The sequence below is a fragment of the Urocampus carinirostris genome, chromosome 1, assembly GCF_059441175.1.
Source record: "Urocampus carinirostris isolate Australia breed hairy pipefish chromosome 1, RoL_Ucar_1.0, whole genome shotgun sequence".
Taxonomy (NCBI): domain Eukaryota; kingdom Metazoa; phylum Chordata; class Actinopteri; order Syngnathiformes; family Syngnathidae; genus Urocampus; species Urocampus carinirostris.
Window position 1 is genome coordinate 48,119,973 of NC_142349.1, and position 113,977 is coordinate 48,233,949.

General features: G+C 38.8%; 4 protein-coding genes across 15 annotated transcripts; 2 read left to right on the forward strand and 2 right to left on the reverse strand.

The window, feature by feature from the left end:
• Positions 1–9,496: 9,496 nt before the first annotated feature.
• On the forward strand, positions 9,497–63,954 carry LOC148374966 (RNA binding protein fox-1 homolog 2-like). 6 transcript variants are annotated; one of them, XR_015851203.1, is made up of 13 exons: positions 9,497–10,370; positions 25,718–25,768; positions 35,523–35,672; positions 36,019–36,192; positions 36,465–36,518; positions 36,756–36,848; positions 43,067–43,154; positions 43,329–43,385; positions 44,787–44,940; positions 49,037–49,079; positions 49,481–49,523; positions 55,562–55,671; positions 59,435–59,469. XR_015851203.1 is itself a non-coding variant. In XM_088343037.1 (13 exons), the coding sequence occupies exons 1-13, from the start codon at positions 10,116–10,118 to the stop codon at positions 61,976–61,978; spliced, it is 1,350 nt and encodes a 449-aa protein (XP_088199163.1). In that variant the 5' UTR covers positions 9,497–10,115; the 3' UTR covers positions 61,979–63,954. The 6 variants fall into 6 exon arrangements, 5 of the variants coding, with proteins under 5 accessions (XP_088199163.1, XP_088199159.1, XP_088199168.1 ...); XM_088343037.1 differs by lacking the exon at positions 49,037–49,079 and adding an exon at positions 61,934–63,954 and having other exon boundaries at positions 59,435–59,510; XM_088343033.1 differs by lacking the exon at positions 49,481–49,523 and adding an exon at positions 61,934–63,954 and having other exon boundaries at positions 9,498–10,370; positions 59,435–59,510.
• Positions 63,955–65,638: 1,684 nt separating this feature from the next.
• Positions 65,639–84,966, reverse strand: LOC148374967 (G protein-coupled receptor family C group 5 member D). 6 transcript variants are annotated; one of them, XM_088343088.1, is made up of 7 exons: positions 84,916–84,966; positions 82,509–82,590; positions 79,959–80,129; positions 78,534–78,630; positions 71,450–72,615; positions 69,199–69,254; positions 68,030–69,061 (listed from the first exon to the last, which is right to left on the reverse strand). In XM_088343088.1, the coding sequence occupies exons 5-7, from the start codon at positions 72,567–72,569 to the stop codon at positions 68,972–68,974; spliced, it is 1,266 nt and encodes a 421-aa protein (XP_088199214.1). In that variant the 5' UTR covers positions 72,570–72,615; positions 78,534–78,630; positions 79,959–80,129; positions 82,509–82,590; positions 84,916–84,966; the 3' UTR covers positions 68,030–68,971. The 6 variants fall into 6 exon arrangements, with proteins under 6 accessions (XP_088199232.1, XP_088199214.1, XP_088199220.1 ...); XM_088343094.1 differs by lacking the exons at positions 82,509–82,590; positions 84,916–84,966 and having other exon boundaries at positions 79,959–80,041; positions 80,115–80,129; XM_088343106.1 differs by lacking the exons at positions 78,534–78,630; positions 79,959–80,129; positions 82,509–82,590; positions 84,916–84,966 and adding exons at positions 65,639–66,231; positions 74,848–74,918 and having other exon boundaries at positions 68,956–69,061.
• A 370-nt stretch (positions 84,967–85,336) lies between these two features.
• Positions 85,337–95,732, forward strand: LOC148374968 (uncharacterized). The gene is made up of 7 exons (XM_088355884.1): positions 85,337–85,579; positions 87,174–87,220; positions 87,313–87,387; positions 87,474–87,630; positions 87,725–87,832; positions 87,942–87,999; positions 94,987–95,732. The coding sequence occupies exons 1-7, from the start codon at positions 85,367–85,369 to the stop codon at positions 95,040–95,042; spliced, it is 714 nt and encodes a 237-aa protein (XP_088212010.1). The 5' UTR covers positions 85,337–85,366; the 3' UTR covers positions 95,043–95,732.
• A 3,751-nt stretch (positions 95,733–99,483) lies between these two features.
• pde6hb (phosphodiesterase 6H, cGMP-specific, cone, gamma, paralog b) lies at positions 99,484–103,310 on the reverse strand. 2 transcript variants are annotated; one of them, XM_088343126.1, is made up of 3 exons: positions 103,179–103,310; positions 101,235–101,383; positions 99,484–100,163 (listed from the first exon to the last, which is right to left on the reverse strand). In XM_088343126.1, the coding sequence occupies exons 2-3, from the start codon at positions 101,375–101,377 to the stop codon at positions 100,046–100,048; spliced, it is 261 nt and encodes an 86-aa protein (XP_088199252.1). In that variant the 5' UTR covers positions 101,378–101,383; positions 103,179–103,310; the 3' UTR covers positions 99,484–100,045. The 2 variants fall into 2 exon arrangements, with proteins under 2 accessions (XP_088199252.1, XP_088199244.1); XM_088343118.1 differs by having other exon boundaries at positions 103,183–103,243.
• Positions 103,311–113,977: the final 10,667 nt, after the last annotated feature.

The following is a 113,977-nucleotide window of genomic DNA, read 5'->3' on the forward strand; positions in this document are numbered from 1 at the left end:
TTTTTCTTAACTTCTTTATACAACATAATAATTCGTACTATAATGCGTCAAAGCAAGTGAGCCGTTTGAGAGCCGGCTCTCTTTAATGACTTGAGCCAAATAAGACGGTTCTCAAAAAAGAGACGGACTTCCTTTCACTACACAACTACCACGGAATGATACATGATGGGGAATCCCCAGGCGGCATTCGCATACGCACAGTAGCATCAAACGCTCGCTTCGTTTGCTACAAAATAAACAATACCAAGATAGAGGCTACTGCGGCTAACTCATTTGACTTGATTGATTTGCCGTTTCGTGATAGTCGGTGTATACCGGATGGTACCCATAATTGACAAATTTGCGTTTTTCCGTACAGATTTTCTAGTACGTCGTACACTTCTTAAAATGCATAATAAACGTACTTTGTGCGGCAAAAACGTACAGGTTGACAGGTATGTTAATTCTTAATGTAGGTAGTTGAAATTATCTGGATTTAAACGGGTTAAAAGGGCTGAGCCCTGTTTGCAGTTACTGTTTGTTTACCTCACTGTGCTTTTGATAACATGAATCCATCATGCACTGTAGTTAAAATTAGGTCAATATTTCGATGCATTTCATAATAATAAAAACCAAAATTGTCGCAAAAGTATAGTTTCTTTTTTAACATGTATTTAATGTTCACCATTTCATGTTTACAATGTTTTTACAATGTGCGGTATTTAATGTTTAATGGTTTTGTCTTGTTCGTTTTTAGGTTTTTCAACTTATTAATAAATGACCCTATCCATTAACTTTGTAAAATGACACAAAGAGGAAAGAAAATAAAAGGAAAAAATGGATTAACGCTCTGATCATTGAGTGTAAACCCAGTTTAAAGTCCCAGTTTAAAACCTTCAAGTGTTGGGGAAAGCCCCGGAAAATAAGACATTTGAAAGGTACAGTATGTTCTCTCTGCAAAATGTCCACCAGGGGGCAAAACAACATTACAAATGTGAGAGTTTCGTTACTCAGCAAAGTTAATTTGCTTGTAGTGTATTAACTGAATTAAATAGGTTGTTGCTTGAAGTAGTAATTAAGGTAATTTTCATCACAGCCTTTAAGACAATTTATGAAAAAAAAAGGTGATTTCATTCATTTTACCAACAGCCCTTGCCTGATTGTGGCTAAACTCATCTAAAAAGATTGTTTCACAAACGATATTAGCTCAGTTATGACATTAAATTGAAATTGTATTGGTGAGGTCAGGGGTGGGCAAACATTAGGAGTCACGGGCTGCATTGTGTTCCAACTTTAGCCAGAGGCCTGGGCCGGGAGATCTATTCAATTTTTGCCATCTGCATTATTTGAATAAATATACTGTACATGCATCCATCTATTGTTATACTTATTTTTAGATTTGTTTCAAAATTGATGATCATCAAATTGGTTTTGAAACACCGAGAAAAATAATATATTAGGCCCTTTTAAGCGATTAATCTGACATTTCGTGTTGTAGTATTTGTAGTATGACTACAGTGTTATTTCAGCAGTATTGTTGTAGAAATTATATAGCGGGATTTTCGTTTTATCCCTCTACCTTTTTTTGGTAGTATTGCTTTGGAAATATTTCTGTATTATTTTTGTACGTTTTTTGTGGGAGTATTACTGTATTCGTGTTTTTGCAGCATTCGTGTAGTATGTTTTTTATTTTAATAATTCAAAAAAAATAAGAAATTATGTGCCTGTGTTCAATCATTACATTTTATATTCCGTTTCTTCGTAGTTTTGTCGTATTTTGTTAGATTTCTGTAGTGTTTTTGTAGTACACAAAAAGGGACAATGAAAAAAATATATATTTTTGTATTAGTAGCTATTTTTTAATACATACCATTCAACTTGGAATTTTTCCCCATTTTTTGATCATTACAAATTGTGTACGCCTTTACAAATTGGTAATAGTGGTGCTGCTACTGCGGTTAAACTACATAACAACTCTCACAAGCTACCCCTGCTTAGCCTGTATCTCACCAATACCATAAAATAGGTATATATATATATATATATATATATATATATATATATATATCTCATCTCATCTCATCAGCCGTACCGCTTATCCTCATTAGGGTCGCGGGGGGGCTGGAGCCCATCCCAGCCATCTCCGGGCAGTGGGCAGGGGACACCCTGAACTGGTTGCCAGCCAATCGCAGGGCACACAGGGACAGACAACTCATTCGCTCATTCACACCTAGGGACAATTTGGACCGGCCAATTCACCTGAAATGCATGTTTTTGGAACGTGGGAAGAAACCGGAGTGCCCGGAGGAAACCCACACAAGCACGGGGAGAACATACAAACTCCGCACAGGAAGTCTGGAGCTGGATTTGAACCCACGACAGGTTCCCATGACATGAACTGTGCCGCACAAGCGCTAACCACTGCGCCGCCGTGCTGCCCTTATATATATATATATAAATATATATATATATATATATTTTTTATATCCTCTCATCTCATCTCATCAGCTGCACCGCCTATCCTCAGTCGGGTCTCGGGAGTGCTGGAGCTCATCCCAGCAATCATCGGGCAGTGGCCAGGACAGTAAGGCCGGGAGCTGGATTTGAACCCCCGCAGGAGGTTCCGTTATGGGCAGCACGCGGCGCAGTGGTTAGCGCGTGTGCGGCACAGTTCATGTCATGGGAACCTGTCGTGAGCATAAGCTGTAAATGTGTGTATGTATATATATATATATATATATATATATATATATATATATATATATATATATATATATATATATATATATATATATATATATATATATATATATATTGGGCAGCACGTCGGCGCAGTGGCACAGTTCTAAGGTCTTCGGAACCTCCTGTGTGGGTTCAAATCCAGCTACCAGCCTACCTGTGCGGAGTTTGTATGTTCTCCCCGTGCTTGCGTGGGTTTCCTCCAGGCACTCCGGTTTCCTCCCACATTCCAAAGACATGCATTTCAGGTGAATTGGCCGGTCCAAATTGTCCCTAGGTGTGAATGAGCGAATGAGTTGTCTGTCCCTGTGTGCCCTGCGATTGGCTGGCAACCAGTTCAGGGTGTCCCCTGCCCACTGCCCGGAGATGGCTGGGATGGGCTCCAGCCCCCCCGCGACCCTAATGAGGATAAGCGGTGTAGCTAATGAGATGAGATGAGATATATTTATATTATCTATAGTGCAGTGGTTAGCATATTTGCCTGACACGCAAAATTCCCCAGTTTGGGACCGGTTGAAAACGAATGTTGGCCTGGAGAGGGATGGGCGGTATGTGTAATAAGAAAGAAATTCTCTGCATGTGAAAAAAAAACTAAGATAAATGCTGATATCATTGTTTGTTTTGTTAATTTCTACAATAAAATAAACATGTTTTGTAAAAATGATATTTGTTTTTATTCTACAAAGTCTGTCTTGCTGTGACTAAATAGGTGGCGTGCTATGTTTTTAATGTTAACCATGGCTTAATAAAGGCAATTGCAATTATTAATAAGGGGAGAAAATGGCTTAGGTAGACAAGCATGTTACTACTGTATTAATATTGTCATGATATTGTTATTATTTAGGTTTGGCGGCCTGGATAAAAGGCCTATCATGGGGGCCGGGGGTCGTAGTTTGCCAACCCTGTTGTAGATAAAAGACTGCCTTTATTTGGGTTACATTGATATTGAAAAACACTGCGTTGTAAAGCAAGGACATCTCGTGATTTGTTGCTTCATTCAAATGTTATATGAAATTATTCTTTGTCTTTGCTCATAAACAAGGTCAACCCGACAATTTGCATAAAAACATCTAATTCTATATGAACACATCCAGATCTTTACATTTTTGTATTCAGTTAATTAATTTGAAGAGCATAAAACAGGGGTGGGCAAAATATGGCCCTAGGGGCACATGCACGCCGCCAGACTTCTGAATCTGCCCTGCCCGATGTTAGACATATAATTATAATATGTATAAAATGATAAAAAAGAAAAAGTACTACTAATAAAAGTGTATTGATTTAGAACCACTCTTCTGTCGTGTGTCCCCAACATTCAAAATGCTGGGAACGTGTTTCTATACATAACAGAAAAATAGCAAGAATTCATTTTAGTTATAAAGATATTTAATGCAACAAAACATTTCTTAGCCTACCGTATTACATTTTCGGTTTTTCAAAGCAAATAGAAAAATGTGCTTAACAAAACAGATATACTATACATTTGGATGCATTCTGAGTGTTTCAAAAATAAATTTATTGCTGCTATTATTAAAAAATGTCTTAAATTCCTGTCATTTTTTATTTTTGCCTAAAGGAATGTTTACAATGAAAAAAAAACCTTGAAAAGGGAGATGTCTTTTTGAAATACAGATGTTGCTATGAGAAATCAGGCAATCCATGCCTTTAACTATTTAGGGTAAAACAATGCGACTAAATAAGATCACTTATTTAAGTTTAAAATGGGAAAATCCTTCACATTTTGTTTACCATTGTTTTGGAGTTAATGTGACTAAATGAGATCACTAATGTAAGCCTCAAAATCCTTAAAATCCTTCTCATTTTTTTAACATTGTTTTGGGAAATGTGAGTAAATAAATTGATTTTTGTTAAGGCCATTTTCCTTTGTCATAACTTAATTAAATGTACAGTGTACTCCAGTGGCAGTGCGAATCATACCTAAGCCTTCAGTGACGGCTTTAGTGATGTGTCATACGCGACGAACCGGCTCTATGCGCCAAATCTTGGAAGTAACCAACAGGAGCCTTCTTCCTACCAATCAAAAGTTGGTTCCCTTCCAGATTCTTTTTTTCTCGTGTGACTGGTCCACATACATGTTTTTCAAGGGATTCTGTGTTGTTGACTTAAAATTTGAGTATTTATCCATCCATCCATCATCTGCACCGCTTATCCTCAGTAGGGTCGCGGGGGTGCTGTAGCCCATCCCCGCTATCTTTGGGCAGTGTGCAGGGGTCCGCCCTAACTGATTGCCGGCCAGTTGCAGGACACCCAGGGACAGACAACTAACTCGCTCATTCACACCTAGGGACACTTTGGACCGGACAATTAACCTAACATGCATGGTTTTGGAATGCGGAAGAAACCAGAATGCCTGGAGGAAACCCATGCAAGCACGGGGAGAACATGCAAAATCCGCACAGGAGGATTCGATCTCATGACCTCAGAACTGTGCCGCTGACGCGCTATTTGAGTATTTTTAAAAAGTTAGGATTGTTAAGGGTTCTATCTTTTTTGTACATCTGCAAATATTTCAATTAATGTTTCATGTGTTTTTCAAGGATGATGTGTTTTACATAACAAATGTTAAGTTTATTCTTGTATTTCCTAGTTTCTTTGTAGCTGCACTTAAAAAATCAAATATTTGTTAATCATATTTTGTTGTGTGTTTTTCAGTGATTCAGTTACTTTGCATTACAGTTGCTTAGTTAAAAAAGTTCAAAGTTTAAGTGAGTAAAAAGTTTACTGTAGAGTAAAAAAGAAACGCTATTATTGAAATGAGCAGAATTATAGATTTTAGACTTTGGTGTATTACAGCCTCCAAGCTGACGTTTCCTTACGCCTGCAAGAAAGCTTTGACATCGCCAACTTTAAATCTGATTGGATAAACCCGCAACTTTCTCAACACTGTTGTTATGCATCAAGGGCTGCAAATATTATTCTGACAGCCTCTGGTCAGATTTCTGAGTCTGACAATTAATGGCTAAAATGTTATTGGTTTAATGCTTAAATATGAGAGCAGAGGTAATTGCAAAATGAGGACCCATAAAGCAGTGAAATTCCTGCATGGAAATGTGTCTGACACACACATAGGGCCTTCAAGATTAATGGTTTCCTCGATTATGCCATCATGTTGACAGAATAATGTATAACTCGCTTGGTCCATGCAATAAAATAATGGTGTGTAGATAATTCTTTGAATACAAAAAAATACACATTTATTTAAAGAGTGAATTGTTCTGTGTCACGTTGTCTATGTGCTTACAGCAATAAGTGAAAATGTGAATTAAGCAGATAAAATAAAGTGCTCATTCCTTTTGATTTAACTCAACTAATGTCTGACGTTTTTTTCCCAAAGATTTTTGTCTTCGAATTAAGAGGGATCCACAGAGTTACTCAACCGCTTTTATTATGAACTGCACTCAAACCAAGTGAATCGTTTTCTGAATCAGTCAAATGGTACCCCTCTTTGCAGGGCTTCAAACGTCTTAAACACTCACCTCGACTCGTGGTTCATGAACCATTAATCTAAAATACTCGGCACACGCTTCAGGGATTTGAACCGAGAAGCACATAACTACTGTGCACCCGTGTAGCATTACACTCATTGAGACGCAAAACCGTTTTGGGGTAGCACAGTTTTTGTACCCATTTTGGTAGTCATTCACACAAGAAAATGGAAAACCCAAAGAGGAAGACACCCCAAGTATGTAATTGGCTCCAGATAAGATTATTTAGAAAATAATAACCTCATATGCAAATAATCCAAGGAGAAAACTAAAGTAAAAAAGAGACTGGAAGAAGAAAAAACGCTGTTCCGCAACTTCTTGCTCTTTTTGTGGGGAAAAAATGCCAATTTAACAAAACAAAAAGTGTTGAATGGGCTTTTGGGGGGAATTTTTCACATCTAGTGCAACCGAAAGACAGAGGGGGCTGGGGGAGAAAGAGAAAGCGAGAAAGAGAGATATACAAACACGTACTTAGATCCCAAACGAAAACATTATCACCACCCCTACTTTGCTCGCAGGGATAAAAACAAATAACCTCATTTGGATAGCAAAAGCTCCGAAAACTGGTCAGAATACAATTTTTGGGTACCAGGTGTGCCTGATATATGGGCCACATTCCCTCCATATTTTTTCTTGTTTATTGTCCAAACATTTACACCACTAATTTCCCATTGTTCGAAAACAAAACAAATCTGATCTGGTTTGTGGACCTGATTGTTTGTTGCAGAATGTGGTCTCAGTCACATTTAGTGTGCTAGGTTGTAAACCAATTTTCTTTGCCCCTTTTAACTGCTAATCGGGGAGTGCTGCCTCTTATTAAACATCAGACATAAAATAACAAAAAAAAACACAACGTTTGTAAGCGAGGAGATAACACATTTTAAAGGAATATACAGTACTAGCTCAGTAGATGGTAGTGTGCCCGCTTTGAGACCGGGAGGTCGCTGGTTCGCGCCTCGGCCGAGTCATACCTAATTGGTAAAATGGCGGCGCCCTCTGTTGGCTGCGGCTGCATCGGCTCGCTACAACGGGTCAGGTGTATCGACATTTCGTTCTGTGTACATTGTTACAAAGAATGACAATACAAAGGAAATTATTATTATTATTATTATTATTATTAATTTGTTAAAAATCAGATACAAATAGGAAGTGTCCGGTTCATGAACCACTTATCTAAGATCCTCGACACACGCTTCAGGGATTCGAACAGAGGAGCACGTCACTCGACACCACACATCAACGCAACCAGAGAGAAGCAATGAAAGGAACCTGACAGACAGTTTGGAATGATTGAATAAGTATTTATGGACATACTATAAGCCAGGGGTCCGCAACCTATGACACGCGTGTAAGCAGTGGCACGCGAGGGGTTAACCAGTGGCACGCGAGAGCAGGGCAAAATAATACAAATAATGATTTTTTTTAAAGCGCATTTTTACCTGAAACTATGACATTTTCAGTTGCACGCCATGTTTGCGGTAGCGCCCTTCCTCTGCTTCGTTAGAACGTGTCTGCACCGCGCCTTGCAGAGGAGGAAAGATCCGTGTTTTAACGCACCCACAGAAACACCAGCGCACAATAAATGAATGAATCATGATGGCTCCTCCAGCGAAAAAATCTCGTTCTTTTCAGCCAGAGTGGACGAATGAGTGGGGCTTTGTGCAAAAAAATGACCGTGCTTTTTGTGCATTATGCCTCGAGAGCATCGTACCTCGCACATCAAGTGTTTAACGTCATTACGAGACGAAACATGAACATGAGTTCAAGGATGAGGCCGACAAGGCGGATACATTAAAACATACTGTGTCCAGGTACGACCAACAAACACTGACTCTGAAAACCTTTGTAACTGTTATCACATTGCTTACTGCATAGAAAGCACGGAAAACCTTTTAATATCTGCGACCAAATCAGCTGTTATTTCTGTTGCACTTATTTTCAAGTAGCCTTCTGCCTTGCTGCTGTTATTTCAAGTTTTGATTTTTTTCTTAAATAAGATTTCATTGATGAATGGTATGGCAGCTGTCCATATCACTTTTTTCTGACTCTAGTTCATTATTGATGAAGAATGGTTGATTCTGGTTAATTCTTGGGGTAAAAAGTTGAAGTTATGGATGTCTACAGGCCTTTCCACATGTTGCTCACAGTCATTTTTTAATTTGTTGATGAACAAGAATAGTGGAAGATAAATTGGTCAGTTATACGATTTCAATGTATATCCATGTTGCATATTCGGACTGGTGTTAAATTACAGCTCTGTAATGTGCGAGTCATCGATCTTGGTGTGGTGCACTGATTTACAAGAAAATTTGAAAGTGCATACCTGTCAACCCGTATGTTTTTGCCGTACAAAGAACGTTTATTATGCATTTTAAGACGTGTACGAGGTACAATAATATCTGTATGAAAAAACGCAAATTTGTCAATTATGGGCACCAACCGGTATTAAGTCATTCTGATCCGAAAACAACAGGCGGGGTTGATAGAGTAAATTTGAAATACATGTGGTCTTAAAAAACATCGGATTTCATGTGGTAGTTGTGTAGTGAAAGGAAGTCCGTATCTTTTCAGAAAACTGTTTTTTTTCCGGCTCAACTCATTAAAGAGAGCTGGCTCTCAAACGGCTCACTTGCTTTGATGCATTATATTACGAATCATTATTGTTGTATAAAGAAGTTAAGAAAAAAAGGAAGTATAAAAGGAGAAAATGACATACATGACATGTTTGTGGGTATCCCTTTAATCAGTATATTACCAACAATAATTTAACATTATGCAGAAAATAAATTAATAATTTGAATAAGAAAATGTATTATTCTACTTAATGATATCTGCATGTATTTTTTTTCTTCTACAGTGAACGTCCGAGCTACTTAATTTTTGAACTTTTTTTTATAATAAACCTCATTCATGTCGAGCAACTCAGTATCTCACATCAAAATGTTGTCAATATATATGATATAATAAAACACATGTACAGTATAACATGTTAAACTACATAAATTGGGAAAAAATGGTGTCAGATTATTTTGTATTTTGTAAAGGAAAATACAACATTTTGTAAGGGCATGTAGCTGTGGAGGTTGACAGGTATGCAAGAAGAAAACGTTTTGAGAATTCAAATAAATGATGAAATCTAAGCGTTGAGCTGAAAAGTGCGCAGCCAGATGAAATACAGATCTCAAACCAGTTACTTTCCTATCACCTAACGTAATATCGGATGTCAATCTGACCGTGGACCAGCTCTGCCAGATCCCTCCTTCACTGAGGGGTTGACGACGCCAAGTGGGATTCAGATTCAGAGCAGGAAAAATTATGCTGGAGCCACATCCACACTCCACATCAGCCTGCGGCGTCAAAGGGGACGGACGAATTCAAGTGCAAGCTTCATACGAGCCACACAAAGGTCTGTCGCGGAGCCGCCACTAGACGCGCAAACATTAAGACTCGCCGCTGCGCTTTTGCCGTGGAATATTAGCCACCTTTTTCTCTTCCCAGCTGCGAGCGAGAGTGTTCTCTCTGAACCACGTTTATTCGGAGAGCTAGCGGAATGTATTGCTAGCGAACAGCTAAGGTTAGCTAGCTAATTAGCTCGTGAGACAGACTACAGTCGGACGTGTGGTCTTCCCTAAATTAGGTCACTTATTTGGCGGCGTTTGATGGCAAAAGCCGACCTCGCTCTGCTTTTTCCATTATCCTGAAAAGGCCATTATGTTCTGCCGTGAGTAGTCTGCGCCAGTAGGACAACATAATTGCCTGAATAGATGAGTTACTAGCCACTTTCTTAATATTCACCTGATCCCTTCGTTGAAGGCAACGCCAAGAGGAGAAGGAAAGGGAAAAACACAAGCTGATCATTCCGACCTCTGAGCGAAGACTTTCTGCCGTCCAATGTTAATGTCGACCGACGTTGCATCTATAATGCTACCCGTTAGTCGGGGAATAATGGACCGAGAAAGAGACATCGATACATCAGCGGTGCCGCATACAAGCGCTGGCGGAGGTCCGGCGGCTGTCCGCGGGATGAAGCGAGGAGACCCAGAACCCGACGCTCTTGCAGCCGCTGCAATGACAGATCTGACCGGGGCGGAGTGCAAAAGACCTCGGATAGACGGCACTGGAAATGTTATCGGCGACATCGGACAGGTAAATCAAATTATTTGTCCGCTCTGTATTTCTGATGTTGCCATTTTAAAAGTGTCTGTTTTGTAGCTTCACGATTTGATCGGCTCGCTTTCCTAGTCGTGTAAAACCGTTTAAATGATATCTTGCCTCTCATGCAAGAGCTCGCCAGACAAAGGTAACATGATCCAGGCACATTTGCTGTGACATAAGGCTGTGATCGGGAGCATTCCCTCTCGCATGTATTGGAGGCACGCTTGGAATATTTTATTCACATCGACCACAATTACAGAGACTGTTGCCAATTTATAGCGAGCCCTCACTAAGAGCTGATGCACACTCTGCATGTGCTATTAATTGCGCCATGCTCCCTCTCCCCTGCAACCTCATCCCCTTGGTTGTCGCTAGGTGTTAAAAGGGAGGCAGACAGGGGGATTGGGGGAGGGGTCAACACCGTGAAAGACAAAGAACAGCCTTTTGCTATTAGCTAAAGGAGAAAGGGGCACAGGGGGTTCCCCTCTATGCTGGTCTTCCCCTGTTTTTATTAACCCAAATGCTGAGATACACACATTATCAAGACTACTTCTAGAATGTAACACAACCGAAGCTGATGTATTGTATCTCACTCCCATATCCCGTATTCTTTTGTTGGGGCACTATTTCCTAGGACAGAATACCACTGGGTTGCGTCCAGCAATATTCAGGCAGTAAAATGGCATTAGTTGCTGCTAAATGGAAGGCAAATTAAATTTTAGGTCATCTCTCGGTAATTGAGTCATGCAGGTCTGGTGAAATGCTTGTATCGAAATCGTACCCTAGATCAATCGCAAAGACATAGGTCCTGTATGGATACGCGTTTGGAAAGGCCTCAAAGCAGAAGGTTACAAGTCGCCAGGAAATAGGATTTGGGAATGAGCAGCATGGCACGGTGTGGATTTTCCCTGGGCTTCACTTGCATTGATTTCAAACCACAGTGGTGGGAGGTTTCATTTTTGTAGGAGTGGGAGTGTTGTAGTCTGGGACAAAGAGAGAGTATATATAATTGGAAAAAGAGCCACACAGATGCTGTCAGGAGAGATTTATTGGAAAATAAAAAACTGCACAAAGACAGACCGACAGCTCCAGTATTTAATTCCCTCCACTGTGATCATGATAAATTACTAAAGGGGATTGCATAGAGGATTTGATGAGTTGGAATAGGCTATAATCAGCATCATGCCTGTTCAAGAATGTATTGTACAAAAACAACTGAACTTCTTTTTGCACTCTAGAATCTGATACAAATATTTGCAATTGTCAATCTTGTTACTAAAGCCAACAATATATATTTAGTAATAGAGACAAGTTTTTTGATCTTTTACCAGTTTTCCAAAGAGCTTACAATGTGAAGTGTTTTTAAAATACTGATTAAATGTTAAATGGCCTTGTTATATCCACACGGTTACTATGATTGCTGGCGATTTCCCAACAAAATAAAATCATTACATTTTTAAAATTTGTTATGATTTGACTCAGAAAATAAATTACTATCCATCCACCCCTCCATTATCCGCACCGTTTACCCTCACTAGGGTCATGGGCGTGCTGAAGCCCATCCCAGCTATCTTCGGGGCAGTGGGCAAAGGACACCCTGAACTGCTCGCCAGGCAGTTGCAGGGCACACAGAGATAGACTCACTCCCGCATTTACACCTAGGGCCAAATTGAACCAGCCAATTACCCTGACTTGCACGTTTTTGGAACTTGAGAGGAAACCCAGGTGGGCACAGGGAGAACATGCAAAGTTAACACGGGGAGGCTGCGGTTGCTTGAATTGAACCCTGGACATTCGCACTGTGGTAACCACCTAGCCGCTGTGCCACCCTTAAATTACTATCCACATACTTGAAATGTCAGTTTCCAAACAGTTAATATTTGCGTATTTTTGGGGGGATGGGGAGTGTTGGGCATTTTCTTTTTTCTTTTTTTTTTCACGGTTTAATGGAAAACTATTGCCTGTTTTGTTTTTCCTGTTACAAAGGTTTACTTTGCAAGTACTAAATGATGAGTATGGCCTGATTCCTGTGAAGTTAATAATTTTGAAAAATAAATAGAAGTTGCTTATTTCAGACATATAGGTCAAAACATGATCTAAATCATCATTTATTCATTTTACCACAAAAGTTGCTAATGTTCCCTTTTACAGTACACGCATTGAAATGAAAACATTTTTAGTGTATCCGAATCAACAATCAAGCTAGATCAGAATTAACATGTGAATTTAATCTTAAATCGTCAATTGTTGGAGCCATACTGCGTTTGCGACCCAACATCACAGCACAATGGAGAGGTCTCCACTGAAGCAAGAGTACTCACACAGAAAGGATGCTCATGGATGCAACCAGTCTTACTAACATGTTGCCACTGAGGGCGAGAAATTCATCAAGAAAGTAACAACAATTTAGACTGCTGCTGCTACTTCTTCTGCCTTTTATTAATTTGCTCCCATGCCCCACAACATACAAACATCTCCATAATGCCCTCTGGCATCTTTTACTCTCATATAGTTGTCCTGTGATGACCCCGCCTCTCTGTGTAGTTTCCCTGAGGCCTATTTCCAGATTGTAATTGACTTTTGGTTTACAGGCAGGCTATCCCCCCAACCCCATGCATGATGGCAGTTGTTTACAAATGGAGGGGGGAGGAAGGAGTTGGCGATTCTCCTTCCAGGGGCCAGCGTTTGACCTCTGGGATTTTTTTTATTTTTACTGTCCTAGAACAAAGCACAACTGCAGCTCCACAACGTTAGGGGGCAGTGGCGCTCTTATTAACAGAGTGTGTGCACTGTAATTAGTTTTTTTGTATTAAGCCCTTGAGCTTTGCACATATCACCGAGTATGAGATGTAGACAGATACAAAAGCAGGCCTTCAGGTTGAATCTGACAGAATTTTAAGAGGGATGAGAAGACAGTTGAAATGAGACGAAGATAACCAGACAAACAAAGCTCTCCTCCTTCAAGCCAACATGAGGAAATATGTTGAACTGTATGTTGTGCCTGGGACAAGGAAGCGAAGACACCAGTGTTCCTACTATGTCTAAAAATGTTGGCAATGAACAGCATGAAGCCAAATAAATTAGGCCATCGCTTTAGGTATTAAAGACTGATAAGCGGTTTTTTTTTTTCAGCAAAAACGTGCTAGTCAAGGGCATTGATTTCGTGTGGACAAACTTAACTCTTCCTCATCAATATTGCGTAATCACGTTTTCCCCCCACCAATATTATGCGATTACTTAAAAATAGGGTTCAGTCGAACTAGGGCTGCAACAACGAATCGATAAAATAGATTAAAATCAATCATTAAAAGCGTTGGCAATGAATTAGGTAATCGATTTGTTGTGTCGCGCGACTAATGCGTCACTGAGCACGTCTCTGAGCCATTGACCTCACACGAGTCGGCGAGCCTAACAGAGCGTGGTGGAGTGTGAACCAAGGCGCTATTTTCAACGGCTATGTTAAATTCAACTCATGACCATGATGGGCACGGAGAAAACAATTTGACTGAAGTCTGCAAAAGAGTGGGAGCAGCCAGAGCACTCCACACTTCAGAAAACATAAAAAGTGATATGGCACGGGAGCACCACAATAGTGAGGCAGCAATCAAAACCTAAACATTGAATCACCGTCGAGGATGAAGGGAGTTTACTGTAAGGGTAAGTCACTACATTTTTGTTTTATTTGTTTGTTAATTGCGTTTTTAAGAGTGGAAACATAACTTTCGTCTCTGGTAACTAGGTGATGTTAGCGTTTGCTCTTGAGCTGATCAACGACTGCGCGCGTGTCTGGGTGAGACACTTTTTATTTCAGTTAAATCATCTAAAATATTGTTATTTGGGCTTTATATAACACTCAACCTTTATACAATGTTGGTAAGATTAAGCATCAAGTTTTAATATTCTGGCAAAGTCTGAGTGATTAAGTGAGGAAACATAACGTTACTCTCCGGTTGTTCGCTTGATGTGCTATAGTTTGTTAGCTTAATAGTGACTGTGTGTGTGTAAGCAAGATACTTTTTATGTCGGTTAAATAAAAGAATTATTTTTATTTGGGAACCGCACAAAAAACAGTACAAGCCACTTATTAACAAAAGGAACAACAAATTATTTGCACAACAAACACAATAAAATCAGAAAACTTCAATTTTATCATAAACATATGCCCATAGGGAGTACGCTTAAGCAGTTTTTAATTGTGCTTTATAAAAAAGCTCAACTTGCACCTGATGGTCTTAATATGTTCAAGATTAAGCATTTTTACTTCTTTGTCAAAGTCTGATTTGATTATTGTGTCCCTGGAAATTGTTCCAAAATAATACTCATACTATATGTTCTTATCTCAATTAGTAACTGCAAACAATGACTAGCACGCCACAGCAAGAAGCTGTCATCAATGACAGCATCCTCAACTTAATCTTTATTGACATGCTTACATTTTTGCATTGCAATGGAATGTTCTCAAAGACGTAAGCGTGAGTGAGTTTGTGAGGAAGGGTTATAGTGGTTAATTTTTGCTTGTTAATGTTGCAAATCATGTCACTGGGTTTTCACATTTGCATTTATTTCTTGTTCCAAAAGCTCATGTCCCTTTAAATGTCAAAAATACCTAGTCTTTTAAAAAGTGCAAAGTAATATCTTAAACATTTGCCTCTGTATACCATTGATTTGTATGTATTTTTTGTTTATTGTTAAGTTATCAAACAAACACTTGGAATGTTAATGTTGATAAGAGTCTCTAGGTTTTCAGATTTGCGTTTTCTGTTGGTAGTGCAACACATACTCCAAATGACTACTTTCAGTTACTAAAGTTTAAAACGTTTTTTGCTGGTTTTTAGAATTGTTTCCCCGAGGTTGGGAATTTCGCCTGTCCCATCGAGTGCATTGATAACCTTTTACATCCATGACATCTATTTTAAGTATTATAACGTTAAGTAGTATTGCTTACCAGAGCTCACACTGATTAAGTTGGCAGGTTTTTGGTGGCTCAATTAAAACTGGCAGGGCAACAAGCACAGGCCTGCCGGCCGGTCATCACATGCCTCCGTGGGTTTTTGTTTTAGCGCCACCCACCTGGCACAGGTGGCTTTTGTTTCATTGTGTTTCCCAGTCGACATTGCAGAATCGGAACTGCTTCGACATATCTGCGTTTGACTGAAAATATTTTTGTTGACCCCCTTTTTTCGTGCAAGTGCGCCTTGCACACTTCAAATATCCTGGACTGAACCAGGATTGCGTTTCTTGGTTATTTTTATCTGTTTTTATGTTATTCTTGAATAAACTAAATTTAAATGTTCATGAACTGATTCAGAATTGTAATGCATGCAAGAGTCTGAAATCTTCCTCAAACCCTCCTAGCTGCAACTCTGTGTCTCAATTTCAGAGAACCCATTTGTTCTATCGTTGGCAGTTAAGAGGCTTTGTGTCATGCTAACGAGATCAAAGCTCATCCAGTGGAGGGAATTAAGTATTGCTTTGACGGGTGCAGCATAGGCAGTCATGCCTGATATGCTGCACTGATCTTCGTGTTACAGTATTCTATATATACAATATGTGTATCTATACACAGTGTTCTCTCTATTTCACTGGTGATACATTCTTAAGGCCATTAACTCCCCCCCACACCTTCTAAATTTGAGAGGGGTTGTTCAAAAACATTTTATATTTACCACCTTTTATATGCTGTGATGGATACTCCAACACTATTCACATACTTTTAAACACTTGTCACTATGGCTTCATGATATATTGTCGAAAAATATATTGCCATGTCAACCTTTGCAAAAAAATGCAATAAATGGCATGTATGCTTGTTCTGTATCTCAGTTGACCAGTCAATTTGCATTGCCATCCAATTTTGGAACACAATCTGAAGTAAACACAATGAAGAAATACGGATTTATTTAGCGTGCCATTTTTCCTTGATGAAAAGAGTACTGTGTTAGAAAATGGTCATTAGGCAATGTTGAATATTGCAGTACAATTTCTGGATTGGAAAACTTAGTGTCTGTTTGAAAAAAAAAATGTTCGCAAACTCTGTTCATATAGTACAGCATTATGAAATAGAGCAATACCCTAAGCATGAAATGAATGACACTATAATGTGATCGACATCTATATTTCTCTATTTCTGTCTGTCTTTTTCCAGCCCTATTTCTCTCTGACCGTTTTTCTCTCTGAATCTGTTTCTGTTCCCCTCTCCCTCTCTCGCTCAGTTTCTCTCTCTCTGTATCTCTCACGAAGCAATTAAATACGACAAATACATAAGTACTTCCATTATTTTTCAACTATGTCTGCCTTGTATCAAGTAACACACTAGTGTGCCGTGAGAGATTGTCAGGTGTGCCGTGAGAAATTATCCAATGTCACTTTTTAAAATTTAAAATTTTATAAAACATTTATGAATCATTTTCTGCAAATATTATGTCATTGTCAAGTTTCTGTGCTGTAAAAACTGGGGGTATTACAAATTATATTGTAATTAAACATACTGTTCAGTGTCATTTTATAACATTTTTGGTTAGTGGTGTGGCGCAAATTTTTCCAATGTAAAAAGCATGCCCTTGCTCAAATAGTTGAAAAACACTGCTATAAGTAACCTACCGATTCTTTTAAGACCGTAAACAACTCTTGCTTATCCATGTTTATCCTGTCGGCACTGGTGCCTAACTTGGAGAAACTTTTGATGATCTAACACTTACATTGTAATGTGTTCAAAGTGTCATGCTGGGAAAATTGCTCCCATTTGAAGTCTTTGCTATGACCCAGCAAGTAATTGAACCCATGGACTCCCAGGTTCATTGCAGACATTTAACCACTATTTCAATGAGCTGATAACTTATAGGTGATAATTTAAGAGAAGCTCAGGAGGTTGAGCGCTCGTCTTGTGATCAAGAGATCGCAGGTTCAATTCCCGGCTCCTCCGTGTTATATGTTGAAGTGTCCTTGGGCAAGACACTGAATCCCTAATGCCCCTAATAAAGCAGGTCGGTGCCTTGCATGGCTGCATGGCCGCAATTGTGTGTGAATGGGTAAGTGTGAAGCACGTTGTAAAGCGCTTTGGGATGTCTTCATTGACTTGAAAAGCACTGTACAGGTATAAATGCAGACCATTTACCATTTAATTAATGTGCTTCTGCACGGAGTTTTCTCCTTGTTGCTCGTGCAGCTTGTGTATTATGGGAGTGAAATGGAAAGATGTTTTTGGTTCCCTAAGTAAGCATTAAGTTGTTTAACAACACCCCGGTTGGAGTTTGCGTTAAAATAAACACAACAAAACATTTACACACATTGTATATTTATATAGCAGACAGTTGACAGTGCCGGTTCTGCAGTAATAATCTACAGTACTTTGTTTTGTTAATGTCACTTTTTAGTTGTGTTAATGATGTTGTACAGCCTGTTTTATAAATGAAAGTATAATGTCCTGCCTGAAGTCACTGTAAAATTTTCTTGACATTAAAAAATCGCAGGTTTCTTGAGTGACTGCTTGAAATAATAATCCTCCATCAATCTTGTACAATACTTGAAGCATGTTCAGTATTATCCCAAACAGTAATTGTAATAAATGTAGTATTATAAATAAAGCTCAATCACGTTTTTCTTCACACAGTCCTAAACGGCTGACGTGTACTGCAGAAACTGTTGATATTTTCTTTTCTTTTGGTTTATTCCTATTGTTTTACTTGGTTTTAGCCAAATTGTTCAAGTTTTTGGAATGATATCAACTCTGTCAATCTTGATTGGAACTGAGTCACTATTATTCAAATTTTTACAAGAGTAAAATAACTGATTTATTCTTCCAAAAATATAAAAAATGAAAGTGTACAATATATAGTATGAATAAATTAATTACCTTTATAAATACTGGCGTTACACTAGGTCCCTCCCGCTGTTTAAAGATAACTATTAAACTTTGAGCTGTAACCCTGGCAGTTTCGCACCTGACTTTTGAACCGGCAGTGATAAGGGGAACACAACCGTTTTCATGCTTTTGTGCATGCATGCATGTGTGTTCTACTGTATTAGTCTCATTAGTCTGCTAGTTGTCATCAACAGCCAAGGTAGATTTCCTAGTAAAACACAAAATGAAAATTGCCTCATTCTTATTGTTGTTGCTAACAGTCTAATTTTAACCCCTAGCATGATACTTACATATTCACTCTTTCCATTTATGGTAAGTGCACCACATATAAACACTACACACTCATCCGCCTCCTCCCCACGGCTGCCCCCAAACTGTCATAAGTGATCCCATCTCTATCCACACACAGCAAAATGTCAATGTAGTGCTTTCCTTACACGAGGTCATCATCAAGAATAGTTTTACACTGTGTTATAAATTGGACTTCAAATAATCATTCCATTTATTCCATTTGTTTTTGGTCAGGTCTATCAGTATAAAGAGGAAGAATAACTACATTTGTTAGGTGCAAACATCAGCACAGGTTTTTCAAAGCAGATGCTTTTAATGCCAGTTATAGTAACCACCAGTGACCCTGGAATCTAAAATGAAAAAAATTGTGGCGCTTTTCTTTCTTTGAGAATATAATTTTGTGTCTTAATAAATCAATCTCTGGGGTTTGTACAGATGCCTGAAATCCTTGAAAATGCTTAAATGTCAATTTTTTGTTTTCAAGGATAGAAAAGTGCTTGAATTTTTAGTGAATTTCTTTTAAATGCTTGAAATTGTTGCCATGTTTCACAACAAGTTTGCTAAAAACGATACCAACACTGTTCTCTCGTGGCTTTGCTTTACCATTGGATTTCTTCCCTCGTGATTAAGCACAGCTGGTATTAGTTTGTATGGCATTGTCCTATGAAGCGTCATCGCCCCCTAAGAGTCACGCCCAATAGGACAGGTGCATACCACACCTAAACAGGGCACTATGAAATTTTTATAATTGCAAGGATTATGTATCAGTTACGGACATTTATTAAGGGCCATGCAAAACATGGATGTAGCGTTTCGCAGTGGTAAATTGAAATGAGAGGACGTTCTTGCATCAGAAAATGCAGTTTCATATTAGGCATACCGTCATTTTGCCCAACGCCCATTTGGGGACAGATTTGTGTCAAAAATATTTACACATTGTTCAGATCCACAAATATATTCACGATTTACCCTAGGTCTAAAAATCATATGCCAAGTCAAGTCACATTTATTTGTATAGCCCTTAATCACTAAGCAGTCTCAAAGGACTGGACAGGATTACAATTACACAACTACACAATTACCTGATCTTAAACCAACATGCAGGCAAGGAACAACTCAAAACCTCAGCGTGAGGAAAAAGAAACCTTGAGAAGGGACCTCATAAGTGGTAATCCCCCTTTCAGGATGATCAGGGTGAATTACATTTAGCATATGTCTTAATAAATGCACACGCAAGAAAAGAAAATTGCATATATAAATATATAAATTGCAGATATGTTTGAGGATCTGCAAAATACATGATTCCCACCGGATATCTTCGTACTGGAAAAAAAGAAAGTCCTCAAAATGTGCTTGAATTTGGCCATAAAAACGGAGTACTAACTTCTTCTAGAGAACATTTTAAACTTAATTGCCAATTTATATTACATGTCCATTGTTCAGCCTACAAGCTTGCATTATAAAATTTATTTTAAATATTGGCAAGACCGTCTACTGATGTACTGTGTGTAACTGTATTCATCTTGTTAGTAGTAATCGAAGGGCACTCTTTTTATAGCATCAGCTGAGTCTACAGTTGAGCAAAATAATAGAAGAACGTTCATGGTTCAGATAGGTCCACGGAATAGCTAGGGTGGAGGTCCATTTTTGTTTTCCGCTATAGACGCACCTTTGAGGATGTCTTATGAAACGCGTATATTAAAAGTAAACACAAAGCAAGATATCTTCTTTTAAACATAATGAAAAACAACTGAAATTGCCTCGTACTTCGGAATTCCGAGTGTACTGAAACGGTTAGAGCTGGGAATAATTCAGCCACTCATACACGTTCATAAGAATTTTAACCGACAAATACAGTTACTGGTTTACTGTCGAAAATTTTGGAAATTCAGCAACCATTTAACTAATTCTATATAACACGCTACAGTGGGCATTTGCACGTCACACTGGGTATTTGTATATTGTATTCTTTTGGCTTTATTATTGTACTGTTCTCAGCTTAGGGATGCTGCTGGAAATGTGAATTTCCCTTCGGGGATGAATAAAGTATCTATCTATCTATCTATCTATCTATCTATCTATCTATCTATCTATCTATCTATCTAATGGACTTGAAAGGCTCAGTTACAGATGGTTTCTACAACCGTATATAAATAGTGACTCTAAAATATGTTGTCTATTTTCTTGGACTTTGTACCACTTTAGTAATAAATGATTAATTACAGATAACTGGTCTTTCATTGTATTTTGTAAAACAGCTTCAAAAGATGCCGGTTACTAAGCCCTCTAATCTACCCCTCCCACTACCTACTAGCTACCAGCCCCTTTACCATCTGTTGACCTCATGTCATTTTACCTTCCGCCACCATTGCAGATTTATTTTCTTTTTCTTTTTTTCCTTGTTGGAGTCACTCCTGAATTTATGATAGTTTTTTTTTTGTTTTTTTTTTTTCGAAAATAGACTCTTGTAAGATAAGAAATAAACAAGACAAGGGCTATGGATTCCCTTTAGTTTCGAGCCCAGAGTGTGTGTTGTTCTTCCATGTTAACTGTCTGCAGCTTTGAGTGTCAGTTTTCCAAAATCCCGCCTCCCGCTCTTACTACATTTTAAAAACCAACCGAGTGGAAAGTATAATTTCTAGTTACTGTTTTTAGCCATTTGTTATGATTTAAAAAAGCTTCACTTGCTGGGATAAGACTCACCATATTCTTAAGCAGTAACTCCAAAAAACTGCAGCTGTACTGTGCATGTTGAAGAACTAGGTATCAAATTCAGCAGCTACCATCCTAAAAATCCTCCCCCAACCCTTTAAGAAAATATAAATCACAGCACATTCTTCTTCCATGACTCATTGTATCCATTTTGCCAGTCTCATTTCGGGTTCTGCCTCATTTTTTTCTGACTATTCGTGGTGTCCTCCATCCCCTCTGTTTCTCTGTCCTTACTTTCATCTCCTTTTTTTTTTTGTCCGTCACTCGATCCACCCCATACCTCCCCCCTTTTCCAAGAGATTGATTCCAGATGTTGTTCTAACCTCCCCCTCTCACCCATTTCGTGTTCCCTCCCTTTTCTTCTTTCCTCTCTGCTCTGTTTAAGAACCAACCCTCTAATTTGATGGCCGGGTATAATTTGCGTTCAGATTTAATTTGTTTTGCGTTTTCTGTTGGTAGTGCAACACATAAATACATTTTTAGCAGCAGTATGAGAGTATTTTCGTTTCCAAATTAAGAGGTGTGAGTCTATAATGTTCAGACTTTTTGCTATAAATAGTTCTAAAAACCTTTTCAAATGAAGGGCAAAAAGTTGAACAATAAATAATTGTTATTTATTTTGGACAATACAAAATAAAATCTGGAGCAAGTGTTTGCTAATTTGACAAAAAAAAACATATTTGTAATGTTGTACTTACTAAAAAATTGTGAGTAGTTGTCAATGCAGTAATTGTTAATACAAAGCCACGTTTATATTATATGCAGGGACGTATGCTGTGATTGCTATAAGAGTGTGTAATGATGCTCGCATCGTTTTAGATCTATTTAAAATAGATCTCCCTTTATTATTGCAACATGAAAAATTCCTCTCCGTAACCACCAGCTGTTATTACAAAGTCACCGTGTTGTCAAATATGAGCCGGCTCATTCCCCTCCAAATGCGGCACACCAAGGAGAGTGTTCCCCCTGGGGACAAGACGTGAGGGAGGGAAATTGGTTCCAGATGAAACAGGAAGTCGAGAGTGAGAAACAAAGAAAAGGCTGTTTCAAATGAAGGAGGGAGAACTGGAGGGATTAAAAATCAGAAGTATTTTCAGAATTGTTTCTTCTACCTTCCATCACTTAGTTAACCAACTTCTAGGGACACACTTAATGTGATTGCCCTATGAGTCAATTTTTTCCCTCCCCACATTTTAATGTTCCACTCATTAAAGGTACAGCCCAAATGTAAAACAACATGCTGATTCACTTTTGTCGTTGTTTTGGATTTATAGTTGTTCTTGTAGACTAAAGAACATTTTAAATGAAAACGAATCACCAAGAAATCCTTAAAATCAATGTCCCAATGTGATATTGATATTGGATAACATTTGCACAAAAGTATAAACTGTATTGGATTTGTTTCATTTTATTCAGAATCTCTGATATTTGCTGTGATATTAATGCTCATGTACAAGAAATCCATTGTACTTTCTGCTCTTGCTCTCCTATCAAGCAGAGTCTGAATATGGTATGCATAAAAAAATGAGGTCAAAGCGACTGTTCATCTGAAGGAATTAACTTTTGAATGGGCCATGGATAACACATGTTTTAAAAGAGCAGCACTATCATTACTGTATGATTGATGAAGGGAGAATAAGCGATCACTAGGTTTTTGCAGTTAATGGGGGCCAGAAACTCTTGTGAAAAGTAAAAATCCGCTAAGTAGAGTCTCACCTTCGTAAAATCCATAGAGATGACGACATTATCGGCTGAGCGTATACGATTGTAACAAAATAACAATTTTATAGATCTACAAATAATAACACGGAACACATAAATTCAGTTTAATGAATGGTTCTATTGTCATTACACAAAAGTAAAACTAAATTGGAGGGCTTCTCCTTTCAGCGTGAGAAAACAATTTAGAGAGCGGCTGGGAACCCACGCGCTAGTAGCAGGTGTCCTCAAATTGAGTCCAATCCCCACGATGATTAAAATATGTAGCGATGATGTCGCGGTTTCCCACAAGTTGTAGCTCCAGGTCATCTGTTTCATGGCTACTGGACCTGGCGTTGGCAAGATATAGTGTCCGCAGCGGTGACTTAGGAAAGTTGTTTAGTCTAGCTGTAGCATTAGGCCAGCAGCACAGTTGTTGCCTTCTCCCCTACGCCACTCCAGTCGCTTTTGAAACCCAATAGCAAGCACCTGCTGGTGATCACCATTTTATTTGCACTCATCTAACTTTCCTCAGAGGCTGATTTAATTGATGAATTTATTTTCAATGTAACTATCCACTAACATCTATCTAGCGCTATGCTGCAGTTTGTTTTGGGAGGCAGCCACTCTAGCGCCCGCCTGCTGTTTGAGTGATAGCAAACATCAGCCTATCACAGTTGCTTACACAGACGGTCATGCCCACCCAACACAGAATGCACTCCCTGATCTGTCCCTGCTGTCCGCTGTCAATCAAAAGAGTGAAAACACAATGCACGATACAATTGTATCAATGACCTGACAAAATCAATTTAAAATCTGCGAAGGAGTGATCCAGCGATAACCGAAGCGCGATGTAGCGAGCAGTCTCCGTTTTAACATGTAAGGACTTTGGCAACAACAATTCCCCAATTTGAATTTAGTTTTTACAAGTACAATCTAACTGTACTGTATACATGTCAGCCATACTCAGGGTTTTAAATTAGTTAGTTCACATTCTGAAAATGGAGAAAGGGTACTCATGTTCACATCAATTGGTAAATCACTTTCAAAAGCACGATACATGCCAATTGTCATATTGGAAGTACACCTCAGTTTCAAATGTTTCTTTTGAAAGTCAATAAAATAACATTCATATTATTACCACACAAGGTGATGTATCAACATGTTTTCATGCGTTTGCAGTTATTCTTGGTTGAAAGTACGACAAATGAGTGACTTATTTTCCCCACCCTTGGTTGCATAAATTAGTGTCCTAAAATGTTAAACATGTTTTGACATGATATGACATATTTGTTTTCCCTTCAAAAATCAAACATTTGATATATAAAATGAATAGTTTGATTACTGACATGTTAAGCGACATGGCTAACCTTGTGCTTAATCGCTGGCTTATTCTCGGCTATCATTTTTCAAGTAGTTTTTGGCCTCACATATTCTTCTTACGAGAACCCCAAGAAGCACTATTTGTCATCTGCAATATAAAGCTATACCAGCACATGTCTTCTTCCTTCGTAGGACTGTCTTGGCATGAGTCCCAGTAGGGGGGCATGTTTTCTCTGCGGACATTTCTGCAGGCAATACAGGGCTCGTGTCTTCTCCCTGGCTGCTGTCAACCCAACGTTTGATCAAATTTAACCTATTGTTCAAGTTCGGGTCCAGTGCCCCCTTCTTTCATGCCCCTTTGCCTCCATCTCACCTCACTCCGCAGCATACAATAGTTTTTCTAACATGGACAAAATAACACCATGGTAATTATCAGAGAGAAAGGGGAGGGGGTAAAGGGACAAGAATAATCTAATTAGAATTAATTTATTTAGGAAAGAAAAAATCACTGCTTACAGGGGCAGAATCTGACTGCTAGTTTTTAGGGTAGATGGGGTTTTGCCACATCAAAATTCAAGTGTCCAATGTTTTTTGTAACTTTAACTTTGTTTTTTTTTGTTTTTTTTTTTAGAATTATACAGGGATGATTATCTTTGTCGGATTTATCCAAAATATCAATATTATCGACACTAATGTAGTACTCGGATTGATCAATATTTTTGGGGGGATTGCTACTGTGTTCCCATTACAATTTTCACTATGTTAATGTTGTTTCATACAGCTATGCATACATTATGACTTTCAGATTTGACCCAAGTGTGTTTACATTTTATTTGAACGACTGATTTTATTTCTAAAATATTGTGAAATCAAAGGTTTGCTAATTGTCTTGTTAACATTTTTATACAGTATTTGTATGACTGCTTTTTTGTTTGACTATCTTGACTTTTTTTTAAAACAGTTGTTTTAGTAGATGTATTATATTTTTATACTGTTAAAGAGTTTTACAGTATTTGAACTTTTGACTTCATATTCAAAATATTGGTCGATGGAATGATATCTGTATCGGATCGGTACCCATTATTTACTATGATCGAAGATGCCAAAAATCCCGGTATGCCCACTTCTAATGGATAACATAATTTTAGATCTACTGATGATTTTTAGAATTAAAGTATTTAGATATGTATATTGATGTTTCAATTTGTTGGTATAAATATACAGCTACTGTATTAACTCTTTAGTGAAAAGTGCTTTTCTTTCGATTCAAAAGGCCAAACTAACTTAAAAACACATTTTGCGCCAATAAGTCAAGTCAAATCATTTTTATTTGCACAGCCCTTAATCACAAAGAGTCTCAATAAGGGACAATCACGACTCTATCATGAAATATTTCTAACATAAATAGGCAGGCATTTGTATCTCACATGAACGCTCCTATTATCTGTTTCAGAACAACGAGCCATTAAATCCTGGTTTCCATGGATACACACCTCACAATCAGGTAAGATAAAATTCACTCAATGCTTTATGACAAATTAAATTTCATCAATAATTCAATTTATCTGGTAATTTAAATTTGAGATATATTTCACAATGAAATGAACGATTGTTAAAACTTGTATTCTACTGAAGGACAAACATCTGTGTGTTGGTAAATCTAGGGAATGGATAACGTTTTTAAGGTATTTAATCATAACAAACAAAAAATAAAAACACTAAAAATCAAATAAATCTTGTGTGGGATTTTATTTTTATTTTTTTCACATCTACAATAACAAAAAACAGCTCATGTAAATATGCCCTCAAAAAGAAGTGTTAGAGAGGCTAGAGCTTGAATGTATCTTTCAATCGTACCAATACTAAAATAACTTTGATGTCTAGAGTACAAAGATATTGTTAATAGCTCCTTAATATTGAAATATTGCAGAAGGTGCACATGTGTATGATTTTGGGTGTGTTCATTTTGTAAAAATGTGTCACTTCTAAACATACGAGTCATAGAATACTAAACGTCACACATACCTTGGCTAAAAACAATACACCACTTATGCATATCATTTGGCATTATCTTAGCTGTATATTAGAGCATCTGTTTTGAATAGAAATGCTGATGCAAAAATACCAGGTGGCCAATTACAGCCATGCTAGTCTATCACATCACAATGCAAATATTTACTGCAGTGATAACTTGATGAGTAAAAAACATTAAAATATGAACACTAAAGTCTGTGTAGGAAACACACAAAAGTTTTGCATTGTGTTGTGAAGAATGCACTCATTTGCAGACTTCTTCCGCAACAGTCAATCTTGATTAAATCTGAATTCATGCTCAAAAGCATGCATTCTATGAACAAAACTGTACAGACGCTCCCCTGCTTAGACCATTCAACCTACGAAAAACGGTAGATACGAACATTTTTTGTAGGTTAACCGACATTGCTGTAAGTTAGATTTTGTATTGTGTGCACCCTTTTCCGAGTAGAGGACATTACTGTAGTGCTTATTTCTGCTGTGTGGCGCTGTGAGAGGTCACCCAGCATCCACACCGAAGAAGAAATCCGGCTTCTGCTTCCTGGTTCGTGTGTTATCATAACAACGTGTACTGTATCGCTAGCGCACTAAGAACTTTGACGTTTTTATTGTTTAATATCTCGTGCATCCATTCACTATGGTTGGTGTAAAAAGAAGAGGCAAGCCGTTTCTTTTGAAATGAACGTGAAATAAGAAAGATTGATGTGGTTGAGAAAATGGTTGGATCACTTTTTTTCGCCCACTTTCTACCACGGGGGAGGCAGTAGCCTAACTCTTGAAGCCAATCTTCCACAAGGTAAACTTCACTTTATTTATCTTTATAGAGCATATTCTTTTATAAAATCTTCATATTTTAGTAGCAAACAATACAGGTTTTTTATACGAGCCCTAAATATACTTATACAAACCGTAAATCTACAAAATATAGCACTTAAGCAACTTATGAACAAATTCAACTTACGAACGATCGTCAGGAACCTATCTTGTTCTTAAGTAGGGCAGCGTCTGTACTCACTACAGTTTAGAAGCAATACAATCGCGACAGTGCTGCACAAATCCTTAGTCGGGGGCTGATCTTGGCCAAGTTCTCCAATGCCTCAAGCACATTGAAAAGGTAGAGGGTAGACATGTCCAGGTTGTGCAACTCCAAAATATTTTTTGGGCGTTGATTTTCCCCCTAAAAGGAAAGGTGTAGTAACAAATCTTCTTGAGTAGTCTGTGTGTTAAAGTGAGAAAGTTCATCCTTTTAACAGCAGTTTTTTTGCTGCCGGCCGCTTTTTAATTTCCTAATTGCGTTATTTGATGGTATTTCATAAATGAAGGACAGGATGAAAGAACCTGCTTGAGATTGAGCTCACCTTTCAATGGCCGGTGTCTCCCAGAGCAAATTGCAATGCAGTTATGATATTCTTTGGAAGAAGTTCAGCCCCAGCTACATGCAATATTTTTTCATATTTTTTCTTTTACACTGTTAAAGTCAATTGAAGCATTTCCTTCGTAAATATTGCTTGCGGGAATAAGTGCTTAATGTGCACAGTGCAGCGTTATGGATGCTTGGCTGATAATCTTTTTATCTGCTTCAGTGCAGCAATGCACTTGTAGCAGCTCAGCCCAGCTTATTTAAGAGCGAAGGATATTCCAGTCTGTGAGGATGAATTTGCAACTTTTGGTGCGCTAATTATAAAGAGATTGTGTGCCCCTTAACTCTATTTCCATCTTCACCAATATGTTGGGATGTACCTTTCTGGCAGTGCCACAGGAGGGAAGTGTTGGTCTCAGAATTGCGTCTGCAGACTCACCACAACATGACATAGTACTCCCTTATATGCTTATTTTTCTTCTCTTCCCCTCCTCATCCTTTTTCTGCTCCAGGCATATCCTTTCTTGGGAATATAGCTCTTAGCTTTCATGTCAGGAGCTCAAAAGGGGCATGCCCGGAAGATTTTTTCTGTCAAGTTCAATGTCAGCGTTATTTATTTTAGATTTCTTTCCTAATCTTTTATAAAATTTTCTTTCTTGTGTTGTTGCGCCCTATGAGGTCAACTAAAGTTATTTTTTTGTGATTATTGGCCAAACATGTTGCTCTTCTTTGATTTCCACACTCTTAAGAGTGGATCTGCTTTTGGAACCTAGGATATTTACTAAAAATTAAGAGCTTTTTTTATCTGAACACTCACTCCCTTGTTCTCCTTGCAAGTTCAAAATCCAAGGACGTTTTCCCTCCTTTTCTTGAGTGTCTACTAGACTTTAAACTTATCAATTGTAATAAAGATTACCCGTAACAACAAAATATATTAATACATGTATACATCAGTAAAAAAAACAAAACATGAATATAATTTCAAAAATACTTGTGATATTTGCATAATTAAAGTACACTTCAATCAGCACATAAAAACTCACTGCTCATGTATATGCTGTATTCATGATGCTCTTAATGTTGACAATAAATGTTGAAATTGTATTAAAATGGGGGAGCAGTAAACAATGTATGTTTGGGCTGAACTATCTGGAACAAACAACAGTGCTTTTATTTCAAACACATCCCTTGCTCCTTCCCTTAAAGCTCAAAGTAAGATTGAATTTAACAAGAGGAAGACTTGGCGCATGTTTTGTTTGGTCACACCCACTTATTTGACGTTTAAAAAATGATTATGTCGCGTCTAGTTGCTTGACTTGCCATGCTTTCTGGGAAAAGAACTCTGCAGTCGACCCCAGCTTATTCATAGGGTATAGGAACCATATGTTCATTTTTTTTCCAATTGATTGACGATCAATGTTATGTGCCAAGTATTGGCAGGCTCTATAGTTAAATGCTGGATGCCATCTACAGTATGGTCGAAACCTTCATTTCAAATGTTCAGGCTTAAGTCTGAGATCTATCGCGTATCGGGCGCAAGGAGTGTGATGATGTAAGCCTTTTTGAAGTCTGATGATGCATTTAGCTTGATTCTGTATGCCACACAACGTTCAGCAACATATGATCACAACAGCGGATTAGTGTGTGCATAACGTTCATTTGTTTGCTCTTGTTTATCTCAAAATTCAGTCTGTGTGCTTAATCTTTAGATCATCCTTCATTCATCCTCGCATCCTCGTCACTTACACCCTTAATCCTGTCATCCCTCGCTCATTCTTTTCACTCAGCCCTTTATCCATTTATCTCTTCATCCTGTTATCTGTTGCCCGCATCCAACGCCCTATTGTCCTTGCCCCCGCTCTGGACAGATCCCTTGCAATACCCCTTTTACCCACTGCCTTCTACTCCGATTCCGCCCTTCCTCCACTCCCTTGATTCAGTTCCAGCCCTACTCAGCAGATGTCTAAAAGCTCGGCTTCAGAGTTTCTTTCCGCAGTGCTCTATCCGTTGCATATAGAAGTGTGGTGCGGAAAACGTCTCTCATCTCTGGATCGATAGTGGTAGGACAGGTGGAGCTGCATTGCTGTTGACGATGCATTGCAGTGTGCTAAAGAATATTTTCAAGTTGGGATTTATAGGTTTGGTATTCCCTCATTTTTGCGAGTCTCTTATCTGTGTTGTGAACACAGCCACTGCAGAGGATTTCTGAACTCGGAGCCTACCCACACAGCTAGACCTTTTTTGACTGCCGTAGTAGCTGACTGCTGCTTCTTTTTGGAGCCGAGGAGCTGTCATGCAATAAATAAATCATCCAAAAAAGCTGCAATGCAGTGGGGGTTGCCTTCTGTACACTCACACTGACGCTGTGAATTGAAGAAAGCATTATTCTTATATTCCAGCTTTTCGTCACCAGGGGTTTAGAAGACTGCAATGAATCTTTTCTGAGCCCAACTCAGTAATGAATTAGCTGCCTACATGGATTCATGAGCGTTTGGAGAGACTGAGGATGAGAAGTAGGTTAAGTTTAAAAGAGAGGCGGGAACAAGAGGCAAAATGGGGGAAGAATGGGATGTGTAACATGAGCAAGTGAATGAAAGAAGGACACAGCAAACAGGGAAGAGCGCAATAGGAGGAGAGTATAGTCTCTGGCTGTCAGGCGGGTAAAGGAACCAAGGCCTGAGGGGATCAGAGCAGCAGAGCCTGCGAAAAGAAGAAAACGTGACAGCCAGTCAAGGCTCATGTCTGGAAGAAGCGACACTGTGAGAAGGAGGAGGCAGAGTTTGAATGTGTAGACTGACGTGGACCAAAGCCATTGTCACTCATGGCCCTAGAGCACAGGCTGAAGAGTGGAGGAGCAGGGGAGGAGGAAAGGGAGACGAGAAGGACTGTGAAGGTGGGGAGCTGGTCAAGAGTTTTTGCACCGGGTCAGACAATGATGGGGCTCTACTACCCGACCACACCGCTGGTAAGTTCGTCAACATTGCAGAGCAACTTGATACTTAGTCAAAAATGGAACTGAGGGATAAAAAGGTGTGTTCAACATGTATTAATCCGGCTGCATAGGATACCTTATACAATGTAAATCTGATGCAGTTGTCCTTTGTTGGTATTACACTTTTCTATTTTTATTAGCAACAGTGTATATAGCATTCTTTGTTTATGCAGTTAATTTGCAATGCATGCCTCATTGCTTTTAAACTCTATGTGTCTGCACTTAATACCTCTGTTTTAGAATGAGCATGCCATCTTCTCTGATTGATTTGGGGTTCTTTACAAGCTATGACATGTTTGGTTAAATGAGAGGGCTAAAGTTGCTTTCATGACTGACATTGAAAATCATGCATCGTTGGTTTGACTGCCAACTGTGATCATTTGCAGTTTGCTCGATGTGTGATTGTCGTGTTTTTTTTTTGTTAAGTAACTACCCAGACTACCATGCAGTTCAGTGTTATGTCTTTAAGTTTCCAGCATTTTACAGTTTTATTGTAAAGCCAACATCGTTTGGATAGTTTACAAAGCCTATTCTCTACAGCTGTAGGTTATGAAAAAACAACCTTTGTATTTGGTTTACTTTGCATTTGTTATTGTTTGATTTTGAAACACCATCTCATGTCACTTTTTTAGAAAATACATTTTGTGTAGTTTTCTAATCTTAGAGTATGTTTTTTGTTTCTGTTTGTGCAAACTCAACCTGTCTCTTCTCCTTTTGAAAATCTCAATAACGCCAAAATGTTTGTTTCACCTATTCATGCATTATGAGAATGGCAAACCTTTTTTTGCAAATATACAACTTATTCCAGTATTGACCCTTCTCACACACGTCACCACAACCATGTGACGGAAGGTGCCGACGCCATGATGCAAGGCAGCAAACTAGTAAACTGTACTTCTTGTGGATGAGACCTTTAATCCGTTGACAACAACGACAAAAAAGCTATACTATTTAACACCATTGGCACTGACTTGTCCGTGTTACATGCCGAAGTGTCCTTGGGTAAGACACTGAACCCCCAATACCCCCAATATGCAGGTTAGCACCTTACATGGCTGCACAGATCTCGGCCGCTATTGGGAAATGTGAAGCACAATGTAAAGCGCTTTGGGAAGTCATTGACTTGAAAAGCGCTATATAAATGCAGATCATTCATATAAATGCAGATCATTTCAGCTGTCGGATGAGGTGGCTCACCTTGTTGGAAAACACAAAGATCGGTATTTAGAGAAACTAGGGCTAAAAGAGCTTACTACGACATATATCTTCTTCCTCCTGACAGTCACAGATCTAACCAAATCATCCAGTATCCCTGACTTCAGTCCACACAATTTGTACCACTATATTGTAAATCAGGTATCCCCATACACCGGTGCTGATCTAAAAGCTTGGAAAAGTCAGAATACTAACCAGTAAGCGTTGCTGCGCTAACAGGGGGAGGTGTCTCACATATGCTTATGTTTTATCCAGGGAGCATTTATGTGTCGACTGTAACTGAAATCTGCTCAAATTGTTTAGCATATATGGTCGTTTTTAATAAGCCAATGCGTTTATCCACAGCAGATATCAGACACACGCAGCTACAGTGGCACTAGCTAACACATTGATAGCTTCAATGAGGGTCTTTGACGTGACTTGTCCCTACTTAACATAAAATTGCTCGTAAATACATAAAATCTACCTTGTAAATAATGCTCGCTGCAAATCCTGCCAATCTCTCTGAGTGATTACACATATCCATTGGCATCTTCTGTCTTCATCAAAAGGGCCACGATAAAATGCCAAATTGAGCTTATAACCTTACCGGTTCTCACAAAATTATAATGATGATAATTAATTAGATTTGTGTTGCACTTTTTAAGACACAGTAAAAGCCATCATTCCAGATCTGATTGAGTTTTGTGAAACTAAAGGATTGCACATCACGATTACTGAGTCCTGTCAATCTCCATTCCAGCCTATAACTAGTGTCCCTTCTTGTGCTATGTAGCCTATATTTTACTGCTATTTCTCTGAAAATTGTCCATCCTACTTTTTTAATACCCTTTCTAAGGTTAAGCATAAGTAAAATTACAGTCACATTAAAAGACAGAATGTCTTTTATATTTAATAATAAATGAAGTAAATCAATTGAGAATACGCTTTACTTTACAGATGCATCCAATCATAACACCAATTGGCAATGGTAGCTCATACATGGGAGGTGTCCCGGTTACTGTAGTATTTTTCCCCCCCTGTTTCATTTATAGCATTCACAAATAAAATTACAGGACAGATGATAAATCAAAAGCAGATCGTTTGACTATTTTTATTGGTGATAAAGCACAGTACTCTAGAGTTTGTTTATACTTTTGTCAGCTTTTGTTAATTGAGAATTTTCATTCTGAAGTAAATATAAATTTATTAATCTTCATTAAACCAAAATGTATCTTTAAAAATCTGCACTGTTTTTTGGGGGTTCTTTTTCCTCCTTGAATCCTTAGCTTTTGTGGCCATCCCTTTTTCATTGCATGATTATTTTTTTCCTTGACATTTGTGAGGAAAGCAAAGTAAATGCAATAACTCGCAACTTATTTATAAAACTACAGGTTAGTGTATCTTAGCTTGAAAATGGCAGGTAGGGCATCTAAAATCTGAAAGTTCATCACTCTTTTCGATCTATTACTCTAAATTTGGTGTCAGATCTATATCATATATTTGTGTGTCAAATATAAGAATGCAATTTCAGAATATGTAAGATGTTTAAACTGCCGATGTACTTGTATGGAAAAGGTTGCAATTGCCTCACAGTGAGGGAGGAGGGCTTCTTAATCGGCCATATGAGGAGACGGGTGGTAGCTCTTACTCAATGGGCACTTCAATGGAAAATTTTTGAATAGCACGGTCAGTATTTTGAAAAAAGAGGTGCGTTTTGAGGTTTTCTTTTCCAACCCCTGGAAAGTCATAATAGTAGGAGCGCTGGAGAAGTTATGTTTAAAAGTATTTCCAGCCTTTGCCGTGCAACTGTGCTCACAGTTAAATGGGGCATATGGGAAATGTTTGATTGATGGGTAGGTGCTACGTTCAGTGACTTCGGCTGGTATCTTCTTCAATGTGGTCCAGCAGACAGTCATTATACTCATGTTTTTAAGATTCCCAGTGAAAACCCTGGTTTTAAGTCCATCATCTGAAAAACTTGTACTGGAGTTCCATTGTGTTCACATAAGGAAAGGAACATCTAATAGCAAATACTGTTACTGCAGATATAATGTTTTTTTGTAATTGAGATTTGTAACCCTTTTTGCTATAGTGTACTACTTTAAGTCCCCCATCAAAACTAAGTGCTCATTGTATTAGTTGCTGTCATTTTTTGCCTGTCAGCTTTGCCGGACTGAACTGGTTATTTTGTGCGATATTATTCACACTTGTATAGTCAGCAGTCCGCTGTCTCGACTGAAATAATTCCAAAACACCGACATGAGGCAAATGGAGACAGCTTGGCAAACTGAGTAAGTACAAGCACTTGACCTCGGTTACATTGTTTTGACTCAATAAGCAGCAAGGGAGAATAGAATAGAATAAAGTTGTTTTTTATTTTCATTGATTACAACATAGTGTATTTTGTTTCAGATCAAATTAGACATGGAACTCCAAATGTTTTTTGGATTAAATCATTGAATATGATCAACATTCTCAATGTCCAAATGAAATATAATATGCTTAAAAGGCTGCCCCTAGAGTTGAGCTATACATGTCATCATTATGATTTTTTTTACGCCATATATTTTATTAATTTTTTTTTTCTGTATTTCTGCAGCACTTTTTGTTCCTTTGTTAACCTTGTAGTGTTTTAATGTGTAATTTTGTTTGTAACGATGCAATTTTCAATAAAAAATGATGAGAAAAAAAGCAAAATGCATGTCTGTTGTTTTCCAAGCATCTATAATTAGTGTATGCACCTTCCTACTTCTGAAAGGTTTTATTATTCATGTTTTATTGTACACTTTCTGTCTTGTTCTTGTTTGCTAATATGATATATTTAACTGAAATTGAGGATTCTAACAACCAATAAAGGAAAATTTTAAAAAGGATCAGGGGAGCTCAAACTTCATTTGACTGTACTATATTTGGAACAGTCCATCTCTTTGAATATCCTATTTCTACGTATGTTTTTTAACAAATATGTATCAGTTTTTGACCTGTCTGGCAATCAGTCCAGGGTGTCTCCTGCCCTATTTACTTTGTCATCCCAAATGGGCTCCAGCACCCCAGTGATCAGAGTGAGGATAAGTGGTTTGGAAAATAAATTAATGAATGTATCTGTATTTACTTATTCATTGGAAGTACAGCTTTACAGGTTTGACTGTTCATTTTAATCCTTCCAATTAAGAGGTTGTTCATTTCAAAATAATGATAGCAAGCTTCTCTTATTACTTACCAACAGAATAAAGAATGTAGTCGTAAACTGTACTGTTCGTAGTTCAATTGCAGTGCTAGAAATGAAGGGGATTTTATTTGAATAAACAAAAGCCCAAGATTAGTATTTCTTAACTACTTTGAAACACCCTATACATAACTGGCTTTAAATTTGTCATCAAATTTAGTTTATTCCCACATTTCAAAACGCATATAGAATTTTCCAAATATTTAATAATGCATGTGTGATGTAAATATTTTATAGGTGGGTTGACTGTAAACATGCCTGCTACAAATGCAGGTACAATAGGGACTGAGCTCATCATAAATGAACTAACTGGGAGTACAATAATGTATAAAAGGAAGTGAACGGATATTTTGTATCATTCTACCATTTCTCCAAGACCTACTATTACTGTAGTATGACATTAAGAATTTGTGTTAACCGAACCTTTTTCTGCACTTTTTCCCCTACAGGGGGCACAAGATTCAACTGGAGCACAGGAAGGTTTGGTGGCACCAACGTTTGCTTCATTCCCTCCACCACCCCCTCCGCAGAATGGAATAGCTGGGACAGAATTTGGCCCTGGGGCCATATTCGGTGCAGGGGGTCAAGGTACAGCTGAGGTAGGCATTGATGCTAATGAGGACACCACCAGTTCCCCCCTCTACAGCAATGTAAGCATAGTGTAATGTTAAAGGTTTTGCTGGTAGTCTTGGTCACTGCCAGGCCCAACTAAACATCAGTCAGCATGAGTAAACAGAATTTTGGGATCCTAATGAGATAACACAAACTTCTTAATTGCATGTTTTTCTAATGGCATTTAAAACGTGGAAATGTTGAAAAAAAGCATTTTAATGCACAATAATAAAATTAAGCTTTGTCAACGCTATTTATTACACTTAGCCAGCCTAACTCATTTTGCCTGCACTGTTTTCACTAACCCTTTTTCACCTTGGGTTTTCCCCCCAGATAAAGACTGATGAGAGCTCACTAGGGGAGCCGGCTGTACAGTGTGGTATTGGCGGGCCAGCCGCTGGGTCATCTGGAGCAGACTCACCAGAGGCCAAAGGAACCCCAAAGCGTCTCCATGTTTCTAACATCCCATTCCGCTTCCGTGACCCGGATCTCAGGCAGATGTTTGGGGTAAGAATCTCACAAGACAAATTACGAATTTCTTTATAAAGTTATTGGACTTTTACATTTGATTTTGATTTGGCAAAGTCAGTTTTTTTACCTGAGTAGAAGTGAAAGAAGAAAGGTAACACAAAGCAAATATGATCAATGTGTCCTGTGTACAACAAGGACCTCTAGTTTAAGAAGTTGTTGATGTGTCCAAAGCTGGATTTAAATTGACCGAAGTAAAATAGGTCTAGTTCGCCTTTTTAAATCATTTTTGTTGCGTCTTACTCTTGCAGCAATATGGGAAGATTCTCGATGTAGAAATCATTTTTAATGAGAGAGGCTCAAAGGTAAGCAAATCTATAATATTAATTTTGGTACCTGATGCAACTTTTACTTTTCACAATAACAGATGTTTGCATGGGTCTTTATGTTCCAAATATGTTATTGAATATGTTGTCATTTTGATAAGATTCACACTGTGATTCCAAAACTGTAGTAAAATATGTTTCAATGAAAATGGGGGGAAAGCCAGCATCTTAACAAATAACATTGCCCACTTTCTTAACTCTTGCTTTTAACCACAGGGCTTCGGCTTTGTAACATTTGAGACCGGCGCTGATGCGGAAAAAGCCCGCGAAAAGCTCCATGGCACATTGGTGGAAGGTCGTAAGATTGAGGTAATTTCCCATCTTGGTCCACTCTACTGCTCTGTCTTGTCTTATTTTAGGACCTCGGATTGCTAGCAAGCTAGCATTGATAATGCTCTGATTCCGCGCATTTATGTCCCACTGCTTGATCTGCTGTATTCAGTTTTTTTTAATTTATCTGTATTTTTTTTTTAATTAACTATTTTTGGAGTGAGAATGATTGGGGGTGCAAGAACACATGCAGTATTCAAGGCATGCTGGGGTACTTTTCCTCTGAAGCATATTTTCCCTTTCTTTAAGCTGTTGTCTCTTCAACTTTTGACGTGCAGCTTATAGCCATGATATCAGAACTTTTCACCAATAATTGGAATGATGTCACTCTGGTTAGTACAGTAGAGCACAAGAGGAACGCTGTAAAAACGATAATGCATGACAAAAAGCTATCTGATACAATGAATTTCTTTCACTATGTAAAATGAATCCCATTTCCCGATGTTGTGGCTTAGTGGTGATCGTGTGAAACAGCCGCATGCTGGGAAGCACAGCAGCACTGATGCATGTTCACTTTGTTCGTCTTAATGAGTACTAAAGGCCTATACAAAGCACTAAAATATGAGGTCATCATTTCACATTCTGATTGTTGTGTATAATTTGTTTTGGATCTCTTGACCTAGGTCACTGCAGGACAAGAGCGCTGCATGGGCTAACTGTGCTGAGGTCCATTTGTGAACGTGTGTCTGTGAGTGTGCGCGTGCTTGTGTAAGGGTGAATTTCATCAGGACCTGCATGACAGATAAAGGCTGGCTGGACCTCTTTTCCTTGTCAGTTCTGTATTCTGTTCCTCTGTTTGTAAATACAAGCTAGCACCCTGCATCCACTGGTATGACATCCACTCGTCAGCTCCACTTTCAGTCAATCAGCAAGCTGAATGGATTTGGATGGAGTTACTTGGAAGTGGCAGCCTGTCGTTTCGACTTGTCCTTTGAATTGCTTTAAGCTGATTGTGTCTCAACCCAACTCATGCATGAAAGCTGTATCGGTATACCTCTGAGAGTAGTTTTTTTGCATGCACCGTTGTATTTTTGTTATAGTTAGTGTAGTAGTTACACGTTGGGCTTTAGTGATTAAGCAGTAGTTGGTGCAGTTTTTCTTTACAGTGCATGGGCTTTAAGAAACAGAGGTCTGGCACAGGGCACATCTTGGGTTTGGTTTACATATTCTTCCTTTGGAGAAAAGGCCCGCCACTGACTTAACTAAGGCTGTTTGGCAGTTTGATAATGTAACTATTTCTTTTAATTTATCTTTTTCAGAATCGTTTTAAAAAATCAATAACACATCAACGTATAATTCACAAACTTACAATTTATTTTAACACTGATTTACTTAAATGTTAAGTTTGTGTCTGGGATGCCTACTATTTTTCCACAGCATGAGTTTGGTAGATGGATCTTATATGTGCATGACCATTTTTTTAATAAATAATTTACAGTATAGTCTAAAGATGATCTGATAAAGGTGTGCAGGTTCTTCCTTTGCATGTTAGTTTTTTTTAAAGATATTTGTTGAAGATAAACAGTATGTCTTCGAGTTGGGATTGGGTTTTTTAGCATGGAATCTTGCACCTGAGAAAATCAAAAGCATGGCCTTTTCGTTGGACAGAAAAACTACTATAATGATTATTTACAATATTATTCCTTAAAGAAAAGAATGATTTCCTTTATGCATCCACTTCTGATTTATTGTTGGTACATGCCATTGTGAGTCTTAATACCATGGAGCCGGCCTAATTTTGATGGGTGGAAAAATTGTTGCTGTTTTTGTTGTGTTGTACTTTCTAGAATAAAACTCTGCGCTGTTTAATGATTCGCAAAACCTGTAACAACAAATTTAGGTCAGTTAAAACACGTACCTTTGTTCTCTTAAGTGGACCTTGTCAATATTTTACAACGTTCTAATTTTTTCAATGACAGTATTTTAAAGCTCGTCTCCATTAGAATACATATGTTGAATTGCCAACGCTACATGTATCGTAAAGTATTCTCTTTAGAGCTGTCTTATATTTTTCATGTCCTACGTTCTGATGTATCTCCTTACATCATACTGTCTCATAATGTAGGTCACATGCACTGATGTTAAAATTTGAGTGAAGGCAAGTTGTCATTCCTAAATACAGTTGTGTACCAATTATATGAAGAGTATTTTGATTAAAAACACAAAAATGGATTAGAAAACGTCTTTTTACCACATTACCTTCCTCATCAAAAAGCGGGTGTGCAACCACTCCCCGCATGAATTCACCATCACTCAGTCTTCGCAAAATGTAATATTAAATTCAGTGGCAGCTTCACCACAGCGCAGAGATTTCATCAGGCATTTGAGCGCAAGCACTCGCGTGTGTCACAAATGGTGGACTTTTGCATGCGTAAATAATCACTTCCAAATGCGCGTTATCAGAGTTTGATCATCATTGCAAGGTTATTGTGCAGCGAACCTTCCCAGGCGCCATTGTCCATGGTGCATACATTGTTTAGGCAGACATTTTCTGTGCAACTTCTTGTGGGGAATCAGCTGAAAGTAATTGGCACATTTATCAATAACCCCTGCTCCACAGCTGCCGCTTCGACAGCCTCCGTTTGATATAAAAGAAATTGCACGAATGAGTAGGACAAAGTTTTCATGTTTAGTAATTGGTAGACATACCTGGGAAAAAAATGTCAAAACAAAGTTTGTGGTTTGGCCATCGTTTTCATCCTTGCCATGATAGGTAATCATCTTCTCTCTAAAATCTTTAGTCTTTCATTGCCAGTCCCTGTGTCTTTCTGTCACTTTCCTCATTCTACTATTTGTTTCAATCAGTTACCCTGTTTTGTCTTTTTTTTCATAGTGTTTTTATTTTATTATTCATTTTTGACTGGTAATAAAAACTGAAAATTATTTCGACTTTTCCCAAGTCCATTTTAGAAGTACTGCATTGTTTTTTTGGGACTAACTTAACCAAACTCATGTTTATTATAAATGAGAACCTTAACCGAAGTAGACTGCCTTAATCAATTATGTGAAGCAATACGTTCGTAATTTTTATCATCTTTTGGCTAAATTTGAGACCTTTGCTAGTGGTCTACTAATTCAAAACCATCACATTCATTACCAATTAGTTTTTTTTTTTTAGGACATGCCTTTTCCATATACAGGTCTGATTGTTGTTAACAATGCCTAGATCTCTGTTTAGAATTGAGGGTTACCATTCCCTTTCCTTCCTCTGTCTTTTTCCTCGCTCATTCTCTTCTAAGCTGTAACACTGCTGCTATCAGGTTTTGATTTGACATGGATGGTGAGGAGATGACGTCTAGCTTTCTTTTGTTGCCTGGATTATTTGTTCCTTTATTTATCATATTTTTTTCTGTTCCCCTGACGACTTCTGTGTGTTGTTGTCAGTCTCCATGGTAACCGCTCGCTGTTTCTGCTGCAATGGTAAGTTGTGTACGTTCATCACTGAAGTCAAGTCATATTTATTTGTATGGCCCTTTATCACAAAAACTCTCAAAGGGCTGTACAGTGCACAACAACAACAAAAACAAACTAGTAAAATAGTCTGATGTCTATTCCACCTCACCCCCAAAGTGTGCTTTAGAAAACAAACTTGGAATGTACATATTGAAGTTTTCAACCGGTATATACGAACTTGACGCTGGGGATCCTTGAATTCAGGCCTTGTTTTATTTACCTGACTAGGCAACTGTAGTACATACAATTTGACACTCACAACATGCCACACACAATTATACTGTATGCAGTGTCTGGTATTGTGTAACAATAATACTCTCTGCACCCATTTTCCTGCACCATGCCATTAACACCTCACTGGGAATGATTAAATGTACCGTAATCACCCTCCTCTATACAATGACATTGATTTCCAGTATTTCTGCCTGTCCATCAGTGTCTGAGAATGATTCACCATGATTAATTTGACAGTAAAATGCTGTTTTGTTTCAGTGAATGCATTGCAGACTGCTAATTTCTTTTGACCTACTAGACCTTTGAAATATTAGTAAGTTTGACTTATTTGAAATGTTTACTTTGGCTATGAAATAGATTTGGAAACTTAATATTTACATGATGAAATTCCTTATACAACAATAATTCTGGATCCCAAAATCTATGCCCTTCGGACCTACTGAACACCCAGATCAGTTTGAATCTCTTCCACAATTAAGGATGATTTGTCTACAACCAGCCAATCTCTATTTTGTTCTTTGATCAAATACTAATTGTGCCATTATATATGAATCTAAAACTTGATTTTACACTGCGTGGACGGGTATTCGTTGATTCTTCCTTAAACTGTAATTGTCTAACACCAAGACCCACCAGGACTAGAAAGAAATATCATTCTAAAAATGTTATTTATTAAAGGATTCCTGTTTTACAGCTCACTAATCAGTCAGTGTTGTAACCATATGCGTTTCTAAACCGATGCGGGGTTTACTTGGCTGTTTATTGGGGCGCTATTTTGCTGTTTTGTTTCATTTTTTGTTTTGGTATTCTTGTAGTGGATTGTTTGTGTAGTTGTAGTGATAGTTGTAGTGTTCTGGTCTTAGTTTGTGACACACTGTTCTCTGCCTGGCACAGTGTTTCATGTCCATTTTATTTCTCTCCTTTTCTGGGAATGGGAATTGCGCTCCTCTCTCTCTCTTCTGCTCTCTGAATCATTCTGGTCCTACTATCTATCATTCTTGATTTCATCCATCCTTTGGTTCTCTGTTTCTCAACCCACCACATGAGATCTTTAAGAGAATGGTCACCAGATCTAATTGAATGATGCACCCTCATAAACTTATATATATATGTATATATATTTATATATTTGGGTTTAGACATGTTTTCCGTTATCCATGTAATAATTATCCCTTTTTTCTTTTGACTTTTTTGTATATGGACTGGCTCTTTCTTTCCTTTCACATGCATCCCTCTCTCTTAACACACCTGTTTTTACCATTTTGTCTGACGTGTTTGACGTGCGAGTGCTGCGAGTGATTTGATTGGTCTCTGCTGCATCCGACGCTTGCTGATTGGCTGATTTTTAACTTTTTTCTTTTTTGTTTGTTTGTTTCTTACTCACTCTTGGTCATGTGATGCACCCATATCTGGCTGCCTGTAATTTCTGTGTTATATAATTATTGATTTTGTACAACAAATGTTTTTGCACCCCCTTTTACTCTCCCTTGTATTGTTTGTACTTGTTATTAGGTGTGTAAACCCCACATATTTGGTTTCATATGGAATCTGATTTTATTTTACCGGGTCTTTTGGTTACAATGGACTGGGTGGGCCTCAGAAACATGAAAGGCTGAGTGTTTTATTAACCTTTGACATTTTCAGATTGACCTTCCATTTGCGTCCCCGTTGATTTGCATGTCTTCCTGTCAGGTTATTCTATTGATCGCACATTACACGAATACATATTGGACAAGCATCGCGCTTCGGATCATTAAGCTCATTATACCAGAAGTAATTTACAAAGTTTGCTTTGAAGAAAAAGGTTTGACATTATTGGATTTGCATTGCTCTGACACCTACGGCTCTTGCATTAGGAAGCTAGGCAAGCTAAGCTAATTGAATCATTTGCCACTGGCGCTGTCTTTAGCAATGTGGGCAACAAAGTCAAACCTCATTTCCATGTGAATGAAGCCAAGCAGATGAAGAACATGAGTCAGTTAGCTAGGCGATATGGATGGGAGCCTCAGCACTTAATGGTCTATGAGCACACAATTTATCAGTCTCCCCCATATTGTTTGAAGGTCATAAGCCGACTTGGATTGAACAGCCTTGTTGTCCTATTCAATCTACCACTTTTTTGCATGTTGAACAATATTCTTCCTTCTACCTTAATTATGTTGCATCAATAATACCAGTTGTCTCACAATGAATCAACAGATTTTTGCAGAAAGTTTAATTGCATGCCGACATGAAATAAGCACAACCACCACCCACTTTTTGACACTGATGATCATGATCGAGAGTGACTGCATTGCAACTAACACTTCAATAGCATTCATTTCACAAAAGCATAAAGATTGATGAGGCATACATGTTTGCCGTACATAATTACAACAATAGTAACGTAACTATTGCCAAAAATACACAACAGAGCATTGGCCTTTTACTGAATACTCTTCACTGACGTCAACTTGAGTGTCCTACGTCCAGTCTTTTCTGCCTTTAAATGTGTGTCTTCCCATCGTCAGGTGAATAATGCCACTGCCAGGGTGATGACTAACAAGAAAATGGTCAGCCCTTACCCCAATGGAGAGGCTCTAAGCACGCTGCCTTACGGTAACAACTACTCTGACCCACTAACAACTCTGCTCACCTAATCATTCAAACAAATTAGTTGCTTCATGTTATCGGCTGAATGATAAATCTTCACAGCTTTTGTCTTTTTGTCTCTGCTCTTCATCAACTGCAACGCCTCATCTATTCCCCAACGCTGCTTCTCTCCACTTTCAGCAGGGTGGAAATTGAGCCCAATGGTCGGGGCTGTGTACGGTCCTGAAATATATGCAGGTAAGGCTAGCTCACATTCTGGCATAGTGGAAAGGTTCATCTCCATTCCTTATTCACTTTCTGGTCTTTACTTTGTGATAATACACTGCTTGCTTAGCATTTGTCCCTGTTGCTACATATTAAAATGAAAGCCTGCAGGCTTTAACAGAAAGCATCCCTTTTTTAGTTCCATTGCTTGAAGGTATTCCTAAATTCTTAAACGGACAACTTGTTAGGAAATAGTTCATGGTTTTTGCATAAAATCTATATGTATTTAAGAGGTATATTCCAATCATTTTCAGAAATAATGCATTTTGATGACAGCCTCTTTTTGACATCCTGAGCTGTGACATCATCAGAGTAACAACAGCACGGTTGCAACCCAGAAGCCATATTGTTTTATTTGTTAATTCGTCAAAGAAGTTACACGTGTGTTAAGCGAAGTTTTGGTATTTTTTTGTGAAGAATGCCTAAGTGTTGTGTTGTAGGTGGTCTCAGTAATGGTACGGCTCACTGTGCTTGTCTTTTAGCTGGCCGAAAGACTATTTTTATTTTATTTTTTGCGAGAAATTGGACACAATTCATAGAGAACATGTCGGTGTGGAAAGACCCTTCAAAGTAATAGTCAAAGTTGTGCTCGGCGCATTTCAAGGAGTATTGCTTTGAGGAATAACAGTTCATCTTCACTAGGTTTGTGTTATATTTGCAGTGCAACATCCACATTTTACAACAGAAAATATATTCACTCAGTTGGTCTTTAGTATGGACCGGCCAACAATGTGTTCCCAACTGACAAGCTAACTGTGTTTCCTAACAACGAATTGTGAAATTAGCTTTATGAAAAAGGAAAACAAACTTATAATTGGAATGAACACTATCTCAGAAGAAGGTTCTTAACCACATCCTACAATTTTGTAGAAAATGATTACTCCTTTTTTCCTCTTTGTTGCAAATGTTAAGTTTGTCCTTGTCACTTGTCTCAGCCACTGGTAGGAATTGATACGGCTGTCTATGTAATAATCTGGTACTATAACTGTTTTTTTATAATTCTGAAATATCTGGACATTCTTTTGTCATAATTAGCCATAAAACCGGGGTCAGAGAAACTTTGTTTACTGCAATCGCTGTCGGTTTCGGAGCTTACCTCACATGTTGTGTTAGTAGGGTTCTCCATTTTGAAAGTGTCGTGTTACTTCAATGACATCACAGCTCTACAGCAAACAAGCAAAATGGGTCAAATTTGAGACTAAATTCCCAGCGGGAATTTGCGGGGAGGAACTTTGTGTGCCTCATTGGAAAATATGAAATCTGTTTGGGAATACCTTTAAGGTCTCCTGGATCTCCCTCAAGTTTAATTTTATTTCTCTCCGTGAAGTATTTACTGTAAAAGACATTACTTGAAATTTCACTCTCCCTTTCCAGTTCCAGGGTTTCCCTACCCTTCAGCAGCTGCAGCAGCTACAACAGCAGCGGCAGCAGCCGCATTCCGTGGCGCTCACCTCCGTGGACGGGGGCGCCCTGTCTACAGTGCAGTGCGAGCAGCTGTGCCTCAGCCTGCTATTCCCGCATACCCGGGGTAAGATTTTTTTAACAGTTTCATTGAATTTATGAGTGGTATATAAATGATAAAATGTTCCACCAAAGTCAACTGGAGCAGGTCCAAAGCAAAACCTGGCAATTAATATTTAGGGTCTGCTTGCCAAGATGTAGATATAGGTCGGTATTAAGAGTTCACACAAAAGAATGGTAAAGGTGTGGTATGTCGTTTCATCTGTCCTAAAAAGGTTGAAATTAGAATTAGGAGATTGCGGGGGAGGGGATTTCGAGATTGACCTTATGTTCGTCACTGCAGTTTTTTGTTAGTGTAGCATGAACGTGGCGATGGTAAAAAAAAAAGGCCTGTTTCAAGTACAATCCAAACCAAAACCCCCAAAAGATGAAAAAAAGGATTTATTCGATCACATCTAAGTAATGCACACATACTTGCACGAGCAACATAAGTAGTTTGATAAAAGCTGCAATGATGACAATGGGCAGAAGACGCCATCAGTGAGTTAAAAAGTTCCAAATTAGCCCCAATCACCTTTGAATGTAATGATTTTTATTTAGTTAAGTTGTTGCGCCACACTAAAATCAACTTGATCAATGTACATTTTTTACATAAATGTACAGTTAATTTAAAACATATTTTTATTTTGTGCACCCACCTAAGAAAATGAAATAGTCACCCGACTTACTGCTCAAACTGCACCTGTCATAGTTTTACATTTAAAAAAAACAAGATTTAAGACAAGTGGAAAACATTTGTCCCTCACCATATTGCTGTTGAGTTTTGTGTCCGTGGTGCATCGCAAATATTTGTGTACATTGCGGAATTTCAGCCTTCATTCGAATTGCGCTAGTACATTTAAACCTATCGAAGTTCGTCTGTCTCCTGGGCGCTGATTGGAGCAAACTGAATTAATCATTTTATGACGAGCAACAGAAAACGCCTTATACCTGCCAACTGCGAGCAATCCAATCGGAGGGGGAAGACGCAAATAATTGTTGTTTTTGCATTTGAATTTTTACGTTAAGGGAAGATTTAATTGATGTCACTCACCAAAATTAACAAAAGTGGGCTCTAGTACTGCATTATATCTCTTTTTTTTGTAAAGGTTTGCGTGGCTTTCTAGTAGTATACAGTTGAATTACAATACATAAAAATGGATACAACTGTTGCATCCACTATATATGGTCTGTAGCATTTTTGACATTGGGAAATAAAAGGAAACAAATGTTGTGGAGAAATCAACCAGTAAAATAATGTTTTTAAGCAAGTAAGCCAGAGGTTTATAATGCTGTGCGGCATAAGACTATCCCAGAAAATCAATGACTAAATGTAATAAGATTACTTGTTTCACGCCACTGTAAATATATATAAACTATATGTATATATAACAGCAACTGAGGGTACGTATACAGATATCAAAGTGTAAACAACAGATTTAAATATTGCCCACATTTCTTCAATATTCCCACAATTATCAAATAAGAGGTACCAGTTGACACTAGACAGAAAGTATCTCATGCCATGTAGATCACAGTCTTTAAAATTTATGTAGTTCTGAGCAGCGGTATCTTTTTTAAGAGCCAGGTTAAGTTGGAAAGTAACAGAATCGTGATCACTGGTAGAGAAACTCGGCCCAACGTCAATGTTTTTAACCAGATATCTGTCAGTGGAAAACACAAGGTCTAATACGTTGGACCCCCTGGTTGGTTTATCGACATGCTGAAAGAAACCTGCATTTGAAACCAAGTTTTTGAACATTGAAGTTAGATTAGTATCAGAATTTTGAAGAAAACTGTGGTGAAGGTATATATATATATATACTTCGCATATGCAGAAATTCAATTAATACGGGTTGGAAAGGATTAACAATGAAAATTGTAGGAATGCTGTATATAGTGGCCCCTTTACATATGAGATTTAGGGTTTGTATGAGTGTTTGAAATCCTTGAAAATGTTTGAATTTCAAAGTGGTGTTTTCAAGGGTTGAAAAATGCTTGAATTTCGGGTGAATGTCTCTTAACTGTTAAAATTCATTTATTCATTCATAAAAAGAAATTGTTAGCATGTTTCTGAATGAAGCCAATACTGCTCTCAGGTGGCTTCACTTTGCATTTTTTTTCTTCCCTTGTGATTTACTCCAGCTGGAATTAGTTTGCATGACATTGTTCCTAAAGTGTCATTGCCAGCTACGCTTCACGCCTAAGAGGACTGGTGCATGTTTCACCTAAACATGGCACTATGAAATATGCATTGGTGCACAAGTTAGGTATAATTATGGACATTTATTATGAGCCATACAAAAAATTAAGGTAGCATCCCAGTGATAACTTTTAATAGGAAAAACTTTCTGCAACTGAAAATGTAAGTCATTTACCCAACATCATTATGGATATAGATTTCTCTCAAAAACAAATTAATTCACAATTTAAGTAAACTCTTTTAAAAGGAACATGGAAATTCGCACGCAAGATTAAAAATGGCATATGCAAATCACACATATATTTGTAGCTCTGCAAAATACACGATTGACATTTTTTTTCTAATATAAAATCTGAGAAATTCGAAAACAAGCTTTGAAGGTCCTCAAAGTGCTTAATTTTGGCCAAGGACAAGGTGCACAAATTCTGGAGATTAATAAATTCCCTGATCAGGCTCGTATCTAGAGTTTCTCGCATCTAGAACAAACTTTCCTCATAAAAAATAACTAAAAAAACAATCTGTTCCCGGCCTCCCAAATTCGTCAAAGTTAACCCCCATTAGTTATAAAACCCGTCTTGATTACCAAACACACATCGAAATAGTAATTGAACATGAAAATAGAGTAATAGGATAAAATAGATGACATTAACAAAATTAAATGCAAGCTTATTATGAGCACCTACCATGGAGTAAGTCTGTGGTTGCTAACCAGGTGTATTTGAGGTGGTGGAGGCATGAGGGAGCATGAAAGACTAAAATACACACATATATATATATATGTATATATATATATATATATATATATATATAACAAGATCAGGTCAGTAGGCGGAAAGGCACGTGCTAAATGGGGAAAGCTAATGCTTACGGCGAGCTGTCTCAAGTGGTCTCTAGTGATAGTGTCTGGAAGTTCTCAGAACTTGCATTTTCTCTCCCATGTCGGGCAAGATTTCTGCTCGAAAGACATATCATATCTTGAAGTTCTCGTAACTATAGTACAGGAGCTTGTATGTAAAGGGGCCCTACTTACTACCCTTTAATACAAAATAATTTTAAAAAGCTTAGGTGTTTTAAATAATTGAAAAGTGTAAAAAACAAAGAAAAATATAAGTATGCACTGTAGTTGCTTACTTAATTACACGTATTTTTAAAAAAACATTTACCCATACCTTGTTATTCATTGAACTCGGTGTAGTTTCAACTGTTCCCCAACAAACGGCAACGTCGTCTTTGCACGAAAGACGAATGCGTTTTATGTCCCCCCACACCAACCTAAAAGTCATTGAGTCTCCAAAGGTTGTCATACATTGTGGTGTGGACAATTTCTAAGCATCTGAACAAGTTAGGCAAACTTCACTTCAAGTCAACAAAACAAAACCGTTATTTTGTTTCTATTAACCTGCCATTAAGCTTTAGTATGAGTAGCCATGCTACGCACCAGGATTATTAATGTCTTGACTGGGCCTTGTTGCACCCTTTATAAAGCAAATGAAATTGTTACATTTTCTGCATTGTGAACTTAATGAAAATGAATACAATTTTAAGCAAATAAACAACAGTTTTTTAGACGGATGATGCCAATAAATGTATAATTAACAAATTAATGTGGTACATTTATTGTCAGTGTATTATAATGCTTGTTCAGGTTGCTTATTGTCTGTTTTTTTGCTGAAATGAAGTTGTATTCCGCATGTTGCATGGTTTGAAATAATTCTCTTTCTCTTTCTCTCACCCACCTTGGTTTGGGGAATTGTGCACTGTTCTGTTTATACATTCCTGGCTCTGCTCCACTTCCATCTTCCTGGTCTTTCTCCACATGCTTTTTCTATCCTTTTGTGTTCACCTTCTTTCTCTTTCTCTCTCTCTCTCACCCTCCCCCGCTTTCTCTTTCTCTCTCTCTCGCTCTCTATCTCTCTCTCAGAGTGGTGTATCAGGATGGGTTTTACGGCGCTGCAGACCTATACGTAAGTAAACTCAACGCCCACCAGCAGTTCTGTTTTCTCTCACAGCTTTCTATTGCTTTCCTCCCTTGGGTGTTATCCAGCGTGTTTGTCTAGTCATTCGCAACACAGAGCTGCCATGTATAAGACCATGCTGCACAAGCACTAAGCTTAGCTCACTTATGTTTTATTTTTAATTATCAGTTCGGATTTCTGTTTACCGGGACACATCATGACATTTGAGTCTGGCTCAGGTTATACTCTGCCGAACTCATTTAAAATTCTGGAAAATTTGAGTGTCTGAAGACCACTAAAAGCTGCTCTGTGGGTGGATGAAGCGGCAGGTGTAATGAAGAAAGCGTGTGAGTGTGTTCGAACATGCGTGTTTGATCCAGGTTGACGACGGCTGTTTCTGTTTTCTCTAGACTAGTGTTTCAGGACTCAGTACTTAGTGCCAGATTGCCTCAGGTAGGGTCAACTGAACATCCAATCCACTGTGTGCATTGCTTTTTTTGTACTCCCCACCTGACCTTAAAGTCCTTTTCTGATCTGGTCTTGAATTACAATGTCTGTTTTTTATTTTTTTGATCCACTGATTTCAATTTTGTTTATTACAGTGATCCCTCGGTTATCGCAGTTAATGGGGACCAGAACCCCATGCGAAAATCCGTCAAGTAGCGTCACACCTTCACAAAAGCCCCTAAGGGTTAAACTTTGCTCGAGATGACATCCTTACCAACTAAGTGTATATCAATATAACAAAATAACTAGGGATCTACAAATAAAAGCACAGACCACAGAATTGCAGTTGAATACATGGTCTTTATTGTCATTATATAAAAATACATAAAAATTGGAGGGCTTCTCCTTTTAGTGCAAGAAATAGAATTCGAGACCAACTGGCGGGCTGCACGCTTGCATCGTGTATCGAGTTGAGCCTGGTCTCCGCCATGATTAAAATATAAATGTAGCTGTTTCCCACGAGTTGTAGCTCCATGTAATCCGTTTCATGGGTAATGGTTCTGAGATACAGGCTTGGCAGGGGTGGCTTAAGAGAGTTGTTAGCCTAGTTTTAGCAGTAGCAGCCTCTCTATCCCGATGCTCCTTCAGTTGGTTCCCCATTACAATAATAATCCACAGAGGGCCCTCTGGTGAACACCATTTATTTACACTCTACTGACTTTCCTGAGTCCGATTTAATTCAAGAATGTAATTTCAATGTCAGGATCCGCTAAAAGCTAGCAGTCGCTGTATGTTTTGAATAGACCTATTGATTAGCTCGACCGCTCTGACTTTGACTTACAGCATACACCAGCCTATCATAGTCACGCACACATGTCATGCATAGTCATGCATACCCAACACGCAAAGCCATCTCTAACCTGCCCCTGTATTAGCATTTGCTGTGGGGTGTCCTCTAAGAACACAATGCACGATACGTAGATATCAATGACAATCAAGACAATTCAATTCATAATCTGCGAAGCATTGAGCCAGCGATAACTGAAGCATAAAGTAGCGAGGGGTCTCTGTAACTTTTTTTAACTAACCCACTGAAACATGTTCCTTAGTGATTATGGGTTCTTTACTAAAATACTACATTATTTCCAATTTCTGTTGAGAGTCTGAGCTCATTTAGATATAAACTATCTTCCTCTTCTCTCCAGAATAGTAAATGTCAAAAGTAAATTTGGATTAATTGGATTCTTTTCTTGGAAATTGGAGGTTTGATTCACTCGGTCTTTGTTATGGAGTGTCTCTTTCTGATGCTTCTTTGACCATGCGTGCTGCATGCAGGAAAAGTGTGTTTCTGCTAATAAAGAGCTTGCACTTCTTTCACTCACCATTCCAGGCCTTGCTTTTGTCACAATTTAACCCAACTCTTGACCACTTTGCATCCATACACTCGGTCTTAGTATTCTGTTTACTATGTCTCATAAGGGACCTTTATCTCTTTTGCTTTTCCTTTCCCTAACTAGTCCACTCAGGTGATTCATATGTGTCCTTAGAAGTAGGTTAGAAATGCAATTTTTAGGGATGCACGATAATCATCAAAAAATTATATATGTCCAATAGCTAAAAACTACACCTGATTATGACTACATTCAGCAAACATAATGTATGGCCAATAATGGCTGAAGAGGTCTCCCACAGTGGCGCATATGAAACAAATCTATGGCAGTGATGACATGTTAAATGAACGCCAAACATAAAAATATGTTTACTACACTTTTACAGATACTAAGCATTAAAAAGTAGCGCATTGTCTCGCGATTTAGGCACTCATTAGCCGACTGCCTGAGCTGTCAATATTAATCAACCAACACAGCAATAACTATCAAATGTTAATTGGTGTTCAAGCACAAACACGCATGGAGAAGTTCGACCAAAACAAACCAAATTCTATTAACAATACAATACTCAATTACTCACCAAAGTTGAGGAGCCCATACTATCACAACTAGTTCTAGTACACATCCTTAGCAATGTTACTGATCTTGGCTGAGCGAACATGACTGACATATAGAGGAGGCACAACTAAATTGTTGTCCTATCACTACATAGAAAATAACACGATTGAAATATGGAACAAATGCTTGGAAAGCTATAACAAGTAGTAAGTTGAACATTACAGCGTGACTCCAAGTCACCAATTATCGGGTGAATGTTTTCTCTTGGCATGAGAATAATCGTGCATCCCTAGTCATTTTGATCACAGATGCAGTCAGTGTTGGATACATTTTATTGTCAGGAAAAGCTTGTGTATGTGGTTCTGCTTGAGAGATTTTGTATGAGTTCTTTTTTGGGGGCGGCAGTAGCTCAGGAGGTAGAGCGATCGTTTTAGGATTAAGGGATCCCAGTTCGAATCCCGGCTTGTCCATGTTACATGTCGAAGTGTCCTTGGGTAAGACATTGAACCCTCAATTACCCCCAATAAGCAGGTTAGCGTCTTACATGGCTGCAATACAAGGCCGCTATTGGGAAATGTGAAGCACAATGTAAAGCGCTTTGGGAAGTCATTGACTTGAAAAGCGCTATATAAATGCAGATCATTTCCTTTCATTTTCTTTTTTCAATTCTCTCCCTTTATCTTTACCCTTTCCACGGAATCCACAAAAAATGATGCATCTTTGAAATGAGTGAAATATGTTTATGTGTTTATTGTCTCCAGACAACAAGTTCATTGTTTGCATCATGCCAATTATCCAAGAGACAGTCAGACTTTAATATAACGTCAAAGCTGTCTCAACTTTTCATATCACTTACTGGACAAATATTTCCTATACGTCCTTTTTTGCAATTTTATTTTCCACCCGACCGAAAATGTTTGTCCAGATATTTATACAGTAAAACCCTTTCCCCAAACTTGCAATAGGAGATTTATTGTTCGCGTGTTTTTAAATAGAAGCGAAGTGTGCTCTTTTTAAGATCTGTCATATTCCCAGTTCAAATGAAGTAATCTGTTGTTAAAATTCACGTTTTGCACATTTGGCAGGATATCATCAACACCATAAATTTAATTAACCAAGGGTGATCAACCCTAATCTCTGACCTTATTTTAAAACTTAGTAATAGTAATAGAAATAAGTATAGGTTTTTACAAGTCACTAATCCCTCATTTTTCTCAGGGTTCGCGTTCCAAAAACGTTCCGCGATAGTCAAATCTCGTGAAGTAGAAACCTTTAATGTTTTTTTGTTTTTTTTTACAAATAACTGCTTTACTGTCGAATTATTACTTGTAAAATAAGCGTGACGCTTAACCTCACATTTTTGATTAGGGACACAATCCATTTTATACAACACTTGGTGGCCATCATATGTGGATGTTATAGAAAACTGCAATTACTTTACGGTCGGCAACCCCAAAAAGCCTTATTGGACCTTATATGAATGAATACACATACTGTATCTGTATTTATTGGAAATCATTAAGAATGTGTCCTATTTTGCCTGTTTTGTATTAGCAAACAAGGAAGTCATGCTCTAAAATGATACTTGTTACGTTAATTGTCCAAACCCATGCCGAAGAAATGTGCTGCTAAATAGAAATGAGTACCGTTAATTCCGGACTATAGAGCGCACCTGATTATAAGTTGCACCCACCATATTTTACGAGGACAACCTCTCTTGTACTTACACAAGCCGCACCTGTATTTAAGCCGCATGCGCCCACATTGAAATATGTAATGCAATCACAATATTAAACCAAGACCTACTTTGAGCCCGCGATTTAACTGGTCATAAAGTACACAGTTCAAAAACTACAGCCGGCAAAATAACGGAAAATGATACCGGTAGTTAAGATTTGATGCAGACCGACAGAGTCCAGGTCCCATTAAAAGTAATCCAAGGAAAAAAAGTGTATATTTCCAAAGGTAAGGGTGGGAAAAATATGTATCCACTATTGTCTGCCGTGTCCACAAACACTCACCTAGACACACTTCCCATCATCCCCCGCGTTTGTTACGCCCCTTCTTTTTAATTGGTCAGTGCAAGACTTATCAGAATAAGTGTCCAAAATAAATACATTACAAAAATATACAGTTGCAAATACATATTATACATGGTTACACATATTTACAAAGAAAGACGGTACACCGAGAGAGTTGTCAAAGCTTTAATAATACTATTATAACTTTCATCCCAAACCGTGCCTGTGAAGGGTAGCAAAACGCTACTAACAACACGCTCGCAATACAGTCAATGGGTCTGTTAAAGAAAACATACCATGCATGTAGAAATCACGGTAAACCATTTTCATCTTCCTCCCTATAACAGACATCATCAAAGTTGTCCTCCTTTAGTATGGGAAAACGACTTTCACGCTCCTTTATTCAAAAACACGCTAGCAACACGCTCGCAAAGTAAAGTTTGCGTGCAGTAGCTCTGTTTCCTTTTTTATTGGATTGCTCAATTGCGTTTAGCTTGTAAGCCGCGCCGCTGGCGGCTGTTAGAAAAATTACATAAATTGGCCGCATCCCTGAATAAGCCGCAGGGTTGAACGTTTGGGAAAAAAGTAGCGGCTTATAGTACGGATTTTACGGTACTTAACATGTAGTCGTGCTAGTTCAATGTAGCATATTTTGGTCACTTGAGAGACAAAACAATTTAAATCATTTTACAAGGTGCTGTAGGCACAGCAGATCAAGGATTCAGGACTGTGATGAAATGTTGGAAGATGATTTACATAAAACAATTCTTTGTAATACACTTTCTTTTTAAAAAGTTATACAGTATGTCCATCATGCCAAGGTTGGCAAAGTTTTTTCCCCCGCTCATCTTCACTTGTCTCCCAAAAAGTTGCAAACTCAATTGAAACACATTATGGATGAAATATTTCAGGCCCTGGTTGTCAAACTAAATGCCAACTGGGCGGGTTTAGCAACTGAATGAATTCTCTCTGGCCCACGGAATTATGTTAAATGATGATCAAAACTAGCCTGCAGTTTAATGACCCCAAAGCATAGGCAGTCTTACTGTCAAACAAGTGTCACAAGGAATAGAAAGTGTTTGCTTCTCAATACATTATACCGGGTATTCCAAAAGTCTAGGGCATATTTGAAGTCCCCATATCTCCTTAACTATGAATGGTGATAAGATAAAGGTTGTGCCAATTTTAAGCTAATTACATTGAGTTTTTGTAAGGCTATTGATTTTTTTTATTCCTTGTCAGACACATTAATGGAATTTGCTCAAACATTAAAGGTACTTTGTATGCTTGAATTTGCAAAAAAACTAATCATAGACGGTTATTAGCAGAAAATTTGGAAAGAAATGGGGTGCCACCACACTAGAGCTTCAGGTTTAGACAGTTTCTGAACACAACACTGCCAGACAGATGGATTGAACGTTCTGGGCAGAATGGTCACGATCTCATGTCCTGCCCACCCACATCTCCACATCACATACAACATGATTGCTTTTTGTGGGGATTGGTGAAAGGATGTCTCTATGTGCCCCCTATTCCAAGAGACATGGATGAGCAGAAGGCATGACTAACAAAAGCTGTTGCAACCATTGACAATGCTATGCTGGGACGTGTTTGGCAAGAATTTAAATATCATGGAAATCGAGCTCAAAACAAAATGTTCCCAAGAAAATAACACAATTTTCACACAAAACATACGCTGTGTAGAAAATGTGAATACTGTGAGGGTGATCTTGCGGGTAGCACGGACCTCAGGCTCTGTGTGGATCGCTCACCATGGAACTCCATTGTATTCACTAGCTTTCTTTGGCATTAGTGACTTCTGCTGTTTGACCCATATAACAATTTCACCACGACATTTAATTAGTTCTGGTGACGTATGTGCTTTATTGCACCTTTCAAAGGTTGCTATAACTCCAGTAAGATCCATTGTCGACTTTCTATTATGGATTTTTGTCGACAACGTTGACTAAGTATTGCACGGTAGTGGACATCCAGTATGACCAAATCTTCTTTATATTTCTCATTCACGTTCAGCGGTACTCTTTAATCAGTATTGTTGTCCGTGTGTCTCCAGGGAGGTTATCCTGCCGCCGCCGCTGCTGCGGCGGCCGCCGCCGCTTATCGCTACACTCAGCCTGCGGCTGTAACCGGAGCAACTGCAGCAGCTGCTGCATACAGTGACAGGTAAGGACAAACACCCTAAAACACAAAGCCTTGCTCAACTGAACAGAAGCTCCAGGCATTGGTGTGCTTCCACTGTTGAGGGTAAAAATGATAAAATCATTCGGAAATACAGTGGTACCTCTTCGTTCTAGGATTGTGCTCGTAGCTCGAATTGCTCAAACTTCCCCAAGATGAAAAATTAAAAATAGGCCTGGGCAATAAAACGATAATTATAGTTATCGTCAAATAATTTTTGCCACGAGAAACAAAAAAAACCTACTACAATAGTCGATAATTTAAACTATAACTACCACCTGACCAATGCAATGAGAAATGCTAATTCTTGGCCAACCTTGACAAGTAAGTGAGTAGGACCAGCCAATAGAGTTGCAGAAATAGCAGTATAGCAGCTCACACAGAGACAAAATGAAAGGACTACAATACGCTCAAAACGAGCAATAGAGACAAAGGGGAACAGCCAGCATACTCACTCAAACCATTCGAAAAGAGTCGTTGACTAGACTGACCCCTAATCTTTACCTGTTTGGAGGTATTTTGGCTACTTGGAGTCAGATTTAAAAAAAAAAACCAGCGGCGATATGCACTGCAAGCTTTGGGGACAAAGGCGGGCAACATGACAAACCTCGTGATGTGCTCCTCGGCTCGAATCCCTGAGGCGTGTGGGGAGTATTTTAGATAAGTCGTTTATGAACTGCAAGTCAATGTGTGCGTTGATGACGTAAACGGTGACATTTAAAGACCCGCGAAGAGGGTGTACTACGTAACTGATTCAGGAAAAAGTTTCAGTTTGGTTGAAATAAAAGCGGCAATGAAACCCCCAGAGTTGTAAGTCCCCTAGGAATCACAGAAATATGCACTTTCAATTATTTACAAACTTGCTATCACACATCTATGGCCCTGCATCATCTCTACCGTGTGAAAGTTTTTTCAAAAGCAAGTGAAATTCTCTGCAAATATGGAAGCGCCTTGGTCCAAAAACCTTGGAATTCTTTTTTCCTTTAAATGAAAATGAAAAGCACTTTATTTTACCTCCTTTTTCACTTGTCCCATAAGCCCAAAGAAACAAAGAACAATACTTGACATTCTATTACTCTGTTACTATCTTAATACACTCTTCAAATATATTTTTTTTGTGTTAAGAGTATGGCTGCAACTAATGCTTATTTTCATAATCAATGAATCAGTCAGTTATTTTTTCGATGAATCGGATTTCTAAAATACATTTTTAATTTCCTTCTCTTTATTTAAATATTGAAGTTTTGAACAGATTGAAAAATAGTGCCTTAAACAACAAAATATTCTGTAGTAAAAAAAACAATTAACAAACTACTAAAGTTTTTGCCAATTTACAATAAACAAAAATACATCCTCCCACCCTATCCAAATATCCTATCATATTTGGACTTCTCAGACAAAACAAAATAAAGCGTGACATTTTATTTTTTGTGTAGCATTTTGTATCCACCATATATACATAATATATATATATCTATAAATATATATCTATATCAAAAATGTAAACCTACTTTTCAAAATGTTGTCAACAAATTTGCTTTTTTGGTTAAATCTTGGAATATGTTAAACATTCCCAATATGATGTATGCTCAAGAATCTGGCCCTTGTGTAGGGTTAAACATGTCATTATTGTTATTTTTCTTTTTACTTTATTCATTTTATTTAGCCTTCTGATTTTTTTTCCTCTGTATTTTTGCAGCACTGTCGGTTCCCTTGAAAATTGTTAACTTTGTTTCATGATGAAACAGTCAAATACTTAAGAGTTAAAACTTTCTTGCCAATTTGGTGTTTATTGATGCAATGTTCAATTAAAAAAAACTTTAAAAAAGAAAAAGTGAACTTTTTAATAAAAATGACTTGGCTCTCCCTGCCTGACCAAAGCAGTACTACAACTCCCAGCATCTCAACTGAATTGTGTGCACTCTTGCATTGATTAACATCCTTGGTGGCTCATAAATCATGTGAAACAACTTATCGATGATCCAATTAGTTGGCAATGCTTTTAATCATCGATTTTAATCGGTTTTATCGTTAAGTTGTTGCAGCCCTATTTCAGAGCATATTTTACACAAGCATGTTATGCAATTGTCTGTCCACATGATGGCGTCGTCGAGGCAATAAATAATCTTGAAGCCCCCACGTATCTGTGAAGCATTTCCCTTGAAGGCTTCACTGCTTTATGGGGCTTGATTTCCAATCTCACAATTTAAAAGGGTATTGCCCGCCTGAATACACTGAAGGAAAAACAATTAAGCCCCAAACAAGTGCTAGTGGACATTCAGCAAGCACCGGACCCCATGAGATAAACTTTCCACAAGTGAGCCAGCTAGCACGGTGCTACCTCTGTATCCCTGCAAAAACTCCTCTGAGGTGTTCACTTGATTAATGTTTGTCATATTTGTGAACTGCTGTGTAATAGTTTAGTTTGGTCAACTTGCGTCTTAGTTATGACATTAAAAATTGGTTAAGGCAGCATCAGATTTTGTCAGGCAAGTCTCATTAGAGCTGTTGTGCGGCCAATTTTTCTGGAGGTTTTTTTTTTTTTTTTTCAACAAAAGCAGATACTTTGCCCCACTTAGCCAGCACCTCTCTTATCTCCTTATTAGACGCCACCTTATCTGGGACGTCCTCATCTTTGCCGTTTTTACATCAAGAGGAATATAACTTTTTGATGAGAAGTGTAGGGTAAATTCTTCCGCGGCTTTGTGATTTGCACTCCCTGTTTCCTGATTGTACTCCTTGTCTTGGTCACCGTACTCGCAAAATACAGGTACTATTCATGTATAACAAGGGATGCAAATATTTAGGTGCCTGTTGGCGGGAGGCTCATGCGCAAACTGAACCGGGCTGATGCAGGCAGTAAGCGAACACAGGCAGTCCCTAGCCGTCTATAGTGGTAGTCTCGTGAACTGGATTTTCATTCGCAAGATGTTCCCAAAAAAACCTTGTACAGAGGCTGCTCGTAAGTTGAATTTGTTCATAAGTTGCTTCAGTACTATGTTATGTTTAAGGTTTATATAAGTATGTTTATGGCTTGTGTAAATAACCTGTATTGTTTTTTAATTAAAAAAATAATCATTTCATAAAATAATATGCTCTATAAAGATAAATAAGGTGAAGTTTTAGGCTACTTCCTCCTCCGCGGTAGAAAGTTGGCGAAAAAAAGCCATCCAACCATTTTCTCAACCGCATCAATCTTTCTTATTCCACTTTCATTTAAAAAAGAAATGGCTCGCCTCTTCTTAAGACTTTACACCAACCATATTGAATGGATGCAAGAGATATTAAACAATAAAAATGTCAAATTTCTTAGCGCGCTGGGGGTTTCTGTACAGTATGTTTACACAAGAACTAGGAAGAGGAAGCGGATCTCTTTTTCGGGGTGGAGGCTGGGTGACTTCTTACAGTGCCACACGCCGGTAGTGGCAGAAAGAAGCACTACAGTAACGTCCTCGGAAAAAGGTGCACACAATACAAAAACTATGCAATGTCCAAGTATTTTTCGATGCCCCGAAAAAAATGTTCTTATCTACCGTTTTTCGTAACTTGAATTGTCGTAAGTAAGGTAGCGTCTCTATATTGAAATTCCCATGTTCAAATGTGCTCTCATAAAGAGGTACCGCTGTAGATGTTGTACAACAAAATTAATTGTAATTTAGTTTTGGGTCAAGCAACCCACGAACATTTCGTAGTCAAAGCTTTTTATATGATATGAGCCAAGTTGTTTTTTTCTGCCTTTTGTGTCTAGTTATGGACGGGTTTACACGACAGATCCGTACCACGCTTTAACGCCTGCTGCTGCTGCCTACGGAGTTGGAGCCATGGTGAGGCAACGCACGCAAACACCAATGCTTATTAAGATGATCTCATTGTGTGCTCTGTACCTGATGTCTTACCAGTACAATCAAAACTGGAAAAAAAATCAAACTCACAGAAATGTATTTTTGCATTACACCTATTACAAAAATGTAAATATGGTTCTATTGCATATTACTGTATTCATATGGGTTCCCTTAACCACTAAGGTTGCAGGGGCTTCATTTCCTGGGCAAGTACAGCCTAGTGGCACCCTTCCTTTCAGGCCAACAATTTTTTTCCACTCGGTCATTCCTTTTTACACACCGAACAAATTTAAAGTCGAACAACACAAAATACCAAACAAAATGAAAATGTTTAAAATGCAAAAAGATATTACTACTTACAATTCTATTTTAACCAATTCAGACCCGTAGCCTCTGAAAAACAGGCATAAAATATACATTAAAATAAGTAAAACAAATATCCATACCTGTTGAAAGATTGAATGCACTTTGCTCCGGAGCAATCAACATCATTGAAATGGGTCCAAATTTGACTAATTTTTCTGTTTTTTATTAAAAAAAAATTATAAATACCTTTGCAAACAAGTGTGATGTAGCCAAGCTCCTTGTGCATTGTTGAAGCAGAACTGCAGAATTTAGTTTTTAGCAGGCAAAAAAGATCATAGATAGGGATAGCTCAAAATAGCGCAAAGTATGTACCGGCCGCAGCAAGGTAGCGACTTTATTTCTATCATCAAAGTCAACAATAAAAATGTTCTTTTGATCGGTGCTAGATTTTGTCCTTTGAAGGTACGGGGAAAATTGGCCTTGAAAGTGCTTGAAAAGTGCTTGAATTCGGCTGTGAAAAGGGTGTACAAACCCTGTATTATGATTGTATGCAAAGCAATTATCTGAATTACAAAAGTTTAATGTCTATTTGTAGTAGTTATACCTTTTACTGGAGATGTCCCAATTACATTTTCTGGGCACCTAGTTTGCATGTTATTTGGCGCCTTTTAGTGGTTAAAAAATCCTAATTCTTTAAAAAATAAAAAAATTACTTTATTAGTTAGTAAAAATACATCATATAATATAGTATAATGCCATTCTTTATACCGGTCCATCTCAATGCGCGTGTGTGTGACAGTGCCCTTCAAAATAAAAAAAATGCATAAATGTAACATTAAGCAATATAAAACAAAGATTACTGTTAAACATTAATATTTTTATATCTTTGTGGCCCATAAAATGTGTTTGGAGAGTCGAGTACGATCACATGATTTTCAGCTGATCGCTATTTGCTTAACCCTTGTGGCATGTGTTTTCTTATGTGAATGCATATTGGTGTACATCATTCGGGTGTGAACTTGAGATGTGATAACTCATTCATTTATAAATATTTTACTTGTTCCTTAGGAGAGAACAATTCCTTAAAGTGCCTTAAAAAAACTACCTAGGTGAATATGTTTTGGGCTAATTAGAGCTTTGAATTTGTCAAAAAGTGGTGACTTTTTTTTTTTTTTTTTCAATACACGCCAATTTTTGGGGAGGAAGCAGTTTGCCCAAAACATTGCACTATTTGTGTTTGTTCACGTTATTTGGACATGAACTTGAAGTGATATAACTCTTTTTTGACTTCCTACCACTCAAAATGTTCAGTCAGACCTTTCCATACACATTTAGTTCGTCATTTATTTATCCCCGCCCCTTAAGACAGTACAAGTCCTAAAAGGGACTATAAAGAAAACTAACTGTAAATACATATACATTATATTCCATATGTTTCTTATGGCCTAATTGACAAACATATTAACAGTCTTTTTCAATGCATGACAATTGTTTTGAAAATAGCAGTTTCCCTAAAAATCTCACCCTTCAATTATGCCTGCTAAACACTATCATTTGGGCTTTTGGGCCTCTACAGCTGGTGTCGTGATGTGAAAACTCATCAAAATGTTTGACTTTGCGTACAATTTACTCCACAGCACTGAAGAAAAAAACACCAAAATCCAGCAAAATGCATTGAAATACACCAGGTTTACAATATTGCAAAGATGATGGATGTGCATAGGAGGATTTGTGCATAGGACCTGGGTGGCTCCCTAATGCAATAACATAAACCAAAGAACAATGCCATTTTGAACATCTATATGTTTCCACAACCTGGGGTAAATTTGAGCTCCCGAGTGTTCAATGCTTTTTATTTGATTGTAAATACAAAGATGAATGAACTGTGCATAATATGTATATACATGCCACAAGGGTTAAGATGATCTGGCCCGATTTCACATCAAATGATCTGGACATCCCAATCTCCCTCTATGCAGTACAAAAATAACTCGTGCATGAATCTGCTGAGTTTGTTTGAGTCCACAACAACAATGTTCTTTAATATGCAGAACCCTACAAAGCCCTGCAGTGACCGGCATCTCTCTTGTGCGTTTCAGGCCAGTTTGTACAGGGCGGGCTACAGTCGCTTTGCGCCGTACTAAATCTGCAAGTTACACCCAAGGAATTCCTTATCCCTCCAGGAGCTTTTTCTTTTCTTTTTTTTTTTCGGGCCTCTTTGTTTGGCAGACGATCCCTCCCATATTTTTCTGGTGGATTCAAGTGACAGCCTTCTTTTTTTCCATCCATTTTGTTCCCCTATTGACGAGTGAGACCGTTGACAAGTCATCAATTCTCATCCGTCTAAAAAGGATCCAATGAAAAAACCTCTCGGCACAATTTCTGACTTTTGCAAAACACTATTGGACCAGTTTGAAAATGGCCGCTCCTGCTTGAACCCACATCATCACTTCCCCATTACACTCAACTATGTGCAGCCACTCCTGTTGTCTCTTGCAGGGACAGCTTTTTTTCTTTCTAAACACCAAAATGAAGAAAAGCGGGGAATCCGGACTGTTTACTAAAATGGAGAATCTTAACAACATGGCTTCAATCGGGTGATTTTCAATGAGATCTCTATTCACCAGGGTCACAAGGATTAGTAGTATCCCCGATGTTCCCTTGTGCGTTACCTAAATTTTATTGCATTTTACATCCTTTTCTTTCTGGATCTGCATTATCTAAAATCGAAAAAGGCGTATTAAATCATTTGCTGCAATGAACTACGAAAGCCTGCATCTACAAACCCTGCCCCCAAAAGAATCCCCTCACTTCCTCATTGTCAAACTTGGGAACTCCCAAAAAAATGAAGGAAAAATTACACAAGCGCAACCCCACCCCAGTTGCGATAATTCACATCCAAGGAGAAAACAATCATCTGCAGGAGCACTCTTGGGGCATTTCTGGATTTTGGCCGGATTTTTCTTTTTACTCGCATGATCCTGTGGTTTTTGTAGGAGGCCTGGCCAAGTTTGTTCTATGTAACCCACTTCCATATACTCGCACTATTATGTTGTTTGCCTTTTTGGTTCCAAAGATTTTGTTGTTGAAGAAAGCACATTTTAGATATATTCATCTTTGTTTTTTTTTAGTTTTTGTTTTGCCTGTATTCGACTATTATGTATATCTTTTAACTTCTGGGTTTAAGAATTATTTTCCCAAAACACGCATTTCAAAGTTTTGCAGAACCTGCAATAAATTCAAATCACAGAATATGTTTTGAAATGCTGATAATGCCAATTTAAGTGTCCTCTGCGATATTCAATGTATTGCTGCAAACAAAAAGAAACTGACAGACGTTGTCTTGAATGACATTAGGAACATTTTTGAATTGTAAGGCAAAAGGACAGGATTGTTTTCAGGTTGAGATTATGACTCTGTTACCAGACAGGACACTTTTTTATACACGGCCACTGTGAGGATGATTTGTATGATTGTGCTTTAGTGAGTCCTTTTGGTGCGCTTTATTTTTCTTATTACTCCTTACAAGTATTACCACAAGTGTTGCTATGCATGCTTTTCCTGAGAGAGACGTTTTCTTTGGTGCATGTATTCAAATCTTAGTGCTGGAGGACGATTAGGTGCAAGTGCACGAGCAAGCTGTTTGTTTCAGAGAGCAAAAAGACGAGGCAAAAAGGTTGCCTGATGGGAGTTTTGGGAGAAAAGTTAAAAAAAAAAAAAAGGGGAAAGTTGTCAAAGTCTGAAGCTGATTTGAGTCCGCTTTAATTATTTTGGTCGAATGCCTCTGAGATCATCACGTAGTTTCATTTGGGATGTCAGTCGCCCTCACTTTGGTAACAGGACTGAGGCAGGCTCACTAAAGGGCACTTAAAAGGTTGCCCCTTGCTCTCTGATAGCATCAAAGAGGTTGCTGGGAGATCAGAACCAGGGATGAAGGATCCGCAGATAAGTTGCATGTGGCCTCTCTTCTGTATAACATGCTTCTTTCCATTGGACAAAAGTGACTTTTCATTTCAATATGTATTATCTCACTATGTTTTGTTTTGCCATTCTTGTATCTGCTTCGTTTATCCTCCATTATTGTTGAATGTATATAATAAAATTTTGGGTTTTTATTCGGCTTTGTTGATATCAGTGATTGCTTTCTGCTTTTTATCACCACTGGTAAGCATTTGATCTTTCTGTAAAGGTACTTGTCTGTTAAATACCAGCTCAGTAGCCTAGATGGTAGTGTGCCCGCTTTGAGACTGGGAGGTCGCTGGTTCGCGCCTCGGCCGAGACATACCTAATTGGTATAATGGCGGCGCCCTCTGTTGGCTGCGGCTGCATCGACTCGCTACAACGGGTCAGGTGTATCGACATTTCGTTCTGTGTACATTGTTACAAAGAATGACAATACAAAGGAAAATATTATTATTATTATTATAAAAGGTATCTTTTGAGATAAAGGAATGTGGCGGTTTTCTCAGCTCACATATTGGGAATTCCGTTTATCAGTCAACTACGATTTATTTGTATCAGGTTTGCATGGGTGCTCGAAATCTTTAAAAACGCTTGAATTTTGAGGTTGTGTTTGAAAAGTGCTTGCAACTTGGGTGAAGTGCTTGTCGAACCCTAAAGACGCTTTAAAACCCTACTTTGGGGCTGAAACCCTACTTTCAAACATAGCTAGAAACCATAAAAACACTTTAAAAACCTAGTTTAGGGCCGAAAGCCTAGTTGGAAACCCTAGAAACGCTTTAAAACTCAAGGGTCAAAACCCCTACAGGGTTCGTACAGGTGCTTAAAATCCCTATAAAATGCTTGAATTTTAATTTTGGGTTTTTCAAGGTTTGAACAAGGCTTGAATTTTGGGCGAGGTGCCTCTAAATGTTTGAAATTGTTGGCATTTTAAAATGTACTCATCACGGAAACACCACGATCAGTCTGAAACAAGATACCCAGAAACTCTAAGATGCATTGCTCACAAATTACGTGGCAGTTATCAAATGAGACGAAATAATAGCAAAAAAATTTATTTTTAGTACCAATATTTATTTATTTTTTAGAATATAAATTCTGCGTTTTAATTTTGATAGTGTGCCTACCCCATTTGAAAACCTTTTTTAATGCTGAAAAAAAGGGTAAATGTGTTTTCATTCCTGACAATATGTGATAAATTTTCCATTTTGGGATCCACGTATAAGGAAAATTATCAGCATCTAAACAAGCATAACATTCCAGTATGTATTGCAAACTCCAGCAAAGCTGTTATTCATTAGCTTCAAGAATTGTCATATGATCTATTTGTTTTTTGTTTGTTTTTTGACTGCAACTGCATCGCTGCAAACCCAATCTTTTTGAGTCACTAGCTTCCCCAGAATGACATTCAACTCTTCTAGACCAGAATTACATTGAATATCATCACCATATTTTACTGGCAGTTGAGTAAGTTACCCTAGATGTGAGAAATGGCAAAAAAAGCCGATTCGGCATTTAATCTGTGGCCTGTGCAGCCCTTTGAGACTTCTCATGATTAAGGGCTATACAAATAAAAATAACTTAACTAACCTGACATGATTGTCTGAAAACATGGACTCGTTACATCCAGGAACGTCCAGTGAATCCAACCTTGTAAAATATTCCAAAACACAAGGTAAAGCCAACAGATGAAAAAAATACACGCCTAAAAGCATTCCTGCATTGTTTGACGTTCCTTGTTGCCATCCATCTGTTTCACCATGTAATTCCAGTTTACAAAAAAGGTAGATAGATAGATAGATAGATACTTTATTCATCTATCAGGTAGACACCTAAAATGATTCACAATATGACCTTTTGATTGACACCACTCTGAACCAATTGCAGGCTTTTTTCAAAGCAATTTGTGATTCATTTCACGCACCATAATTACGCGGAAGTGTGCACAATCATTGATTGACTTCTGCTAAGAGAAGTAAAACATTAACAAATCTTTCAAAATGTCTAAAAAATGGCCAAAGTAAAATACACAGTTGCAAAGGTTTTAGTGTTGTAAACTGGTTGTCACCTAATGGCTCCTTCTGGAAACGCTTAAACCTACCCTTAGTAAAATCTGTTAAATAAAATGCTTAGTTTTTCAGATTGTGTTCAAATTAAGGCTTTATGCTATTGTTTCCAGCTAAGACGCCCACGCTACACGATGATTGTTAAGGCGTTAATGGTGCAGGTGTTTTGACATTGCGACTTTCATAAAGTATTTAGTAGATGTGTAAAAATTGCCCTCTGGTGATTTGACTGCAACTTTGAGTGCAGTGGTTCTCAGCCTGGGTTCAATCGAACCCTAGGGGTCCGGTGAGTCCGTTTAATGGACCCTCTGCTGTGGAGGTCAAGACACATTGACTCATCAGGTCCATTCGCAATGACATGCCCCACTTCCCTGCACGAGACACATAACCAGTGTTGGTAAGACAGCCGTTCATGTTTGATGTTGAAGCAGAAGAAGACCTTTCGATAATTATTAAAATTCAGTAAAAGATGGCTGAACAGCAACTCTTCAAAACTACATCACTCTAGTCCACATGTGTCAAACTCAAAGCCTGCGGGCCGTATGTGTCCAGTCATGCCATTTTTGGCTCGCAAGAGTGTCTACAAAGGAATACTCCCAAAAAATGAAGCGCGTGCATTGACCCAAAACTACATTTTACATACATTATTAATTAATTATTAATGTTTCACATCAATGAGCGTTTTGGGTGTCTTTCACCACAATGTTATATTTTCATTATTTCCCTGGACAGTTTGATCCTTCAATAATCGAGTTATCTGATTTTCCATAATCTGACAAAAGTTTAAAAGTATTTATGTTGGTGGGGTCGGGGACCTATGGTTTGCGAGCCATATATGTCTGTTTTTATGAGTACAGTACCTAAGGCTCAAATAAAATGCTAATTGAGCTCATTTCCGCTCTAATGTTGCAATTTTGATTAAATGAAAAATACTTTAGGTGCGTGCATAGACGGCGCAATATTGATTAAGCAAATCTTTCGCCCCAGTATAAGGAGGGCACAGTGCTATCCACTGTTTACAGTCAAAGTGTCACACCAACAGACCCCGTTTTGACTGTACATCGCTAAAGAATTCTTTATGTGGAGGCTCATTAAATAATGCATGTTCACTGTTGAGATAATTTATGATTAAAAACCCACAGAACAGAGTGGAATTACCCATAAAAGCTAGCCAAGCAAACAGAACAACTTGATTGGGTGGGAGAAGCTCTGCACACACGACACGCTTCATTCTCTTTTACACGCACCCACTGCGCTGAAGGGAAATACTAAAGAACTACTTGAACCTTGTTTTGAAAATATTCACGAAAAAAAATAAACGTAAAAATGAGTCTCATTGATCTTAAGTAACTGTAGGAGTGAGACGAGTTTTAAGTGATATTTTGTTGATATGGGACAAATGCTCTGGAATCATCATTATTTCATAAATGTTATCAAATCATCTAACGTCACACAGTGAAATAAAATGCGCATAAAATATAGATTTTGTCTGGAGAGTCGGTTTGTTGGCTTTGCTGAATATTGTCATAAAATATTTGGCATGGCTCTGTCAAACAAAAGATGTTTTGTTATGCATTTTTTAGGTCAAAAAGGTACCAGACCCCTGTGTTGGATTGCAATTAAATGTCACTTTAATAAGTTATAACACCTAATGAGTTAAAGAATACAACCGGTTAAGGGTGTCCCATGCCCACTGCTCGAAGATAGCTTGGATGGGCTCTAGCACCCCCGCGACCCTACTGAGGATAAGCGGTGCAGTCAATTGATGGAGTAGTTACATTTTACATTACATTTGTTTACATTTAGTTGCATTTATCGGTTACATCTGGCCCTTTGAGGACAACCGTTATGCTGATGTGGCCCTTGGAAAAAATAGATTTGACACCCTTGCTTCCAGTCTAAATATTTTGGTGTGAACAAAGGGAAAAGTATCCAGTTGGCATAACGGAAGCCTAGGGTGTTTTATACCGTTTGTTACGACATATCCTTTTGAACATTACATTTTGAAGATGCTGGACATAAAAACAAAAGGAACAGACTTTGCTGAGCCAATTGCTCCTCATCAATGTTTGTAATTACCCTGATCAAATGATTATAAACATCCAAACACAACACAGCACCTATTTACCAACAGCAAGACAAACAATGTATAATCAAAAACAAATACAATTTGTGTAAACATGTTTATTTTATTTGCCAAATAAACAACAAAAATGTGTCTTTCAGTATCTCTCTTAGCCTGTTGCAGTAAATTTTGTGTTGCTTATGGTACATAGAATATTGGAGATTGGAGCAGAAATGGGCAAGACAAAATTGGCCTTACAAAAATTGTTTTGCGCGGTACACAATTTGAAATGATAAAAAATGTATAAAATACAGGAAAAACGTATAAATTGACAGGTATGCTGGTGTTCCAGCCATCAATTTCCGAGTATGTAAAAAAAGAAACAATTCTCCGGGTCCAAGCAATTCCGGTTCATTACCATATTTTTCGGATCATAAATCGCACCAGCTAAGAAGGAAACAATATATACAAGTCACACTTATGTCGCTTTTTGGGGGGAAATTTATATGATAAAATCGAACGACATTTTTTTTTTATTTAAACGTCCCTCCCTGTGTGTGAAATGTTTTTACTGTTCCATTACATTTCCCCCAAAAATGAGATGAGTCATTTTAGTGACATTTGCGCAAGTGACATATGCTGGGGGGGACATCTCACGCGGAAGGACATTTATCGGCACACAGTGGCAATATGGATATGATCATCACAGGCCTACAGTGCCCTCATGCGGTTCAGTGCGAAAGTAACATATGATATGATATACCCGATAATAATGTGTTAATAGTCTCTCCAGAGTATAGGTCGCACCCACGGCCAAACTGTGAAAATAACTGCGACTTCTAATCCGAAAAATACAATTAGTTTTTATAACGCTTGTTGACACGTTGTAATTGCAAGGACTCCGACGACCACGCCTTAAAACAAAACAGATATCAGATAAATATTTCAGTTTAAAAAATACTCCATATTCCCAGCTCCGTAAAAGGGATCTCTTTTCAGAGCCAAGTAAAGACCCCTTTTCAATTTGTACCTTGTGCAAGGTAGGGTTACGATTGTCCATAATATGTATCGTATGGTTCTCCATAGTTGGTGGTCTGCGGTCGAGGAATGGTATAATCTTTATTGGGGTCAATTTCCTGCAACACACACGAAACATCAGTGTAACACTCTTGCTAAACGGCGCTGTCATTAAGCAGACGCCGCCATTTAACAAGGGAAAGGTCACAGTGTCAATTAAAAAGGAAATGTCGAATCCTGACAGTTTCTAACTCACGGTCATTGAGAATCCCGATTCATAGGGCGATCGTAGCGATGGAGGTGCTCGCCTGCCTGCGGGGCAAAGCGGAATGCATTAGCACAGTCTGAAATACACACTTGTATCACAGGAGAAATGTTATCTTGTATTCCACATAAATAACTCAAAACTTTAAATTGCTATTTCTAGATCTGAAATCCTCAGTCAACAACTTCGAATAAGACAGAGGACCCAGACGTGTATCGTTTTCTGGCCTTAAGAAGAAACCAACAAAGTATGGGTTCACATGGGTGGTGCTTGCAATCATTGAAAATGCTTGATTTTCGATGGTGTGTTTAAAGTGCTTTCATTTTACGTGAAGTGCTTGTAAAAGCTTGAAATAGTTGCCGTGTTTAGCAAGTCTACTTATGACGCGGACACTGCTCTTTGCTGCTCACTGCTCACTGCTCTTCACTTTGCCATTGCATTTCGTCTCTCGTGATTAACAGCAGATGACATCAGTTTGCTGCTGTGTGGAGTTTGCATGTTCTCCCCGTCCTTGGGTGGGTTTCCCCGGGCACTCCGGTTTCCTCCCACATTCCAAAGACATGCATGTCAGGTTGATTGGCCGGTCCAAATTGTCCCAAGGTGTAAATGAGCGAGCGAATTGTCCGTCCCTGTGTGCCCTGCGACTGGCTGGCAACCAGTTCAGCGTGTCCCCTGCCCACTTCCCGAAGATAGCTGGGATGGGCTCCAGCACCCCCGCGACCCTACTGAGGATAATCGGTGCAGATAATGGATAAACGGGTGGACATCAGTTTGTATGGCATTGTCCTGAGAAGCATCGGTTTGCGCCCAAGAGGACAAGTGCATGCTACACCTCAACAGGGCACAATTAAATGTGTATTAGTGCAAGGATTACATATCAATTTTGGACTTTTGTTATGGACCATGCTGTTCTTTGATTTTCTACACCCTTGAGGACAGATCTGGTTTTTATAAACTAGGAAGGTGGTCCCCAACTTTTTCTGTACCATGGACCAGTTTAATGTCTGACAATATTGTAGCGCCACGGCCGAATAATAACACTAGTAATGGTAACAATAGAAATAATAATAATAATAATAACCTTTAATCCACTGTGTAATTACTAGACCACTAGAGATTTGGAGGACATAGTGTAAATCAGAGTTTTTCAACCACTCTTCCTGAGGACACCAAAATTTTGTCAGGTGTGCCATGGGGTATTATCTAATTTTTGTGCCTGTGAGGTCTAGCACCTGAAACAGTAATCAAGTAGAAGTCTTCCATACCATAAGCGGAAGCTGGAGGTAGCTAATTGCCTGGTGCATGAAGACAAGCAAATTAGTGAGAGAAAGACAACGAGCTGTAGTGGAAGAGATGTGTGTGTGTCTTTCATAAATTTCTGCCAGCATATTAGCTCCGTCTTCACACAAGCAAACCCCGGTTTCACACGAAGTGAGTAAAAATATGAAAGATTATAAAATACTTTATTGTTTGTTCTTATATAAGACGTTATAATATGACGTCATTCCTGAAAGAAATAAAGTTTCTTCAATGTTAAAAAGCAAGCTTTTTTTGGGTTCACATTTTCAGCTCGTAGTGTTTTTTTAATGAAAGATATGTGTCTTGGCTTGAAAGAGGTTGAAAAACACGATTGTAAATAATGTCAATTTTACGGTTTTAAAGAAAATGTAATCTGTAAATTTTATTAAGGTATTATGTTCATAGTTTACATTGTCAAGTAATGGCCAAACGTATTCAACAACATGGTACTGTGAGTAAAAATAGTGTGATGATGAGATAAAATCTAAAACCTTTTCCTATGTCATCTTCATCCTCAGTGGTTAGGATCCGGGTTTGATTCTTGTACAAGCAAAAATTTTAACGTATTTTTCCTCTTAAAATAAGGAAACTTTTGTTTTTTTTAGCGCAGCCTGGTACTAGTCCATGTTCCCGTTGGTTGCTGACCACTGACCTAGGAGATTTAATGAAATGAAAGGGCTGAGGGGAGGATCTTCAGACCAGATAAAGAATTCTTGCATCATGACGATTTTTTTAAACAGTCCTCTCCGGTTGTGCTTGCAAGTTGAAATATAATAAATGGCTTTTTCCTTATTATGAGTGGCTACTATACAATAAACGTATCATTCAGGTAGTGTTACCTGGCCAAATTAGGTGGTTTGATGTTTTTAAACAATCTAAAAAGCGGAGAAAAAAAATAAAACAGCACCAAAAAGCCGCATGGAATCACACCAGTGTTTCTTACCTCTCCTGTTTTCTGGATCGTTCTCATAGCTTCCATTCTCTGTTCCTGCCTTGGGGCTGTTAAATCCTGGCATGTCAGCACTCGGGCTGGTCCAGCCTGCGAAGCTCAGTGGAACCTCCTTGGATTTGGCCTCGCCCCTGCACAGGAACGCTACCTGCGGGAGGCCGTGTCCCGCCAACAACACCCAGCCATTGGCGACCAATGCAACGGCAAGCACTGCATCATCCCACTGTGGCCGACGGCCTAACTTAGGGTTGCCCTTGATGAGCATGGTGATCCACACCACCCAGATTCCGGCTGAGAGTGAAACCGTGAGGAAGAGGAGTGCGGCCTGAAGGCAACTCTGCTGGTGGCTGGCGCCCGTGTGGCTGTAGGTGTATGTGGTGCAGCATCGGCACAGGAATTGCACGGACAGGATCAAACTGATGCTCAGGAGGCACAGAACGTAGATTTGCAACATGACAAACTCCTCCTGGTTGTACTGGCATGGTTTCTCATCCCGTACTAAAACGAGTACCAGCCATTCTGTGGCGATGATCACCTGCACAACGAAAAGTCCTAATGCCATGGCCGGCTCACCCCAACCTCTGGCGGCTGCGAAGCCCAGCAGGGCCAGGCAGCGGGCAAGCAGGCAGGAGAACGCCAGAGCGAAAAAGACTCCGAAGAGGAAGAGCCTGGTGGGGCATGTCTTGGGGGTCAACTGGATGATAAAGGAGAAGGTAGTAGCGAAGAGACCACCTGTGGACAACAGGAACATGGACAAGCAGGCCACCGTGCCCCCGATGTTGCTGCGTTTGTTGCGCAAGGAGACACAGACCCAGAGAGACCAAGCCAGGAGGCCTATCAGGAGGAGAAAGATGAGGATGAAGCCGGAGGAGGCCAGTGTCTCCAGGACAATGCCCCACATGGCCCTGCGGTCGCACAGGTATCGGTAAATGGGATCTAGTCCTGGACGGCAGCCTGGGATAGGCTTGTGCAAGGTACCGTTAGACAGATTTGAAGTCTCATCACTCATGTTGCCAAAAGACGGGGACTGCGATAAACATGTAAATGGGGCATGCAGGAGGAGGACAAGAGGGAATGCCAATTTGCGATCTTCAAGTACGAAGAGTGGAATCATTGTGGAATATGGGCCTCTCCAGAGGTGTCTTTGGATGGATTCCCCCCTGAAAACAAGAGCGTTTGTTTAGGTTTGTATAGTATAATACAAAATCAGTGGTCTAAAACATTCAGCTTCTGTGCAGGATCAGGAAAAATGAGCCACATTGTGTCAAAAAATGATGTGCAGTTTCGAATATTGCCACTGGATGTTGCCAAAGCAAGGAATCACTCCCAAAGCAAACCACCTACTGTAGCTGTATTCACTGACTACCATTTATCATCCATAGAACATAGGAGGAAATGTTATATTTAACTTAAATTAGAAGTCACAGACGCACTGATGAGGTAATACTCATTGATTGTCTCTTTTGACTGCAACATTTGTTACTAAACTAAGTTTTAAACCTCAGTGATTGGAAATGATCAGTTATCGCCTAGATCAGTAATTCTAAAATAGTGGGGCGCGCCCCCTAGGGACTTTTTATCTTTTATTTTATACAATAAAGTGCAGTTGCACTTCCACTATGTTAGGGGGAAGTGGGACTCTGTATCGAAGTGCGCATTGAGCATTGCTTTCGTTTGCACTGTGCATGCGTGCGTAACACACAACAGGCCTGGAGGCAGAGTGTAGTGGATTCTCAGGTGATACCGTTGAAAAATATATTCAAGAGGATGAAAAGAGAGTGATAGTGACCAAGATAAAAATGTAAGAGATGTTTTATTTTTCCTAGTAGAGGGACGACAAAAAATAACTGACCTAGATTAAAAAATACAGTACTAGAAAATAGCACCTGGGTGTCTTTGGAGGAGTTTAAAGAAGTGTTAGCTCTCTCCTACAGTACACTTGAAAGCCAACAGCGGAGTTGCCAAATTCAGCTGAACATTTTCAGAAAAAGGAGAGAAAAAAAAAATTCAAATGATTTGCAATCAACAAGTGTTCGGGTGCTATTTTTTGCTACTTTTCAGTTTGTATGCTGATTTAAATAAGCTGTAGCAAATGAATTGAGTTGTTGTTTTCCTTTTTTATTTAACGCAGTGTTGATAAACACTACAAAATGCAATCATTTTTCAAAAATGAATAAATATCACCACGGAAATGATAAAGCATTCTTGAGGGGTAGCCAAAATATGCATTTTCTTATAAAAGCCTAAATTCGATCAGGAAATACTTTTAAAACGCTCGTGTATTTTCTTAAATACTGTGTATTTCATTATTGACCTTGTTAAAGTGTTGTATAACTATTTAAAATCAAAACAAAAGAAAACAACTTGTCAGTAGGTAGAAGGGTAGTAACTCTAGCACCACCTAGTGCCTAACTGTGCACAAATTGCAATTCTTTGTACGTTCAACATCCACGACAATTATCAGACTGATCTGTTTTGGATAGACAATGTCTCTAAAATTGACATAAGAGTTCTTAGTCGGTACAATGTTGTTGGAATTGTAAACAAAGATAGACCGAAATAAACAATAATTATTTTCAATATGTGTGTTTTCATTTCTTAATATAGGATTGCCCTAAAATATGAATAAAAATGATTAAAACTACACAGTCAGTCATAAAACTTTCCTTTAAAGGGGCACAGTGTAATACTCGATAACTATTTGTCCTGTATTGTGTAGTCAGTGCAACGGTAAACAAGTGCTACAACACATAAGGCAGAATAAAAACTACGGAGACTCAAAGTAATCAAACTGAAAGATTTTGCCTATCTTTTTTTTTTGGCCCAGCCTTTCACAAGGTTTTGGGATTTTTGGGGGAGTAGGCTTAGTTACAAGACGCCTGTTATGTACTACTCTCCGGTCTCCCGAAATCCAAATCAAGAGCCTGCGACTGGTACAAAATGCTGCAGCGGGGCTTTTAACTAAGACAAGAAAGATTGATCACATCACCCCGATTTTAGCTAACTTGCATTGGCTCCCTGTTAGCTTAATATGCGATTTTAAGGTTCTGTTGGTAGTACACAAAATCATGCATGGACTTGTTATTGATTTCAGTGTTACTAGCGTGTCGACAACAGGTGGCTCTGGAGCTGCAAGCGGGTCTTTGGTGCTCCCCTGTTTCTCCTGAGCACTTTTAAAAACAATTTTGATAATACATATATACAGGCTTATGGTTTCAAACATGTAGTTTTTGGGTCCAATATGGCTCTTCAACATTTTGGGTTGCCAACCCATGTATTAGGCATGCAACCATGTTGACATAGATTATTGCATTTTGTCTTTACAGCAGCATTGCCTGATTTTAGTTTATAAGCACTTTAATACGATAGTTGAAATGCGGTGGGATGCTTACCACGCTGTTTGTCCATTATAAGTGTCTCCCGCATGATTACCTGAAGTGAGCCTGACTCGCAAGCTCCTCCTCTGAGTAGCGCAAGTGTTTAAATGGGCTTCTCCCACATGAAAGTCATTAAAGCATGATGTCATCGACCATGCTTTGTACAAAAGGGCGCAGTCAAACTAAAACATACAATCTTCTTTTTCCCTAAAGTTATTCAATACAAGGTATAGAAATTACAATGTGTCTCATATGAGCTTTTTCCTACATTTGGTTCGTTAAGGAATAAATGGTGAGGGGTGAGAATAGCCAAAAAATATTTGTCTAGTAGTTGAAGTTTATTTTGTTGTTTAGTGAAAATCTTCCTGTTTTGACTTGTTAGCCAAACTCGAAGCAGTTCAAGCGAACAGGCGAAACATGTCAGAACAAGGATGAGAGCTTTGAGCAAGGCCCACAAAACGTGATTTTGTTCATTTGTTGTCAACGTGGAAAAACAAGTATACAGATGATAACTCAACTAGGAAAATAAGATTTTTTTTTTAAGAGAATAGGGTGCAAGCGGGAAAGAAAACCAAGCAAGACGACAAACTTATTAATGTCTGTTGTTTAAGAAATTGACACCATTTGTTGCGAACATGGTAAAAAAGTGTACAGGGGATTATTCAACAAGGAAAATTAGATTTGTTATAAGCATTCTTTAAAGATGATACTATATGTTCTCATGTTAATGGTGGAGTAACTTCCTCCAGCCTTAGTTCCATATTTAAATATGCTCTTTATCTGTATCATCAGTAAATTGATATAAAATACTTTGGCCAGACGTTGGGGTTTATTTGCAGTGCTTCCCCGAGACACATCAAAGTAAACCCTAGTGGTTAAAGAATCCAACCCACCAACCCATTCAAATAAAAAAAACATCGGCCTTGTTACTTGGGTAATGGTGAGCTGATCACGTTTCACACCCAAATAGGGTCAATCACAGGCCACAACCTCTGTCCTCACTTTCAGACATAAACTTTTGCAGTTCAATCGTCACTTGACATTTTTTACATTATGAAATGAAGTGTTTAGACAGCCCAAGCAAGCACAATGCAGATCTACCTAAGTATGAATAGTATTGATACTTAAAGTGATATTTGGTATTTTGTCAATACCATCGATCTAGTATCCATTGATCTAGTATTGGCAAATTATACTTACTAATTTGGGTTTATTGAATCTTAAGTATAACTTTGAAGGTACGTTATTTACTTTTTGTGCAAACATTTCTGTGTGTATCTCAGTAGCCTAGATGGTAAGGCGCCCGCTTTGAGACTGGGAGGTCAGTGGTTCGCGCCCCGGCCGAGTCATTCCTAAGACTTAAAAAGTGGTCGGCGGCGCCCTCTGTTGGCTGCGGCTGCATCGGCTCGCTACAACGGGTCAGGTGCAATTGACATTTCGTTCTGTGTACATTGTTACACAGAATGACAATACAAGGAAATTATTATTATTATTATTATTTTATATATATATATATATATATACTGGACTGTCTCAGAAAATTAGAATATTGTGTTAAAGTTCTTTATTTTCTGTAATGCAATTAAAAAAACAAAAATGTCATACATTCTGGATTCATTACACATCAACTGAACTATTTCAAGCCTTTTATTATTTGAATATTGCTGATTTTGGCTTACAGCTGAAAAAAAACTCAAAAATCCTATCTCAGAATATTAGAATACTTCCTCAGACCAAGTAAAAAAATAATTTTATAACAGCAGCAAAACTAAATCAAACATTTGAAAATGTCCATTGATGCACTCAGTACTTGGTTGGGAATCCTTTTGCACGGATTACTGCATCAATCCGGCGTGGCATGGAGGCAATCAGCCTGTGGCATTGCTGAGGTGTTATTGATGCCCAGGATGCTTCGATAGTGGCCTTCAGCTCATTTGCATTTGTAGGTCTGGTGTCTTTCATCTTCTTCTTAACTATACCCCGCAAATTCTCGATGGGGTTCAGGTCAGGGGAATTAGCAGGCCAATCAAGGACAGTGATGCCATGGTCAGTGCACCAGTTACTGGTGGTTTTGGCACTGTGGGCAGGTGCCAGATCATGCTGGAAAATGAAATCCTCATCTCCATAGAGCTTTTCAGCAGATGGAAGCATGTAGTGCTCTAAAATCTCTTGGTACACAGTTGCATTTACTCTGGACTTGATGAAACACAGTGGACCAACACCAGCAGCTGACATGGCTCCCCAAACCATTGCTGACTGTGGGAACTTCACACTGGATTTCAAGCAACTTGGATTTTGCTCCTCTCCAGCCTTTCTCCAGACTCTGGCGCCTTGACTTCCAAATGAAATGCAAAACTTGCTTTCGTCTGAAAAGAGGACTTTGGACCACTCTGCAACTGTCCAGTGCTTCTTCTCCATAGCCCAAGTCAGACGCTTCTTCCGTTGTCTTGAGTTCAGAAGTGGCTTGACCATGGGAATACAGCTATTGTAACCCATTTCCCGGACACGTCTGTGAACTGTGGCTTTTGATACCTGGACTCCAGCTTCAGCCCACTGTCTTTGAAGCTCCCCCAAATTCTGGAAGCGGCTCTTCTTCACAATTTTGTTAAGGCTGCGGTCATCTCTATTGATTGTGCAGCGTTTCCGGCCACATTTTTCCCTTCCAACAGACTTTTTGTGGATATGCTTTGAAACTGCACTCTGTGAACAGCCTGCTCTTTGAGAAATTTATTTTTGTGTCTTACCCTCCTGATGGAAGGTATCAATGATGGTCCTCTGGACAGCAGTCAGATCAGCAGTCTTCCCCATACTTGTGATTTAGTTTACTGAACCAAGCTGAGTGTTTTTAAGGCTCAGGAAACCTCGCAAGGTGTTTCGAGTTAATTAGATGATTCAGGTGATTAGTTGAATAGCCTACTTGTATACTTTTTCATGATATTCTAAAATTTTGAGATAGGATTTTTGAGTTTTCTTAAGCTGTAAGCCAAATTCAGCAATATTGAAATAATAAAAGGCTTGAAATAGTTCAGTTGATGTGTAATGAATCCAGAATGTATGACATTTTTGTTTTTTTAATTGCATTACGGAAAATAAAGAACTTTATCACAATATTCTAATTTTCTGAGACAGTCCAGTATATATATACCAGTATATCGACAGAGAGAGAGACAGAGAGGCAATATATATTGTATATCAAATGGTAAGTTCGTACTAGAAAACCCTCCAATATGGCAGATTTGAAACAATTTCCAAAAAAGATTGGGTAAAAATTCCGCCATAGCTTTGTCAAAGACTCGACCAATTTTTGTAAGTGTTTTATTTCTGTTATTGCTGCCCAAAGTGACCCAACTTGCTATTAGGTTCAGGGGGCAATTACTTTTGCACAGGCCCAGAAAGGTTTATACATTTTTTTTTGTGCCTTTCCAAATAAAATCAACAGTTCAAACCTCATTTTGTATTTCTTGGGTTATCTCCGTGTGATGTTAAAATTGCTTTGATGATTTAAAACCTATGTGAGTGATAAATATGCAAAAAAATCATAAATCAGGAAGGGGGAACATACTTTTTCACGGCATTGTTTGTGCGCCTGCTGATATATTTGATGTAGTGATGTATTTGTAAGGGTTGATATTTACACAGGTCTTTTACTTGCACCTCAGAAATAGCAAAACTAGCAATAGCATAACAAAAGTGACACTTACGTTAATCCAAATTAGCGCATCTTCGCCAAGTGTGTCGCCATGTGGACGTCTCTTACCACAGGAGTGCCCGCTCCAGAAGCAAAGACGTGGACGCTACCTGCAACATAGACATCCGTCAATACGAAGAGAAACTGACTGCATCTGCCCTAACTCCAAAGAGGTGTGGCTCACACACCTGAAGTCAACACATGCAAGGATACAGCTCACTCCTCCCAGGTTTTTCAGATTGCAGACAAGAATTTGAATCACGCTTGGAGGATAACTGTGCACTCCACCTTGAAAAAGTGGAATTCCAATGGTGGAATTCTGCTCTCAGTTCTGAGCAAAGGGATGCTAGCATTGCCATTGTTAATAAATCAGGCGACAAAGCCTGAAAGTAACTAAAAGAGGCTTAGATTGGCTTCTGTGGAGAAAATTGAGAGTGCTGCTCCTTCACGTCTTGTCGAGGCAAGTCGGGATGTTCTCAGGTGTGTCACTCTGGCAGTGGAATTTAACCAATATTTTTTTAGCTGAATCATATACAGAACATGTTTTTAGTTACATGTAACAACATTTATCTGTTGAGAGTGTTACAAAAACAAAAACCAAACAAAAAAAACATGAGTTGTATTCACTTTTTTTGTCACAGCAAGGAGTTCATTGACGGAGATGGCAGGATTTTATTTGGAGCAACAACCTCGCCAACCCCAAGTGTGGGAACTTTGGTGATCATTTATCTGAAAATGGTCAAAAGGCATGATGCGCGCTGATTTTTGGGATTTGGTGACATTTTTTAATTTATATTTTTAAGCAGTCATTTTCTTGCAAAGATTAATTTTAACTTGCCTCACAATACGAGGCAAATATAGAATATGATAAGTACTTAAAATGTATGTGTGCGCGCGACACACACACACACACACCAGGGTCCCTTCGCCTGTTTAGTGGCCAAATTCAAGCTCTTTTTAAGGACTTTTAAGGCCATGATTTCATCATTAAATACCACCTTTTTGATCACCTTGCCAGTTTCCTGCTTCTTGCGTTTGGGTCCACTGCAAAACCACAACACTACGATGACATTGACACCTGCTACCGAAATAAAACTGAAATGGGCAATACAAGATTGGTGTAACAGAAAGACGAGATTTTAAATTTATTTCGAAAAAAAAGGGTTGCACAGAGGTACACAAATTGAAATGATCAAAGCATGCATATAAAAAGGGGAAACGTATCGGTTGACAGGGATGGAAACCATCAATAATAAGATAATAATAAGTATAACGTTCACGGTTTCTATATTTTAAGTGCTCACAGACTCTGAGAAAAATACTTAGATAGTTCTTCATTCAGGGCTATCAGACATTTGTCTATTTATAACTATGACTGAGATCACGGAAAATACTGAATGTAGATTATTTTGTTCAATTAGAATCAAATTCAGCATACCTGGTATATCCCACACGGAGTAATACAGCCTCTTCCCTCATCGACCCTCAGTGTTGCTTGATAGATGCAGAAGGCAGCAGAAACTGCAAAGGGATTCTCATGTACTGAGTGGAGTCTTGGATAATAATGAAAAATTCTAAGTCTTCTATCACTTGCAGCATCTTTGCAGGACTGAAAAGGGAAAATTGTGCACTGCGGTCAAATGCATAACTAAATTGAAGCAAACTGAACATAAAACGTTTGTTGTAATTGTAAATACCAGGGCAAACAAATTGATCCGGAAGCAGCCCACTGAATTACAAGGCTCTTTGTTCATGTATTGATTACTACATTGGTTGCAATCAAGACAAAAACTGTATTTGAAAGAATTATTTTATTTTTTTCATATCCTCTGCATTTAACTTTTCATTTAATTATCTGTGTGTGCCATATACTGTCGAATCACAATTTTTGCATTTATTTAGGAATATTATTGCCTGTCAGCAATAATTAATTCATTCAATCATTCATTATCTGCACCGCTTATTCTCAGTAGGGTCGCGGGGATGCTGTTGTCTTCGGGCAGTGGGTAGGGGACACCCTGAACCGGTTGCCAGCCAGTCGTTGGACAGGCCAATTAACCTGACATGCATGTTTTTGGAATGTGGAAGGAAACCGGAGTGCCCGGAGCAACCCCACACAAGCATGGGGAGAACATGCAAACTCCACACAGGAAGGTTCGATCTCGTGACCTCAGAATTGTGCCGCACATGCGCTACCCACTGCTCCACCGTGCTGCCCTGTTAGCAATAACATTAAACCAAATTTATTTGTATAGAACATTTTCCTACCACAAAATACAACTTAGTATTTCATATGAAACCTCGATTGTTCAATTACTCCACACTGCCTCTCCATCAATGTTCCTGCTATGCTACGCGCATGCACACTGCACAGAGCTTCTGAGTGCACAAAAAATATATCCAGCGCATAAATATCAGGGACTCAAAATTTCAAAATAATTCACAGATAACTTAGGCCAGAATTGCAGAGCATGCAGGTAAAAAAAATGTGATTCCATCTGAGGTATGTTTTAAATATATATTTTTAAGTCAATGTCAGCACGGGTTTGAGTAACATAAGTAAGTGTGCATGTGAGCTGGAGCTTACGTGCCAGGAGAGATGGAGGGGGAGGGGTTTATCAGAGAAGTGGCATGTGTCAATGGAGAAAATCATCACCACTGTTGAACTGGTTGATGCACCTTGTATGTAACTTTCAGTAAATTTGTGCCTGTGCAGCGTATTAATCATGTTTCTTTCTGCTTAGTTATTAAACAACTTACAATTTAAGCCAGTCTCTAAGCAATACTTTGTTTATATTTTTGCCTATTTATCCTGACCTTATTTTTTATCTTGTTTTACTGCTTTAGGTCTTCATTGTGTGTTTCTCCTGGACTTCCAATTCTAATCTCGTTGTAAACTACGTTGTTATCAATGAAAGTAGAGACAATTCTAATTCTAATTATAAAAAGGCACGGCACTGCCGTTTAGAAAGCTGGAATAAATCCTGTATGAAGAGAGTAGTCGAGTATTAATAAGGAATGCTCCTGAAATAATAAAAAGTGTAGAGGGGTTGTGGGAATTGGGGATAAAACGATTTTGGAATTGATCAAGAATAAAACTGGGCCCATCGCTCATGGGTTAACCAGGGAAAAACCTTTCAGTGTTTTCTTAGGTCGGATCGTATGTCTATCTTTCATAAAATGTAAGTTTAATAATTGAAATGCTGTACCCAAATTGGCTGATTTTACCCTTGAGATAGTCAATAATTTTTAGGATTACACTTTTATGGTGCTACATCTATGAAGTGTATGATTTGGGTGCGAATCAAACATGGTGAGGTATTTTCGACAAACAGGAGATTTAAATACAGGAATCCCTCACTGTTTCGCAGTTTACTTTTTGGGGTTTCTAAACTTTGCGAATATTAATTGTGCATTGTGTTTGCAAACACACAGCACAGCAAATGCTATCATGGGGGCTGCGGAGGGTTTCGTGTGTGTGTGTGTTTTGGGTGGGCATGACTGTCTGGGTGCGTTAATGTGATAGGCTGGAGTCTGCTGTCAGTCACCCACCAGAGAGGACGCACAAGTCAATGTGTCCACCAAAAACAACTGCTAAGCACCGCGACTAGTTAGTGTCTTGTTACATTGAAAAGAAGAAGACCCAGCTCATTACAAGGATACCCAAGTCCAGCGGTCAGCTAGCCAGCCGCTCTCTAAATCGCTTACTTACACTATAGGTAGAAGCCCTCATATTTCGTTGTATTTTTGTATAATGACAACAAAGACCATTCATTCAACTGCAATTCTGGGTTCTGTATTTTTGTTTGTAGATCAATAGTCGTTAGTTTTTTACAGTCGTATATATCATATGTTCCTGATATCTAATAAATAAATAAATGTTTTTACTTCAGGGATATTGACTAGAAACGTGAAACACCTTGAAAAGATTTTACAGGCTGGTCAAGTTTGTGTCAATCACAGCTTCTTGTATTAGGCAATTCCTCACCCCTACTGGAGAATTAGCTGTCACCTTCATTTCCCAAGAAGTAAGACAATAGTGCTTCTGCCCTAAACAGGGGAGCCTTTACCTAGAATAAAATGACACAACATCAATGCTTTTATCACATTAACTTAGCAAGATGAATGTCAACATTGAAGTCTGCATGCTTCTGTATACCGTTCAAGTCAGACTGTATTGGAGTGTGACGTCAGTGGATTGAAAATGGAAATTATTTGTCTTATCTGCTGGAGTACTCAGCGTTTCTTTTGGAAATCACCACACTGAATTACGACTGATTTACGAAGCTGTTAGTAAGGTTCAAAACCAACAACTGTCACATACCTGTCAACTTAGACATTTTCCGAGTGTTGATATGTCGTTTGATCATTTTCAAAATTGTGTACACTGTATGAACTTTTTTACATCAGATTTATTTTTAATATAGTTTAAAAAAGTCGCTTTTTGGTTAGAACGATCTCATCTTGCCCATGTCGGCTCTAATCAGGATTGTCTGGTAGGAGACAACGACGTAATCATGATTGCTAATATTGTATTCTTCATAGTCTCTCTTGCTGTAAGTAAGGTTGTGATTATAAGGTTTATTATCGCTTAATAAGGGAAATTGCAATAATATTAAGGGGTTTTATTGGGTGAGACCATCTCGGTGGTCTTGGGGATAGGACGCTCAACCCGAGACTAGAAGGTCGCTGGTTACAACATTAACTAAGACAACATTAGTACCCATTGCTTCCCTGCTTGGCGTTCGGAATTAGGTGTTGAAACTGGGGGGTTTGGTCACCTAATGATTCCCATCAAGAGGTGTTGCAACACGTTTGGGCTGGGAATCCCCTCTTCTGCATCCAGAAGGAGCCAAGAATGTGAGTGTGTTCTTTACTCTAGCCACCACTAGGGGGATTGGCTCCCATATATACATGGTTGGTTGTATCCCTTAACCACTAGGGTCGTAGGGGCACCATTTCCTGTGGTGTGTCATGGGCAAGTACAGCCTGGTGGCACCCATCCCTCTCCATGCCAGCATGTTTCTCAAACCTGGGACCTTTCGTGTGTTAGGCAAATGTGCTAACAGCTGCACTGCGGAAACACATACATACTGTACATTAACTAGCTGAAGTTGACAGGTATGCGACAAATATTTTTTGGTATCATATCATTATCAATATTTACAGAATGCAAACGTGGTCATGGATGGACAATCCCACGGCATAGTAAATAGATATTAATATTTTGATTGTTCCCGACTCCTCCGTGTTATGTCGAAGTGTGTGAGTGTGTGTGAATGGCTAAGTGTGAAGCACATTGTAAAGCGCTTTGGGAGGTCTTCATTGACTTGAAAAGCGCTATATAAATGCAAACCATTGTTCTGCAAATTACTTAATACTGAACAATATTGAAGCATGCTGAATTGTAAGCTCCTTAAAATCATGGTTGAAAATGTCCAAATCCAACTAACTTGGCCAGTTACACAAGTTCAAAAAATATTCCTTCGTTCCACCACTTACTACTGCATTTAAGGGCGGGAGGGCTAAACACATTTCTGTATTGTTTAAAGGCAGTGTATATTTTTGATCTTCTGCACCCATTTTTTTTTTTTTTTTGCATTTTACAGATCCTATCGAAATCATAATTTGAAAACTATCAAAACCAAAAAAAATTTAGTGCTCTAACAATTACCATTTTGGAGAAAAGCAAAATCAAATGTATCCAATTTATAATCTTGACATTCTTGTTGACAAAATGTATGTTTTCATTTATTTTCTATATGTCATCTGCGTCACTTGATAATCAGTACACTGAGTCTCTATATGCTCTCATTTAAAAGTTGGGAGATTATGAAAAAAAAACACAGGTTAGCAAGAACATTTTTCAATCATTTTAAGCAACCTCTACCAATCATAATTTTCAGTTACAATATTATGTTTTTTTCCCCGGTGACATCGGGGGTTAAGTCTCAGCTTGAGCAAAACAGGCTAAGCGCTTAAAATTTTATTTTTTAATATATTTCTCAAAACAGTATTTCCACTGATATTCTAATGAATAAATAATTCTACGAAAAGCAGATTAGGACTGTTGTTACTTGTTTTAAAAGGAAAATCTACAGCACTGTAGAGACATTGTGGAACATTGTCTTTAAACTAAGCAATAGAGTCCAATTTGACAACATTGACAGAAAAATTACTGAAAATACAGCGGAATGTTTATTTATTTTTTTATTTCTATTATAGAGAAAAGGGCGAGGCAAACCAATACACCTCACGTATTTGCTTGCCATTTTAATTCTAAGAGAAGGGAAACCGGAGGGAAGACCAGTAAAAATACAAAAAAAGACAAGTCAAATAAATGTGACGGAGCAATAAAAGAAATTAAGCAAACACAGGCATTAAATGGAATTTACCTGAAAAGAAGGTCGATCTCCAAGAAGTCACGCAAAAATGTCGGCAACTGCATCCGCGAACGGACCGCGCCACCACTTACCCCCTATCCCCGCCCACCCCTAACCGGCCCGTGAGATCATTAATTCCGGTGAGACAAAGTAAATTTTACTCTTTTTGCAATTCATATTTAATGACTGCTTTTTTCTAGTTTTCCAGTTTTGTATAAATAAACGATTCGAAAATGCGACATCCGGAGGCCCACATTGATGCGAAATTTGTCAGTTGGCTAGCCGTTAGCCTAGCTTGCACCTTTTTTTATAGAATGGCGGCGCGTACTGCGAAGAGGCCGCGTGACGTCATCCTAAAATCCTCGCAGTCTATTGGCTAACATCCCGGAGGCCGAAATCGCAAATGTCAGTTAAGGTAGAAAAAAACTTAGACGATCGATCAAAGAGCTCCTGGCCGGACAAGATGCCGACGTATGGCGCTATGAGCAGCATGGATTGGGATATTATTTTTGAGGTTATCAACGCGGATTTGGAAATGAACCATTCCCCGATCGATTTGCAAATTAATCCGCTCCTTGACTTTCCGTTTGACGTTTCTCCAAACGACTTCGGCGATCAAGAGGTACTGCAGGAGGCCGACGTGCAGCACCAGAGCGCGTTGGACGGTCTGGATCAGGTAGGGAGAAAGTTCATTTCTAAATAATAATTTCAATGCATTTCAAATAAGTATTGTGCATTTTCATTCGAAACAGAAAAAATGCATGTTATTTTGTGTGTGTGTGGGGGGGGGGGGCGCTCGAGATAGACACTCGATAAAGTATTTGTAACGGCTGCTGTTTCTGTCCTTTTAGAAAAGAAATCACGCATCTTTCTTTTAAAAAGTCGATTTGCGAGCTCCTGTATGCTGCTTTAAAGCCACGCTTCGTTTTAGTATCAAATGATGTTTTTGAACATCTATTCCCATTATTTTTACGTTTTGTTAATTCAGTGTTAGGGTTGAATCAGGGTTGCCAAACTCTGCTTTTCCTTGGGGCCAGATCTAGACCAGGAATATCCAATATTTTTTTAAGTTTTTGTCACTGATTAGTGCATAGGGCACTAGGTTCAATATGCATTTTTTAAACAACAACTTATCATGTTTTTACTATGTTGTTACTCTGTTATTACCTGGTAAAGTATTGCAAGAAGGAGTACATCGGCTCACTCAACCACTAAAAACATAATTTCACTAGAAAATCACAATGATCCATCACTGCTGATCAATTTTCAGCGCATGTCCGCAGGCCCCTGCAGCTGTCCTTAGAGTGCACTCTGGAGCACGCGGGCACCATGTTGGTTACCACTGATCTAGACATTCTGTTCTCAGGCTGTTTCTCAGTAAAAGACACCTCCAAATTTTTAGCTTTGTTTTTCAGTATTGTGCTCGATCATTTTGATAGTAATCATATCCTAATCATCATCATCATCATTCATATTATAATCACGGATGACAAGGGATGTTTTCCAAACACAACACATTTAATACAGCCAACTGCAAACACTAACACTTAACTTATTCAGAAATAATAGGGAAAAAAAAATTTTCATGTTAGGCATTGAATGTGTTTACTCAACCGACTCACCAACTATCCAAACTCAACACTACCCTCTGGTGGACGGCTGGTTAACATGTGTCTTAAAAAAATGTCAAATTTGGAATTGACATTCTATTACTGAAGAACAGCCTGAGAACAGAACGTCCAGATCAGGGGTCTCCAACATGGTGCCTGCGAGCTCCAGAGTGCCCTCTATAGACAGCTGAGGTGCCCGCAGACATGATCTGAAAATTGATCACCAGTGCTGGGTCAATGTGATTTTCTGGTGTAATCATTTTTTTAGGTGTTGACTGAGTCTATTTGCCCCTAACTTTAGATAGAAATGACGTAGGCTTGATTCATTTCTTTTGACATGCTCAGAAATTATTGGTGTGCCTTTAGAGTATATTTGCAGTATCTTTTTGTCCTGTTGATTCAGTGTTTCGGTTAAATCATCATTTGAAAAACCCTTCCAAAAATACATTTTTTATTTCCATTTCGGAAGGATGAAAAAACAGCAATGAATCGGATTTTAAATTAGTCTTTAATAACTATTTTAAAACAGATATTGGGGCGGGGGACTATGATGAGGTTTGGGTTTTTTTGCATGACAGTGACAAAATGTTCAATGTTGACTTTTATGTTCTTGCTATTTTGTAGTATCAAGCAGAGTGATAACCATGTGCTTTTCCACAGGATGATTTTGGCCAAGTGGCATTAAACCAAATTACTGACGGTATAATGTAAGTTACACTCACAAAAAGGCACAACATGTTCCCGTTTCTCAAAATAATTCTTAATGTATAAAATGTCCGTTTTTTTGTTCCTTTTGTAGCAACAACTTGCTGTCTCAAGACTCTGATTCCCACTTTCCTCCCCCTCCTCAAAAGCCCAAAAAGGCTTCCAAAAAGTAAGGATTTTTAACTTAGTATTTTTTGTTCTTACAACAGCCAGGCAATCTGTGTTTATGCTATGATTTTTCTTTTCTTTGCGTAGGAAAAAGAGGCACGTAGACGCCCAGGATTTGAGCAAGCCGTACATTAAAAAGCCTCCGAATGCATTCATGCTGTTCATGAAAGAACAGAGACCCATACTCAAAGCAGAATTTCCCAAGCAAGACAGCGCCTCTTTAAACAAAGTTCTTGGGCAGATTGTGAGTGTGTATTTTTGCTATTTGTTAGCTTAGATCACTTTTGCATCATTTTGTTATCATGCATTAACACTTGATACTGTCATGATGTCAACAGTGGAAGTCAATGTCTCCCGACAAGCAGGAAAAGTACTTCAGGATATCTGACCAGCTCAAAGATGCTCACGCTAAAGAACATCCGGCCTGGTCTTGTAGGGAGAATTATGTGAGTCGCTTGGTTGTAATACACTGGCCCAAGGTCATTTGGCCAAGATTTTTTTTTTTTGGTTATTTTATTTGATGCCCTAATGTTTTTTTGGTTTGCTTTTGTGCAGGGAAAAAAGAAAAAGAGAGACTGGGGCAGCACATCCAACAAGAAAAAAAAATTGAACAGTAAGTGGTCTTCATGCATTTTTTCGTTTGTAGCAGATAAAAACCTTACAATTCCAACTTTCAAAATTGTACTCTTACACATAACAACGATAGTTTGTCAGTATGAATTGTGAAACTCATTTTACTTGTTAATACAATATCAGAAACTGTTCTCTAAGTTAGAGTTCAAAGTCTTCACATAACTGTAGTATTGTGCTTGCACCCCTGGACATCTTTGATGTCCTTTTCAGTTGACAGCAAGTGGCAAAATGCGTGTCCCATGAAATAAACCATAATAGTCAGATATTGATTCTTTACTTAGATCCCTCAACAACAATGATATACATCTTCATGGGTTGTCTAAATGAGGCCTTTATACCACAACATTCTTCATAAATCTTTTGGGTAAAATTGCGCTCTCATTAAATATTCATAAACCCAATCTTGTATTACTACTTCCAAGAGATGAAAAACGACCTCTTTGAAGTATCACGGCTAAAAATCAAAGACTTCAAAGTACGAGACGTATTTCTGGGAAATAATAACAAACTTTAGAAAAGGTGAACAGTTTTCCAACTTGTGGTGTATGCATGCAGAAGGAATATTAAATAATTTTCTTTTCCAAAAGTTTAACGCCGAGTACAGTGCACATACATCATTTTGATTTGACTTTCTGCTCAATAAGTATATTCAACTGTTTAGTGCTAATTCAAGTCAAGTCAAATCACATTTATTTGTATGGCCCTTAATCACAAAAATGTTTCAAAGGACTGCACAGGATTACAATTACACTGTCCCCTGATCTTAAACCAACATGCGGGCAAGGAAAAACTCAAAACCTCAGCATGAGGAAAAAAGGAACCTTGAGAAGGGGCCTCACAAGTTTTACACTTTATTCTGTTGTACTATCTTGAGTATCGCACCTAAAAAATATCAAATACTGTATTTATAAATCACGTTCACGGTTCGCGGATCCCTTAACGGCATCGGTCGTCGGGATACCAATCTTTTATTATTTTATCTTAAAGAGTATGACGGTCCTCTTTCAAACATTACAGCTAAAAATCTAAAACTTCAAAGGGAAGTCCTAGACGTAGCACTGGTAAACAACTACAGATTTCAGAAATAGTCAATAGTCTTCCAACTTGAGTTGAATGAATGCAATACAAATAGCAAATTAGTTTAGCTTTTCGGGGAAGTTGAAGAATGAGCACAGCATATATACAGTAGAGTCATTTGGTTTGATATCCTGGCCTATAAGAGGATTGTGCTGTCTTCAATTTGACTCATCTGCACTTAATTCTGTCGTACTCTCTTAAGTATCAAACCCAAAAATCAAATACTTCAAAGAAAAGTCCCAGACATAGCACCAGTAGACAACCCCCAAACTTCTGAAAAAGTGAATAATTTTCCAATTTTTGCGTTATATGCATGCTACTTGAATAATTGTTTTTGAATTTCTGTTGCTGCTAAATGTTATTGCATCGATTTTTATTGCATCACGGTGCACTATTTTTATATTGCACTATTATTACAACCTAGGCCAATCTACATTGTAAATACTTTTGACTATAACCTGGCATTCTTTTTTACTTATTTTTCTCTTGAAAGTCTTTATTACGTGTTAATCCTGGAGTGCCTTGTGTAATCTTGTGGCAAACAACGCCACTACGTAGTTATAAATGACAATAAAGTCAAATTAAATCAAATCAAATTAGATTGTTAAACTCTTCCAGAAGTTTGGAAATTAGCACTGGAAAAAAAACATTCAGTGGCTTGGTTAGTCCTATCATTGACAGTACTCTTCTGTCTTTAATTTTACACATACGTTTATCCGTCCTGGACATGACCACAACTCGCTGAATTTGAAATAAACAATACATTAAAAGCAGATGATGTGATGATTTGAATTGCCTTAATTGTCATTGAAAACAACATAGTGAACACTGTTTATTACGAGTTAAGAGATGTCACTCCAGAATAAGAATGGAATAGTTTTCGCGTGACATCACAAGCATACCTGTGTGCAGACTGTCGGCCATATTGGATGGGTACAAAAGACGCGGTTTGATGTTATTATGGGTCTACACTAATCTTATTGGCTGTTCAAAAGAAAGTGAAAGTTATAAAACGTCATTTTTAAAGTAATTATGGACGAAGAGGTGACATCGATAGTTATCGAGGCTTAGTAGAGCAGACCTAACACCCAAATCGTGAAAAAAAGTGAAAGTCTGTTCTGAACATTTTGTAAACATTTTGCAAGATTTAATTTTACAGGGTTCATGCGGGTGCTTGAAATCCTTGATAAGTACTTGATGTTTGGATGAAGTGCTTGTGAATAATTGAAACTGTTGCCATGTCAAGTCTGCTTCAAAATGATGCCAACATTGCTCTCTTGTGGCTTCGCTTTCCCATTGCATTTGTTCTTCCCGTTTTGACGAACTGCAGCTGGCATTAGTTTGTACGACATTGTCCTAGGTAGGACCATCGCCCCCTATGGGTCATGCACAAAAGGACAGGTTCGTGCTACACCTAAACAGGGCACTACAAATTGTGTAATAGTGCAAGTATTACGTATCAGTTATGGACATGTATTATGGGCTGTGCAAAAATTTAAAATAGCATTTCCTAGTGTTAAATTTTAATTGGGAAGAACTTCCTGCAACTGAAAATATAAGCTACATATTATTGTTATTATTACCCGATACCTACCTATATGGGTAGAGATTTGTCCCAAATTTTTTTACAGAGTATAGTTCATATCCGCAAGCATATTTGCGATTTACTCAAGATATAAAGATCAAATATATATTGCAGTTAGATTTGTTGCCTCCTCCTTGATCTGCTACCTTATCGTGGTGGAGGAGTTTGTGTGTCCCAATGATCCTAGGAGCTATGTTGTCGGGGGCTTTAAGCCCCTGGTAGGGTCACCCATGGCAAACAGGTCCTAGGTGAGTGGCCAGACAAAACGCAGATCAGAAGACCCCTAATGATGAGAGAAAACTTTGGTCCTCGATTTCCCTCGCCCGGACGCGGGTTACCGGGGCCCCCTTCTGGAGCCAGGCCTGGAGGTGGGGTCCGCTGGCGAGCGCCTGGTGGCCGGACCCTTACCCACGGGGGCCGGCCGGGCACAGCCCGAAGGGACGACGTGGGACCCTCTTCCCATGGGCTCACCACCTGTAGGAGGGGCCAAAGGGGTCGGGTGCGCAGAGAGCTGGGTAGCAGCCAAGGGAGGGGTCCTTGGCGCGACGATCCCCGGCTACAGAAACTGGCTTTTGGGACATGGAACGTTACCTCTCTGGCAGGGAAGGAGCCCGAGTTGGTGCGTGAGGTTGAGAAATTCCGACTAGATATAGTCGGACTCACCTCTACGCACGGCTTGGGCTCTGGTACCAGTCCTCTCGAGAGGGGTTGGACTCTCTTCCACTCTGGAGTTGCCCGTGGTGAGAGGCGCAGAGCCGGTGTGGGCATATTAATTGCTCCACGGCTCGGCGCCTGTACGTTGGGGTTCACCCCGGTAGACGAGAGGGTAGCCTCCCTCCGCCTTCGGGTGGGGGGACGGGTCCTGACTGTTGTTTGTGCTTATGCACCAAATAGCAGTTCGGAGTACCCACCCTTCTTGGGGTCCTTAGAGGGTGTGCTTGAGAGCGCGCCCCCTGGGGACTCCCTCGTACTGCTGGGAGACTTCAACGCTCACGTGGGCAATGACAGTGAGACCTGGAAGGGCGTGATTGGGAAGAACGGCCCCCCTGACCTGAACCCGAGTGGTGTTTCGTTATTGGACTTCTGTGCTCGTTATGGTCTGTCCATAATGAACACCATTTTCAGACATAAGGGTGTCCATATGTGCACTTGGCACCAGGACACCCTAGGCCGTAGTTCGATGATCGACTTTGTCATCGTTTCGTCGGACCTGCGGCCGCATGTTCTGGACACTCGGGTGAAGAGAGGGGCGGAGCTGTCAACTGATCACCACCTGGTGGTGAGTTGGCTTCGATGGTGGGGGAAGATGCCGGCCCGACCCGGCAGACCCAAGCGTGTTGTGAGGGTCTGTTGGGAACGGCTGGCAGAATCTCCTGTCAGAAGAAGTTTCAATTCACACCTCCGGCAGAACTTCGCCCATGTCCCGAGGGAGGCGGGGGACATTGAGTCCGAGTGGACCATGTTCCGCGCCTCCATTGTCGAGGCGGCTGATCGGAGCTGTGGCTGCAAGGTAGTCGGTGCCTGCCGCGGTGGCAACCCTCAGACCCGTTGGTGGTCACCGGCGGTGAGGGATGCCGTCAAGCTGAAGAAGGAGTCTTATCGGGCCTTCCTGGCCTGTGGGACTCTGGAAGCAGCTGGCAGGTATCGGCTGGCCAAGCGGAATGCGGCTTTGGCGGTTGCCGAGGCAAAAACTCGGGCATGGGAGGAGTTTGGCGAGGCCATGGAAGCCGACTTCCGAACGGCTTCGAGGAAATTCTGGTCCACCATCCGACGTCTTAGGGGGAGGAAGCGGTGTGCCATCGACACTGTGTATAGTGCCGATGGGGCGCTGCTGACCTCGACCCGGGACGTTGTGAATCGGTGGGCGGAGTACTTCGGAGACCTCCTCAATTCCACCGGCACGTCTTCCTCTGGGGAAGCAGAGCCTGAGGACTCTGGGTTGGGCTCTCGTATCACTGGGGTTGAAGTCACCGAGGTTGTCAAAAAACTCCTCGGTGGCAGGGCCCCGGGGGTCGATGAGATCCGCCCAGACTTCATTAAGGCTCTGGATGTTGTGGGCGTGTCATGGTTGACGCGCCTCTGCAACATCGCGTGGACATCGGGGACAGTGCCTCTGGACTGGCAGACTGGGGTGGTGGTTCCCGTCTTTAAGAAGGGGGACCGGAGAGTGTGTTCCAACTACAGGGGAATCACACTTCTCAGCCTCCCTGGTAAGGTCTATTCAGGGGTACTGGAGAGGAGGGTCCGCCAGGAAGTCGAATCTCGGATTCAGGAGGAACAGTGTGGTTTTCGTCCTGGCCGTGGAACACTGGACCAGCTCTATACACTCTTCAGGGTCTTTGAGGGTGCATGGGAGTTTGCCTGTCCGGTCTACATGTGTTTTGTGGACTTGGAGAAGGCATTCGACCGTGTTCCTCGGGAGGCCCTGTGGGTGGTGCTTCGGGAGTATGGGGTACCGCACAGTCTTATCCGGGCTGTGCGGTCCCTGTATGCCCGGTGCCAGAGTCTGGTCCGCATTGCCGGCAATAAGTCGGATTCGTTCCCGGTGAGGGTTGGGCTCCGCCAGGGCTGCCCTTTGTCACCAATTCTGTTCATAACTTTTATGGACAGAATTTCTAGGCGCAGCCTTGGCGGGGATGGAGTCCGGTTTGGGGGCCTCAGCATTGCTTCACTGCTTTTTGCAGATGACGTGGTGCTGTTGGCTTCCTCAGCCCGTGATCTTCAGCTCTCGCTGGAGCGATTCACAACCGAGTGTGAAGCGGCCGGGATGGGGATCAGCACCTCCAAGTCCGAGGCCATGGTTGTCAGTCGGAAAAGGGTGGTATGCTCCCTTCGTGTCGGGGAGGAGGTCTTGCCCCAAGTGGAGGAGTTCAAGTATCTTGGATGGATTTGTTGCGCTGCAAAATAAATGATTAATACCTGATTTTTCTCTGCAACGGTGATGAATAAAGTACAAAATTGACTTTAAGTCCTTAGGAAGTGCTTGAATTTGGCCATAAAAAAGGTGTACGAATCTTGCAGCAACTCCCCGAACTTTTATCTGATCCTCTCCACATAAGTCAAAAACAGACATTCTTATTTAGATATTGTAATTATAATGTCTTAAACTCCCATTGAGCTAGTTTTTAACTTTTTACTGAACTTTTATTCAACAGGAAAACAATTTGCACTGTACTCTCTTTGAAATAATATCTTTCAGACATCGAAGAGCATAAATCCACAGAAAGACAAAAACCATAAATGAACAAAAACTACAGAATATAACAATTTGGGAATATCTATTGTCATAACATAGCCTGGAAAGTTAGTCTGATGAAACAACAATGTAAACATACACATACCCATCCAATATGGTCGCCAGACATCTTTCAAATGAGAAGAGCCAGTGCCAGTCAATTTTTGCCATTTGCATTCATTTCCGAAGGCCTACAGAAAATTTTGTGCTAAAGCTAAATAGACATAGGTCATATCCAAAGAAAGCCTTAACCCTCATCTTTCATTAAAAACAAAGTATGTTTCAAGCTTTTACTGTTGTTTTGTAAACAACAGTTGAACATTACAAGTTTCTTGAAAGTACTTATTTTCAATAAAACTCCTGACAAATACGATTTTTTGTGAAAGGATTATTTTAAGCAGAACTTTCTCTTCAGTTTTTTGGGGGGGAGAGGGGTTATGTGATACTTGAAATATCTAATAATTGATTTCCATAAACACAAGGGCACGTTGGTTGCAAAATAACGTTTTATTGCAAGAACACTAAACTTAATTGTGAACAATGCATGAACTTTTCAGTGCCCGAGGTTTGTGGTGATGTGATCACATTATTTCAGTCACCATGACACATCCGCAGGAACGCGACGCTCCTGTGGATGTGCACGAAACGTCATCCCTCTCTGCCCTGATGATGACGAAGGGACTCTGTCTTTTTTTTTTTTTAATTAGAAATAAAAAAGCTCTGTTGAAGCGTCAGCCATCAACTGTTTAGTTTTCTTAATGAAATAATTCCCAGGGGCTTGATTCTTACTGATGAGCTGTGCCAAACCCTTCATAGTAGTTATCGTCAATGAGACAAAAAAAACACATATTTTTACGTTTTAGTACTCAGGGACAACAATGCTTCTGAAGATTTATTTATATGTTATGGCACTGAATGAGTCAAAGACTTGAAAGTTAGGAAACATAGGCAAATGTTTACATGGTAGTACTTGTAGACTAGCCTAAGTTATAAGTCAATCAGAACGTATAACAATGCCATTACAATGGAGTTGTTTCATTGACCAACTGTTGTTTTCAACTTGTTTGCAGTGTCTTCACCTGAGCTCCCCGACCAGAATCCAAGTGCTGGGTACGATTGTCCCTAGCAAGCACTCGGATTCTCTTATCAGTGAGCCCCCCAGCAGGGACCAGAAGAACACCCACCTGTGCCTTTTCAAACAACTCCGACACTTTTATAGGCAACAGAAGACACCATTGTGCCATCCCCTGAATTCCAGTTCTGTTTAGATTAATATAACTGCAATACTGCACTACCCAAGCACTTGATTTCCAAACCATTTAACAGATAAGATTTTAAATATATTCTTAACACTCTGTTTGAACTAATTTGGGTTTTAAATTATCTTTTAAATTTTTTTTTTTAATGAAATTATTGTAGTAATGCAAATTGGTTTCTTGGTGTCAAGGTATTTCCACAGCAATACTCCATTGTCAAATTCCAGGATTCTAAAACAATTTTATTGCTATGATTTTTCACTATATTCTAATAACACATTTGTGTCATAAGTGTTTTTAGTAATGTAAACTAATTTGTGTTTTAAGTTTGATCTTTTCACGTTTTTTTTATTCTAATGTCAATTTATTTTTTTAAATGATCCTAATAACCTGAATTAATTTGTGTTTTAAGTTTGATCTTTTCATAATATACAATGATGCACTATCCAAGCACTTGTTTAAAAAAACATTTTATTGGTAAGATTTTCCACTATATTGTTCAGCTCTTTCAAGAAATTTGTATTTTAAATGTGAGATTTTAAATATTTTTATTAAAGTAATTTCAATTCATTTGTGTGAAGTTATTTTGTAATGAATTACACAGAAATTTTGTCTGAGAAAAAAATACAATTTGCAACACAACACTGTCAGCTCCCTTTAAGGTGAATTCTAAATTTCGCCAACAGAGGGTACTGAAAGCCTTTGGGTCTCAGTTAGCGTTGACGGGCCTGTGGTGACCCAAGACACATGCTGAAACCAACTGAAAATATAATAATTTAGTACTGTACAGTGGTTCTCAACTGGTCTGACTTGAGAACCCACCATTCCACTCTAATGACAAGCTGCGACCCAAGCAAAAACAAAAATCCACTTCTCAAATGTATCCTACAAAAAGATTGTGCAGTTTATATGGTAAATGATAGCAGCAAAACCAAAACGGCTTAAAGTACCTTATATACTTGCATATAAGCCTACGTTGCATATAAGAGACATCCCAGAACTGCTTTAAAATAGCCACATACTAAAAGAAATTCGAAATATGAAAAAAAGTGTGGATCTAAACATCGATAAATATCTAATTACGATGAATATACTGGTAAAAATCTAAAAATACAACATTCTAAACCATTTACTCTACCTTCTAGCAGCATTTTAATAGCAGACACTTGTACACCATTTTCGTATTTTGCAAACGTTTTTTTTCTTGGGACTCATTATTATGGATAAAAAAAGAAACAAAACAAAAAAATCACAGTAAAATGAGATGTGGTCCCCCTTAAGCTCGTCGATTGACTAAACAGGTAGAAGAGATAAAGCGAGAGAGACATCATCACCATCTATTCTTAAGAAGTGTACCGTATTTTTCGGATTGTATTTTATTTCATAGTTTGGCTGGTGTTGTGACTTATACTCTGGTGCGCCCACAATTTATTATTATATATTTGAGTTTCAAATTGTGATTATATGATTTCACATGATATTTTCACACTAAATTGCCAGAGGGCGCTCTAGGCCCGTGTTCTTAATTTCAACATTGCTGGTAATTTATAAAAACAACTGAGAAAGGCTGAACAAAAATTGTTAATTCCTATCAAAAGTTATGATATTTTAATTAAATGCCAACCAAAAGCTCTCTCCGGCTGCTAGAGGGCAGTGCTGAGTTTGCTAAGCATGGTGAGTTGGTTGTAAAACTGCAGTCACTCAACTCTAATACAAATAAACTAGGTAACAAAGGGAAAAGGAAACCTTTTGACCCAAAAAGCTATGGAACCAAAATTGTTTTTTTTTCTTTTTTGGGGCAGAGAGAGCCACACCATATATTTCAAGAGGAATATAAAAACGCCAAAACAGCTCTCCGGAAAAAAACATTTTTTTTTCTTAAGGATTTAAGCTAACTTGTGTTAGCATGCAGACTGATACTATTACGCTGTAATTTAAACACATTTCATTATACGTGTATATATATATATATATATATATATATATATATATATATATATATATATACATATACATATATATACAAATATATATATATATATATATATATATATATATATATATATATATATATATATATATATATATATATATATATATATATATATATATATATATATATATATATATATATATATATATATATATATATATATATATATATATACAGTGCATCCGGAAAGTATTCACGGCGCTTCACTTTTTCCACATTTTGTTATGTTACAGCCTCATTCCAAATTGTATTAATTTAATCTTCTATCTCAAAATTCTACACAAAATACTCCACTATGACAATGTAAAAAAGTTTTTTTTTTACCTTTTTTTGAATTTATTTCATAAGTATTCACAGCCTTTGCTTAATACTTTATTGATCCACCTTTGGCAGCAAATACAGCCTCAAGTCTTTTTGAATATGATCCCACAAGTTTAGCACACCTATCTTTAGGCAGTTTTGCCCATTCTTCTTTGCAATAAGTCTCAAGCTCAATCAGGTTGGATGGGAGACGTTTGTGCACAGCCATTTTCAGATCTCTCCAGAGATGTTCGATCGGATTAAAGTCTGTACTCTGGCTGGGCCACTCGAGGACATTCACGGAGTGGTTCTGAAGCCAGTCTTTTGAGATCTTGGCTGTGTGCTTCGGGTCGTTGTCCTGCTGAAATAAACCTTCGCCCCAGCCTGAGGTCAAGAGCGCTCTGGAGCAGGTTTTCATCCAGGATATCTCTATATATTGCTGCATTCATTTTTCCTTCTATCCTGACTAGTCTGCCAGTTCCTGCTGCTGAAAAACATCCCCACAGCATGATGCTGCCACCACCATGCTTCACTGTAGGGATGATATTGGCCTGGTGATGAGCGTTGCTTGGTTTTCTCCAAACATGGCGCCTGGCATTCACACCAAAGAGTTCAATCTTTGTCTTATCAGACCAGAAAATTTATTTTCTCATGGTCTGAGAGTCATTCAGGTGCTTTTTGGCAAATTCCAGACGGGCTTCCATGTTCCTTTTACTAAGGAGTGGCTTTCGTCTGGCCACTCTACCATACAGGCCTGATTGGTGGATTGCTGCAGAGATGGTTTTCCTTCTGGAAGGCTCTCCTCTCTCCACAGAGGAACGCTGGAGCTCTGACAGAGTGACCATCGGGTTCTTGGTCACCTCCCTGACTAAGGCCCTTCTTCCCCGATTGCTCAGGTTAAAAGGCAGGCCAGCTCTAGGAAGAGTCCTGGTGGTTCCAAATGTCTTCCATTTACGAATAATGGAGGCCACTGTGCTCATTGGGACCTTCAAAGCAGCAGAAACTTTTCTGTATCCTTCCCCAGATGTGTGCCTCAAGACAATCCTGTCTCGCAGGTCTACAGACAGTTCTTTTGACTTCATGCTTGGTGTTTGTGCTCTGACATGCACACTCAACTGTGGGACCTTATATAGACAGGTGTGTGCCTTTCCAAATCATGTCCAATCAACTGAATTTACTGCAGGTGGACTCCAATTAAGCTGTAGAAAGATCAGTGGATGATCAGTGGAAAAAAGATGCACCTGAGCTCTATTTTGAGCTTCATGGCAAAGGCTGTGAATACTTATGTAAATGTGATTTCTTAGTTTTCTATTTTTAATAAATTCAAAAAAAGTAAAAAAAAAAACTTTTTCACATTGTCATAATGGAGCATTTTTTGTAGAATTTTGAGATAAGAGATTAAATTAATACAATTTGGAATGAGGCTGTAACATAACAAAATGTGGAAAAAGTGAAGCGCTGTGATTACTTTCTGGATGCACTGTATATATATATATATATATTTCACCTGCAGTGGTAATGAAATAAAGCAAGTGTTTACATCTCCACTTCAGCTTTGCAAATACTACAAAGAGATGTAGAGAGAAGGTTAACCATTTTTTGCTAATTTATTTAAGGTTAGCATAGCCTTTATTTTTTTCTGAGCCAGATGCAGTCATAAGTTCCCTAACCTCTGAGTTTACACAACAATTCAACAATGAAAATCCTCCCCCCCCATCTTTTTTGAATAAATGTGTTGTGTTTGGAAAAGATCCCTTAATTATAATATGTAAGGTAGGTTTCTATTTTTGTCTGAATGGTAAAGCATAATACTGAAAAACAAAGCTAAACATTTGTAGTTAATAATCTCTTACTGATCCGGCCCGCCTAAGAACATAAGTCTGGATCCCGCCCCTGAACCAAATGCTTTTAAAACCTATGCCAATATCCACTTCATAATATACTTGAAAAAGTATGTGCCCTTCCACAGTGAAACGATATGCAGTATGAAGGATATCCAACAGAAATTGACACAGTGATTTTCTCAAAAGATGGTTTAATGCAATTATTAGGACTCTTCTGTTCACAGTATGTTTGCTTTGTGCTTATTAAGTGCACTCATTTGCCGTTTTGATTGTCTCTAAGGAAGGAGAGAGCCTCCTAAAAGGTATGGTCAAGTTCACCAGAACGGGGTCTTGCAGACTGTCGATGATGTTTACACTTACTTAGTCAAGTCAAACAATGCATCATAGCCCGAGGGAAGTAAAAAAGGAAACACATTACAAAATATTTACACGTATACAGCTAGAAGCAAACCGAACTAGCTTAGACCTGGGTTTTTTGCGTCCTTTTGGCATGGGTTGGGGCGCTGGCACACTATTCGATGGAGGGTTAGGTTGGAAAAGGGGACGGGAAGTTTTCTCGTCAATCATTCAAGTGTATGATATACTGTAAACAGTAGGATATGTATAATAATATCAAAAATAAGCTTTGCTCCACTTAGTGGAGGGAAGCTGGAGGTAGTTGACGAGAGGGGCATTAAGGGGCCGGCCGCCTTATTCCGACGAGCCGAGCATGGAAGGAAAGAGGATGAGAGCAGCTTTAGATGATGCCGTATTTGGCCAGGTCGCTCAGCTCCATATCGCCAAAAGCTTCCCATGGGCACACCACCGTGATGTCGGTGCCCAAACCCTCCATGCCGGGGATGTCATCACCGAAACTGCAAATGAGGCGAAACCGGCGTTAATGCACTCGATCGGCGCTGAATTGTATGCTAAGAGTCAGTGTATACCAGTGGTGGGTCTTCAGCACCTGCAAGGCCTTCTCTATATCTGAATCCTGTGACGTTAATTACATTTTAGCTATAAATTCTTCCAAATAATTCCAAATTGTATGTCAGCTTCCGTTCATTGCCTTTTCTAGGTTGCACTGCTTCCAAATGTGTTTTCATATTTAAGCATTTATCCAATTACATTTCAGCCATTCTACCTTGAGGACTTCAAAATCAATCCTGCAGGCCCTGTCGCATAAAAATAGTGTTAATAAAGATGTTGCTTTAACCCATTTGGTGAGACAAAGCTGGCGTCGATAAACGTCAGTGTTTTCATAAAGGATGATTGGCTAGGTGGCAGTAAAGCACCAAAGTGAAGGTGCCAACTGCCGTTAAACTTGAAGAGGAGCAAGAGGAATGAGCGGGTAGTGATAGATTGTACTAGCCAGAGCCCGCAAACACAGCAAATATATTATTGTGTTATTTTAGCGGTTCTGTCGACCCACAATGGCTGAAAGAGAAGAAGAAATGGATTTGGTTGCAGATTTAACTGTCAAAGCCCATTTTCAAAGCAGATTTCTCAAAAAAAAAAAGCTACACATCATTAAGAAGCAGACAACTCTGAAGCTAGCATGCCTGTTCCAACCAGGACAAGCAGGGACTTTGATTTCGGGGACACTATGTAAAGCTTCTTTCTCTAAACGCTGTGATAAATACAAATTTACATTACTGCTTGTCCACCTATAAGTAAAGAGAGGAGGATAGATTTTGTTTATAAATAAAAAGGAGTTTTGGTGAGTAATACATAACTATATTCCTATATAATATTGCAAATTTATGAGGTTATTATTTCTTTTATCTATATGTGTCATAACTGTAGCTGCAGTAAAGGTCTTTAGCTACAACATTGTTATTGAGGGTTGGATCAATTCAAAACCCCGTATTATTAAAGACCTGGGTGTGAAATTCACGGCTCGCCACTGGTGTATACACAATCTAATAGTTGTTAGGTAGTTTTACCCTTTCTGGCCTGGTCTGGGAGCCTTGCTCTTGAATGTGCGAGTCTGCCTCTGCTTGAATTTGGGAGGGCCTTTTTTGGGTGTAGTGGGGCCGGCGCCTCCACCAGGGGACAGGGCGCTTCCTGCCGGTGGGCTGGCGTTCATTGTTGTCTAAACAGAAATGATAAACAAAATTAAAGTTCCGCAAAAAAATAAATGATATACAGCACATATAACTTCTGACTACACATTTATAAACATATTGTAAAATAAATAATAACGGCATTAAGATAAAAATAAAATAAAAACAGCATTTTTATGGTTGTTTTAAAGTGCTATATGAATAAAGTTGAGTCTACCAACTAACCATTTTTCACAACGACCTCTTGTGGCTTTTTTTCTTTCATGCCCAATGCCCTGTTCCTAATCCTGTTAGCGTATCTGCGCTAATCTGCACAGATGATGCCAACAGGATTAAACAGGATTAACCATAATCGCTCTTTGATCTCTCGCTAACTAATTGCCCTTCCTTGACAACAAGGGCGCAACCCGTGCACTACATTAGTTATGCCTACTTCTAGTACAGTAATCCCTTGTTTTTCACTGGAGTCACGGTCCAAAAACATCTGGCGAATACAGTATGGATTAAGTTACTTTACATGATACTTTGCAATCATCATGTGGATGTTATAGAAAACTGCATTTACTTTAAGGTTCTGTCCTACAGAAACCATACATTTTTCCATTGTCAAACATTTTTGAAAAAGCACCCGCATATGGCTCCAGTGCAAGTTTAGTGGGTCTTGAAGTCAAATTTAGTCAGAGGCAATCAGAATGCAGAACACAATGCATGATGAAAATTTTGCAAAGTAGCGAAACCGTGTAAAGTATACAGTATACATACAGCAAGAGATTACTGTATAACAAAATGTCACTTTTGCAAGATTCAATGTGAAATTATGAAAAGTTTATTGCTGCAGCAAAAAAAGACGTTATGATTTTATATTTAAATTGTAATACTGCTACACCAATGCTTCACACATTAGATCAAATGTAGAGATCAAATAGTTAACAATTTGATGCTATGATGAGTCAACCTCATGACATATGTTACTGCGACCAATTTAGTTTAGGTTTTAAAAGGATACTGTGTAATATTTGACCACTCGTTGTTGCTGGAAACGAGTGCTAAAAAGCACAAGGAATATTACAAACTACAGAGAATCAATGTGACTAAAAGCACAATTTTTTTTCTAATATCCATGACCAGGTTTTTTGAGGGGGTAGCAGCAGATTGTTCCAACACCCTTTAAGTGAGTTTCATGTCATCTAAAATAAACACGTTTTTTTTCGACCCACAAGTATTTAAAAAAATGCACAACTATATGCTAATTAATTTATATTACTTATTTTTTGAATCAGAATGTTTGGAGATCAGGGTTCTTCAACATGGTTCTTGCAGCCACCAGGGTGCCCTCTAAGGACAAGAGTGGTGCCAGCAGACCAGCTCTGAAAATAGCTCACCATTGCAGGGTCATAGTGATTTTCTGGTAAAAAAAAAAAAATTGTGGTTGAAAGGGCCTATTAAAACTACTAGTAATGACACAGCAACATACTAATAACCTTATTAGTTGTTATTTTAGAAATGAACTGGGACCCCTTAGCGCTAAACAGTAACAAAAACTAGCTCTCGGCTTGAAGAAGGTTGGAGAACACTGTGCTTGATAATAGTAAACATGTAAAGATGAAGCTACTTGTGGCCATGATGACTCAACGACACATGCTAACGAATAATTAAATATGTTTTTAATTAAACTGCATTTTTTTTCTGCTATTGTAACAGTTTTTTGTCCTGCATCACATTAAACATGCAACACTCATACGGTACACGATAAGTATCAACAATCAATGTAAAGCAGAGAGTTTAAAGGCATAGCATAGCACGAGCAGTTGCAGATGCTCTCACCTGCCTGAGTTATCCCAAGAAACCACCACTGAGCTCTTCTTCTCCTCCCGCCTGTCTGTGACATTTGCTGTCGTGGTAACGCTTTTATACCTTCATGGCTAATCCTTTCAGACGCTTTTTTCCAGTCACGTGGTCACAAAGGTCACAACATGTCCCAATGCACACCCGCAAGCCTTGCTGCTTATTCCAAAGTCACAGGTCAATTTGGAAGGATTTGATGAGGTTTATCCCCTCTAAGACCTCAGCGTGCCTGACATGAGCTTTACCGGTGGGCGGAGGACGAGAAACAGAAGCTTCTGGTCGCGTTTCTCGGCCATGTGCTGGGCTCAGCTCCAATTTTCTTGTTATTGCCACCTAATGTCACCTTCTACATGCCATTATTTAAGTGCAGGGGTGTCACAGTCAAATGGGCAAAGGGTCAAATTTAAAAAATGGTGACAAGCTGAGCGCGGGACTGATCAAATATTGAAAAGGTTTCAAATGTTGCATATACAGTGCCTGGCAAAAATATTCCCCAATTTAAATTTGTTATAAAATTTGGTTACACCTCACAATTGTGTCTTGCATGTTTTTTATTCTAATTTTATTTTCAGTTTTTTTACCTTAAGGTTTGAAGTCTGAAATAAGGCAACATAGTAAAAAGTACCTCCGCGAGGCACTGTAAGTCAAATCCATCCATCCATTGACTGCACCGCTTATCCCCAGTAGGGTCACAGGGGTGCTGGAGCCCATCCGAGCTATCTTCGGGCAGTGGGTAGGGGACACCCTGAACTGGTTGCCAGCCAGTCGCAGGGCATACAGAGACAGAGAACTCACTCTCTCATTCACACCTAGGGAGCATTTGAACTGGCCAATTAACCTGACATGCATGTTTTTTGGAATGTGGGAGGAAACCGGAGTGACCAGAGTAAACCGACGCAAGCACGAGGAGAACATGCAAACTCCACACAGGAAGGTTTGTTCCCATGACCTCATAGCTGTGCTAACCAATGTGCCGCCGTGCTGCTGTAAGTCAAATCAACAACTGTAAAATAAAAAACTGTAATGTGGGGTTCAGTTTATATAAGTAGCGAGTAGGAAGGGGGGAGTGGCTTATACAGGAACAACGAACCAATTGGAAAGAACAGAATTTATGATAAAGGTGTGCTGGATTTTACAATTTTATTTGAAGAGTCATCTTTGCAATACACCATGCCCTCAGAAAAAAAGAAAACATCTGTCCTATATTCCTGACTTCAAGCTAAAATTGATAAAGACCACTTAAGAAATGAGCAACCTAAAGGAAGCAAGAAAGTTTAGAATAGATTAAATCGATGTCAGACAGTTGAAAAGGATACATCACTAGAAATTGCACAGGCGTGCAAACAGTGGATCAATAAAGAAACGAAGGAGATTGTTGATTGATTTGAAGCCATAATCAGTATCATGTTCAGGCATTGATTAATCAGTCAAAATATATCGCTAATCCTAATTGCAACAATTAGATGTAAGGCTAATTGAACCTAGATCGTTGCAGGGAGGGGGGCAGATACCATCCACTGTAATTCTAGGGATACAGACGACACACGAAAAATCATCAGGTTTCATGTCATCATCACGTTTAATAAATCATGTTGATGTTATTATTGGGCTGGGCCAAGATGATATTGTCAAATATTAAACAGGTCAGTGATTTTAAACTAAATAAGGAGAAAGGCATTGTGGAAAGTAATTCGGTTATAATAAAAGATATATATAAACTCATGGCCACACATATCCAACGTTTGCCTCTCACAATGCTTAGTTTGAGCTGAGAAAAAGTGATTATTAATCACTTCCTGTTTTTTCATTACTCTGTCATTTGTGTCTGGTACTATGATTAAAAATAGAGGTTTAATGAAAAGACGCTTTGCCTTTTCCTAAATCATCTTCTTCCCTAGTGGCCTGGAGGTAAGATTCTTACCGTTGCGTTCCTTGTTCGATCCCTGTTTCTACCATCCATCCGTTATCTGCACACCCTATCCTCAGTAGAGTCGCGGGAGTGCTGGAGCCCATCCCAGCTGTCTTTAGGCAGTGGGCAGGGGACACCCTGAAATGGTTGCCAGCCAGTCGCAGGGCAAACGGACACAGACAACTCACTCATTCATTCACACCTAAGGCCAATTTTGATCGGCCAATTAACCTGACATGCAGGTTTTTGGAATGTGGGAGGAATCGGAGAGCCCGGAGGAAACCCACACAACACGGGGGGACCATGCAAACTCCTCATAGGAAGGCGGCTAAATGAATTTGATCCCAAGACCTCAGAACTGTGCAGCAGACGCGGTAACCACTCATCCGCTGTGCCGCCCTGGTGCTACCATTGTTATGCAATTAAAGTCAGCAATATATATCTACTGATTAACAACTATACAAAAATGATAATATACCGATATGCATTTTCATTTTTTATGTACACAAGACGCCGGATAATATCGCGCAGGGTCAAATTTCTGTCCAATTTGGGGTTCTTGGGTCCACTTTGTGCTTTGTAGCACTCATTTTTGGTTGCACCAAACATTAATGCAACATCTGGTGGTCAAATATTACACAGTGTCCCATTAAGACTGAAATATAGTTTTTTGGGGGAAATATTTGCATTTCTATCCAAATTTTATACTGTACTGTTTTTCAGTAATGCCCCGAAAACTTGTCATTAGTACAGGTAAACTAGAAATAATGACTAATTGTGCAATACAGTATTCAACTTGAAATGAGAGTACTTGAAACTCTTACTTTTATTTTCTGTAGAAACATTGATAAGATGAGAAGCAGTGCTTGGTTAACTAAACAAAACTGGAAAACTTCTAGGTCGTCTATCGAGGATGTTTGGGAAGGATTTTTTTCTAAACCAACTTGTCTGGTCTTAAAGGAGGGCAACACAAGGGTAAGCCTCTTTAGCTGCATGTAGGCTGCAGGGCGGAAAGAGCTGCCCTCTTTTCCACTGCGCACAACAATGCGTACAAAGCGCCATCTTGGGACTAAAGGTCAAGAGACAGGAAGCATTGGGCCTTCCTCAGACAGAGAATCAACACTATGACACAGGAAAGGAGACACAAAATTAGTATTCTTTATAGCAAGGGTGGGCAATTATTGAGTTAAAAAATGGACTAGGGGGCCAAACCTGAAGACCTATCCAATTGTTTTCATTTATAAATACATATACATAGTACATTTCTTTATAATTGTTTTTGAATGAATTAACTTCATCAAATTGGGTTTGAAATACTCACAATATAAGTAAAATACTATATTAGGTCCCTGTTTTAAGCACAAAATTTGAAATTTAGTTTGTAGCATTACCCAAGCTGTATTTTTGCAATATATTTTTGTAGTATTTCGGTAGTATTTTTGTAGTATTACAGTCGTTTTATTTTTGTAGCATAAAAGTAAAATTTTCGCTGTAGTATTCTTAAGCATTTCCAAAGTAGGACTTAAGTAGCATTTTGTAGTATTTCATTGTAGATTTTGTTTAGTACAGCTGTAGTATTTTTGTACTGCCGTGATATTTCTGAGGACATATTTTTGTTTGAATATTTCATTAGTATTATTCTTGTATCATAGTATCAGTGTCGTGTTTTTTTAAGCATTTCTTTAGAACTATTTTTCCATAATAACATTTTTGAAGTATTTCTATGGTATTTTTGTAGTATCAATGTAGTTTTTCGTAGTAATTCTGGTGGAAGATTTCTGTTGTGGAATGGTACTGAAGCATTATTGCCGTCGGACATTTGTAGTATTTCTACAGTATTTTTTCTTTTCACAATGAAAGCAAAATCATATATATGGTCCCAGTTTTTATATACTAAGCACTCGCTAATACTAATTTTGTCGTCTTTTTGTAGTATTTCTGTGGACGTATTTCTGTCGTAGACACACAAAGGGACAATGGGGACAAAAATGTGAATTAAAAACGGTTTCTTATGAGCAGTGTTTTATTTACTATATATTGTCATTATATTTTTACCATTTTTGTATGACGGATTTATTGATTGATTATTGCTCCTGCGAAGGTCGGGGGCTCCCGTTTTTGTGCGTTGAGCCGACCAGATGAACCAGGTTTTTCCAATGCTGGCGGTCTTGTGCCAGCTGTTCTGCATCCTCTACAGCAACTCCGTAAATCTGGGTGGGCCAGAGTGACACCTGTCACGAGGTCGTGCTTCAGTGTTTCGAATGCGTTCTGGCATGCATCAGACCAATCAGCAGTCGTCAGCTTCACTTGACCTTTCCTCACTAGTTTGCGGCCTTTCTTGCGCTTATGCTGGGCACCAGATTCAGATGTGAGCCTGAACAGAGGTTTTGCCTTTGCAGAACATGCTTCAATGAAGCTTTGGTAATACATCACCATGCCTAGAAAAGATCTGATTTTACTAGGGCATGGTGTCTTACCGTCAGACTCCATTAGGTCAGCGACTTGTAAGTCATTTATCGCTCTCACCTTGTTGGGGTCAGTCCGAATTCCATCCTCACTGATGACATGCCCAAGAAATTTCACAGTCCGTCTGAGGAAAAAACATTTTTTGGGTGCGAGTTTGAGGTTGTGTTCCTTGAGGCGAGTAAACACCAACTGCAGGCATTGGAGTGCAACTTCCTCTGTAGGGGCAAACACCATCAAATCGTCGAGGTAACATAATAGGCTCATGAAATTCTGGTCACCGAATATCGACATCATCATCATCATTCTCATGAATGTTGCTGGGCTGTTGCAAAGTCCCTGAGGGAGCCGGTTGTACTCGTGAAGCCCGAAGGGTGATGAGAATGCAGTGTACTTTTTGTCATTAAGGTGCAAGGGGACATTGTAGTAGCCTGACGTCAGGTCCATCGTGGAGAAAAAGGCATTTCCCCCAAGTGCGGCCAAAGCATCAGCTTGATGCGGTAATGGGTAGGCATCCTTTATGGTTCTCGCATTAAGCCTTCTGAAATCAGTACATACCCTGAGTTCTCCATTCCGCTTCCATTTGAGAACAAGCGCAGATGCATAGTCGCTAGTCGACTTCTGAATAATTCCTTTCTCTTCCATCTCGTTCAGAGTCGTCCTCAGTTTTTCATACTGACTTGGTGGTATACGTCTGTAGGGTAGACGGAACGGTTTATCATCAACAAGGTGGATACGGTGTACAAACTCTTTGGCCTCTCCACAGTCCATCTTATGGCGAGATAAGACTCGAATTGTTCAATGATATGAAGGAGCTTGTCTTTACACTGCAGCGAAACCTCGCATAACTTCAGTTCAATGTCTTGCAGTCCCAGAGCTTCCAATGTACGCATCATGTCCTCTTCTGACCTGGGTTGGACTTCTTTGCTCTGTGCACTCTGCACGTTGCACTTGACCTCCTCTGCACTGGACAGGTCTTCCGCTTGCGATACAAGGAGACACATCTGCAATTTTCCTGTTTCTTCTCAGCACCACAACTCTGTCCGTGGGATTAAAGACTTTAACAGGCACCATTCCATCTCCCCAGAGTGGAGTAACAACTCGTCCGACAAGGACTTGTCTGGGCCCAGCCTCAGGTTGGGTTGTATGACGGGTCGGGCGAAAAAGCCTGACGCACGTGGCCCGTGAGCCATTGTTTGCCCACCCCTACGGTATAATTATCCAGTGAAGTATTAATGTGCTACGAATGTGGACTTTGAATTATTTTATAATCCAACCATAGGTTTTGAAGAAATACGCTTAGTGCGCCAAACTGCTGTAAAAAACATTCAAAACATAATCCTTAAGACTAAGAAATAGTGACAATGAATTCTATTGTCAACAATTGTTGCCAGACCCGTTTTTTAACAGAGTGAGACATCTCAACATGAATAAAATCTTGCTTAGTGATGGTGGCGTCAAAATCTAGTATGCAACAAAACTACTTGTAAAGTTTGCAAAGCAGACCTTTTGTATCATGGCTGTAGTTCGATGACGCACGAACATTCAAACACAACCATTTCGGTCAATTGAATGAAAGAGAGCCTGACTCGCCTCTATAAGATTCAAGTAACGTTCAAGCAATAAGGTTTTGCTGACATGTGTTGTACATTTTATACTTTTAGACACGTAAATTTTGCTATAAAAGAGAGCGCTATGGCAGAATGTGGCTGACAAACGTATTTGAAATAAAATGCAGTCACGTCAGTTGTTAAAGAAAGTTCTTTTGTGACTGACTTTCCAGTTGACAACAGAATACCACTTCATTACAAAATGTGCATATTTGCTTTATTTATTCTTCTATTGCTGCTGATGAGCCTGTTCTTGGTTTACAGGATTAAAAAAATGTTTTATTGATTTATTTGTCTGTCCCTGAGGAATGCACAAAGGTCTATTCATGGATTTATTTCTCTTTGACCAAATACTGTGCCTGTTTGTTTTTTTGGGGATCCACACAGTATGTTCAATGAAATGTGTATTTTTTATTGTACCCATTTTATTGTGTTTATTATAAATTTCAACATAATTAAATCAATAAAATGCTAATCTTCAGAAAAAAATTAATAATTATCCGATTATTCAACTAATCTTTTCAATACTCTGTGACTAATCAACTGTTAATCGTTAGTTGCATCCCTACTTATGAGAAAACAAAGGCAGCTCGTAATAGTAATAGTAAGGCCTTAATGAATGTCGAATTCAATGTTGTTAACCACAGCAAAGCTCTGCATCGGTGATTACTTTATTGTAGGTCAATGGGTCAGACTTCTAGAGAAGCCTCACAGAAGCACTAATGCTTTTAATTAGATTAGTGCAGGGGTCTGAACGCAGGATGATAGCCCTATGACGTTAAGGCTGACATCAAAATTGAAGCAGAGGTAAGATCTTCCGGCCACGCCTATAATGTCAAACTCTTCTTTTGGTGAGGTTCAAGTCAGGCCGGGCTTCTCTCTTCCTGCCCTTTTTTTTTCAATTATCCACCCGTCATTCTTCTTCTTTGTCTCTCAGCCTCTTTCTCTAGCCTAAAGTGCCGCATTAGATTCTTAAGGATATACTGCTGCTGTGATTAATGGCCCAGTTTTTGACTTGTCAAAATGACAGACGGCCTTAAAATTTTACCGTCAATGATTGAAAATGTCAGTTCATGTAAACTTTGGAGATACAGAAATCTAGAAGATGTAAATGTTATTTTTGTTATCATACATCACCTTTCTTCCTCCCGAGCCCTCACAAATAAAACATGAAATTTCAAATTTGCTTTGGGCTCAGTCCTGCAAATCAAATTGCTTGGTGGTACTGGCTCTAGCTCGCACCAGACAACACAGTGCCATCTAGTGTTCAAATATTACATACTGGGTCTTTTAATAACGTATTCACAAACAACGTGGTGGTCAAGGCTATCATGAGCTCTGAGCAGTATCGTTTTGCGCTAAGATTCCTGGTTTTAACCCAACTTGTCATATTGAGTACAGTTCCTGAGGGCCATTGTGTGTACCGGTACTCTTATCAACGTCGTTCCCCTTGCGCACTTTAATATTTTATTCATAAACATACCATTGTTGTATTTACATTTGCTCATAAAGAATATATTAAAGTTCCTGTGAAATCTTTGCTTGTGGACTATAAATAAAACATTTTAATTTATGTTGAGCTCATGCACAGCTGATAGACAGATTCTGACATAATAAATTATTGAAAAGCAGTGGCGGGCCATTAGGGCCTGCAGGAGTGCAGGGGTTGCCTAAAAATATCTGAATCATGTGATGTTAATTATATTTTGTCCATGAACACCTTTTAAATTATTCATCAGCTTCCTTTGATTGCTCTCACCCCGGTTTCACTCTGTCCAGATATGTGCTTTCATGTTTAAGAATTTAACCACATTTAATCACACTCCAGGCATTACTTGTTGCCATGGTTAGAAATCTACCTGAAGGCCTTCACAAGAATATCTAAAGGCCCTGAGGCATAGCATGAATGACGATAATGGTGTTGGTTTCGCCAATCCGATTATGGGTTGGTGACAGTATGGCCTTCTAGAAGGCATAACGAAATGTCAGTGGTTTCACAAACTATAATTGGCTATGGGGCGGTAACATGTTTCACAATGAAAAGCTGATTGAAAATACAGAATCCCTTTGTCCAACGCTTCTATTTGAACACACATTTTCAGCCCTAAATTGAATCAAATGCCAGAAATATTAAAGGACCAACTGGACTTTAAGCATTAGCTTCAATGGCTATAGAAAATAACTTTTTGATGGAACTGCAACACACAGAAAATCTGTATACAGTAATTAATTTCTTCTTGAGGAAAGAAGGGAGGATGGCTGTCGTTCACATTTTTTGTTTGAGTAAAATGTGGCTATTTTTCTCAATAATATTGCAATCTTATGAGTTTTTAACTGATGCTATTTTATAATATATGGCACCTGTAGCTGCAGTAAATGTTTTACAGCCATAAAATAGTTATTGAGCACGACTGAAGGCCTGGGTGTGACATGCACAAACCCGCCACTGTTTAAAAGGAACTGAAATAAAATAATTGTGCATAAACTATCTTTGATACAGCTTTGCTAGTTCTGTAATATTTTGGCTTCAGCAGTGATTTAATCTTAAACAGCTTTCAATGTTTTAACTACCATTTGGCAATTCATTTGGAGCAGCAGTAGCTCAGGAGGTAAAGCGTTCATCGCAGGTTCGATTGCCCCGGCTCTTTTGGGTTAAATTTCAAAGTGTCCTTCGGCAGGACACTTAACCCTGAATGCCCTCTGTCTTGCAAGGATGTCCCTGCTGTTTGTGTGTGTGATTGTGTGTGTGAATGGATAAGTGTGAAGTGCTTTGGGAGGTCTTCAGTGACTTGAAAAGTGCCATGTAAATGCAGAACACAGTTTTTGTGTTGTTGGGGCTAATTCACTACTTGTGTCAGACTTCCGCTCTTTCTGAATTTTTTTAGTGCTCGGTGATGTTTTAGTTTTGGAGGGTTTTCAAGTCTTTGTGTTTGTGTGTCAAAGTTATGTAAGAGTTTAAGAAGATGACAAAACTAATTGAAGGGGCCGAATCTCATTGTGGAGATTAGGCAGCTTGTCGTCACGAGTGGCAAGACAAAGATTTTCCACAACTGTGCAGCCCTAATTGGTCTTTGTACTGTTTTTGTACTTCCCACTAAGTGGCATTTGATTCCACTAATGATTTTACACAATCAGACTCAGAAGACTTTGTTTATTTAGGTAAGGCAATGAAGGAAATCTTTTTTCCAGTAAATTACTTGAGTTCAATTGAAAGAGAAACAATGTATTTAAAACAACGTTCCTATTGCTTGTAATAGAGAAACATTTGTGTTGCAAACAGCAGGCAGTGGTGCCTCTACTTACAAATTTAATTTGTTCTGGGAGTACTAACCTGAAACATTTATAAGTAGAGGCCTTTTGAATGTAAATGTGTCAATCCGTTCCAAGCCTGCAAAAATATTGTGTTTTTTTAATAAATTATAAAAGAGCATCAGAACATGAAATAAGTCCATATTATAATGAAATTACTGCCCAATAAACATAAAATGAGAGGCACATAATGTCAGAAAAACCAGAAATGAAGAAAATAATAGAAATATTTATTAACCTTTTAACTTTCCTTTTTTGTTTACTGGTCCTCGCGTTTCTTGAAAAACTGATCCAATGACGTCCACTTTTGCCGGCTTTTGACAACTGGATTGAAGCACGTGTGGTAGACGTCATCATCATGAACAATAGCACAACCTGTCAACACTCATTCTGGGGAATATCTTGGCAAATATTCTAAGACTTCATGGAATTTTGCCAAATGTCTTTAATTTGGGCTAATGGAACGATAGGTGCATCCTCTTCCTTGTCATCTATGAACTCCTCCTGCACAGCAGTGTGTGTTTTCATACCTTTTTATTATCTTTTGCTTTGTTTCAATGGCCAGGAAAAGTCTCTTCATCTTATTTTCTCCTTATCCACTTTCTGCATGTATTTTGTGGCTTCTATTGTGAATAATAGCTCTTCCTAGCGGTACCAGACAGTAAAATGTTTACAGTGCGGGAAGGGGACACAGAGATCGTGCCGGGATTCACGCATACGTATTGAGTTGCTAGGTAGAACTCTGGGTGCAGCAAATGGCAGCATGTACTGGACTGTATTGTTGACCTGGCATCCTGAAACACCTTTGAATCTAGAGGCAATATTTTCCCGTTCCGGTTCTTTGTAACCTGAAACTTTTGTATGTGGATAACCTATTTGTAAGTAGAGGTACCATTGTATTACAAATTACTCTTAAATACATTATCTTTACTCCAACTACATTAAGCTTCAAACTAAATTGAAAAAAAAAAAAATATATATATATATATATATATATATATATATATATATATATATATATATATATATATATATATATATATATATATATATATATATATATATATATATATATATATATATATATATATATATATATATATATATATATATATACATATATACACAAATATATATACACAAATATATATACACAAATATATATATATATATATATATATATATATATATATATTTATTTATTTATTTTTCAAACGAGGAAAAAAGGTATATTTTAATATTTATAATATTTAACCGATATAATAAATATAATTATATATTATTGGGGGCTTTGGTCACCTAATGATTCCCAACAAGAGGTGTTGCAACACGTTGGGGCTGGGAATCCCCTCTTCGGTATCCAGAAGGAGTCAAGAAGGGGGCACAATGATGAGTCCGGTGTGCGTTGGTTGTAACCCTGTAATTAATCCGCTTTGTTTACATTTGTCATTTGTCTTTGCCTGTTCTCCCATTCGTCTCTCATTCTC

Coding starts and splice junctions, on each gene's coding strand:
- LOC148374966 (XM_088343037.1), top strand. CDS start 10,116: ATGTTAATGTCGACCGACGTTGCATCTATAATGCTACCCGTTAGTCGG. Junction 10,371..25,717: donor TTATCGGCGACATCGGACAG/GTAAATCAAATT, acceptor TATCTGTTTCAG/AACAACGAGCCATTAAATCC. Junction 36,193..36,464: donor ATCTCAGGCAGATGTTTGGG/GTAAGAATCTCA, acceptor TTACTCTTGCAG/CAATATGGGAAGATTCTCGA.
- LOC148374967 (XM_088343106.1), bottom strand. CDS start 72,569: ATGATTCCACTCTTCGTACTTGAAGATCGCAAATTGGCATTCCCTCTT. Junction 69,255..71,449: donor CGATCCAGAAAACAGGAGAG/GTAAGAAACACT, acceptor TTTGCCCCGCAG/GCAGGCGAGCACCTCCATCG. Junction 69,062..69,198: donor AATCGGGATTCTCAATGACC/GTGAGTTAGAAA, acceptor TGTGTGTTGCAG/GAAATTGACCCCAATAAAGA.
- LOC148374968 (XM_088355884.1), top strand. CDS start 85,367: ATGCCGACGTATGGCGCTATGAGCAGCATGGATTGGGATATTATTTTT. Junction 87,388..87,473: donor CCCAAAAAGGCTTCCAAAAA/GTAAGGATTTTT, acceptor TTCTTTGCGTAG/GAAAAAGAGGCACGTAGACG. Junction 87,833..87,941: donor GGTCTTGTAGGGAGAATTAT/GTGAGTCGCTTG, acceptor GCTTTTGTGCAG/GGAAAAAAGAAAAAGAGAGA.
- pde6hb (XM_088343118.1), bottom strand. CDS start 103,242: ATGTCACAGACAGGCGGGAGGAGAAGAAGAGCTCAGTGGTGGTTTCTT. Junction 101,384..103,182: donor GGTTTCTTGGGATAACTCAG/GCAGGTGAGAGC, acceptor ATTTCTGTTTAG/ACAACAATGAACGCCAGCCC. Junction 100,164..101,234: donor CCCAGACCAGGCCAGAAAGG/GTAAAACTACCT, acceptor CCTCATTTGCAG/TTTCGGTGATGACATCCCCG.